Here is a 144,179-nt window from a genome sequence, read left to right as displayed (position 1 = left end):
ATCTGGTAGGACGTTTGCCAGTGATGACAGCTATTACCTCTAGATGAGGGATTTCAGGTGGCTGCTTTTCTTTCTTGTACTTTTTAGTTGTACTTGTTTGCAATGAAGATATATATATATATGTATGTATGTGTGTGTATGTATACATACACATATATATGTTATTTGTATGTACATGTATATAGGGGCTTCCTCGGTGGCTCAGTGGGAAAGAATCCACCTGCAATGTAGGAGACGTGGGTTCAATTCCTGGGTCAGGAAAACTCGCTAGGGGAGGAAATAACAACCCACTCCAGTATTCTTCCCGGGACAATCCCATGGACAGAGGAATCTGGCGGGCTACAGTCCATAGGATCAAAAAGAGTCAGACACTACTGAGCACGCACACAGACACAAGTATATAGATACACACAGGCGTCCACAGCCACATTATTCATAATAACCAAAAGAAATCTCAAATGAGTTTCTTCAGTTTGTTCTGATAAACTACTAGCGTTTTAAAAGCTTGTGAAAAAGTTAAAACTAAGAAATTAATCAAACTTAGCTCTAATATCAAGCTTAGCATCTTATCCACACATATGAATAATTACTATAATAAATACTATAATATATAATTATAGTATTAATATTAAATATGGGCTTTAATTAATAGTCTAGCTTCATATTTTTCATATGTTAATTTATAGTATGAAAGCCATTATTATAAGTTTGCCATTTAGTAAAAACTATTCTAACATTTAATTATTTGAGTAATAAATAAATTAATAATTAAAAAAAATTTTAAGTCCATCACAACCCAAATGTCCATCAGCTAGTGTATAAGTAAAATGTGGTCCAGCCACATGTGTGTGCATGCGTGCTAAGTCGCTTCAGTGGTGTCTGACTCTATGCAACCCTTTGGACCGTATTCCCCCAGGCTCCTCTGTCCATGGGATTCCCCAAGCAAGAATATTGGAGCTGCCACTTCCTACTCCAGGGAATCTTCCCGACCCAGGGATTGAACCCATGTCTCTTATGCCTCCTGCATTGGCAGGCAGGTTCTTTACGACTAGCACCACCTGGGAAGCCCCTGGTCTATTCACACAGCAGAATATTATTTGGAAATAAAAAGAAATGGAGTTCTGATTCATGCCACAACATTGATGAACCTTAGAAACATCATGTGAAAGAAGTCAGGCATGAAGATCACGTATTGAATGGTTCCATATACACGAAAGGTCCGGAACAGGCGAATCTCTAGAAGCAGAAAGTACTGGGCTGGCCCAAAAGTTCATTCGGGTATTTCTGTAGCATCTTCTGGGAAAACCTGAAAGAACTTCTCGGGCAATCCAGTACAGGACAAGGTGCAGGCACACTCTAGCATGTGAGCGCCCACGCTTCCCAGCCTGCCGACGAAAGCCAGGCCTCATTGACCTGCAATTGCCACAGCCCGTAGGACTGTGCCTCCCCTCATAGCCACCCCAGTCATTTCAGGGAGATCCCCAAACACTTTCGCTCCCCATCCTCCAGATGGACCGTCAATGGCTCACAGCCCTCAAAGGGGACACTGGCCACCTAAGACTGTTGAAGCCCCCAGCCCCAGGAAGGCCACCTTACTGGACACGGAAACTGCCCCCTGAGGCCACCCTGAGGCTTTCTGGGCGCTCCTGTCTGGGGCTGGGATGCTGGAGGCTCTGGTCCCTAAGCGGTGCTGCTGGGTCGGATCTCATGAACCCCTCCTTCAGCTGCCCCTACCAGCCGCTCTGGTCTTTGGGTCTTGAAGTCAATCCATAGGGAGAGGGGCGGGGGCGGAGGGTGGCCGGTGACCCCAGGTTCTCCCCTCTCCTCTCATCACACTGTTGTGTTTGTCCTTTGCTTTGTCCTTACAGGCCATCCAAGCACTACTCCCCTCCCAGACTCCTTTCTCCTTCAGCTAAGCGGTAAAGGTCTTTGTGCCTATTGACACCGACTAACAGGTAGTCATATGGAGTCATTAGCTCCCAGTGAGAACAATCCCATTTGGGCAGAACCAAGATGCTCCCCCAGAGTGGCTGCAAGTTCTTCAAGGGCAAGGTTGAGGTCTTCTCATCCTGATGTTCCCAGCATCCAGCCCAGTTACTGGCACATCACAGGTACTCAGTGAAAGTCTGTGGCAGCAAAGAGCAGGCTGAAGATTCCAGTGCTGATCCCCGCTGATGGGAAGATGAGTGACTCTCATGGGTGAAACCCCTGGGGTCTCACAGAAGGGTCAGGGAGCTGTGAGCAGATCACACTCTTATTTCCAGTAAGTGAAGGCAAAGTGGCTGGCCTGGGGATGTGACCATCTGTCCCTTGAGATGGTCCCAGAATCAGAGTGCTCAGGACATGTCTCATCCAAATCACGTGGTAAAGGAGAGAGGCCTCTAGGAAAAGCCCCATGCAGAACTGGGCCTACTCCCTGCACATCGCCGCTCAAGAGCAACAGAAATGGCTGCTCAGCCTCCATCCTGCTGCTGCTGCTGCTGAGTCGCTTCCGTCGTGTCCGACTCTGTGCGACCCCAGAGACGGCAGCCCACCAGGCTCTCTCGTCCCTGGGATTCTCCAGGCAAGAACACTGGAGTGGGTTGCCATTTCCTTCTCCAATGCATGAAAGTGAAAAGTGAAAGTGAAGTCACTCAGTTGTGTCCGACCCCTAGCGACCCCATGGGCTGCAGCCCACCAGGCTCCTCCGTCCATGGGATTTTCCAGGCAAAAGTACTGGAGTGAGGTGCCATCGCCTTCTCCGCAGTCTCCGTCCTTGCCACCACCAAAGTTTCAAGACTTCCTTTATGACCCCTGTTGTTCAGTTGCTCAGTCGTGTCCAGCTGTTTGTGACCCCATGGACTGCAGCATGCCAGGCTTCCCTGTCCTTCACTATTTCCCGAAGTTTGCTCAAACTCAAGTCCATTGAGTCAGTGGTGTTATCTAACCATTTCATCCTCTGTCGTCCCCCTCTCCTCCTGCCCTCAACCTTTCCCAGCATCAGGGTCTTTCCAGTGAGTCAGTTCTTCAGATCAGATGGCCAAAGTATTGGAGCTCCAGCTTCAGCATCAGTCCTTCCAGTGAATATTCAGGGCTAATTTCTGCGAAGCCCGTTTTCCCTGGCTCATGGCTTCCATCTGTCTTCTGACAATGTTCCCACTCTGTGGTCTTTTCCTATGCTAAGTCTCTCTGACCCTTTGGACTTATGACAAACAAATTAGGAGACATGTGGTCAAACAAATATCTTTGCCTGTTTGAGTCTCAGTTTCTTAATCTGTAAAATTGGGATAAGACCTAATTCAGAGCGCTGTGAGAGAGCTAGATGTCCGAATAATGCCTCAGCTATTGGCATGCGTGTGAGTCTTAGTCATTCACTTGTGTCTGACTCTTTGAGACCTCATGGGCTGGAGCACACCAGGCTCCCCTGTCCTGCACTATCTCCTGGACTTTGCTCAGATTCATGTCCATCGAGTCAATGGTGTTATCTAACCATCTCATCCCCTTGTCGCTCCCCTTCTCCTCCTGATCTCAGTCTTTCCCAGCATTACGGTCTTTTCCAAAGAGTTGGCTCTTTGAATCAGGTGGCCAAAGTATAGGAGCTTCAGCCTTAGCATCAGTCCTTCCAATGAATACTCAGGGCTGATATTCTCATGATAGATTCACTTATTAATATTATTCAGGTCTTTGCTCAAATGCCAACCTCTCACCCAGACCTTCCCAACTGTCTTATCTGTAATCTCCTGAACCATCTTATTTGGAATACCTTCCCATCTTACCACCCACAAGGTGGTTATGCCCTCACCCTGCTTTATTTTTCTTCGGACACTATATTCTGTAAATTCCAGAAGAGTTCCAGAAAAACATCTATTTTTGCTTTATTGACTATGCTAAAGTCTTTGACTGTGTGGATCACAATAAACTGTGGAAAATTCTGAAAGAGATGGGAATACCAGACCACCTTGACCTGCCTCTTGTGAAACCTGTATGCAGGTCAGGAAGCAACAGTTAAAACTGGACACGGAACACAGACTGGTTCCAAATAGGAAAAGGAGTACGTCAGAGCTGTATATTGTCACCCTGCTTATTTAAATTCTATGCAGAGTACATCATGAGAAACGCTGGACTGGAAGAAACAAGCTGGAATCAAGATGCCGGGAGAAATATCAATAACCTCAGATATGCAGATGATACCACCCTTATGGCAGAAAGTGAAGAGGAACTCAAAAGCCTCTTGATGAAAGTGAAAGAGGAGAGTGAAAAAGTTGGCTTAAAGCTCAACATTCAGAAAACGAAGATCATGGCATCTGGTCCCATCACTTCATGGGAAATAGATGGGGAAACAGTGGAAACAGTGTCAGACTTTATTTTTTGGGGCTCCAAATCACTGCAGATGGTGACTGCAGCCATGAAATTAAAAGACGCTTACTCCTTGGAAGAAAAGTTATGACCAACCTAGATAGCATATTCAAAAGCAGAGACATTACTTTGTCAAGAAAGGTCCAGTTCTGAAAATCTAGACTTCTCTTTTACATCTTGTTCAAAACCCTGCAAAGCCCTGTGACAAAGGAAGAGCACCTGGGTACCCGAGGGAGGTATCTAGGGGCTTTGCAAACTACCCAGAGAAACTGCTGAGGTCTGAATTGTTCTCAGAAAAGGGATGTCAGCAAACACATGAGGCAGAGAGCCAAACGCTCCTGCAAGGTGTCACCAAGTTGGATCCACCCGGTCACTGCTGGACCCTGTCCTTCTACTGGGACTTCCAAGAAGGGATTCCCTGCCCGGGCCCCACTGGTCTGAGTTCTGAAGGTGTGCTTGGAGGCCCTCAGGTGCCTTGAAAGTGAAAGTCACTCAGTTGTGTCTGACTCTTTGCAACCCCATGGACTATAGAGTCCATGGAATTCCCCAGGCCAGAATACTGGAGTGGGTGGCCGTTCCCTTCTTCAGGGGATCTTCCCAACCCAGGAATCGAACTGGAGCCTCTTGCATTGCAGGCAGATTCTTTACCGTCTGAGCTACCAGGGAAGCCCTGATATCAGGGAAGACCTATCAGGTGACATAATAGCCATCAAACACCATGTTTGAAGGAAGATGGAAAAGGCAAATAACTGGGTCCATCCTAAAGGAAATCAGTCCTGAATATTCATTGGAAGGATTGATGCTGAAGCTGAAACTCCAATACTTTGGCCACCTGATCTGAAGAACTGACTCACTGGAAAGACCCTGATGCTGGGAAAGGTTGAAGGCAGGAGGAGAAGGGGACAACAGAGGATGAGATGGTTGGAAGCATCACCAACTCAATGCACATGAGTTTGAGTAAACTCCGGGAGTTGGTGATGGACAGGGAGGCCTGGCGTTCTGCAGTCCACAGGGTCGCAAAGAGTCAGACATGACTGAGCAACTGAACTGAACTGAACTGTAAGTTTCACTTTTTAAAAAAACCCATGGGGGCAGTGACTACATTTTTCAAAGTATATTGAATTTAATTCATTGTATACTTCCAATGGGTACACTCACATATGTAAATTACACCTCAATGCATTTGATTGGAAAATAACAACAAGGGAAAAAAGAGGGAACCAGAGGGAGGAAGGGATACTGATGAGAGCCAGGCTCTTGGCCCAAGGTGCATTCCCCCAGCCATGGTTATAAAAAGGTGGGAAATGCAGAGAAACAAAAAGGAAGAGCTGTCTCCTGCTTTTTATAGAATACAAGCATTTCTTAAGCAATCATCTTTTTTTTTTTTAACATAGTGAAAACTTTTATATTTGGAATTAGCCAGCTGGACTCAGCTTAGGTAATCCCAATTTTGTTGGCAATATCCAAAGCATCATAGTCAGGAGCCAATCAAACGTATGCCTCCGTCTCTCCATCAGGCCTGATCAGAGTACTGACCTTAGCCACAACAATGTCATAGGGCTTCTTCACAGCCTGTTTCATCTGGTGCTTGTTGGCCCTGACGTCCACAATGGACACCAGCGTGGTGTTGTCTTCTATTTTTTTCATGGCTGACTTGATGGTGATGATGGCATAGTGGTCAAGTTTGTTTCTCCTAGGGGCGCTCTTCCGAGGATATTTGGGCGGTCTCCTGAGTTGCAGTGTTTTGGGCCACCAGCAGGTTGGTGACATCTGGATCTTATTTTTGTGTGTGTGGCTGTGGGCACGGCTTTCTTGGTCTTCAAAGCCTTTGCTGTGGCTTCGACTTTAGGAGGGGCAGGGGCTTCCTTCTTCGCCGTCAGCGCCATCCTCATGAAAAGCTTGAGTGATCGTCTGTACTACTGACCCATAATGCTTTTGCATTTCTTAATGCTCCAAACAAAATAAGTGCTGTCAAACATGTTCTACCACTGCCAAAACACTGGGTCCACAGTCAAGCAAGGACCAGAATGACAGCTCAGTTTGGCCCAAACATGGTGGCATTTAAAGTTTGTCAATAATTACCAAAATATCATCAGTCAATCTTTATTCCAATTTTTAAAAAGGAATAAAGTGTTGCGAGGTCTCTGTCTGTCACAGGTCCTTAGAGAATGAAAAAGTTGGCAACGGCAGGGGAAAATCACAGCCTGCTGGTGCCCTCTGGTGGTAACATAGAAGGGCTGCATTGGGATTACAAAGGTGCCAACCAACGGTTTCCCAACTGTTGTTCAGTGGCTAAGTTGTGTAGGACTCTTTGCCACCCCATGGATTGCAGCACGCCCAGAGTCCCTGTCTTTCACTATCTCCTGGAGTTTGCTCAAACTCATGGTTCCCCAATTGGAGTTCATCAAATCTATTCAAGCAGAGCTGGCTGGGCCCCACCCCAGTTTCTATTTTGGAAGGTGAGGCCTGAGAATCAGAATTTCTGACAAGTCCCCAGCTGACACTGCCACTGTTGCTGCTGTCCCTGAGGCCACACTTTGAGAACCACTGGTTTAGGTTTATCCATCCCAATGCCTTGTTTGTGTAATGCTAAACTGCATGCTAAGAAACTAGGCTTCACTGGTGGCTCAGAATTTGTTTGCAATGCTGGAGATGCGGGTTCCATCCCTGGGTTGGGAAGATCCCCTGGAGAAGGAAATGGCAACCCACTCCAGTACTCTTGCCTGGAGAATCCCATGGACAGAGGAGCCTGGAGGGCTACAGTCCATGGTGTCACAGAAGAGTCGGACACGATTTAGTGACTAAAGAACGCTAGGAAATTAATTAAAACAGCAGTTATCAACATCTCAGTAGTAGTTTATGGGTGACGCTTTTGTTGATTTTTCTAAATTTTGTAACATGGCCATGACTCTAAAATAAAAATTTTAGCAAAACCAAGAAGACCCAAAGCACATCACTCTTGTTGAAGAATTGTTACAATAGTGCCCTTCCAAGAGACGAGCACAGACTACTTTTGTGAAAATGGACTGGGCACTTCAGTCTGGCCCTTCTTGGCTGCTCTAAGCCTTCTCTCTAAGGCGCTGTGCTTGCTAAGGCCCAACGGGTAGATGAGGGCTGTACCCCAACACCGTGGGGCTGACATCCCAAATGTGGGCTGGGCCCCCGGAGGAGCCACCTCTTCCTCTGAGCCATCTCTCGCCTCCTGCCAGGACTCCACATTCCTCTCCTCCCTCCACCCCCAGTCCCCGTTCCGCTTGTTCGCTGATGTCAGGCTTGGGCTGCTCTCAGTTCTACCACGAGCACTGCCGTTTCCACACCTTCCCCCTCCCAGCTCTACCATCAGAGAGGGTCTGGTGGCTTGGGCAGGGGTCACTCTGGAAAGAAAAGTCCAAGAGTTGGACCCCAACTGGCCTAGCAGGGGTCAAAGACCTACCTGGGGCCAATTAGCTGTGGCCAGAGTTCAGAGGTCTCGTGAGAGCCACCCCTGCCCATGAAGACAATTTGGCTTGGGACAAGATTCACCCTCCCGAGGGGTGGGGCAGACAAAGCAAAGGTCCCCGCAGCTGGCTGGGGGCACACACAATTCCCCAGGCTCCCAGGGGTTGGAGTTCAAGTCCAGTGCCAAGGCAGCACCCCTGCCAAGATGTAAGCCCCCTCCCTCATGTCTGCTCTCCTCCCGGCTGGGCTCTGCACAGGGCGGCACTGCCCCTTCCTGAAGCAGGTGGGTGCTCAAGAATGGAGTGCCTCAAGCAGAGTGGAGTGGCCCCTCAAGCAGAGTGACCTGTGGTGCTGGAGCAAGTGAACGATCCCCCAGGAGGACAGAGCTCTCGGAGGGCCTCAGGTCCTTCTTCACCAGGAGCCGCCCTGGAATTGAAGATCTTTGGTAACAGTGTTATTGAGCTATCGTACAATTTGCCATTTAAAGTGTACAATTCATCATAGAATGTTAAAGTTTACCTTACCACCTCTGGACACAGCCTCCACCTTTTGTTTGCTTTTTGGCCACACCGCATTGCATGTGGGATCTTAGTTCCCGGACCAGGGATCGAACCCACGCCCCCTGCAGTGGAAGTTCAGAGTCTTAACCACTGGACCACCTAGAAAGTCCCTGGCATGCACCTTTTAACCTTTGAAACATCCATCATTAACAAACTTCAAGTATATCGCCAGAGGCTTACATAAAATATTTTCATAACTATAGCTGGTTTTTAAATTAACAGTTGATATCAAACAGCTCATTCTTGTCCAGTCGTGCTTCCTGATTCAGAGGTTCAATGTCAGGTGAAAGGGAGTGAACTTGTTCTCAGTTTAACAGCTGGCAGCAGAGACCCCCACGGGAGAGGCGCTGTCTTTGTAGAGAAAAACACCTTGATATTTTGAGAGAAAGGTGAGATTTTAGAACATGGAAGGTGACAGGCGTCTGGGAGGCTGAGCTGCCTAAGTTGTTCCATTTGTGGTGGTTCGGGGGGGGATGGGGCGTGATGAGGAAGGACACTGATGCAAAACCTTTGAAGATGTTTTGCTGAGACACAAATCCTCCTCCCATGGCTCAGCTTTTGAGGGGATGAGGGATGAAACCCTGAGCCCCAGCCATGAACTTTGCTTGCAATGCAGGGTCACTTCGCAGTGACCTGGGGAAAGTAGGCCCCACCAGGTTCTGCAGAAATCTAGCCAGTCTCCTGGGAAGGTCTTCAGCATGTGTAATGGGACCCAAGCTAGTTTCTATCAAGTCCAAGGGGCAAAGGACACCGCCAGCTGACATGCACACCAGCCAAGCTCACAGGCACATGTACACCAGCTGGGAAAGGACTGCAACATTCTAGATGCACCATACAGCTGTTTAGCTTTCTTGAGCCAATATGTCCATGTTAAAATAGTCAGTGTTTTGAATCACCAAGTAACCAGCGTCCTCCTGGCTCCCTTCTGTGTTTCTGTCCCATGGACAGATGTCCAGGTCCCTGCACCCCTAACATTTGTTCCCCTCCATGTGGCCCCTGAGACTGTCAAGCTCTGGGGTGTGACTGGGGTTGACCACCACTGCTCCAGGAGCCTGCAGGGCACCATGTCCTGCAGCAACGACCAGGCATACAGAGGCTCGGGCTGCCAGTGGCACTGGGCACATAGGGGTCTGGAGCTTTGGCTGGCATCACCTCCAGCTAGCAGAGCACCACCAGGCGGACCTCAGTCTGGAGCACATACTTGACCACACCTCCAGGACGAGCTGGTTCAGGATGCCCAGAGTTTTTCTAAAGCCAGTTTCCCAGAAGCCCTACAACTAAGGTCCTCTGTCTCTCAGGGATTCTCCAAGAGGTTAGTCAGTTTTTTCTTTTAAACCTTTGAAACAAGAGGGTCTGGCTACCTCCCCTTTGCACAGGCCATTGTCATATTCCTTCTCCAGGACCAGAGTCCACTCACCTGACCCCTCTTCTCCTGCAGACTCAGTCCAGGGACCCACGTGTCCTTTCCTGCTCTCCTAATGGGGGTGAGGGCTGCCCTCGGTGAATCCGAGAAGGCTTTCTGATACCTTCTCAAGGAGAAGAGGAACAAAATGCAAACGTAACTCCTAATAAGGAACACTGACATCCTTATAATTCTGAGTTTAATTTACAGGCAAAAATGGTGAACATTTTTGTATACTTTACACTACAATTCATGTTGATTAGATTATCTTCTTTTTATACTACTTAGATTATTTAAGACATTACAGTCATCATGTATTTTATAAACTAGCACAAACATTGCTTTGTAATACTTGAAAAATAAATGTAGAACCTCAGCTCCACACAGGCAGGGATTTTTGCCTATCTTACTCATCTCTGTTTCCCCAAATGTCGGGAAAAGAGCCCTGTCACAGAGCAGGTGTGCAATATGTATTTGCTGAAGGAGTGGATTATCCAATTAATCAATTTCACAAATTTAAAATACCTTTGGCACTATAACTCATAGCTTCTTTGCCATACTAAAGAAGTAATACCAGACAGTCATCCTCACATTCTTCTTAAGATGTTTAATCTGCCCATTGTGTCTTATGGTAAATGGATGCAATGTTTATTAAGAAACAAGATTGGAGCTTCCCTAGTGGATCAAGGGTAAAGAATCTGCCCACCAATGCAGGAGACGAGGGTTTGATCCCTGATCCTGCAAGATCCCATATGCCAAGGAGCAACTAAGCCTGAACACTACAGCTATTGAACCTGTGCTCTAGAGCCAGACAGCCACAACCACAGAGCCCACATGATGCAGCTATGGAAACCCGAGTGCCTAGAGCCTGTGCTCCGCAACAAGAGAAGCCAGGGCAATACGAAGCCCAGGCACTACAACCAGAGAAAGCCCGCGCAGCAACAAAGACCCAGCACAGCCATAAATAAATTTAAAAAATTATTTTTAAAAAGAAACAAGCTTGGAAATTCTTATAGCATCAAATTTATTTTCCTTGAAATGAGAGCATAGTATATTAGCATTAATAATTCTGAAATTTATGAACTGATGAAAATTCACTGAAGAAAGATTTAGCCAGCTTGGCTCTAAGAAACTGAAAGTGAAAGTCGCTCAGTCATGTCCGACTCTTTTCGACCCAGTGGACTGTACAGTCCATGGAATTCTGGAGTGAGTAGCCTTTCCTGTCTCCAGGGGATCTTCCCAACCCGGAGATCAAACCTATGTCTTCCACATTGCAGGCAAATTCTTTACCAGCTGAGCCACAAGGGAAGCCCAAGAATATTGGAGTGGGTAGCCTATCCCTTCTCCAACCCAGGAACTGAACTGGGGTCTCCAGCATTACAGGAGGATTCTTTACCAACTGAGATATCCAGGAAGAAGCTATGATATAATAAACATTCAGAGAACTACAAATGAACTCCTGACTACTTACTATCTCTGTGACATCAGGAAAGTAACTTCACTGAACCTAGGGCTCTTTGTCTGCAAAATAACATCAGACCTCACCTTCCTACTGTATGGAGCTGCTAAAGATCAAGTAGGGCCACACACAAGTGCATTTCATAAAACACCACTCAAAACTAAGGCTTCTGAAGAATATGTATGGATGTCTCAATCTGCATACCAAAAACGGATGTCTTTTATTGTTCTAAGATTTTTTTGATATGGACCATTTTAAAAGTCTTTATTGAATTTGTTACAATATTGATTCTGCTTTATGTTTTGTTTTTTTGGCCATGAAGCCTGTGGGATCCTAGCTCCCCAATCAGGGATGGAACCCACACCCCCTGCACTGGAAGGTGAAGTCCTGACCACTGGACCACGGGCGAAATCTTTGAAACATTTTTGAAGTCAATCAGATAGTTAAAAAATAATAAACAGGTACTAAACAATTGCTATCGTTTATGTTTCTTTGAATCTCACTGCTTGTTTATTGGCCATTTGGATTTCTTCCTCAGTGAAGGACCTGTTCTTCTCCTTTGCCTATTTTCCTCTTGGGTATTTGCCTCCTAATTGATTTCAGTAGCTCTTAAGCTGTTTAGCATATTTACTCCTTATCTGTCATATATGTTGCAATTATATTCCCCAGATGATTTAATTTGCCAGATAAATCTTACAATGAATCTTTACCAGTCTTACATATATATTTATAGGCTTTAGATCAATGCTTAAAGAAACGTCTCCAACTTCAAGGCTATAAAGTATTTTACTTATATATTTTTTCTTTGACAGATTTGTTTTTATTTAAATATTTAATCCATCTGTCATTTATTTCAGCATAAGATGAACAGTGCATGTATGCTAAGTTGCTTCAGTCATGTCTAACTCTTTGCGACTCTATGGAGGCTCCTCTGTCCATGGGATTCTACAGGCAAGGATACTCGAGTGGGTTGCCATTCCCACATCCAGGGGATCTTCCCAACCCAGAGATCGAACCTGCATCTCTTATGTCTCCTGCTTTGGCAGGCAGGGTCTTTACCACTAGAGTCACCTGGAAAGCCTAAGATGAAAAGTGAAGTGAAGTCGCTCAGTTGTGTCTGGCTCTTTGCAACCCCGTGGACTATAGCCCACCAGGCTCCTCCGTCCATGGGATTCTCCAGGCAAGAATACTGGAGGGGGTTGCTATTTCCTTCTCCAGGGGATCTTCCCAACCCAGGGATTAAACCCAGGTCTCCCGCATTGCAGGCAGATGCTTTAACCTCTGAGCCACCTGGAAAGCCCAAGATGAAAGGAGGGAATCTAATTTCATTTCCCCCAGTGATGAGCCAAGGCCGTTTATTGACTCACCTATACTTTCCAGACTAATCTGAATTGCCATCTTTTTATCTACTGAATTCCCACTGTAACTTAAGAGTCAGATCTGGATTCTCTTCTATTCTGTGGATTAATCTGTTTATTCCTATGCTAACCTGACACTGTTTTGATTTCTATTCAGTTCAGTTCAGTTCAGTTGCTCAGTCTCGTCTGACTCTTTGCGATCCCATGGACTGCAGCACACCAGGCCTCCCTGTCCATCACCAACTCCCGGAGTTCACTCAAACTCATGTCCATTGAATCAGTGATGCCATCCAACCATCTCATCTTCTGTCATTCCCTTTTGTTCCTGCCTTCAATCTTTCCCAGCATCAGGGTCTGTTCAAATGAGTCAGTTCTTTGATTTCTATAGGCTCAATAAATTTTTATATCTGATAGTGTATGAATCTCACAGACATCAATCACACTGAGGGAAAGAAACTAGATGCAAAAGAGAACATTCTGTAAGTTCCTAGTCAGATGATATTCCAGAGCAAGTGAAACTAAACTCACCTACAATGTCAGATCAGTGGTCACCTGAGTCAAGTCTAGTGTTGGGACCAGGGTTATTGGATGAAGGTTAACCTAAAGGGGCACACAGGAGCCTTCTGGGGAAACAGAAATGTTCTATATTTTGACTGGGTTGGTGTATACATTTGTCAAAATTCATTCAATCGTGCACTTAAAATGTGTTCATTATAGCGTAAATTATCTCAATTAAAAATACATGACAAGGTAAGCCTTCTCCTTATTTCATTGCTGTTTCCAAAAAAATGCTTTTCTATTCTTAGTCCTGAATATTCATTGGAGGGACTGATGCTGAAGCTGAAACTCTAATACTTTGGTCACCTGATTCGAAGAACTGACTGGAAAAGACCCTGGAACTCACTGGACAATGTTTCCTGATGCTGGGAAACAATGAAGGCAGGAGGAGAAGGGGACCACAGAGAATGAGATGGTTGGATGGCATCACTGACTCAATGGACATGAGTTTGAGTAAATTCTGGGAGTTGGTGATGGACAGGGAAGCCTGGAGTGCTGCAGTCCATGGGGTCGAAAAGAGTTGGACATGACTGACCGACTGAACTAAACTGATAATTATCCTTCTGGATGAATTTTACAATACCTATATAAAGTTAAATTTTTCTCATAGGAATTGTGTTAAATGTATTTATTCATTTGGGGTAGAACTAATATCCACAAAGACTTTCCATCCTGCAAAAGGATCACTCAGTTCAGTTCAGTCGCTCAGTCATGTCCGACTCTTTGCAATCCCATTAATCGCAGCATGCCAGGCCTCCCTGTCCATCACCAACTCCCGGAGTTCACTCAGACTCACGTCCATCGAGTCAGTGATGCCACCCAGCCATCTCATCCTCTGTTGTCCCCTTCTCCTCCTGCCCCCAATCCCTCCCACCATCAAAGTCTTTTCTAAAGAGTCAACTCTTTGCATGAGGTGGCCAAAGTACTGGAGCTTCAGCTTTAGCATCATTCCTTCCAAAGAAATCTCAGGGCTGATCTCCTTCAGAATGGACTGGTTGGATCTCCTTGCAGTCCAAGGGACTCTCAAGAGTCTTCTCCAACACCACACTTCAAAAGCATCAATTCTTCGGCGCTCAGCCTTCTTCACAGTCCGACTCTCACATCCATACATGACCACTGGAAAAACCATAGCCTTGACTAGACAGACCTTAGTCGGCAAAGTAATGTCTCTGCTTTTCAATAAGCTATCTAGGTTGCTCATAACTTTTCTTCCAAGGAATAAGCGTCTTTTAATTTCATGGCTGCAATCACCATCTGCAGTGATTTTGGAGCCCCCAAAAATAAAGTCTGACACTGTTTCCACTGTTTCCCCATCTATTTCCCATGAAGTGATGGGACCAGATGCCATGATCTCTGTTTTCTGAATGTTGAGCTTTAAGCCAACTTTTTCACTCTCCTCTTTCACTTTCATCAAGAGGCTTTTTAGCTCCTCTTCACTTTCTGCCATAAGGGTGGTGTTATCTGCATATCTGAGGTGATTGATATTTCTCCCGGCAATCTTGATTCCAGCTTGTGTTTCTTCCAGTCCAGCGTTTCTCATGATGTACTCTGCATATAAGTTAAATAAGCAGGGTGACAATATACAGCCCTGATGTACTCCTTTTCCTATTTGGAACCAGTCTGTGTTCCATGTCCAGTTCAAACTCTTGCTTCCTGACCTGCATACAGATTTCTCAAGAGGCAGGTCAGGTGGTCTGGTATTCCCATCTCTTTCAGAATTTTCCAGTTTGTTGTGATTCACACAATCAAAGGCTTTGGCATAGTCAATAAAGCAGAAATAGATGTTTTTCTGGAACTCTCTTGCTTTTTCCATGATCCAGCAGATCTAGGCAATTTGATCTCTGGTTCCTCTAGCCTTTTCTAAAACCAGCTTGAATATCAGGGAGTTCACGGTTCACGTATTGCTGAAGCCTGGCTTGGAGAATTTTGAGCATTCCTTTACTAGCATGTGAGATGAGTGCAATTGTGAGGTAGTTTGAGCATTCTTTGGCATTGCCTTTCTTTGGGATTGGAATGAAAACTGACCTTTTCCAGTCCTGTGGCCACTGCTGAGTTTTCCAAATTTGTTGGCATATTGAGTGCAGCACTTTCATTTATTCAATTCCTCTTTGGTAACTTTTTGCCATCTTGGTAAAAGTTTGTTTTTTCAGGTTTTGGTATCAGAGCTGCCGCAGGGACTGGGTCTCCACATTCATTTCTAATTCTGAGGACTTTTCCTCTGTAAAACTCGCCAGCAAGTTTCATCATTTGTTATTTTCAAAGAGTGATCCTCTTTTCCCCTTTATTTTGTATTGACATCATGTGCAAACTAAAGTCTATTGTGAAAAAAAAAAACCTGATCTGTTGGAACTGGCTCTTTTTTTTAAATCATTTCACACTATTTTAACTTTTATAACTCTACAAAGTATTTTAGTGTCTCTTACCCAGAGATTTGGTAAATCTGTTGAGCATTTTAAAACTCTTCTTTTCTAACTTCCCTGCCCTCTCCGGGCATCTGGTAGAAGGGCAGGAGACAATGACATCATTTCAGAAAGGCTTCTCCACGTGCCATTCAGCAGGTTGGCAGCTGTTTGCTGTGTAGGCATGTGGGGCCCCAGACTGTCAGGCCTGAAACACATGTGCACATCAATAAATCCCCTCTCCCACATGCTGAGGAGTCCTGAAGAGGAGCCTGGACTCTGGGATCAACGCAGCCAAGAACACTGTCCCATCTTCCATTTTAATGCCTGCTAAAGGAGGCACAATTTAAGTATATTGTTTAAAAAGACCTTCCACTGGTTAAATTTTGGTTCTTGCAATAAAACTCTCTTCAGGCACATTCCCCAGCTTTGGGCGCTGGAGGGCTGCAGGTTCTCTAGACTGCACTGCAGACAGGGGTCTCGCGGGGTCAGCTTTTCCGGTGGTGGTTTCAGTTCTCTGAGTCAGGGCATCAGGAGCTGCCCTGACCTCGAGAGGACTTCCTCTGTGATCCGAGCGATCCACCTCTAGAGCACTGTGGCCAGTTAGGAAAAAGTTTAGTCAGTAAAATATTTCCAGTGAAACACTGGGCTTCTTTCCTTCGCCATGATTAGGCAGGTCCTCCCGCCCACTCTCCTCTGAATGGACTGAAGTCTTGATGCTCACCTGCCAGGAAAAGAAGGGTCTTTGTGAGCTCTAAGTCACCACCCAGTGTCAACGTTGGGCTTCCCCGGGTCCCCGCCGGCAGGCTCTCAGGTTCAGGTGGCAGGAAAGGCCTGGCCAGGTTCAGCCTGGTCAAAGCCCCCATGGGCTGTGTCTTGTTCGCCACTTTGAGGGCTTTTCCCCTCAGCTTCCAACATCCTCTCCTCCATTTGAGGAGTCACCTGGGTCCTGCTAACATGAGGGTGGACCAGGGCACAGCATGGCAGAGGGGTGACGCAAGGCAGCCAGGACAATGCAACAGGGGAATCTGGGTGAGAGGCAGGCAGGGCTGTGCCAGACCCTGCTTCTAACACAGAAGGATGGAGGGGCAAGGGCTGGGCACTGGGGTGAGAGAGAGTGTGAAAATTTGGCTGCATGGCTGAGCGACCTGCTGTCGGACAACCTGTGTTCAGGGGAAGGAGGGATGAATGGGACTGGGTTGGTTGTCTTCATGAGGTCTGGGGCTGAATTAGGTAGAGTAGAGGGGCTGGGCTTGGGGAGGAATGTTCAGGTGGCTTAGTTATTGGCAGAGAAAAGAAGAGATCAGATTGAAAAACTGGTTGCATTTCAGGCAAGAGCAGCCTTCACCAAGGACAATGGATTTCACTCCACAGACCCTGGCTACACCTGCAGCCAGAACTCTGCTATTGACACTACTCAGCCTTTGAGGCTGAGCACATTGTTATCAGGCAGGTTCCTGCTGAGTCCTGCTGGGTAACAAACATACTCAAAAATCTCAGAGGCTGAGAGCGGCAGCCATCGAGTTCACATTCATAGGCCTGCAGGCTGGCTGTAGCAGCTCTACCTCAGGCTCTCGACGGTGTCTAGCTCTCCATGTCTCTCCTTCTGGGACCCGTGGCCACCTGGAGTTTGTTCTTTCCATGATAAACATCAGAAAGTGCAAGAGGGGTGGGTGGCAACACAGACGCTCTTTGAACTGACCTCTGCCCATATTTTAATGGTCAAAATCACATGGCCAAACCCAAGAGCCACAGAGCACAGAATCACACCATGCCTCTTCTAGCAGGAGTGACTCAGCATCCCCCCAGAAAGGGCGTGGGTCATAGGCTGGAAACAAAGGTTTGTTTACTGCCATCACCAACCTACCTTCTTCAGCTTTACCTCCTGGTTCATGAGTGGCTGTGTGGTATAACAGAGTGCTGGGAGAGGTCTGGGGTCCTGGATTCTAACCCCAGCTTGCAAGTCATTTTATCAACAACCTCCATTCTCCTTCTCCTCCACATACGATGGTTGTCTGGGTGGGTTCCCAAGATCTCCCCCAGCTCTGGCCATCATGAGCCTTCAGTACTCAGAGAGTTCCATCTGCCACCAGCCTGATGGCTTCGGGAGGCATAGAGACCAGAGGCGGGAGACCTGTGAGACAAATGTGCAGGAATGCAGTCAGGGGATGGAAAGAGGGGAGTGGATTTGCAAAGTGTCAGGAAGGAAGAATAAAGCTGGGTGTTAAGGAGATTCTTACACTTAGCTCTGTTTTATAGATGAGAAAAGCAAAGCATCACTAGGCTGAGAATTTGAATGGGGATTCAAACCCAGATAGTCTTGGTTGAAATCACTTAATATTTCCATGAATATCATTTAATGTTTCTTCAAAGAGGTTGCCACAGGAACTCAGAACAAATACTCAAGAGGTCCGAATCAAGGGAAACAGAGACTATTTTGCAGGTGCCTGGAACAGGAAGTAATCATGAGACCAAAGGAGGAGACAGAGATTGGGAGAATGCAGTTTTTAAAATTCAGAAAATGAAAGGATGGAAAGCTTAAAAACAAAAACCTTTGAGGATTTCTCTGAAGTGTTGAATTGTGGAGAGTTGAAAGAGCTGCTAATATCATTTCATTCCCACTTCAACTCCTACCTGGTGAGGGACTCTCGCTTCCTGTGGGTTCCCGAGCTGGTTTGTATTCTGCTCCTGACTCGTCTCTCACGTGGACAGACCCGTGTGTGGAGCCAGGTGTGGAGCTGAGCACAGCTGGCTCTAATTTGAGGGGCCTTCCACCACGGGCTGCCGTCTCTGAGGTCGCACAGAGACCCGGGTTCGATCCCTGGGTCAGGAAGATCCCCTGGAGAGGGAAATGGCAATCCACTCCAGTACTACTGCCTGGAGAGTCCCATGGACAGAGGAGCTTGGTAGGTTACAGTCCGTGGGGTCTCAAAGAGTCGGACACAACTGAGCAACCTCACTTTTCCACCATCTTAAGATGACTTCACCCCATTCCCTTGACTTTTCAATATGCAATTCACGTCACTTTTCCAAACTTCGGGGAATAATTTATTGGCTTTTTTAAAAAACTATCCTGCAGTGTGAGGTTTTTTGGTTTGTTTGATAACTGTCCTTGATAGGAGGGTTGTAAATGTATCTATTGGGTTGACCAAAAGGTTCATTAAAGTATGGAAAAACTCGAATGAACATTTTGGCCAACCCAATACTAAAGGAGGGAATCAAAAATACCACCTTCTTATTTCTACCTTTCTGGCTATTCTTCCTGTATCTCCCATATCTACGTCTGAAAGCCCAATGTAGACCAAGGGACTGATGGTTAAGTGGCTTTTGCATTAGCACACCCAGATTTGCAGCTTGCCTCTGACACTTTTAACTGTATTTGTAGGGGGCTGAACTACAGAGTCAGTCCTGGGAGCACCAGGGAACCCTGTTCTAAAGGGAACACACTCTACCCCTGGGTCCTTTCTGAAAGAAGCAGCTCCTAGTAAGGGAGCCCATGGGCTGTGTTACACTGACCACAGCTGATTGGCCAGAAGGGCTTCTGACCCATGAGTGCCTAGCATGAAAGGAGACTCAATCAGATTTTGTTTCAGAAATCTTATCTGGGAAAAACAAGGAGCAAGTCGTTCAGTTGGTCAAGGGGTGGGCTGGGGACCAGGCACCAGTGAGCAGCCAGAAAGCCTGGCCAGCTGCAGCTCTTTTATAAAAAAAAATTGGCCATCTCATGTGAAGAGTTGACTCATTGGAAAAGACTTTGATGCTGGGAGGGATTGGGGGCAGGAGAAGAAGGGGATGACAGAGGATGAGATGGCTGGATGGCATCACTGACTCGATGGACGCGAGTCTGAGTGAACTCCGGGAGTTGGTAATGGACAGGGAGGCCTGGCGTGCTGCGATTCATGGGGTCGCAAAGAGTCGGACACGACTGAGCGACTGAACTGAACTGAAGGTATAGCTGATTAACAATGTTGTGATAGTTTCAGGTGAACAGCAAAGGGACTCAGCCATACATACACATGTATCCATTCTCCCCTGAGCTCCCCTCCCATCCAGGCTGCCACGTGACATTGAGCAGAGTTCCCTGTGCTAAGGAGTATGTCCTTGTTGGTTATCCATTTTAAATATAGCAGTGTGTACATAACCTTCCCAAAGTCCCTAAGTATCCCATGCCCCTGTGGTTCCCCCCAGCAACCGTAAGCTCTTTATTGAAGTCTGTGAGTCTGTTTCTGTTTTGTAAGTAAGTTCATTTGTATCATTTCTTTTTAGATTCCACCTCTAAGAGATGTCATGATAGTTCTCCTCTGTCTGACTTACTTCACTCAGTATGACACTCTCAGGTCCATCCACGTTGTGAAGCTCCTCTTTTGAACAGATGACAGAATATCTGGTCCTGGAGTTGCCTTAAATCTACAACCGCTTATCTTCAAGCAGGGGTACCCCAGGGTCCCTGTGCTTGGAGTGTGGCAGGACACTTCTCTGTCCTGTTATGTAAAGAAAACACCTTTGCCTAGGGTAGAGGAGGAGGTGATGGAGGCAACCTGCTTGTGGGGGAGGTAAAAAAAAAAGTGGGAAGGGTAATGCCTCTGGCACTTCTTTGGTGCTTCCAAAACATGGGCTAGGGGAGCTCTCTGTTTAGCAGAGAATATTATTGGGTTTGGGGTCCAGGGAGGCCCAGGACCCAGTGTTGGGGGATTAAACTGGTCAGCATAATGAGAAGGCCAAGTTTTAAGGGAGCAAAGTAGAATCAGCTTAGGTTGGGGGCACCTCTCTGGCGCTCTGGAGGCTACAGGTAGTTAAGAGGGATTCATGGAAATTCTTGTGATGGAGACGGAAAGCCTTAAGACTATAAAAATATTCACAGTGAAGCAGTTTGTGCCTTTCCACATCCAACACCTTCAATAAAATAGTACAAAATAGCCATTTAAAAGATACCGCAGAAGACAGCACCTGGAAATTTCCAGACTGCTCAAGGAGCACCCACAGCCCGAGACAACCAGAGCAAGCCTCTTGCTCCTGGAACCAAGAGTCTACAGCAGAACCTTGCCCACTGCGGGCTGCATGGACCCAGGAAACAGTGTCCACTGAGTGCCCAACACAGCGCCTGGCCCAGAGTGGGAGCCCAGCACACATACCACACAGAAGTCAACCAGGACCAGCTCCAGAGTATCCACTGGGAGGAACATGCAAAGATCTTACTGAGATAAGCAAGAGCCTTGTTGACCTAGGGACTGAGAGGGCAGGCGCATTTGTCAGGAGAAAATTTAATGCCCCCGAAGCATCTTCCCCAGGTGCTAGATGCTTCAAAGGGACTACTGTGCCACCGGAAAGACCAACGTGCTCTGGATTTTGCATGGCCCATTTCCCCCGACCCTGTGGCAGTTACCTGTTGTCTCGCTGTTCCTCACTGTGCACACGGTTCGCTGGACCCAGGGTAAGCAAGGCGCAAGCGGGGAAGCTGGAAGAAAGTAGGAACTGCAGACACGTTTATTCTCTGCAGGCTGACACAGCAGCTATAGCATTAGACACGCTGTATTCTCACCTCTCGTGGTTGATACAGCTGAAACACTGCCACAAGGGCTTCTCAGGTGGTGTTTATATAGATCAAAAGTGGCCGCTGGTCAAGCGGGTCCACCATGACATGCATGAGCAGTAGTATAAGTGAGCTCAGCTATTATATGACCTTCTATTTACAAAACGCAGGGCAAGAGAGCCTGACCACGGCCATCTTGGCTAATTTGCTCTTTCCCTCCTTTCCACCCCTTCAGGGTCTCTCGCCTCATGCACAGTCCATCTTGTGCGATATTCTCTTGGCGACTAACACCGACCTTTGAACCCACCATCTGCAACAGCAATAGATGCTACAACAACAAACAGTTACACCCCCAACACATAGCCAGACCCAATGCCAGGTATCACCTGGAACTCCTGTTGCAGTCCTTGCCCTCATGAGGCTAGAAGAGCCACCCTCCAGGACTGGGCCTTTATCTTCCATGGGCAAGGCCAGTCCACCCTATGTCCTTGTGAGATTGCAGGAAAGCCCCCACAAGGGCAACTCCACCTTCCATTTCTGTTCCCCCGCCAAGGACGGAAAAACCCCCAACAGGCACAAGGCCCACCCCATCAAAGAGGGGATTTTTGTGGCGTTCACAGCCCACCACATGATTCCAAATGCTTTCACACTGTCCTAAATCTGCAAGAGAAACAGATGTTAGTAACACACCATACACAGCCTTTACAGCACACTGCCTGGCCACCACAGCCAGCAATGCAGGCTCTAGGGCCAGGAAACTGCTTCGGGTTGCCATAAACAAGACCGCGTTCAGCACCGGCATCAACCAGGGCTGTCACTCTCTGCACATTGGCTAGTGACCAGTGAATTGCAAGTTGTACATGGGGCCTCCAGTCCCTGGCTTGGGCTCTTTGGGTGGGCACCTTGGTCTGAGGCCTATTGAAAGCGGAAAAGGAACATCCTTGGGTGCATATAATCTTCTAACTGAACTGCCTGTATCTCTTGCTGTGGGTGCTTCCCAAACTTGGTAAACTGCTGCTCCCGCCTCAGTTGCCTCCATAGCTCCAGGAGCGGAGCATTGGGCTGTCTATCATTTTCATTCCTGTCAACTCCCGCTGCCAGAAAATCGGTCCACATTTGTGATACCCGGATTGGGCCTTTACCAGCTCGGCCCCCTTCAGGGTGTATCTCACTCCTCATCCCCTTTGCCTGCTGCCGTCCCTCGACTTCTCCCCAAGCTTGCCACTATTGAGGTAGCAGTTAGGGAACCAAGAAGAGCTGGACGGGGCATCGTTTAAAATGGCATCTCGTGTGATGTCTGTAAAACGCCCACCATCTGCTGGAGGCTCCTCCACCTGCCCAGCCGATGTAAACGCTGAGAGGGTGGACCTCCAGCTGGCTCCAAGCATCGCAGTAGTTTCCCCCATCGTCGTCCACCACCCTGAAGTGCAGGCCCACACTGTATTTCCTGAACTTCACTTGCCATCCTGAGTGACGTTTCTGTCTGCAGACGCAGTGGCCTCCTCAGGGCTCTGCAGGGATGGGCTCGGCAGGCCCTGATCCAGCTCTAAACTCTCCCCTGTGGTTTCCCTTCCCTTTTTCCTTTCTTCTCTCTCTCCAGTGGGATTGCTCCTTGCTCCTTGTCGGCCTTCCTGGACTTCATCATGGCTGCAGAGTCGATGCTAATCCCCTCTGGCCTCCTCAGTGCCCAAGGCCTCCCGGGGCTTCCATGCCTTCTTGGCCCCATCCTGCCACAGAACAGGCCTCGCTAACCAGTGGGGACCCCCAGTCTCAAAACGTTCCTTAGTTTCATAATGTTTATCATCACTGTCCCTTACCGCCTCACTCTCAGAGACCCTGGGTTCTTCAGGGCCACAGGGTTCTTGCTCTAATGTCAGCATACGGTGCTCTAGTTCTTCCAAGCATCTCTGCACACTGCACGCCTGCATGGTTTCACATAGGGCACTGTCCATATTCGCTTTCAGAGAAGTCTGGAAAATCTGCCCCACAGTGCCAGCAGCAGTCCATGCCACTTTGTCCGGCAAATGGGAACTCACTGCCCATAACACATTTTCAACGTTCTCCAGTGACCCGTCCACTACCTCCCAGTCTTCCACTTGGCCCATGCCGAGAGGGCCACAGCCACTGGTACCACATGCTATGTGGTGGCCCCTGGCTTCCTCCATCCATTGGTGCCTCAGGCTTCTCTACCTGCTGGGAATCCTGCCGACCTATGCCAACTGTCTTGCTATTTCTCACTGTGCACACCATTCACTGAACCCAGGGTAGACAGGGGATGAGCAGGGAAGTTGGAAGAAAACTCGAGGAGCCATAGGAACTGCAGACATGTTTAGTCTCTCCTGGCTGGTGTGGCAGCCTTAGCAGCAGAAATTCTGTATTCTCTCCTCTCGTGCACAACCCAGTGGACACAGCTGTAACGCAGCCACAAGGGCTTCTCAGGTGATGCTTATATAGAACAAAGTGGCCTATGGTCAAGCAGGTCCACCATGATGCATGCACAGTAATATAAGTGATCTCAGCTGTTACATAATCTTGTATTTACAAAACGTGGGGCGAGAGAACCTGACCACCATCATCTTGGCTAATTTACTCTTTCCCTACATCTGTATTCTGGGGGAATAACCCCCATCTACTCCCAAGAATGCTCCCCTTTGCAAAGCTCCCCACAGGCATGCTCTAGGAACCCCTGGAGGTTACCACACAGAAGCTCCTGGGGTGTTTGACAGCCACCCCATCTGTTCCAGGCAGGCACAGATGTCTCCCTTCAGCAGAGCCTCCAATACTTTGGATGCCTCAAAGGGCCAGAGCTGCACCAGTGTCCCCTGGGCAGATGGCACTCAAAGGGCTATGAAGCTTGCCCAGAACAATGGTTCAGATGTGAGTCTTAAAGAACATGTCATTCTGGGGACTTCCCTAATAGTCCAGAAGTAAAGACTTTGCCTCCAATGCAGGGGGTGTGGGTTCAATCCCTTGTCAGGGAACAAAGTTCCCACAAGCCACATGGTGAGGTCAAAAAAAATAGGTCATTCTGCTCCTTGACCCAAGCTGTCAGAACCACCAACTGAAAAGGTGCTCAAGCCAGCTTCAACACCACAAGCGAGTTGGCTCCAGGGTCACAGTCATCAGCTCGTCCCTCTACAGAGCAATGGCTCACTTATTCATCCAACATACCTGTTCCAAGGGCTCCGTCAGGTTTACACTGAACTTGGCATTTCCAGGCCAGATTCTGTGAGGGGTGCTCTGGATGTCTTGTGATAATCAGCGTGCCATCTGGGGCACAAACTATGATCTGTTCACCAAGTAGTGTTCCCTTCCTCCTAGGCATCTCTGGTTGTTATTGCCCAGTCTCGTGCTGAGGTGCGGGCCTGCGGCTGAGTTCCAGTCTGTAGGTTGTGGGCAGAAATGACATGTCTTGCTCCCAGGCCTGGCCTGTGGAAAGCTCCCGTGTGTGGGTCTCCATACTCCTCACCCCTCGGTCAGTTCAGGACAAGCATGATGACCCCAGAAGCGACATGCTGCAGAGATCAGAATCCTGGGTGCAGGCATCAATGCTTGGAAGAGAGCCAGTGAGCCAAGCACAATACCCACCTGGACTTCCTAGACGTTTCAGCCCTAGGTATTTTGATGCCTGTTTGTCACAGCCACTAGCACTATTTTAAAGTAAAGTAAAAGCTGGAAGGAAAGCCAGCTGGAAGATATATTTGACCATTAGAGAAAATATGGTTCTATTCTAAACTTTGAAACCTAGACGTGTTTGTGGTAAACATCTGCTTCCTTCCTAAAAGCTGCTCAAACTAATTCGATATTGCAAAATACTGAAAATTAGTCTATGGTGCTAAGGGTATGGGCTTCCCTCATGGCTCAGACAGTAAAGAATCCACCTGCAAGGTGGGAGACATGGGTTTGATCCCTAGGTTAGGAAGATCCCCTGGAGGAGGGCATGGCAACCCACTTTAGTATTCTTGCCTGGAGAATCCCCATGGACAGAGGAGCCTGGAGAGCTACAGTGCATGGGGTCACAGGGTCAGACACGACTGAACCAACTAAGTGTACTGAGAGGAAAAGCAGGACTTCACTCCACCAGCTTAGCACACAAAAAGGAGTCTCACGTCTCTCTGAATTTCCAATCGCACATCTATAGGCTTCTATGAGCAGGACACTCAGTGCTTCCACCTGAGGCCTCTCTAACATGCACCAGATGAGGGCAGCCAGATGCTGTCTTTGCCACTGATGTCATCACCCAGCGTCACTCTGAAAACTGGTCCCAAAGTCTGCAGGATGCTGAGGGCCACTGCAGTGATGCCCCTGCAGGTTCTGACCCATGGGTACCCCTCTTTGGGACTCCAAAGCCTCAGTTTCCTTAGGCCATCTTCACAAACCTCCACATCAGCAGGGTGGCTGGACTTCCAGGCTCAGCCCACACTGTGCCAGGAACTGCATAGCCCTGTCAGTCAAGCAACTTTGGCCAGAGTCCGTTAGATGGCTCTACAGGCCTCCCTAACTTCAAAATCTCAGGCAGAAGGGGCTGGGGTCTCAGGAGGCCCTTGGTTTGCTTGTGCCAGATCTCTGCACACAGGGGAAGCCAGCACCTGCTAAGCCTGTTCTTCACTGACCCCCACCTGGAAAATGAGAGATCACTCTCCTTCCATCATAAAACAAAGGGGCCACCCAGTGACTCCCCACAGACCCAGCTCCAAGATGTCCTTCTGTCTTGGCTTCTTCAAAAGAAAAAAAAAAAAAAAAAAACAGCTGGGAGCTTTTTCTTCTCTATTAAAAAAAAATTTCTGCATATTACACTGAGCCGAGGGAATGGATGATGAGCCCCTGGGAAGAGATTAATTTCCATTTTGCTACAAAAACATGCAAGCAGGCTGCTGAGAATCTGATCCCCTCATTTTGTTTGTAAAACATGTTTTGTATTAGTTCCTTCCTTTTTCCAGAGTATATTAATTTGCATTTGCTCCTATTTAGAGTTTGGCTAATGACTTATTAATTTTTTTAAGGCTGACTGTAAGGGAAATGGCCCCTTCAGATAAACATAACGTTAAATCCTCCAAAGAACCAATCCCCAAAGAACCTGTGAGCCCAGCATAACCAGTCTCCCCTCTCTGAGCCCACACTGGCCGACTTGTGCCCCAACTATAGCCAGCACAGGGTTTCTGACCCCCACCTGCTCTGGTCGGGGAGCAGGAAAGACCTTTTCTCCATCAGGGTGAAATTTTTTAAACTGTTACTAAAACCAAGTGAGACAGAGGGAATGGAAGACACAACAAGCAGCGTGAGGCTAGAGGGGGTTACACAGGGCACACACACTGCTCACCACAAGCTCTGCACCTCGCTTTTCCTGGATACTGGGTCCACCAGGTGCTGTCCTAACTGTGAGCATTCTCTACCCCGCCCCACGAACTTTCAGGCTGTCTGGGGCAGGAACTCCAGTCAAGAGATCATGGCCAGTGGGTGGCCACAAGGTCAACAGAACCCCCTGGCTCAAGCTCACCTACCTCCCCGCCGCCCCCACGCCCCCCAGCATCTGAGTAGAAGGAAGAGCCAGGCTGCCTGCTGCTACTGCTGCTGCTAAGTCACTTCAGTCGTGTCCGACTCTGTACAACCCTAGAGACGGCAGCCCACCAGGCTACCCCATCCCTGGGATTCTCCGGGCAAGAAAACTAGAGTGGGCTGCCATTTCCTTCTCCAGGGCATGAAAGTGAAAAGTGAAAGTGAAGTTGCTCAGTCGTGTCCAACTTTTAGTGACCCCATGGACTGCAGCCCACCAGGCTCTATGGGATTTTCCAGGCAAGAGCACTGGAGTGGGGTGCCACTGCCTTCTCCGCAGGTTGCCTGGTGGGACCCAAGTCTCTTCCTCCATCCTATCCCTCTTTGCCCCACTCGGCTGTAGGGCCATTTCTTCCCATGTGCTATTGATTAAATTTATCAATTCTCTCTCTTCGTCCTCCATTTTGCCTAAATTTATTACTTCCTTTTTCTCCTTTCTCTTGGTTTCTAACTTAAAGGGAACAAAGTTCATCAGGTATCGACTTGATTTATTGTTTCACTCTTTTTTTTCCCCTCCCTAATATAAGCCCTGGGAACAATAAATCTCCCCTAAGTACTGCATTGGCAGTTTCCCAGAAATCGAGATATGTCACTTGCATTCTTTTATTCTTTAAATATTCTGTAGAGTCCTAAATGTCTTCCCTAATGAAAGGTTTATTTAAGAAAGGATCTGCTCTGCCAAATGCAATAAAAAACAGCTGAAAAAGAGGTTCAACTAGAGGAAGGGAAGGAAGGAGATAAAATTGTCATTTGTTGATAATGTGATTTTATTCCTAAGATAATCAAATGAAAAATTCTTAGGATTGATAAAACTTTAGCTGAAGTGAATGGATACAAAGTAAACATTCACAAATCAATTCCTTTCCTCCATATGAACAATTAGAAAATAAGAGTCGGGTGGAAGGGGGGCAGATATCTCCATCATAGCAACTGTGAGAGTAAAGTACCCTGAAAATGACTTTAACAGTAAATATGCAGGAACTATATGAAAACTGAGGGTCATAAAAGAAGACAAGGAAATACAGAGACTCATGGTAAGACTCAACATTGTAACGATGTCATTTTTTTTTTTTCAAATTGATGTATATATTTAAACAATGTCCATCACAATCTCAGTGGAAGCTTTTGGGAACCATGCCCAAATGATTCTGAAGCTCATCTGGAAAAATAAAGAGACCAAGAGACTTGCCTTTCCCTACCTCTCCTCCTGGACTGTGTGAGGGGGCCTAATGGCAGGGGTGGGAGGGAAAAATGGGGACAGAGGACTAGCTGTCACTTGAGGTCTCACTGTGCCTGAGCTTTCAAAGGAGACTTTGGGTTTTTCCCACTGAGGAGGGTGTGAGTTTATTTTAGTTGTTCAGCAAATATTCACTGAGCTTCGGGTATGACTGCAGGAACCAGGGATGGAGCGCTAAACAAGACAAAACCCTGCCCTGAGGAGCTGATGTTAGCTGGGGAGGCCGACCACAGACCAGGAACTTGTGTTAGACATCAAGGTGCTATAAGGACCCAAGCCAGAGCCAGTGGGAAGGAAGGCACCCATGGGGGGTGGGATCATTACTGCGCGGTCCTGCAGGGTGAGGGCATCTCCAAAACTGGACCCGTGAGAGCAAGGGGCAGGAGCTGGGCAGGGGAGGGCTGGGTTGGCGATCCCCTCTCTCCTGCTTCACTCCCTTTTCACAGAAGCCTCACTGCCCTGGAAGGCATGGCCATGCCCAGTTAGAGAGACTCCGGACCTAAGACAGCCAGGCAGTCTCTCTCAGAGAATTTTAAATCAGACACATTGACTGAACAGAATCCTTGAGTAAAGGGGCGCTGAGCAGTAGGGGGTGGGGAGTGAGGGGCAGTGGGCAGGCTGGACCACCTGCCAGCTGAGGAGTGGGGAGCTGAAAGCAGCTGAAGCTGTTTAAGGGAAAGCAGGGACTTGGCTGTCCCCAGAAGAGAGAGACAGAGAAAAACACAGAGGGACAAAGAGAGAAAGAGAGGGACAGAGACAGAAAGAGAGATGCAGGTGGAGACAGAGGGACAAAAGAGAGACAGAAACAAGGAAACAGAGAAACCACCCATGACCTTCCAGGGCCCCCTGACTCTCAGTTTTGGGGGGTCTCACAATTCTTTTTTATCAGTTGGTCCCCAAGTGATCACTTCACCAAATTAGATTGTACATTGATTTTCAAAGCACTATTTTAGGGAATATGCTTTTTAAATGTTTAATATTCTTTTTTAATATCTTACCATCATTTTAAGAAATGTTCAAATTGTTGAAAACTATCCCAGTTTAGCCTTTTGACTTCACTCTTTATATTCAGTTAAGTTCAGTTCAGTTCAGTCACTCAGTCGTGTCCGACTCTGCGACCCCATGAATCGCAGCACGCCAGGCCTCCCGGTCCATCACCAACTCCCGGAGATCACTCAGATTCACGTCCATCAAGTCAGTGATGCCATCCAGCCATCACATCCTCTGTCGTCCCCTTCTCCTCCTGCCCCCAATCCCTCCCACCATCAAAGTCTTTTCCAATGAGTCAACTCTTCGCATGTGGTAGCCAAAGTACTTGAGCTTCAGCTTTAGCATCATTCCCTCCAAAGAAATCCCAGGGTTGATCTCCTTCAGAATGGACTGGTTGGATCTCCTTGTAGTCCAAAGGACTCTCAAGAGTCTTCTCCAACACCACAGTTCAAAAGCATCAATTCTTTGGCGCTCAGCCTTCTTCACAGTCCAACTCTCACATTCATACATGACCACAGGAAAAACCATAGCCTTGACTAGACGGACCTTAGTCGGCAAAGTAATGTCTCTGCTTTTGAATATACTATCTAGGTTGGTCATAACTTTTCTTCCAAGGGGTAAGCGTCTTTTAATTTCATGGCTGCAGTCACCATCTGCAGTGATTTTGGAGCCCCCCAAAAATAAAGTCTGACACTGTTTCCACTGTTTCCCCATCTATTTCCCATGAAGTGATGGGACCAGATGCCATTATCTTAGTTTTCTGAATGTTGAGCTTTAAGCCAACTTTTTCACTCTCCTCTTTTACTTTCATCAAGAGGCTTTTTAGCTCCTCTTCACTTTCTGCCATAAGGGTGGTGTCATCTGCATATCTGAGGTTATTGATATTTCTTCTGGCAATCTTGATTCCAGCTTGTGTTTCTTCCAGTCCAGCGTTTCTCATGATGTACTCTGCATATAAGTGAAATAAGCAGGGTGACAATATACAGCCTTGACGTACTCCTTTTTATATTAAGATATTCCAAATTTAAAACAATTCATATAGAAATTTTCAGTTTACACCGATTTCTCTTGAACTCTTTTGAGTTATCTTCTGTTTTGCCAATATTTAGCACTGTTAGAATTCTCATACCAATTTCTAAGTGACCAATCTGATAAGTTTAGCTGATGTACAGATGTACAGATTCATGGCCTCTCATTGTCTATAAAAGTTGACAATTTGTATTTCACGGAATGTTTTACAAGATGCAAAAGCAGTTTTGATTTTGTCTTCAATGGTATTCTAAGGAATGTTCAGTGTGCCTCCACCTCAGAGCAAAAGAGAGGAGAGAAAATAGACAGGAGATCTGGGAGGCTGGGGCAGAGGGAGGAAGGAGAATTCGTAAGCAAGTGGGAAAGGGGTAATGGATCTTAGGTGCACATGAAGGCTGTCAAGAGCAGCTGGGGGATTAGGGCAGACGCACAAGGAAAGTGGAGCAGACCACAGGAAGCCCCGGAGGAAGGATGAGAGCCTGTCCCAGGCCCCTGGCCGCCTTGCAACAAACCCCATATGAGTCTCTTCCTTGCAGCTGGAAAAACCAAAGTAAAGCACAAGTAAATGAAATATTTACCTAACCCCATGCATATGTATAATGAGGCTGTTTCTGCTTTTCTCTATTATAATAATATTATACTAGATGCAGTTGGACATTGAGCTTTCACCATGTATAGAATTATTGTCTTAGGTTAGAATGCCTGGAAATTAGTGGGTCAGAAAGTTAAAACACCAACGTTCATGCCAAAGGACTTCCCCACTTGAGGGAAGAAGGTTTTACCAGGTGATACCAGCAGTGTCTAACAGAGCCTATTGGCCTGTACCCTCCATGCCCAGTATGAGCTCCTTAAAGTAGCCTACAGTTTCATGATCTACAGCTGCAAGGGGCTTCCCAGGCTGTGTTAACGGTAAAGAACTCGCCTGCAATCCCTGGGTCAGGAATATCCCCTGGAGAAGGAAATGGCCACCCACTCCAGTATTCTTACCTGGAAAATCCCATGGACAGAGGAGCCTGGGGGGCTAAGTCCGTGGGGTCCCAAAGGGACAAACACAACTGAGCAACTAACACACACAGCTGCAAACCACGAAAGGGTAACTTCAGTTTTGCTCCTGAAACATAAATCAAGCCCGCCTGCCAGCTCCTAGTCTCTCCTGTCACACAAATCAGATTCTGAAGGAGTGAAGCAGTGGTGTCTTCTGGCTGTGTTACTGCATTCGAGGTGCCTCTCCTTCATGTTGAGTCCTGCCCCAAGGCCACAGAGGCAGAGCCCAGAATCGAGGACACCTCAGAAGCTGACTGAGGCCCTTTGCCAAAACCTCCTGATCATCACTAACAAGCTTCCTGACTCCCCATTTGGCAAAGATGCCCACTCCAGTAAACATCCTATAGCACCCAACCAATCACCTAACACCAACCTCCAGCAGGAATTTTCTTTGTTTTGAGGCTATAAAAATTGACTACTAACCCACAAAAACTGTCAACTCTCCCTGGTTTGTCAGGAGGTTGGCCCACTGCGCTTGCAATGCCCACGTTATCTCTGCTGTTTGTTCTTAATAAACTCCCTCCATTCTGAAATGCTCTGTGTCTGGAAATTCTTTTCCCACCCATGCTTGGGCTGCCTCAACACTTCACATCCAGTCTGCACATGCTGAACCTGGAGCTCTGCATTCCCCAAACAGAGGCAGTGACTTTCATCACTGCGCACTGTTAACATGCTCAAGAAGCTGCCTGACCTGCAGAGGGAGTCGTGTCAGGGAGGGAAAAGAAGTGGTGAAGAAGTCCTGGGTAGAGCTCCAAATGCAGAAAGTCTGGCAGGAACAACAACAAAGTCTCACCCTCGCTTATCTGAGGGTGAACAGAGTGGAGGGAGGAACTTCAAGTCAGCTGCCCTCACTTTTCTCTCTCCTGCAGGTAAAACGGCTGATGACGGCAGAATGTGGTCAAGAGAGGGGCAAGGAGGGGGCCTCCATGTGGACCCTGATGTCTCAGTATAAGTGACTGTCCTCAGCAAACAATGGACAAGTTCAGAAATCATGCTACATCTCAATTTAAAACCCCACATAGGTTTCTGCTTTGAAATGCTCTTCATTTAGTGATCAGATGTGTGTGTGCTAAGTCACTTCAGTCGTGTCCAACTCTGCAGCCCCATGGACTGTAGCCCACCAGGCTCCTCTGTCCATGGGGATTCTCCAGGCAAGAATACTGGAGTGGGTCGCCATGCCCTCCTCCCAACTCAGGGGGTCTTCCCAACCCAGGGGTTGAAGCTGCATGTCCTGCAGCTCCTGCATTGCAGGTGGATTCTTTACTGCTGAGCTACTGGGGAAGCCCTAGTGATCTCATATGAAGAGGCAGATTCTTGCAGAAAAAAATTTTTGTCTGGGTGTGTGTTAAGTCATTTCAGTCATGTCCGACTCTTTGCAACCCTATGGACTGTAGCCCACCAGGCTCCTCTGTCCACAGGATTCTCCAGGAAGAACACTGGAGTAGGTTGTCACGCCCTCCTCCACAGGATCTTCCCAACCCAGGGAGCAAACCCTTGTCTCTTACGCCTTCTGCGTGGGCAGGCAGGGTTTTTACCACTAGCACCACCTGGGAAGCCCTTTGTGTGGGAAAAGTATTAAAATGGTAGGTTTTTAATGGTTTCTAGGAAAACTGCTGCCTCAAAATCCTGGATTTCACACCCACTGCCCCCTCTCAACAGATGAAGAAAATGCCCAGGGAACAGCTTTGGACTTTGTACTGGTCCAAAGGGAGAAACCAGCGTCAGCGTCTGGGTGGAGACTCCCAGCACCCTCCAGTTCCAAGCTGGCCCCTGTTGGAATCCTCAGGCTGGGGGCCATGGACTTTGTTTCTGGTCTGACCAGGCTGCCCACACACTGACAGCTACCTATTTGGATTTCCTTAGGCACCCATCCAGGAGACTCCAAGTGACTAGCAGGAGGACTCTCAGAAGCCAAGGGCCTCAAGAAGAGGGTGACAGATTCTCTCGACTGGCTCTCGACTGGGCCCAGACCTGAGCTCCCAGATTCCACCGGGGTTCCCAGACCACTGCAGAGGCTTCACCCACCGAACCCAGACTCCCCACCCCAAAGGTTCTGTCACTCCTGGTCTCACCTGCCTTCTGAGTCCCGGGGGAAAAGTCAGGAACAGTAGGTGGGAGACAAGTGCTCTGGAGGCCAGGGGGTTATCACCTTCCCCTGGAGAAGGATAACACCCAGAGCCAGAGCCAGGACTTCATTCCTAGAACCTGGACAGCTCAGGACAAGTCTCATTCTCCAAAAGGAAGCAGCGGATCGTGTATTCATGCATTCATGGCGCACCTACTGTGTGCCACGTATTCTGCTGGGTGCTTCTGTAAGGGTAGATACAAACCTAATTTAAAATTAATTTTGATTTCCCTTGGTGCCAGTTGTGTCTGACTCTTTTTCGGACCCCATGGACTGCAGCCCACCAGGCTCTTCAGTCCATGGGTTTTCCAGGCCAGAATACTGGAGTGAGTAGCCATACCCTTCTCCAGGGGATCTTCCCAACCCAGGGATCAAACTCGGGTCTCCTGCATTGCAGGCAGATTCTTCACCATCTGAACCACCGGGAAAGGGAATGTCCCTCCTCTTTAGCATCTCCTTTAGAAATGTGAAATTGGAATGCTTTCTCTGCCTCTGAGATGTATGTACATCTTTTTAAAAGCCAAATGAGTCTGTTATTAGTTTTGCAGCTGCTGGAATGCCTTTCTTGGTGGTCTTGAAGCCATCTCTGAAATGTGACCATCAATATGGGGGACCCCCTTCTGTTTGTCTCTATGGGAATTTTAGCCTAGGTGCTTGACTCCAGATGCAACTTCCTGCTGATTGAGAAGATCTGAGCTGTTTTACATAGAAAACAAACATATAGATACTAAGGGGAGACGTGGGGGTGGGGTGGATTGGGATTTTCAATTATACACTGCTATGTATAAAATAGATAACTAATAAGAACCAACTGTATAGCATAGGGAATTCTAATTAGTGCTTTGTGTTGACCTAAATGGGAAGGACGGAGAAGGCAATGGCACCCCACTCCAGGACTCTTGCCTGGAAAATCCCATGGGCGGAGGAGCCTGGAAGGCTGCAGTCCATGGGTTCGCTGAGGGTCGGACACGACTGAGCGACTTCACTTTCACTTTTCACTTTCATGCGTTGGAGAAGGAAAAGGCAACCCACTCCAGTGTTCTTGCCTGGAGAATCCCAGGGACGGCAGAGCCTGGTGTGCTGCCGTCTATGGGGTCACACAGAGTTGGACACGACTGAAGTGACTTAGCAGCAGCAGCAAATGGGAAGGAAATCCACAAAAGAGGGGATATGTGTATATGTATAGCCGATTCACTTTGCTGTACAGCAGAAACTAACACAACATTGGAAAGCAACTATACTCCAATAAAAAAAAATAAGAAGAAAGAAAGTAAAGGATCTGAGCTGTTTTACCTTTCCTTCAGATAAAGACAGTTAACATGTATGTAATGGGCTGGCTCTGCCTGGCTATATGAAAGGCTGAGATTTCTTTCTGTCTTTCCAATCTCTTTGGTGGATACCTATAATGTTCATGCAGTCTTGTTCAATGTTTATTCAATAGTAAAACTGTTTTCTTTCTCTTCCACCTTTGTGGAGAGTTATTCTGGGTTGGCACGTATCTTAGTCCATTTGGGCTACGATAACAAAATAACATAGATTTATAATATTTCTCACAATTCTGGAGGAAAAATAGTTCAGAGTTCAGCGTGGTCAGGTTCTAGTGAGAACCATTTTCCAGGTGGCAGACTGACGATTTCTGTGTCCCCACTGGTGGAAGGGATGAGCTAGCTCTGTGGGGTCTCGTAAGGGCACTTAGTCCAATCCTGAGGGCTCCACCTTCATGACCTAATCACTTCCCAAAGGCCTCATGTCCTATTACTATTACCTTGGGGGTTAGGTTTCAATATAGACATGAGTTTGAGCAAACTCCAGGAAATAGTGAAGGACAGAGAAGCCTAGTGTGCCATAGTCCATGGGGTCACAAAGAGTCAGACACAACTTAGCAATTGAACAACAACAATAGGTTTCAACATATGAATTTTTTTTTTTTTGGAAGGGACACAGACATGAAAACCATAGCAGCAGGAGCATTTATTTTTAGTTACTTTCCTAACAATTGGGATATAGCAGTGAACAAGGCAAAAATGGTCCTTGCTTTTATGAGTCTCCAGTCTATTGGTTTGAGGCAAGATACAGAAACCTTTAAACACTGAGGAAGTAAAGACAAAGGGTTAGGAACAACCCTGAACAATAGGAGAGTCCCTCTTCTCAGGACCATCCAGGCCCCTTTTCCTGGGGGAAGACAGGGAGGCCTGTTACCCCCAGTTTCTCCTGGGTTATTAGCACATCAGCACTGGAAGTGTTACCCAGAATACAACTAGAACAAAGACCAAAAGAGAACTTGATTGACTGTAAAATTAAACTCTGCTGGCAAAAGGAATATACTGTACTCAGATGCAAAGGAAGAAATCACAAAGGAAAACGTGAACAGATGTGATTATATAGGAATTTATAACTTCTGTAGTTTTCCTCTTTTACCTTACCATAATCATAAGGCTTATCCAAGTATGGAAAATATTTACAGCAAACTTATATAAAGAGTTCATAAAGGCTGATAAAAACACTAAGCCCTTAAAAGCACATGGGCAAGGGGTGAAAACTGGTCCTTCTCAAAAAAGAAAACATAGCATAGGAAATACATTCCAGCTGGAAATAAAAACATCCACAACTTAAACCGGCAACAGGAGACCATTTCTCACGTCTTATAAATAGAGCACCTGCTGGCTCAGTAGTGAGGAATCTGCCTGCCAGTGTAGGAGATACAGATTCAACCCCTGATCCGGGAAGATCCCATGTGCCACGGAACAACTAGGCCTGTGCAACACAACTCCTGAGCCCGTGCTCTGCCATGAGACGCCCGCACACCACAACTAGAGAGTGGCCCCCGCTTGCCGCAACTAGAGAAAAGCCCTGCAGCAGCGAAAACCCAGCACAGCCAAAAAATTGAAAAATTAAGTAATTCATTTTTTAAAAAAAAGAATTAAAAATGGAGCACCTACTAAGGGCAAGGGCTAGAGGTAACACAAAGAGGAACAGAGTCCAGTGAGCCTCGGGGAGCCTCGCACCTACAGGTGGGTGAAGAAGGGATTGGGTAAGTGCTTTAAGAGAGGCTCGTGATGAGGTACAGAAGGAGACAGGCACTGGGTGGAGGCTACGTTTGGGGAGAAGTTTTCAGGGAGGACTTAGCCTTGAAGGAAGGTGATTCGTGGACAGGGACAACTAGCAGCAGGAGGGAGAACTAGATGACAGAAGAATATTCATGTGGGCTGAAGTGTTGTGAGAGAGAAAGCAGGAGAGAGAGGGGTGGCCATCCTGCAGCACATACATTCACACAGTGGGTGGGGCAGAGCATATGGGAGCAGGCGTCAAACTCACACCCAGGCCCCAGTTCCCTAAGAAACAATCCTGCCCTGTCCGGCAAAGGCACCTATGGGCCTCATACCAGCCACATGCCTGCTGCCCCGAAGTAAGTCCCGCCCTACCAAGGCCTCTGCCTGGGGGGTCTGAGCACCAGGCCTCAGGGGACAGCTGATGAGAATCATGGTTTTGGAAGCGTATCATTTATAAAGGAATTTCACTACGATGGGAGCTCAGTTCAGTTCAGTTCAGTCGCTCAGTCGTGTCCGACTCTTTGCGACCCCATGAATCGCAGCATGCCAGGCCTCCCTGTCCATCACCATCTCCCAGAGTTCACTCAGACTCACATCCATCGAGTCCGTGATGCCATCCAGCCATCACATCCTCAGTCGTCCCCTTCTCCTCCTGCCCCCAATCCCTCCCACCATCAAAGTCTCTTCCAATGAGTCAACTCTTCGCATGAGGTGGCCAAAGTACTGGAGCTTCAACTTTAGCATCATTCCTTCCAAAGAAATCCCAGGGCTGATCTCCTTCAGAATGGACTGGTTGGACCTCCTTGCAGTCCAACGGACTCTCAAGAGTCTTCTCCAACACCACAGTTCAAAAGCATCAATTCTTTGGCGCTCAGCCTTCTTCACAGTCCAACTCTCACATCCATACATGACCACAGGAAAAACCATAGCCTTGACTAGACGGACCTTAGTTGGCAAAGTAACGTCTCTGCTTTTGACTATGCTATCTAGGTTGCTCATAACTTTTCTTCCAAGTAGTAAGCGTCTTTTAATTTCATGGCTGCAGTCACCATCTGCAGTGATTTTGGAGCCCCCCAAAATAAAGTCTGACACTGTTTCTACTGTTTCCCCATCTATTTCCCATGAAGTGATGGGACCAGATGCCGTGATCTTCGTTTTCTGAATGTTGAGCTTTAAGCCAACTTTTTCACTCTTCTCTTTCACTTTCATCAAGAGGCTTTTTAGTTCCTCTTCACTTTCTGCCATAAGGGTGGTATCATCTGCATATCTGAGGTTACTGATATTTCTTCTGGCAATCTTGATTCCAGCTTGTGTTTCTTCCAGTCCAGCGTTTCTCATGATGTACTCTGCGTATAAGTTAAATAAGCAGGGTGACAATATACAGCCTTGACGTACTCCTTTTTCTATTTGGAACCAGTCTGTTGTTCCATGTCCAGTTCTAACTGTTGCTTCCTGACCTGCATACAGATTTCTCAAGAGGCAGGTCAGGTGGTCTGGTATTCCCATCTCTTTCAGAATTTTCCACAGTTTATTGTGATCCACACAGTCAAAGGCTTTGGCATAGTCAATAAAGCAGAAATAGATGTTTTTCTGGAACTCTCTTGCTTTTTCCATGATCCAGCGGATCTTGGCAATTTGATCTCTGGTTCCTCTGCCTTTTCTAAAACCAGCTTGAACATTAGGGAGTTCACAGTTCACGTATCGCTGAAGCCTGGCTTGGAGAATTTTGAGCATTCCTTTACTAGCATGTGAGATGAGTGCAATTGTGCGGTAGTTTGAGCATTCTTTGGCATTGCCTTTCTTTGGAATTGGAATGAAAACTGACCGTTTCCAGTCCTGTGGCCACTGCTGAGTTTTCCCAATTTGCTGGTATATTGAGTGCAGCACTTTCACAGCATCATCTTTCAGGATTTGAAACAGCTCAACTGGAATTCCATCACTTCCACTAGCTTTGTTCGTAGTGATGCTTTCTAAGGCCCACTTGACTTCACATTCCAAGATGTCTGGCTCTAGATTAGTAATCACATCATCATGATTATCTTGGTCGTGAAGATCTTTTCTGTACAGTTCTTCCGTGTATTCTTGCCACCTCTTCTTAATATCTTCTGCTTCTATTAGGTCCAGACCATTTCTGTCCTTTATCGAGCCCATCTTTGCATGACATGTTCCCTTGGTATCTCTAATTTTCTTGAAGAGATCTCTAGTCTTTCCGAGCTCAGTGGTGGCCGGGAGGAGACACCCCGCGTCCGAGGTCAGGGGCGGCAGCCAAGAGGAGCTACCCCGCGTCTGAGGTCAGTGGTGGCTAGGAGGAGACACGATGGGAGCTCATTCTTGGTGAAAGTTCGGCTGGTTTGTTTAACTCTCCTGTGTGTGTCGAAGGACCATACATCTTCAAAGAGCTATAAAAAGAAAGCTTCCGAGCCAGATAATAAAATTCCATTGTGCCATTTACTGACAAAGATAAGGAAGTTTTTCAATGACAGTGTTAAAGTATAAGTGAGGTGTTAAATGCCCATATAAATAATGGCTGAGGCCAGGTTAATTTTTTTCTAGGGTTACATATGGATGAGAAAAAGAGTGTTCGCATTTTTATGAGGTCACAGAATGTCAGAGCTGACTAATGTCTCTGGTGAACTATATCATGGATAGAATTTAATCTCCCAGATGCCTCTGAGAGGAAAGCCCAGATAGGGGGACAGCCACCTAGCGTCTGCCATGCTTGTGTTAGAGTACTTACTTTCCAATGTGGAGGCCCATGGACTCACTCTTCGTGGCAGGAAAGCACTGATGACCACCCTCCTGTCCCTTTGGGATGCTGGACCAAACAACAAAACATGCATTGCCTGTCACCATACTCACTGTCTTCACGGTTTGGAAGTCACATTTCAGGCCCCATTCCCAGAGGCCCTGCAATAGTGCCTGATTAGTTATGGGTGAGTGCTTGACAGCACTCCTCAGGGCTTACAGTAAGGCTTTTCCCACCTCCCCAGTAACGTAGAAGACAGAGGGAAAAGACTGTCCTCTAAGTGGTATCAAAAACAGCCTGGAAAGAACACTCATCCAGGAGTCTGCCTGATCCGTCTCTGACCACCACCTTTCAACTGAGAGAAGGGCTAACATTCATGTCCAGGTTTCTGTGCAGACGTGTATTTTCAGTTTTCCTGGGTATACACCTAAGAGTGGAATTGCCATGTCAAATGAGAGCTCTGGGTTAAACTTTTTGAGGACTGCCATATTGTCCAGAGTGGTCACACCATTTCACATCACCACCAGCAGTGTATGAAGCTTCCCATATCTCCACATTCTCATCTCACTTGGTATTAACTGCCTTTTTGATGATAGCTTATTCTAGTAAGTGTGGCATGCATGCTAAGTCGCTTCAGTCGTGCCCAGACTCTCTGCAATGCCATGGACTATAGCCCACAAGGCTCTTCTGTTCATGGGATTTTCTGGACAAGAATACTGGGGTGGGTTGCCATGCCCTCCTCCAAGTAAGTGTAGAGTAGTATCTATTTGTGGTTTTCATTTGCGTTTCCCCAATAAAATATGTTGGGCACCTTTTCAAATGTCTATTCAGATCCTTTGCCCATTTTTCAGTTGGTGAGTGGTTTTTTTTTCCTGACACAAACATGTGGTATCGTTTCCAGTCTCACTTTTCCAACCTTCCAACACCAACTGAAGGGAGTCCTACAATTTAATCCTGTACTGACACTACCTGGAGTGAGCATCAGATTCCATAGGTTTAAGAACTGAGTCCTCTAAGACTGGCCCATTTCAGACCCCAGCCACAAGGATCAAGTTCCCAGGTTACCTGTAATTCTGTCCAACTTGGCTACAGTCAGAGACTCCCACCTGCCCCAGGTTCAACAGTTTGCTAACAATTCATAGCACTCGGGAGAATGCCAGCGAATTCTGAGCACAGGGGCCTCTGTCCCTATAGAGTCCCTGTGTGCACCCTTCTGGCATATGGATATGTTCACCTACAAATCAGCTCTCCAAACAGCATCATTTAAGAGTTCTTATGAGAACTTAATGTGCCCATTGGTGGCTTTTTTTTTTAACACTTTCATTTTTTATTTTTGGGTCTTTGCTGCTCGCAGGCTACTCTCTAGTTGCGGTGTGTGGGCTTGTCACTGCAGCAGCTTCTCTTGTTGAGAAGCAGGGGCTCTAGACACTTAGGCTTCAGAAATTGTAGCTCCTGGGCTCAGTAGTTGTGGCACACTGGCTTAGTTGCTCCATGGCTTATGGGATCTTCCTGGACTAGGGATCGAACCCGTGTCTCCTGCATTGGCAGGCAGATTCTTAACCACCAGGCCACTAAGGAAGTCTCGACCATTGGTGATTAACTCTATCTCCAGCTCTTTTCTCCTCCCTGAAGGTGGGGTGTGGAACTGAAAGTTCCAAGCTTACAATAAAGGCTTGGTCTTTCTGGGAACCAGTTCCCATCCTGAGCTACCTAGGGGTACACCCAAATCACCTCAGTAGTAACAAAAGATGTACTTTTACCCTTATCACTTGGGAAATTTCAAAGGTTTTAGGAGCTCTGTGCCAGGAACTAGGACCAAACATCTTTCTTACTATACCACAATTGTATTGTCTTTTAATTATTGAGCTATAAGAGTTCTTTATATAGTCCCATAGCAGATATATAATTTGTAAATCTTTTCTCTCATTCAGTGGGTTGTCTTTTAATTTTCTTGTTGGTTTCTTTTGAAGTACAAAAGCTTTTGCAGAAGTCCAATTTACCTTTTTTCCCCTTGGTTTCTTATGCTTTTGGTGTCATATCTAAGAAGCCATTACCAATAAAGGTGATGAAATTTTACTCCTGTGGATTTTTTCCTAAGAATTTTATAGTTGTAGCTCATATTTAAGTCCATGATTCATTTGGGGCTAATTTTGTATCTGGTGTGCTGAGGGTTTACAAGTTTAACTTTTTTGTACTTCAATTTCCAGTTGTCCCAGCACCACTGGTTTAAAGACACTGATTTGTCTTGGCAACCTTGTAAAAATTCAATTGACTGAAAATGTGAGGTTTATTTGTGGACTTTAAATTCTATTCCATTGTTCTACATGTCTATTCTTAAGCCACTACCACGCTGTCTTAATCACTGTTCTTTTTATTAAATTTTGAAATTGATAAATCCCCCAACTTTCTTCTTTTTGAAGATTGTTTTGATGTTCTTGAGTTTTCATATGAATTTTAAGGTAAGTTTGTCAGTTCCTGCAAAGAAGCCAGCTGGGATTATGACAGTATTGCATTGACTCTTTCGTTGACTAGAGGGCTACTCCATTTCTTCAAAGGAATTCTTGCCCACAATAGTAGATGTAATGGTCATCTGAATTAAATTCACCCATTCAGGTCCATTTTAGTTCACTGATTTCTAAAATGTCGATGTTCACTCTTGCCATCTCCTGTTTAACCACTTCCAATTTACCATGATTCATGGACCTAACATGAATCTGTACAGCATAGGCCTTTACTCCCATCACCAGTCACGCCCACAGCTCGGGGTTGTTTTCACTTTGACTCAGCCCCTTCGTTCCTTCTGGAGCTATTTCTCTGCTCTTCTCCAGTAGCATATTGCGTTCCTCCTGACCTGGGAAGTTCATCTTTCAGTGTCATAGCTTAGTAAATTTTAGTAAATTTACTGGATATTAAAGGGGAAAAATCCTTTAGACATCCATGGGGAAAGGAATAAGTGACTTATGTGAAAATGAAAATTAGATTATCATCAGACTTTTCAACAACACTGCTTTGCACCAGAAGAAAAGAGTGTGACCTATCTAAGGGGGTAAAAGAGTAAGCCAAGGAAAACTGACTTAATATCCAGGAAAACTATCAAGTATAAAAGGTACAAACTGTTATCAGCATACAAGAACTCAGGGAACATTGTTCCTAAGAACCCTTCCTGAAGAATTTACTGGAAGACAAGCCTCAGGCTGCCAAAATTACTAGACCCATCAGCGTAAGATAGCATAAAAACTAGTAGAGAGCATTAAATACATTACTTGGAGTACCAAAACAATATGAGAAGTAGAAGGAAGAGGATATAAATGTGGACTCTAAAAAAACAAAACAAATAAAACAAAAACAGACCCTTGGACACAGAGAATGAACAGGCGATTGCCAGAAGGGAGAGGTGGGGGGGAAACAGACAACAGGGATTAAGAGATACAAACCTCCAATTAAACAATAAGTAAGTCACAGGGACGTAGTACACACCATAAGGAATATGGTCAGTAATACTGTAAGAACTGTATGGGAACAGATGGTTACCAGATTTACTGTGGTGATCATTTCAAAATGTATGCGAATGTCAAATCGTTATATAGTACACCTGACCTAACGTAATCCTGTACGTCAGCTATGCATGCATGTCTGCTAAGTTGGTTCAGTCATGTCTAACTCTTTGTGACCTCGTGGACTATAGCTCACTAGGCTCCTCTATCCATGGGATTGTCCGAGCATGAATACTGGAGTGGGTTGCCATGCCCTCCTCTGGGGATCTTCCCGACCCAGGGATCGAACCCTTGTCTCTTATGTCTCCTGCATTGGCAGGTAGGTTCTTTACCTACCTGTGTCACCTGGGAACCCCATACTCCAACTGTGTTTCAATAAAAAACATAAGCTAAAAATAAGAGAAGATGGTATAAGAGGCTATAGGCCCAATTGATGTAGATATTCAATAGCTATAATGGGGGTGAGAACTTTAAAACTATTTTCACTTATCATTCTGGTGGTGGTAGCATCAGTATTCCCTGTTGTGTGTGTAATGTTGCCTGAAACAAATGAGTAATTATGGGATATTTTAAGTGTTATCCCCTGTGTCCTGAAACTCAGGATTCTCAGTATGGAAGAAAAGAGATACAGCAGTAATTTTTTTTTTAAGATTAAATATAAAATCTGTAGTTCTGAAATTTAATTGAAAATAACAGCATGACCTTATAAGGTATTTGATCTATCATTCTATCTGTATCTATTAGCTCTAACCACTGAAACGACCTAGGAACCACGACCCACTGAGTAGCACTGAGAATACCCAGAGTCCACACTGTGGTCAGGAAATACCATTTCCCACTAAAAGTCATGGCTGTGTGGAGAAGTGACTGATTGCTGGTCTGGGGAGAAAATGTACAAAAGGAGCCTGGAACATCTTGACATAAATGACAGCACACAAGTCCCCACAGATAAGCCACATGCAGACTGGACCAGTGCCAAAAGAACCCAGGAGGGACTTTCCCTGTCTGTCCAGTGATTACAACTTCACCTTCCAGTGCAGGGGGTGTGGGTTTGACCCCTGGTTGGGGAACTAAGATCGCACATGCCTCGTGGCCAAAAATCCAAAATATAAAACAGAAGCAATATTATAACAAATTCAATAAAGATTTTTTAAATGGTCCACATCAAAAAAAAACAACAACAACAACAACACAAGCACCCCCAAGAAGCTGCCTGACAAACAAGAGACGAGGGTTCAGTCCCTGAGTTGAGAAGATCCCCTGGAGGAGGACATGGCAACCCATTCCAGTATTCATGCGTGGAGAATCCCAGGGACAGAGGAGCTTGGCAGGTGACAATCCAGGGGGTTGCAAAGAATCTAACATGATTGATTTAACAACAACAACAAAAACTCACCAAATTTATTTAAATCCATGAGTTCATGATGATAGTGAAAAAATGAAATGGTCTCCACCAGAGGATAATAAGGAACCAGTTCACTATTTTGCAAACTGGCAAATTCAGGAAAAGAAGGGAGCATTTATCCTGCCTATCTTCTGTGAGCTATACCACTGGGTAGCCTCATGATAGATGAAAGGAAGCATCTGTTTATGAAGAATTCCAGCAAATAAATGAAAAAGAAATGATGGAATGAGAATAGCATCATCATTTTGCAGGGCGGAAGCTGTAGTGCTCTTCATTATGTAAAACACGGGGACAGTCTCATCAACGTTGCCATCATCTGTTGAACTCAAGTATATTTTTCTCAAAGCCTATTTACTTACAAATTGTGTGGAATGACAAAATTAATAAGCAATAAAATGTGAACCACAGCACAGTGAAAAGAATGTATATCACCATGTTGGCCCCCCAGTGAAGTAATGGATCCAGGGCCTGAGCCTCCACGGCTAAGGACATCCAGCAGAGAGGCAGCTGGTGTAGGAACCCATAGAGCCTTGTCAAAAGGACAGAAGCTGGGTCTGGTGGAGTCTCTAGATCAGCTGACCATGGGCAGCAAGCACAGAGGGCAGAGGAGCGCACTGAACTGTCCCAAGAGTGGGCAGCAACTGTCCCAAGAGTGGGCAGCCAGCAAAATCCAGACTGTGGGAAACAATGCAGTCAGATGGCCTGGTTTCCTCAAGCAGTAAAATGAAAGGAAGAGAAAGCAATGAAGGAAGAACTTGTGCATTATAAGAGGTAAAATATTGGGTTTTTTTAAGGGGGCAAGACTGAACCATAGTTGAAAGATGCACAGTTGGATGATGAAACTGTCAAGAAGCATGAGGAAGTGACTGCAGTAAAAGTCAAATGGGGATGGTGGAGGAGTAGGTGGATGTGGAGTACATTTCTCTCCATGGATACATCAGGAATACACCTTCAGACACGGAAGTGCTTGCAGAACACCAGGGGAGAGTGGACAGGAGTACCTGACCACGGGGAAAAAGCCAGGTGGCGGTTCCTCCCGCTGTGGCAGAGAGGGGCTACCACTGGAACAGGCAACATGGAGGAGCTGCCGGAGTGGCTGCAATGTTCCATCTCTTGGGTTACAAGAGCACTGGGGGTATTTGCCTTATTAAACTTCATTAAACTCTGTGTTTATCTCATACTTTTTTCTGTATTTTATTTCACAAAAAGAAGATGTTCAAAATAAGGACTGTTTACAAATTGATGCGTATCTATTAAAAATAAGTCATAAACTAGAATGGTATGAACAGCATGCCTGGAGAAATGCGGACCTTTTCCATAAACCTGAGTGACTCGGACCCTAGAAGCCACCTTGCCCACCTTCCCGTGCCCACTGGGAATGGATGGACTTCATGGTGGGGAGTATGGAGGAGCAGAGCAGGAAACTGATGTCTGCACTGGACAGCAGGAAGGTACCAAGGGCAGCCAGTGGGCATGGTGCACTATGGGGAGTCCTGCCTAAATATCTCCCAAGCCCTGCCCAACATATACAGTTGAAACCCAGGATCCTGCTTCAAACACAGCATCTCCTCTGTTGCTCCCTGGGCCCCTGAAGACCCACAGCAGGCCAGGGGCAGTGGCTAGAAATGCCATGACCAGGGTAACATCCTGAGGCGAGGGGAGATGAGCAGCAGCACTGTTTTAGACACATAGACCCTGACTGTGGTAGAGACCTCCTGGGGCACCTGTCCAACAATCACTCCCCAGAAGCAAGAACTGACCCCTATCCCAGAAGACATGTCTGTACCACATGGTCCGGTCCTCCCAGTCACAGCTGATTTGATCAGGGAGGGACAGACTCCATGCCAAAGATGGGGGACACCTACGGTTTACTGCCAGCATCTATTCCCGCTCTCTAGTAATATCACCCCAAATTTCTTTTCAGACACTTCCCCTGTCCCATGTAGTCAGGGTGGAATAAACCAACCTTCTGTCTGAGATTAAACCAATAAATTATCCCAATCACCAGGTGTTCATGGAGAGGTTAGAAGTCCAGGCAAGAGCCAACTAGTGTAGCTCATTCTCCTGGCCCTGTGATTGGTTGAGGCGTGAGCCCTGGATCCAAGCGAGTGCAATCAGAACGAATCCTACAACTTCTGTAGGAATGAAGAGACTCGCCCCACCGTCCCCCCCCAACCCTGCATCTTCTGTGGTGTGGGATGACGATGAAAGGTCTGGAATCACCACAGCCACAGCCACAGCCACTGTTGGGACCTTAAGGGAGGATGTCTGAGAATAAAACCAGAACTGAGATGTGCAGAGAGAGGGGTCACTGCAGAAAAAAGGAGTGAGCTCTCGCATGACCTCCTGAACCACTGGCACCAGTTAGGTCATTCCTCTGGATTTCATTACATGAACCAATATTCCTCCCCCTTCCTTTTTTCTTTTCTTTTTAAATTGAGCCAGTTTGCATGAGGTTTTCTGTACCTTGTAATTAGATGTTATGGTTAGGAATGTTAAGCCTTCAAGTACAGAAAGCTCTACGAACGATAAGTTAAACAAATACAGGTACCCTTTTACACAAAGCCCAAAAGATGGAGATCCAGAGCTTCTCACACAGCCCAGCAATGTCACGTGCATGCACACACACACACACACACACACACACACACACACACATGTGCATGAATTGGAATAAGGCCTGAATTGAACCAAAGTCAATTTCCTGGTTAAAGTTACATGAGATGTTATCATTGGGGATAAGTGGGTGAAAGGTACACAGAGCCTCTCTACTGTTTTTGCAACTATGTCTGAATCTAGAATTATTTAAAAAGTTAATTTTTTTTACCAGGGCTTCCCTGGTGGTTCAGACAGTAAAGAATTCCCCTGTGGTGCAGGAGACTCGGGTTCCATCCCTGGGTCAGGAATATCCCCTGGAGAGGGAATGGCTACCCACTCCAGTATTCTTGCCTGGAGAATTCCATGGACAGAGGAGCCTGGTGGGCTACAGTCCATGGGGTCACAGAGAGTCTGACACGACTGAGCAACAAACACACAAATGTAAGTACATAGACAATTCTGCATATGATTTCAGGGGTTTTTCATCTCCCTGAGGCTCATCCAGCTTCCTCCTGGGAGAGGCAAAGAAGTACCCACTGGCTGGCCCCCTTCTAGGACCCCCCACTCCTACATGACTACCCAGGCCCTGCCTATCAAGCAGCTTCAATTTCTCAGTGATACAGAGGAGGAGCCAGCTCAGAGAGAGAGGATAGTATATGTGAAGCTTATTCAGCTATCTTTCTAGAGGGTGGGTGTACATTTTTATTCACACACATATCCCATTATTCTGGCGACAACCTGAGTCTCCAATCAGACACTCTGGGACCTACTGGTTTATCCTCTTCTCGTTCCTAGCCCACCTATAGACTTTCAGACAAATAATTCAACTTGGAGAGGAAATTAACCACATTATTTGTTCTAAGTTTCCCTAATCCATTGATGCCAAGGCCCCAGGGGCCAGGCTGTGTTTTTGTCCAAAATATACTGTTAAGCTTCAGGTTCCAGCACCATCCCCTTGGTATCCTGATGCACTGCTGCCCTCTGCTGGTGACTTCTAGGTATTACTTAGAAATTCTTGGGCTTCCCTGGTCGTTCAGAGGGTACAGAATCTGCCTGCAATACAGAAAACCTGGATTCAATCCCTGGGTCAGGAAGAGTCCCTGGAGAAAGGGATGGCAACCCGCTCCAGTATTCTTGCCTGGAGAATTCCATGGGTGGGCTACAGTCTGTGAGGTCGTGTCGGACTCTCTGTGACCCCATGGACTGTAACCCACCAGGCTCCTCTGTCCATGGAATTCTCCAGGCAAGAGTACTGGAGTGGGTAGTTGCAGAGCTGCACACAACTGAGTGACTAACACTTTCATTTTCTTTTCATGATCCTGACCCCACTGGAATGCAAACATCTACAACCAAAATATGAAAGTCAGTTAGCCAGCTCTAACACCTGTGCTCATAGCAATCTGGCTTTGCTTCCTATAATTCTCACAACACTTTACAGAGGAAGGAAGAAGCCAGAGGGGCCGGCCACACTGCCTGCTGCTGAGTTGCTTCCCCAACCAGCAGACCATATTGCCTCTCCCTGGCCCTGCCTCACTCAAGACCTCAGGTGTTCAAGAAACTTGTGAGGTGAGTGAAGGTGCTCTTCTGCCAGAACCATCAGAACCTGCCAGAACACTCCGATTCACAACTCATTCTCAATGGCCAGCAGCACAGAAAGACCAATGGTTTAGTGGGAACATCCTGGCATATTTACCGAAATGACAATGTGGTCCCTGGAGTTAATATATATGGTACTTTATCATGTTAAGGAAGCATCCTTCTCTTAGATTCCTAAAAGGTTGTTTAGGATTGTATATCTAATTTTATAGAATTCTTTTCATCTACATTCATAAATGAAATGAGACCAAGGGAAAAAAAAAAACTATCTTTGTTAGATTTTGGTTAATAGGATTAACCTAGAAACTTTTGTTTTCCATTCCTTTTTTTTTAAACAAAAACCTGTTCAGCCTATGATGATGAAGGGAATCACTGAATCATTTCATAAGAATTCACCCAGTAAATAATATGAACCCAGAGCCTTGTGAAGCCTTGTTAGGGGCTTCCCTGATAGCTCAGTTGGTAAAGAATCCGCCTGCAATGCAGGAGACCCCAGTTCAATTCCTGTGTCAGGACGATCCACTGGAGAAGGGAGAGTCTGCCCACTCCAGTGTTCCTGGGCTTCCCTGGCGGCTCAGCTGGTAAAGCATCCACCTGCAGACCTGGGTCTGATCCCTGGGTTGGGAGATCCTCTGGAGGAGGGAAAGGCTACCCACTCCACTATTCTGGCCTGGAGAGTTCCTAACAGTCCATGGGGTCACAAACAGTTGGATACAACTGCGAGACTTTCACTTTCAGACCCTTGTTAAAGATACATCTTCAGTAGCATTTAAGTTTCATTTCTTGGTTTTTAGCCAGTTCTAGCATTTTATTTCTTGAGTGAATTATGGTCACTCAATTTTCCAGAAAATTCTCTTTATCACTGAGTTTCAAATAGATTGATGTAACATCTTACAGTTTTAAAATAGTGTTCTCTTTATTCACTTATTGCCTTTTATTAATTAGATTTGCCAGGTATATGTCTTTTTCATTATTTAAAAAGCCCTCTTAAACTAAATTTTGATCTGGCCAGTTAATCTATTTTTGCATTTATCTTTATCGTTTCCTTCCAGATACTTTTCTTAATTTCATATTTTTAACTTTTCTTTGGCTGTCTTCCTACTACTAACATATAGTGGGTATCCACAGAGTACACTGAATGAATGAATGTTCAAAGACATGAAGAGGCAGAAAAATGGGGAAAAGATGGGTTCAAAAACCACTAAAAATAGAATAGTGAGGATGTGGTATATCAGATGTGAGGCAGGAGGAATTGAGGATAAACCCCCAAGTTCTGGCTCAGGTAACTGTGTTATGGGACTGAATTACATTCTCCCCAAATTTATATATATATTAAAGTTTTAACCCCGATATGACTGTACTAGGCCTTTAAAATAATTAAGGTTAAATGAAGTCATAAACTCATAAAGTCATAATCTAATATGACCGATGTCTTCATGAGAAGAGGAAAAGACACCAGGGATGCAGAGGCTCAGAGAAAGGCCATGTGAGGAAACAGGTGATGTGCTGTCTGCACGCCAAGGAGAGAAGCCTCAGGAGGCACCAACCCTGCTAACACTTTGATCCTGGACCTCCAGCCTCCAGAAGTGTGAGCGAATACATTTCTGTTGCTTAAGCCAGCTAGTCTGTGTGCTTCGTTATGACAGCCCTATAAAACAATTCATTTGATGAACTGTGGGCATCATCTACTGTCTACGAGAATAGACCTGGGAAGAAAACCACCAGCAGGTGGCTGGCAATAGGAGACACATGGCAGAAGATTTAGGTGTGGATGAAGGAGGAAGTAGAAACAAAGTGTACACAACTCTCAAGAAACTTACTTGTTAAAGACAAAGAGCAGTGGCGGTTATAAAGAGACACCAGGTTCAGAGAGGGTCTCCTTAACGTAAAATTCTCCATCACATACAGCCACTGCTGCTGCTGCTGCCAAGTCGTTTCAGTTGTGTCCGACTCTGTGTGACCCCATAGGCGGCAGCCCACCAGGCTCCCCCTTCCCTGGTATTCTCCAGGCAAGAACCCTGGAGTGGGTTGCCATTTCCTTCTCCAATGCATGAAAGTGAAAAGTGAAAGTGAAGTCACTCAGTCGTGTCTGACTCTGAGACCCCATGAGCTGCAGCCCACCAGGCTCCTCCGCCCATGGGATTTTCCAGGCAAGAGTACTGGAGTGGGGTGCCATTGTCTTCTCTGCATACAGCCACTTCAGTTCAGTTCAGTCGCTCAGTCGTGTCCGACTCTTTGCGACCCCATGAATCGCAGCATGCCAGGCCTCCCTGTCCATCACCAACTCCCGGAGTTCACTCAGACTCACGTCCATCGAGTCAGTGATGCCATCCAGCCATCTCATACAGCCCCTAGGAGAGGCCAAAGACACAAGTGAAAACTCTTGGGAGAAGAGGTGAGGCGGATTCCTACCACACAGGTGGACAAAGTACACTCCTGTGGAAGGAGGCTGTGTTTTCCACTGTGTCAAGAAGACATGTAAACGGTGGATGTAGGTGATTCTGTAGATGAAACACAAGAAATCTTGTGAGATTTTCACTCTGAAGTAGGAATACAGTCATCTGCTGAAAGTGAGGGGTAAGGTGGAATAAATGATTTTAAAACAACAGTGAATCAACACAACACTGTAAAGCAATTATCTTTCAATTAAAAAAAAAAAAAGAAACTTAGCTCTAGGGAATGAGTGAGAGCTGACAAGAGGTGTGTGATGGGATGGCCCCACAGCTCTGCGGAGCCCGTTTAGAGACAAGAGGTACCACCCTGCAACTGTGTGCCTTCTCTAGTGCCTGTATGCAATACTGTATGAGGCCCCATTCTCCTTAGATTCCATGGGCTCTCTGTTGTAACATTTCTTCAGGGACAGCACTTCCTTTAGAACCCACCAAAGTATCTGCTACGGTTCCACTGTGACTTCTTTCACTTGTATACATTCTCCACAGCTTATATGATCCATACCCATGGTGACACCCATTTCCTGTGACTCAAAAATTTGGAAAGCTAACCAACTGGATGAGACCTTAATAGGGTTTTGCTAGGAAAAAGCAATATAAGACAGGAACAAGTGACCCCAAAATTTGGGCTGCCTCTGATCTTTGCTCTCCCAGTTCACTTCATTGTGGGTTTCATCCTTAACCAAAGGATAAAGTTCTCAACCCTAATGGACCAACCAGTCTGTTGTTCCATGTCCAGTTCTAACTGTTGCTTCCTGAACCTCATACAGATTTCTCAAGAGGCAGGTCAGGTGGTCTGGTATTCCCATCTTTAACAATTTTCCAGTTTGCTGTGATCCACACGAGACTAGCTCCAAATAGGGAAAGGAGTACGTCAACGCTGTGTATTGTCACCCTGCTTGTTTAACTTATATGCAGAGTACATGAGAAACGCTGGGCTGGATGAAGCACAAGCTGGAATCAAGATTGCCGGGAGAAATATCAATAACCTCAGATATGCAGATGACACCACACTTAGGGCAGAAAGTGAAGAACTAAAGAGCCTCTTGATGAAAGTGAAAGAGAGAGAAAAAGCTGGCTTAAAACTCAACATTCAGAAAACTAAGATCATGGCATCCAGTCCCATCACTTTATGGCAAATAGATGGGGAAACAGTGGAAGCAGTGGCTGACTTTATTTTGAGGGTCTCCAAAATCACTGCAGATGGTGACTGTAACCATGAAATTAAAAGACGCTTGCTCTTTGGAAGAAAAGTTATGACCAACCTAGACAGCATATTAAAAAGCAGAGATATTACTTTGCCAACAAAGGTCTGTCTAGTCAAAGCTCTGGTTTTTCCAGTAGTCATGTATAGATATGAGAGTTGGACTATAAGAAAGCTGAATGCTGAAGAACTGATGTTTTTGAACTGTGGTGTTGAAGAAGACTCTTCAGAGTCCCATGAACAGCAAGGAATCCAACCAGTCCATCCTAAAGGTAATCAGTCCTGAATATTCATTGGAAGGACTGATGCTGAAGCTGAAACTCCAATACTTTGACCACGTGATGTGAACACGCACTGGAAAAGACCCTGATGCTAGGGAAAATTGAAGGTGGGAGGAGAAGGGGACGACAAAGAATGAGATGGTTGCATGGCATTACCGACTCGATGGACATGAGTTTGAGCAAGCTCTGGGAGTTGGTGATGGACAGGGAGGCGTGGCGTGCTGTAGTCCATGGGGCCGCAGAGTCGGACGCAGCTGAACGGAGCTGAATAGATCAACACTCCCTTCTCAGAATGCCCATGTATTGTACCCACTTTTACAGTCCTAAGGTCATTATAAATAATCTACCTCACGTAAGTTCATTTTTTAAAATGATCTGTTTATTTTTTGGCTGCACTGGGTGTTCCTGGCTACGCACAGGCTTTCTCTAGTTGCAGTGAGCAGGGGCTACTCCTTTCGGTGTGCGGGCTTCTTGCTGCAGTGGCTTCTCTTGCTGTGGAGCACAGGCTCTAGGTACGTGTGCTTCAGCAGTTGCAGCGAGAGGGCTCAGTAGTTGAGGCTCGCAGGCCCTAGACAACAGGCTCAGGGGTTGCAGCACATGGATTTAGCTGCCTTGCAGCATATGGACTCTTCCTGGAGCGTGGGTTAGACCAGTGTCCCCGAACTGGCAGGCAGATTTTCAACCTCTGGACCACCAGGGAAGTTCCAGACATAAATTTAAAGGATCTACTTAATGGCCTCAGGGTAATGTAAAGGAGATGTAAAATGAAATTTATGATAAAAAATGTACCTTAATCTGTAAATCTCAAGTGTAACTATAAGAATAAAGACTTAATGAAGCAGTCAGATGTTCATGGCTGTATACAGATCCCCAGGAAGACAGGATCACAGACTGAAAAGGGTGTAATACACTTGGAAATCAAACACACGAGTACTGAGACACTCCAGCAGGTCCAGTAAAAATGAACCAACTGCTGCATTTAAAACAAACGTTTGGAGTCTCAAGCTGTTAATGACTTTAAGTACAAAAACTTAAAGGTGGTTTGGTTTCAGGCACCCCAGCGCATGAGATACGGAAAACTGCCTTCACATAAAACATCAGAGGTACTAGCTTCTTTGATGACCACCCTTTCCCATTACTCTCAAGTTTGGAGACGGAAATGCTATCAGTGGTGGTCATCTGATCGGGGGGACTCTGACCGCCTCCCTCATGTTATCCAAGAAGAAACATAATGCCTCTCATCCGGACAGAAAGTAAAGACGACCAACGAGGCCTCGAGGAAGTGGACGGCTTAGGGGTCAAAGACGGGCGCTACTACCAAGCTAACTGCTTCATACTGCAGCATCTCCTTCCCGAACTCAGAGGGTTCCCTGCCGCTGAGGACACCTCTTCTGAACATTCATTGTGTTGATATGGAAAATACTCATGCAGATTTTAGACCGAAGCCTGGCTGACATAGCAGGCCAGGCGGGAAACTGCAGAGCTCGGAGGGCAGGCCTCCTAGAGCCCAGCAGAGCCAAGAACCTCCAGCTGTTCCCACGATGCCTGGTGCCCCACGCCACCTTCTGCTTCCTTACCAAGTGGCTGGCTGGGTCTGGGCGGGGGGTGGGGGGACAGGCTGTGATGCGTTGGGTGTCAGTTAAGAGCGAGAGGGGCCCACAGAGGAATAAGCAAGTAGAAGGGTACTGAGGGTGTTTGGGGACCAGCTAGAGAAGACAGCTGGGCACTCAAGTCCAGAGATCCAGGAGTCTTCGTTTCACCCCTGAACACCAGGGGTCTCTGAATCTCTGAGCTTCCATTTTCTCAGTAAAGTGAGGATGGCTCTAACAATACTTACCTTACCAATCTCAGGAGACTGTTTAGTGGGAAGGACTTACTGTAGATGAAGCCATTCGGTAGGGCACCTTGTGGGTCTTGTTCTTATGACTGTCACTATTTGTAAGGAACAGCAGACCCGTGGAAGGGGAACCTGGAGCCCCTGAGGGCCTGGGGCAGTCAGGCAAGTGGGTGCACACTTCCGACAGATGAGTCACGTTTCCTGACCTGCTCCCTGGCAGGAAACGTAAGCATAGATGACCACTGCAAGCACAAGTGACTGCTTTGGATCCAGAAGGAATAGGTGGGAAAACCTGTAAGGCTGGAGGTGTTTTTGAAAACTACTATGTTTCCAAAAATATCCCCAAAATGTGTCCCACTAAAAATTACCAAAAAGGACTGGGTGCTGAGATGAGTGTGGGAACCGGCTTCCTCCCCCAGGCCTCCTCTGAGACCTTAACAATGAACTTCCAGTGAGGATATGGGATGCAGGATGTGCCAGATTTATTTAACAACAGAACCCCCTTTCCACAGAGCATCTACCAAAGGGTTTCATGAAACATACTTTGGGAATTAAACCCTCCAGCTGGGCATGTAATATGGGGACATGGATTATAAGAAAGGAAACAAGAACACTTTGTTAACATTCAGTCAATGGCAGGCAGCTGCTGGACATTTTGGAAAAAGGAGAAATCTGTTCTTCACCATGGCACTGACACAGTATCACCTATTCCCTGAACCCCCTAATTCCAGCCCCTTGAGATCCACCAGCTATGCAACCCCACATTTTACAGTCACATACATTAAATCTACGTTTATTTTTTGTTCTAAAATGTGCTTTTTCTCTCTTTAATATCGGCCCAGGACCTCCACCTCCCCTTAAAAAAAAAAACCAACAAACACCACCACACGCACACATACACACACACCACCCTCCAAGCAGGTGAAAACCCCCGGCGATTAGTCTATAACAAATATTGACACGAGGGGGAAAAAAGGCATGTTGAAATGTATTAGAATCAGAACCTGTACAAAAAAAAAAAAAAAATTAAAATATAACCTGAAACTGTTCAAGTTCAGAAAGGCTACTAGTCAAGTCCTTTTCTCTTGCCAGGAGAATGCCATCATCAGAGGGCTCTGGGGCACCAGCCAGGGAGGGTGGGAAGAAAGAAACAGAAGCAGCAACAAATCCTTCACCAGAGGGGCCGCGACACACCATCCCCACCACGGATGCAGCCGGGAGGAATTAAAGACCTCGGGAGAGCGAATGTTGGCAGACAGCCCCCGTGGGCAGCCGGGGCCTTCACACCAAAGGCCAGTCTGAGTAGTCACAAGGCAGCAGGGAGCGAAGCCACCAGAGAACACCAAGCTGGAAGAGACTTCTGCCACCCAGCAGACCCATGGCAACCCAGCACTGGTGCTCAGATACCAGGGGTAAAGACAGCCCAGTGCTCCCAGCTAATGAGAGATTGGAGCTGGGCATTAAGAGGCTGAAAACCCGCAGGTTTAGTAAACACAGCCCAGCGTCGGCATCCCTCCATGGCCTGATCGGAGCTGCCAACAAGGGGTAAGGCAGGAGAGGGAAAACGAAGCATTTTGATACCTGGCTACTAGAAAGCGCCCACACCTCTGTGGGTACTGTGTACAAGGGGCTGGAGAAGGAAGGCGGCCCCCTCACTCAGAGAGCACCCATCCCTGTGGGCCAGTTAAAGCTGCTTCCGGCTTATGAACAGCCTGACAAAATGACACGAAGCAAAAGGAAAACTGGGAGGGAGACAAGCCCTTAGACAGAAACGAGAACCTCCTGGAGGGAAGCTGGGCAGTGTCGGCCCTGTTGGGATGGCATCCGTGGAGCCCCTGAGTCTGAAGGGAGCAACTGGGGACAGGGGCGGTGGGGTGGGGGAAGGGTCTTTAACGGTTCTTCTGGAACAGTACCAACGAGGGGGGAGGCGCTGGTGAGGGGACGGGCAGGTCTGGAACTCACGGAAGGTGGAGAGGGGAGGAAGCAGGCCCTCAGTGTCCCCTCCCCACCTGACCCAGGCCTGGTGAGTGCCAGCTGCCCCAGCCGGCCCTAGTGGCGGCTGGAGACCAGACCTTTCACTTTGGACATCTTCTTAGTGGGCTGCCTCTGCTCGGCGTGAGGGGGACATTCTCGTTCGGCCAACTGCTGTTCCATCTCCTGAGCCGAGGAGGACGCGGTAGCTTTGAGGGTCTTCTTAATGTTGGTAACCTGGAGGGAGACAGAGAATTGGCGTGCTCAGCTCGTACGTGCCAGAAACTCACAAGTTGCTCCTGCAACAACAGGGCCCACTCGGCGAAGAAACCAGAGCCCTCTGCAAGAAGACCTGAGATTATCTCCAGAAACCCACACAAGGGGAGAATGAGCAGGGGCTGCTCACAGAAGGTATGTGGAAATGAGTCAAGCAGAAAAGCGGAACGAATGATGCTTTCTTGGTTGAAAACGGGAAACAAGCCAAGTGGTAGTGGACCATTTGGCAAAAAGGTACAACAGAGCAGGTGAAAGAAAGCACTGACTAAAATGGCCATGGAAAAAGAAAGGGTGACACAAGATGCTACACTCAGCTGACCGCTGTTGAGGTATGAAACTGCAGACTATTTTCACAAGAACTTTGGAATACAACTGCATGAGCCTTTATTTCGGCTTCCCTGGTGGCTCCGATGGTAAAGAATCGGCGTGCAACGCAGGAGACCTGGGTTAGACTCCTGGAGAAGGGAATGGCAACCCACTCCAATATTCTTGCCTGGACACAGGAGCCTGGTGTCCTGCATTCCATGGGGTCACAAAGAACATGACTGAGCAACTAATACTTTCTTTCTTGAATAAGCAACTAGAAGGCAAACTTCAGCCAACTAAGTGACCAATGACAAAAAATGTAGTCAAAAAAAATGGAATCACAGTACTGTTATCAGCAGACCTTTCTTAACAGATATTTAAGCACCTCCTCCTGAACATATCCTATACAGTAACATGGATGTACTGTTCTATGAATGTTCTACCATTTCTTAATTAGTTCCTAGCTTGCTTTTCACTTATGTATGGTGCTTCAATGAACAGCCTTTGCATACTTTTGTGAACACCTGTGGAGCTTTCCAGATCAAAGGGTTTACACATTTTACTTTAGTTAACTCCTGCTTCTGAAACATGACTGTACCAACTTGTCCTACAAACTGTGTGCTCCTATGCCCATATTTATACACATTTCCCAACGCCAGTTCTAAAGGATCATTCATACCTTTGCCCTTCAGCTAGCTGAGAATAATAATAAAGGGAAGAAAAACAGAAGAGGAAATATCAACTTTTTTCCCCAATCATTAGAAGGAAGAAAGAGGAGAAGGCTGGTGCAGAGAAAAGTGTACACTTGTTGGTAAGAAAGTAAGCAGCTTCATCTGTTTGGTGGCTTCTGTGTTCTCTGGGAAGAAGCCCTGGTTTCTTACAGAACAAGAAGGGAGCTATCACCGTCAATACTTCTCAACAGTCAGAGTATCAGGAGCTTGAGTAAGAGAGAGTCCAAATGCAGAAAGGAAAGCAACATAAAAATTAGGTTCCTGGAGGAGAGCTGTCATCTGCGAAATGGGCCTAGACTAGACTGCAGGTCATTTTGTTTTTGTTGTTCTGAGATGTAGGAACAGCCACGCCTCAAAACTGCTGTCCCCTCAGTCATCTCAATGACATTTCTAAGAGGACCATCAACAGAGGGCTGTGAACGGGGACAGTGGACACAGAGGGCCACCGAATCCAAGGCTGGGAGCATCCAGTGTCTGCCAGGCCAAGACTTGCCATCTCAGGACCCCAGGCATCCCACCTTCCCACGCTCACTGCTACTCTGTTATCTCCTGTTCAAGAGAGTTACTTGGTCAGGTAGTGAGCGAAGAATTTGAAGCAAGTGGACAGCCTGCTGCTCTTTCTCTTACTTCAAGGCCTATTTTGATGGCCGTGGAGGAGAGATTAAGAAATGCAACTTCTCAGTTATCACTGCTTTATAAAACAACACTCCAAGGCTTGTCCGGTTTGATACGTTCTCTAAGCATTCAAGTGCCTATTTACCTCTTCAGTTTCTTATAGAAACTATCTCCCAATAAGCTGATATTTGGGGTGGTTAGTGACACTGGCATGCCACATGAAGAAATGAGACCTACCTCAAAGACAAATCTGGCTTGTTTTCCATTTCTGACACACCACTCAAGACCTTGTACCATCCTTCCCTTCACAACACATGCCCTCCATTCGAGCCACGCCAAGTCCCCGACCACACACGCGGGAGCAGTCATTTCCCTCTGCCTAGCTGCCTGTCCTGCACACCCTGTCATTCCAGCCTGGGCAGGCCTCCTCCTTCACTAGCCCCCTCCGACCCCACCTCTTCCACAAACTCACCCTGACCACTCACCCATGCTGACCTGTCTCCCCTCAATTACACTGCCTGGCAGCGCCTCTCACTGTCAGATGGTGGCCTCCTACATGCTGTGTCCCCTCTGTGTTTCAGGGGTTCCAATCTGGCTTCCTGTAGTTACGACTACATGCTGACAAAGCTGAGCCCTCCACAGTTGGGTAAACACGACCCAGGTGAAAAGAGGGCTTCCTGAAGAAATGAGGCCCTTTATCCTCACAAGGCCTCTCAGCTGGATGGGGTGGGGGTGGGGTCATGACATGGCTCACAGTGGGTCGTTATGCATATACCGTGCTCAATCAGTTTGACTGTTGGCATTTAAACACATGGAACTTACAAAGGAGACTGCTGAGCCAGTTACAGACTCTCAGAGTTGAAAGGGAGAGTCAACCAGCTTTCTATAATAACTCCCCAGGTCTAACCATAGACACCTCCTTCTAGAACCCAAGAGTGGCCACTCAGGCAGGTCCGTCAATTAAGTCTGTCTCAGCTCCACGGAACAATCCTGAAAAGTCTAACTCTGCCTTCACAGAGGCACCCTTGAAACAATGATTGATATCCTGCAGGCTGAGCTTCTTGGGCCTCAGTGTCGTGCTGCCTTCTAACTTTCTTCCTTGAGCAGTCTGGCTTGCAGGCCAGTGCCATCCCATTACCCCAGATGACCTAGAGTTCGGCAGGTCCCTCAGATTATGAGCGCCTGCTAACACAATCACAGCCTAGTTCTACTAGAGACTTTAGATATTCAGGTAAAAGGAGAATCGAGACAGCTCTTGGGCAGGAAAACACCTTTGAGCTGTGGGGCTGAGCAAAGGCAGACAACAGAAGCAGAGCACATAGCAGGGAAAGGGCCACAGGGAAAAGGAGACCAGGGAGACGGCAAGAAGTCTCCCAGGAGGCACGGGGAAGCACACGCCAACAGCCCACGGGCTCAAGGTCTGTCACTAACTCAGCTCCTGGGAGATTCTCCATATTGAAAAAGGAAAGAGTGTACTTTGTCCAGTTATGCTGTATTACCTACCTGACTGGAAAACGGCCTATTCTGTAAATGCAGCAAGAGCTATACATTGACATTCCACAGAACATCAGACTTATAAGCACATTCAAAGGGGAAGAAGCATACATTCCAAAATCAAATATAAGTGATGAGGTACTTTGTGGAGGTGATCATTACCTCCCTCCAGAGCATTTGCTTGGAGATGACAAACAGTTCGTGACGTCACTGCTCTATCTCCTGCAGGTATGCTGGCATTGTGACTAATTAGTGTTATTTCTGTGAAAGACTAAAAGGAGAGATTATTCTTAGGCAGTTTGTATGGGGCTGACTTCATTAAGAGGGAAGGCTCTTAAAGCTAATAGCCACCAGAAGTTTGCCGTTATAAGATTTGAGGGGAAAAAAAACGAAGGTTTCCCCTCTGAGAACACCAATCTAACTTAAAAATAAACACAGACCAACTTAGCTGAGAAGAGGACTAAACAAGCTAAGAGCAACAGAAGCATAGGTACAAGCAGAATAGAACAGAATTACAGCTTGGCGGTAGACCTGTTTCCAAGTCAACAAACACTCAGGGAGCACCTTCCCTCTTGTGCCTTCAGCCAGGGCACAATCAGCACCCTGCAGGTAGTAGCCAGGCCATGCGTTTAGAAAAACTGACTAGGCTCTGGGCTTTAGCCACGCTCCCACTCTTCTCATAGTTGTCTGTTCTAGATTTCCTAGAAGAGTATCAAATTAGTGAAAAGTCAAAGTGTTAGTTGCTCAGTCGTGTCCAACTCTTTGCAACCCCATGGACTGTGGCCCGCCAGGCTCCTCTGTCCATGGGATATTTCCCAGGCAAGAATACTGGGGTGGGCTTCCATGCCCTTTTCCAGGGTATCTTCCCAGCCCAGGGATCAAACCCAGGTCTCCTGCATTACAGGCAGATTCTTCACTGTCTGAGCCACCAGGAAAGACCAAATTAGAAGGCTGCTTTAATTGGTAGTAGAGGTAACCTTGGTTGTTGTCGCTGTTCAATTGCTAAGTTGTGTCCAATTCTTTGTGACCCCATGGACTGCAGCACATCAGGCTTCCCTGTCCTTTAGTTGGCCCAAATTTCTTTCTCTTGCACTTAAGCAAGCCCTTACTGCCACCTGGTGGCAGCATCAGGCCCTGCCAGCTGGAGCAGCTGTGTTTTCCAGCAGCGGACTGCTGACGGCAAGTCCACGCGTGCTGGCTCTCTCGTTTAATAACCGTACTTTAAGGAGTCCACACTGTTGTCTAAGTACTGGTCGGGCTTCCACATTAGGCAGTCAGTGCCTTCTTTCATCAGATGCCATTTATTATGGAAATAAACTGGAGCCATTCAAAGTTCTACAACTAGTATCATTCCTTTTGGCAAACCACCACAATCAAGCCCACCACCTGCCACACAATTGGCAGCAGTCCAATCACCCTGGTTCGCTTCTTGACTCAGGAAGATCCGGTGGAGAAGGGATAGGCTACCCACTCCAGTATTCTTGGGCTTCCCTTGTGGCTCAGCTGGTTAAGAATCGCCTGCAATGCAGGAGACCTGGGTTCAATCCCTGGGTTGGCAAGATCCCCTGGAAAAGGGAAAGGCTACCAACTCCAGTATTCTAGCCTGGAGAATTCCATGGCCTGTATAGTCCACAGAGTCACAAAGACACGATTCAGTGACTTTCACTTCACTTCAACCACACTGGGGTAGCCAGCAGCGATCAGGCTCCTCCTGGGTGACCAACCAGGTTAAAGAGCGTTTCAGGTGATCCCGGGTCAGGTGGGCGTTTTGCCTCTAAATCTCCTATTTCCTAGGTCTGATTTATAGGGAAGAGTCAGTGAAGAGGAGAGAGAGAGGTCGGTGAAGAGGAGAGAGGTTAGCCTTTCCTACTTCACTCAGACATCAATCCCAGGTCAGAGAAAAAACTACAATCTTCAACAGGGGATCACAGAGCTCATTAGGGAAACTGCAGGCTTATTTTCCTAATTGTATCTGTCTTTGATTAATGCTAAACTAAATATACATCACACTTCTCCTGCAAGAAGTAGGGTTAAAAATTTACAACAGGTGGAACATTCCCAGAGTAGGTGTGCCTGTGTAGTATACACGAGTGTTTGTGCACATAAAATAAATTCTCTCTAGTTTGTGAAAAGCAGACTTCGGCAGTTCTCTGATACTTACAGGGTGTGCCTGAAATATATAACAATCATTTGAGCACTTATTATGCATAAGGCACGGGACAAAGAGCTGGTCTTACAAAGATCAGGTTTTAATTTAAATAAGATACAGGTTTTATTTTCAAGAAATACATACAAGAGTAGGGGAAATCTTCAAATTTCACAAATCCCCCTTTGAAAGGCATGACCACCTATTTCTTATGTTCCTTACCTCTAACTCTGGGTTCCAGTCTGCCATACTCTAGGACACCTGACTTTAAAAATTCATTAAATATCATTAATGCCTCAAGCTCCATCATACCAGAAAAGAACTTTCAGTGCTAAAATTCTGATCTTCAGGGCTCCAAACAAATTGGGAGATGACTCCCACGGGTGTCCAGGCTACAGGCTCACAAACGCCCATTCAGATGCAAGACTGGAGCCTGCGTCTCCCAGAGGATGAAAGTGTCCTGAATAACCAGGTGTCTAATACCACAATCACACACTTTTACCTTCACTTGTGTTCCATCCATTGAATTTTTTCCCTTTCTTTCTTGTTCAGGATAAAACATATGATGCATTTTCAAAGGTTATGACAAACACGCACAGATTAGAGAATAAAATGAACACGGCGTACCCACCACACAGCGGAGGAGTGCAGCATTAGGCCTGGATGCCAGGTGCCTCCGCCCAGCCTAGTAACCATCAACCCTCCATCCACCCTGAAGGCCATCCCCGAACTCGTTTCTTGTGCTGTGCAGCTGCAAAGTGTGTGTGAGCTGAGGAATTAGAACATGCTGGTCTCCAAGCCCACTCACCCTCTGGCGACCGGGAATCAGAAAGGAGACGGAGAGCACCAAGCCCAGGGATGGGTCACACTGTCCTCTACACGAGCACCTTGCCCAAGACCCACTCGTGAGCACTTCATCTACGCCAAGATTCAGGAGACAAGGAACAAACAGGGATACCTGGGAGTGGGGGGAGTGGGGACAGACAGTCCCTGCCTTACCTCGGCCTCTACCTGCTGCTGAGTTCGGCTGTGGTTCTCCTTGTACTGGTTGGCTCTCAGAACTTGCTGCTCGATGCCCAGCAGGACTGCCTCGCAGCCATCACACCTACACAGGAGAGAACCAGCCCCGAGCTGCAGAGAAGCCTGGGAGTCTACCAGTCTCCCAAATCTCCCTCCCCAGCTCCATAGACACTTGCTGGAACATTCCATCTGCAGGGGCTCTTGCCCCTTCACTCCTGCAATAAGACAGGTTGTTACTAAATACATAAGACAGGGCATATGGAAACAAACACAGAGGACATGGAGCGATTTCCTAAGAGTTTATTTTTGACCATGGCATGCAGAATGCAGGATCTTAGTTCCCTAACCAGGGATAAAACCCACGCCCCCAGCAGTGGGAGCACGGAGTCTTAACCACAGGACCACCAAGGAAGTCTCTGGGGTGGTTTCTTAGAATACAGCTTCAATTTCCAACCTGTGTCCCACAAGAAAGTGACACAGACCATGCAATTAAAGGAATTAGGAGAGACTGCACAGGTGGCAATGACTGATCAGTTTTCTCAACAGAAAAAATTATTTTCTAAAAGCATCCTATTTTGAAGATTGCCCTTTTTCTTAGAAGTGTGTTACTTCCTGGTTGCCACCCACCTCCTCATTATTTCATTTTCCACACTTTTTATTTTGCAAATTTTTAAATGTAAAAAAAAAAAGTTGAAGCTATAGTACAGTAAATACCCACCTCCCCTCCACTTCAGAGTCAGCAGTTGTGAACATTCTGCCGTACCTGTGATATCACTCTATGTACCAGCTTTGTTTCAAATCTAACTCCAATGCCTAAAAACAAGGGGTAAGAATTCGTAGACACCCTGGGAGCTAGGAGAGCCCTGAGTGCAAATACGCTGACGCCAGATGTTGGAGGTGAAAACTGTTGGTCATCTCAAAGACAGAAACAGACAGCCAACTTCAGCAGGACTAGACACGGAAAGCTTCTCTTCCAGACCACGTTCACGTTAGGAGTATTTTATAAGTTTCTTTCCCATCTATTCTGACTTAACAGTTTTACATTCTTTTGAAAGCTCCTGTTTGTGTCACATGTTGTAAAGGGAAGATGTACAGAGTCACACCTAGGACGGAACCCGGGGTAAAGCGTGGGCAGCAACAGCCCAGGGGTCTGACAGGAGCTGCAGCGAGGGAAGCTCAGAGGGCTTTGGACCTCTAGAAGGTCAAAGCTGGGCCGTACCTCCCTGGATATACACCTCCTGCGGCTGAGCCGGGAGAAGGAAATGGCAACCCACTCCAGTGTTCTTGCCTGGAGAATCCCAGGGACGGCGGAGCCTGGTGGGCTGCCGTCTATGGGGTAGCACAGAGTCGGACACGACTGAAGCAGCTAAGCTGGAGAGTCAGTCTGAGAGTCAGTCTGCTTAAAGACAATTTTCACCCCCACGCCTTGCACAAAGCCGACCTGCCCTGCTTCATGATCTCAAACATGCCATGAGCCCACCTGCAACTGTACTCTCCTCACCTCCAACTATACTCTCATCCTGGCCCTCCTTCACAACTTGGTTTTTAATAACTATAACAAATTCTTGTAGAATGGGAATGTGCAACAGCTCTCACAAGCAACCAATTCCATTAAAATAGCATATGTGCAAATATCCCACTCCTTTTTATATACCAGAATATGGTTATCAAATATTCTATACCTGAGTCTATGTCCCAATTCAGAATAACCCATTCCTTGTCTTCAATATCCCTCACGGCGTTTTACAAACGCTAGCCCAATGTTACTGATGCTGAATATGGTTCTCTTATCCACAAAGTCTTACTGACACAAATTCCCTAGCTTGGTCAAAGGCTGAGGGTGAGTCTGCAAAGCAATAGGATCAGTGTCAGGCTTAAGAGACTCCACCTGCCAACCCTGGGCACTTCACAGCCTCCTGCTAAATAGCCCCTATTTGCACAGGACAAGAACAATTTTACAACTATGACATTAGGCAGCCTGAAGTGATTCTTGCTGTCACAAAGCTATAGTCACAAATGCAGCTCACACCCTGCTTGCTGTCCCAAGGTCCCAGCACCCAGGCAGCCCCCGCTGATACCTGAAGACCACATTTCCCCAAACAGAAGCACAAAGGCCAAGCTAGATATCCCCTTCCTAAAGGCGGGCGGCAGGGGGCAGTTGGCTTCCCTGGTGGCTCGGTGGTCAAGAATCCGCCTACAGTGCAGGAGATGTGGGTTCAATCCCTGGGTCGGGAAAATCCCCTGGAGAAGGAAATGGCAACACACTCTAGGATTCTCATCTGGGAAATCCCATGGACAGAGGAGCCTGGCAGGCTCCAGCTCTTGGGGTCACAAAAGAGTCAGACACAACTTAGCGACTAAACAACAACAAAGATGGGGGCGCCTCCTTCTCTGAGCCTCACCATTCATGCAAGGTCTTGACAATATTATTGATATCTTTCTTTCGGATGTCACGGCCAATGCAGAAATCCACTTCCAGCAGCTGGTTTCGCTGGTCCAGCTTGCCCTGGATGATGTCAGTGTAGACTGCCTCGATGATGAGGTCCTCCAGTTCCCGGAGGTTCCGCATCTCCAGGTCCCTCAGCAGCACGGAGTAAGGGATACACTGTAGAGAAGGTGTGCGTCATACTTACAAAACCACTGGTAAACATTCAAGAAAATTCCAGTTATTACCCAGATAGCCAACGTCTGCCTCAGGACTTTGGGAAGTGCGGTCCAGTGGTAATTAGTAACATTTACAGTGCGGTGAGATCTGGGCTTCCCCGGTGGCTCAGCTGGTAAAGAATCTGCCTGCAATGCAGGAGAGCTGGGTTCCAATCCTGGGTTGGGAAGATCCCCTAAAGAGGGGAAAGGCTACCCACTCCAGTAATTCTGGTCTAGAGAATTCCACGGACTATACAATCCATGGGGTCACAACGAGTCAGACACGACTGAGCGACTTTCACTCATGGCAACAAGAGATGGATAAAAGAGCTGTGAGACCAGTGGGATCCAAACCAGACCCACAGTATCTTAGGAATGCATTCTCCTCATCCTCTGCCTAGTGGACGTTGCTCACTTTTCAGCTGAGAAGAGAAAAATACTCAGTATCTGGCACTGTGCTGCCTTCTGGAAGCTTGCAGAATTTGTGTAACATGCTAGGTCATCAAAAAACGCCCAACAATCTCAGACACCAGAGAGACAAACTGGCTGCTTGCCCAGCAGAGCACAAATTTTAAAAACTTAGAGGCTAACACACCCACCTACAAGTGGCCACTGGGTACTGCCAGCCCAAAGGTCATCCTGAAATTTACATTTGCTTTCTTAGTCTCTTACCCAACAAAGTCAACTCCCCAATAGTAGTCCTGTAATGGGCTGTACCAAAATTCTGCATGACTCCAAGGAAACTGGATATTTAAATACCCAGTTTTCTGCAATTCCTCTGACACATCACTATTCGCTTGAAAATTAACAGAGCAATCAAATCTGCAGAAACAGACAGAAGGAAGATGTATGCAGAGAATACGACAAACCTACCTGAGGGGTGTTCTATGACTAAAGGTCTGAAATCCAGAGTTGGTACATGGGCTTACAATGAGAGGTTGCAAAAACGAGGTAAAGAGTCACTACTACTCTTTGCTATACTTGAGAAGTCCATGATCAGGACAAAAGAAAAAAAAAGAGTTCAGGTCCTCATTCCCTAACAAAACAGGCCTCCCACCTGTAATGCCCAGCTGAGAATCAGAAATCTGTGATTAGACCAGATAAAATAATATTAATAAGTGAAAACAACAATCCAAGAACAAATATACATCTTTCTGGCTCAATCACAGAGGGAAAATACAAAGAGCAAACTTTTTCAAAGGCACAGCTTCATGAAAACTGAAGACATTTAGGTTAGGATTGAGCAAAGAACCAAAAACCAACTATAAATTGACTGAACCTGGATCTTCTTTGTTAATGGCTATGAGCAGATGGTTGCATGTCATCTAAACTGAGTGGAGCAAAGAACTCAGAGATATAGTGGAGTGGTATTTTACAGGAGGTTAGGGTCAGAAGTTAGCATAGGCAAAAAGTTCCAGTTAGTATATTCAACCTTGAAAATCCCCAGAGGAAGGCAGCCTATTAAAAAATCGACCTCTCAGTAAGTCCAACATACAAGTTATTCCTCCAGCATGGGAACAGTTCACTGTGTATTGAGCAACAGCTGAAGTGGTTAACTTGCCTTGAGATGCCTTGCTGTTTGAAAAATCTGTATCTTGAAACAGCAGTCTCCTTTAAGCATGGCAAATGCTCGAGCACGTGGGGTACCACGGCATGCCAGAACTGAGACCTGCTGATTCACATCACTCCTGGGCATACTCTTCCTAAACGGAATCGTGAGTAATTATCTATACTATTTTAACTGCTATCTTATCTCTTTTGTCCTTTGCCAGGCAAATTTTATGCATTTATGATGCAACTCTGCCGTGTGCAACTGGGAGTTCCCACACTGATGCCAACGAGATACCTGCCTCGAGGTGAGGAAGAAGACAGGAAAGGGCTGGGGCCGTACCTTCATCCTCGACGCCAAGCTCACGATGGTGAGGTGCTTCAGCTTGTTCTGCTGAGCTGTGCTCAGTTCTGGCAGGCTCTCCTTGTTGGCTGCTCAGTCCCACCCACCACAAAAATCAAGACACAAAACAAAATTAGGATTTCTTCATGGAATAAGCACACAAACTCCCCACATCAAACCTACTACTGAATCACTGTCATGACTCTGCACTTACTCATGAGGCAAATGTTCCATCAGCGCCTCCTGTCTTCACTCAAAGACCATGTGCTTCCAAAGAAGAAAAAAACTGAATGTCTACACCTAAGCTGGGTCTCCTAAGAAGCCAGGCATGACTGCACAAAATGATATGAAAATTATCTTAATGGAATACTATTTTCAATGTCTTCCCAGAGTACCTGTTATGTGCAATGCACTATCTTAAGTGATTCAAGGGGAATAAGATGGGCCTTGTCGGGGCTGCTGCACCCCACAACTCCAGGAGCACCAACCACCACCCAGAGCTGGGCAACTCAATGGCCCTGGACTTGTCCTTAGTTGTCACCTGACGTTTCAACAGCTACAAATGCAAGAGAACTACCAGAAGAAAGGTACAAGTTACCAGAAGACAACAAGAGGGTGAGAAGAACAAAGGGAAAAAGAGAGCACACAAGTGAGTGCAATCAGACTGGGGAGACAGAAGAACAGAAAAAAAGGTGGAGCTTCAGATGACTGTGGAAGGACGGGCACAATGTGAGCAACAGCAATAATGAAAACAACAGCGATGGCAGCAGCCAAGGGAACAGACGGCAAGTTGTACTTAGTGCAAGTGTACACACAGATCCACACGTACACACACACAACCAGGGAGTCCTCACAACCACCCCACAAATCAGATTCCTAATGTCTTTGGCTCCTTCCCCATAATTCTAGATTCCAATTGGTGAATCCAAACTGCATTTTTTCCCCTTTGAGCACCCTGCTGAAATTCACGTGGTACCAATTCCTGACCTAAACTGAATTAGGCTTTTTAATCCCATTTGTTGTGAATAGTCATTTGTTTGGCTGCAAAACTTGAATGCGTTTGATTACCGGTTTTGCCCACATCTCTCAAGGGTGTTACATAAAGAAGTATATGCATCATACTTTTAAAATCATATAACCTTTTCAGAATCCCTGAAATTCTAAACGATGAAACATCCAGCCCAAGAAGTGCAGATAAAGGCCTGTGGACCTTTTTGTCACTCCCCTTTGACAGATGAGGGGACTGAGGTACAGAGGATCACTTAATTTGCCAAAGGACACACAACTGGTGGAAGTGGAGACAGAGTATAAAAGCCCAGAATCCCGGTTCCAGAGTCTGTAAAATGCTGCTCTTTCGTGAGGATGGAGACAAAGGATTCACTCACTGGAACAAAGTGCAGGTCAGAAAAAACTGGCAAGTGCGATGGCAGCACAGAGTTAAGTGGAAGTGACCAAGGGGAAAGAAAGTGCAAGAAAAGAGCAGTCAGGGATACCACAGTGAGGACCTTGAGTCACACCACTAAAATAAAGGCCAGGTCTATGTCATACCACTAAAATAAACTAGGAAAGCCAGACAAAAATGGTTTGAGTGGAATGTAAGTTAGTGTTTGGACATGCATGTACTTCATTCCTGACAGTTACAATGACTATGCTGTACAATAACTTACAATGACTCAAATGATCTAGAAAAGAGAACTGGGTAAGTAGATTATGGAGTATTAGATTATGAAATATTAAAAATGACTATAAAGATGTAAAACATGGATAAACGCCTATGAAATAAGTGAATAAAGCAAGATATAAAATTGCACACATAATCTAATTATACCTATAGAAATCATAAGCACAAGGGAGGAAAAGTCCAGGACCATAAAACGAAAAGTGGTTATGGGTGGTACAACTACAAGTGACTTTTTTCCCTATTTTCCCAACCTTCAACATGGTGATGGTATTTAGATAATATTTAACACTTAAAGACTTTCCAAATGGGTATTCTGACATTTCACAACACTCCAAGTGCTCTACCAACACCAGTCCTCAAGAACCTCATCTGAAAAAAAACAAGGGCTGTATTTATGGATGAGCATAAACATAGTCCCCTTTAACCCACTGGGAAATAAAAGGAGGGAACCAAAGTCCTCATGGCATGTCACCTACAGAGCACAGTGAGATGAGAAACAGCCAGGTAAGCGCCCACCCCATTATATCCCAGACCTCTGTGAGCCTCGGGAAGACAACACATCCAGGCAGAGTAACATAATGAAGAGATGTCTGTGGAGGATCTTAACCAACTCACCTATGTAATCTGGGTATGTTCCATAGGCAAACAGATTCAGCAACTGCAAATAAGCAGCATTTGCTCCCTCTGCAAGCTGAGGAGGGAAAAAAGAAAACAGTTCACAGAGTGAGCTGTCTACCCATCACTGCAGCATTCGAGCAGAGGGCAGGTGATCACGGGCCACAGTTCTGTACTGTTTTATTGCTTGGTCCCTGAGATCCCTCCCAACTCTGATTCTTTGGGAAAAAATAAATAAGGTTATTAAGGGCCCATATTTAAATTCTCTCTCTCAGGAATACACACTTCACACTCTACCCAGCTTGCCCAAGGGAACTACTTTTGTCACACAGATGCGCGTACATGCACACAAAGTAATAAGCACTGGGAGCAAGTGGAATTTTCTCAGCGTTCCCCACGATTGAAACAAGGACTGGGGCAGCTTTGTCAACACCCCAGCTTGGTGGGTACAGGGTAAGTCACTCTTAATCCAAACTGAAAAAAGTACAGGGGTGGCTCCAAGTTTCAGGACTACAAGTGGACTGTGAATGCTGGAGATTAGCAAAGCCTAAGATTCGACAGCACAGCACAGCCCCAAACAAAACTGTCCATTAAAATTACCTACTCCTCGCTAATACTAACGGCAAAGAGCCACCTGCGGAAGAAAAAGAAAAGTGGTCCTGCTCTGCTGAGAGCTGCTCTACTCTGCTCTGCTCTGCTGCCAATCACCATAACTATGTGCTTTCCCTACTCGCAAATATGACCTGTTACTCTCCCAATTTACCAAACTCAGGAAAGTCTTAAACAGGAACCAAGTGGCATTCTGTAGAATAATAATACCACTCAACTTTAAAAGGTTCCGAAAACTACATCTGTAATTTCTGACCACTGAAAGGCAACTAGCTTATTCCCAGCTCACAAATGGAAAGAAAATCAACTGTGGGAAGATAAAGGTGCTCTGCTGAGCATGCCAATGAGAACTCTGGCATCCTAATACCCTGGCCTACCTTCTCAGATTATCAAGAATCTCCCGAAGTCCTGAATCAGAAGTGGATGAGACCATCAAATCTAGTCCCCACTTTTCAGACAGACAATTTCAAAACTAGCCATAAAAGACTATTTTCTCTAGGGCAGACACTCCAAAATTTCTCCCACTGGCCCAAATCAGTAACATTTTTCTGACTTTAATTTGCATCCATCTCCTCTTACCCAAACTTCCATAAAAAACAACTACTTGTTTATATTCATTCAGGCTTTTCACAAACCTGAAGAAACAAATTACTCATGGCCATCTCTTCTTTTGAAAGATGATGACCTATCAAGCCACAAAAAGGCATGGCGGAAATTTAAATGCAATATTACTAAGTGAAAGAAGCCAATCTGAAAAGGCCACATATGTATGTTTCCAACTATATGACATTCTGGGAGAAGTAACATCAGTGGTTGTCAGGGACTAGAGGGGAGGAAGAGAATCTTGGGGGCAGTGAAACACTCTCCCTGATACTGTAATGGTGGATACATGTCATCAAACGCTTCTCTAAATCCATAAGGGCTTCCCACGTGGTGCCGTGGTAAGGAATCCACCTGCCAATGGAGGGGACACAAGAGACATGGGTTCAATCCCTGGGTCAGAAAGATCCCCTGGAGGAGGGCACGACAACCCACTCCAGTATTCTTGCCTGGGAAATCCCATGGACAGAGAAGCCTGATGAGCTGTGTAGTCCATGGGGTCTCAAAGAGTCAGACACAACTGAGCACACACACACACACACACACAGACCCCACAGACTGTACAACACCAAGTGTGAACCCTAACAGAAACTCTGGTCTCCGGGTGACAGTCATGCATCAGTGACATTCCACACTGGTGGGGGACACTGGTAACGGGGCAGGCCATGCATGCATGAGAGCAAGGGATACATTAGAACTCTCTGTACCTCCCTCTCAACTTTGCTGTGAATCTACACTGATCTCAAACAATTAAGTCTTTAAAAAAAAAAAAAAAAACTCAAATTTTCTTAAATTTTCCTCACAGGATTCCTTTTCTATCTCTGGTAATTAAATTTTTACTGAAAGTCTATGGTGTGTCAGAGTACATAAGAAGCTCTAAGAAAACAACAGGGGGCAGAATAGACCTTACCCTCACAGAGCTTACAGTCCAGCAAGCCAGTCTGATGTTAAATAAAAATTTACAACAAAAAAAAAAGGTGGGTCTTTCTGTTTTCAACTGTTGCAGGGACAGGAACTGATGCCACACCCATACATCTGCACGGGATGATCCAGGGGAACTGCTCGAGCTTCTTAATCAAGAGGAATGAGCACATGTACAACAGCAAGTCCAGTAACCTGAAGACCCAACTCCTTTTGCTACAACGGGCTGACTCACAGCAGGGCTATAAGCATGAAGACAGCAGCCAATGGCAAAGGCATTTGTCTTGCTGTCATGAACTGAAGAACTAGCCAGCAAAAGTCAGTCACCCGATTTACGTGGACCATCATCGACAAGAAAGCCCGGGCAACTCTAAGTAGCATCATGCACCTGATCCTCAAGAACAAGGACCACCAAGACCTGCACATGGCAGCCTTCAGCAGAGCAGGAGTAACACTGGGCAACCAGGAAGAAGCTCTGACACTGTAGAGGAAGCCAGCCTTCCATACCAAGAGCTCCTGGTGTAATAAAGTATGTAATACAATAAAGTATGTAATACAATGAAGTATGTAATAAAGATGTCACCAGACTTTTAAATCAATCAGCATAAGAGCATCAATCAATAAATATGAAAATATCCTCGGTGGAAAGCAGAGGTGGAAAAGTATGGGATCCTTTACAGCTCTGTTCCACCTGATTATTCTCATTTTTAAGATACAACAACCAAAGGTGATACCCAAGGTTTTAATAACCACTACCAAACAAACAAGCAAACAAAGCAAAAAGAACTACTTCCCAGCTTTTCATGTCATATTGTTTTTACACATCTTTAGCACTCAACTGCCCTTTTCACAGAAATAATATATTCTTTATCCATGCCCATCTCATGCTCAATAACAAATACTTCCTGCTAGTATGTGCCTGACCAATCTTCAATGTCCATATTTACACCAGAGGCTTTTTGTCCCTACGAATGACTGGAACTACCAGTAACATCATTCATGCTGATACTATACTTTTCTAATTTATCAGGTTCAACTGGATTTTTCCCCTATCTTTCAAATTACTACCACTTCCCTGGTGACTCAGAGAGTAAAGAATCTGCCTGCAGTGCAGGAGACCGGGGTTCGATCCCTGGGTCAGGAAGATCCCTTGGCAAAGGGAATGCCACTCTAGTATTCTTGCCTGGAGAATTCCATGGAAAGAGGAGCCTAGCAGGCTACAGTCCATGGGGTCACAAAAAGTTGGACATGACTGAGCAACTAACGCTACTACTAATCTCAATTTACTCCAAATTCAGATGAAAATACTGACCAGAAGGAACCCAGAATTTCATCCCCATTCACTTCCCCTGCCTCACCAATTCCCATCCCTCACTCAAAAATAGCACCTCACAGGTCCACAATGCTTCAGCACCAATAATCCCTGGAAGCCTGGAGAATCTCGGGAAGGTTTAAAACAAAGAAGATAGAGAAATTGTCTGAAAACTGCCCTTACCTCCTGCACGTTGGCCAGCTCCAGCAGTTCTCCGAAGACATATACTCCAGGAGCCTCCAAAACTTGGCTTATGAGAGCAGTGAGGGCTGAACCACTGGTACCTTTGGCTAGTAAGATAAACTGTTCCAGGAGGTTACTTGAGGGCTTCTGTTCACCTGCCATTCTCTGGCCTTGAGATCTGTCCAAAAGAAAGCGTTTCAGTCATTCTTCCTCCTCCTTTGCAAAATCTATGCTTATTTCATGCCAGATCAGACATCAGAATAGTTTTGCAGTATTCAAAACGAAAAAACAGCTCCTGAGTCCAGATCTCACTTTGTGACATGGTAGGGTCTAACCTGGAGTTACAGGGATTTGGTTCTTTTTCTGAGGTTTGAAACATTTAATAAAAGCCACTTTATTCCATCTGACCCTTCCCCAAAGGCAGCACCTTCGAAGCCCTTAAACCTAACCAGGACCTGAAGAAACACACAGGAGTATCTCAGTAGCTGTCTTATATTCACCTCATTTTTAGACTCTGGTTAAGAAGCAGAGACTCTTGTCAAAACACAGAGGCATCATATGTAAGCAAAAGCAATCAGTTATAGCTTCCATTGTGTCATTAGAATCCCACCTACAACCAGCTACAGATAAGGAAAAATAAAAGGCAGACAACAAAGATGATGCATTTAATAAAAAATATCACTGACTGAATAGAAAAGGGGAGAGGGGAATTAACTTGAAAGATAAGGAGCAACATATTCAAACTAAGAAAATACATGCACACATGCTGTTTAAGTCCATGTGGAAAATCCCTTTATTTGGCCTCCTGCTGGTATGTAACATTTCACCAAATACGACTTCAGAATTTGTAGAACACCTCCAGAAAACAATAAAAAGATCTGAGGAAACAATGAAGATAGCCATCCTGAAGACATTAGGACAGGAGGGTTCCTCGATTGTAAAATCTACTGACGACAAGCTCAGTGTATGTGAACATACACACACTGTATATCTACTCTACAGGAATTACTTCTCTAAGAATGATATATCCTGGGCAGTGTGACAAAATGAAGGAGTAGTAGAGGGAAGAAGAGAACAAACCGAAAAAGGATAGCTTGCTACAAGAGAAACTAAGTTTTCCTTTGGAGGCAGGCACCAAGAGCTGCAGTCCTTTCATAGTATTACAGGAACAAGCAAGTCGTTTCACCAGGGTTACTTAGAAGGTCTTGTTGGAAACAGAAAAAAATGAAGTGCTAAATAAAAGGAATAAAGGTTGCTAAGGAAAGGGGAAACTGGAGGGAGAAGAGGAGAGGGTATGAGGGAGATGTCGGGGGAAGGTGATGTGTTCGGAGAGGAAAAAACAAAAACCTCCCTTCCAAGTGGAGATGTGTGAAGACACTGAATGATAGGGGATGGAGAAGGGGTAAAAACACGGACAGAACTTCGGTCCCTCAAAAAAAAATCTCGGCCTAAAAAGCAAACCCCGTGGGGGCAAAGAGATAATAAGGAGGCGCTGATAACCGCTTTCTTCTGGAGTGGGAGGGCCCAAGGAGGCGGCTAGGAACTCAGGGGAGAATTCCCGTCCTGCGGGGGGCGCTATTTTCATGGACCGCAGAGGGGCAAAGCCGCAGCCTTTGCGGGTGAAGAAGCGAGAGCAAGCACAGTGCGGACGCTGAGGGTCGCGGGTTGGGGTGGGCTTTAGGGCGGGCAGGGTGTACCGCGCAGGGCCGCGGGTGCAGGGTGAGGAGCAGAGGGGCGCGCTCCGGGGCGGGGGCGGGGCGGTGTGGCCGCGGGCTTTTCCCACGGCTGGCGCTAGGCCTGACCGCCCAGCCGCGCCTGGCGCGCCGGGCCCCACCCTCTCGCCGGCCCCTACCTGTCCTCGGCCGCCTTTCTGTCGTCTCGGTCGCTGGCTTGGCCTCCCGGCGCCCGCCCGCAGGTTGTCAAGCGTCCATGATCTGCCCGGCGTCCGACGCTTTTCTGCCTCCGCCGACCCGTTGCCCTTGCGGCTCCCCCGGAAGCCTCCCTCCGCTGCACTCGAGTTCCGCCCACACTCGGTTCCCCTGCCGCGTTCGCAGCCTCGGAGCTCCAGTGAGGCCTCCACCAGAGAAAAGGGGTCCGAGCCGGCTGGGGTGGGGGTCCTGAGGAGAGTAATGCAGCCTAGGCAGGACTAGGGGCCCAAACCATCGCCATCTGCAGCTTTGGGCCGTAAATCCATTCTCCCTGCCTAACTGTGGCTACCCATGGGGTACAGAGCATCTTTGCATATGCTGGTGCCGAATGCTGTACACCGTCTCGTCGAATTCTTAAAACAACTCCAGGCCTGTAACATTATTCCCATTTTTTAAGATCCAAAAGCCAGTGTGTCGAAGTCTGCTTTGAAACCCAGGCTCTCTGAAGCCAAAGACCATGTTCTTCGCCTCTATTCAGAAAATGTTTAAAAATAAGTAAAAGACGGGTTGAACCAACCATGATTCTGTGACCAAAATGATATTTGTGGCGTTGCATCTGGTATTTACCAAGTCTCCTGGAAGATGGCTAGGAATGCCACCCAACTGAACACCTAAGCTGGCTCCTTTAACATGTACACCAGACTAAGGTCTTGAAAATGAAAAGAAAGGGAAAAAAAAGGGCCCTATTTACCTTTCGTGAATTCAAGTGCAGAAATCAGACAGCGGCAAAGGTGCGGAGCACCAACACATTCATTTTGAAAATTTCTTTGGCACCTATAATGTTCTAGAAGGTTCTATGAAGATATAGTTCTTGCCCTCAAAAAGCTTCAATCTGTTAAGTGCTATGAGAGAGAGAGATGACACTTTGGAAGCACAGAAGAGAATGCGCTGGGGAAGAGAAAGTGGGCATCTTATGGGCAAGAGCTGAGAAGAAAAGAGGTCTGCACTATGTAGCGTATACTGATGCAAAAAAGAAACCCAGAGTGACTGGAGCCCAGGGATCATGGGTGAGAGATGGGGGCTGCAGAGCTGGTATCAGGTCATCTTGTGTTCTTGGAAACCACATGCAAGGCACTATACCCATAAAAACCTAAATACAGCAAAGTTCCTACCTGGGAGAGTTCATGGTTCTGGGGGAGACAGGCCTGTCTGGCCAGGACAGATGGTGCCACCGGTATCCCAGGAGTCCAGCCAAGGCTCTCCTGACTGTGCCCTGGGGAGAGGTGATTCAAGGCAGCCTTCTAGAGCAGATGAGGCTTGAGTTGAGCCTGGAAGAATGAGCAAGCAAATCAGAAAGAGGACAAGCCATGTGAAAGAGTTTTTCTTTTATCTTAGAGGCACTGGGGAGTTGTTGAGGGTTTTTAAGCTGTGGAGAGGTCTGAATAATTGCCATTTTGGACACTAGCTGCTATAGGAATGGACTGGATATGGAGAAAACTAGCAGCAGCAGCAGCAGCAGAGGCTGGGAAACCCTTGAGGTGACTGATGGATTCCGGTTAAGAGATGTGAGATCTTGAACAAAGGTGGCAGCAGTTGGGCTTGAAATAGAAAGGTCCTTGTTGGAGACGTTTAGACCATAGAATCTATCAGACCTGGCAACCAGTTGAATGCAGGGATAGGGAAGGAAGATATCACCCAGGATTCTGGCTGAGGAGGCCAGAGCTGTCTGGAAGTGGTGGTAAGTGAACAGGGCTGAGGAGGAGAAGGGACAAATTTGGTGTTGGAAGGAGGACTAATAAGTCTTGTTTAAGTTCATAAATATTCTGGCTGTGCCTCTGGTTCCTCCAGAATAATGTTCATATTTGAAGGCTCAGTATGGCTCCCCCACCCCATCCAGCTTTGTCTCATTGCCCTCCCCCCATTAGAGCTCAAACTCCATGCCATCCCAACACAACAGGACTCAGATCTTCCCTCTCTGACACCAGGGCCTAGGCTCAGACTTGCTCTCTCTTCCTTTGTGCAGTGCTCTTCCCTCATATTTGTCTGCTCAAATTCCACCAACTATGTAGGTAAAGAGTTAAACAATTAAAAAAGTACTAATCATGAAAAGGAAACACTGAACTATGGCCCTTCATTAAAGTTAAGAACTGCTCTTTCTCAAAAGACACCAGTACAAGACTAAAGGGACAAGCCACAGACTTGGAAAAGATATCTGTAAAGCGTGTATCAGACAAGGAACTCCGTATCTAGACCATATAAAGAGCTACAAATCAACAAGAAGATAATCAGCCCAATTTAAAAAGTGGGCAAAAGACTTGAACAAGCACTTCGCAAAAGAGGATAGCAAATAGTCAACAAGCATATGACAAGGATTCAACACCAAAGACAATGTAAACAAAAATATAATGGGATACCACTTTTAGTCAAAATGGCTAGGATTTTTAAAAACTGACACTGTTCTCTATCGCCAAGGATAAGAGTTAGCCAGAACTCTGTTATGTTGCTGTTTAAGGTGAAAATTGGTACAAATATTTTGGAAAACTGGCAATATCTACTATTGCTGATCACACACCCTCCACACAAGCCAGCAACTTCCCTCCTACAAATAAGTGCACGAGTCCACAAAAAGAACCGCTTAAGAATGTTCACTGCAGCTTTGTTAATAAAAGCCAAAAACTGGTAAATGAAAACGTAAATGGCCATGAACAGTAGAGAAGATAAACAGTGCTACATACCTACAATGGAATACTACTTAGCAATTAAAAAGTAAAAATAAAAAACTTAGGTACTGCTACATACAGCATAGATGAATCTCACAAAAATACTGAACAAAAAAAGCCAGACTTATACTGTACATAGGAATTCAAGGGACTTCCCTGGTAGTCCAGTGATTAAGAATCCACCCTCCAATGCAGAAGACATAAGTTCAGTCCTTGGTCTGGGAACTAAGATCCCACAAGCCATGGAGAAATAGGGCCCATGCACCACAACTCCTGAGCCTGCCAGCCCTAGAGCCCATGCTCTGCAACAAGAGAAACCACCACAATAAGAAGCCAGGGCACTGCACCTAGACAGTAGCCCCCACTTGCCTAAACTAGAGAAGGCCAGCATGCAGCAACACAGACCCAGCTCAGCCAAAAATAAAGAAATAATACATAAATAAATGAAATTCAAGAACAGGCAAAACTGATCTATGGTAATAGAAGTCAGAAGAGTGATTATCAGGACGGAAGGATGACTGGGAAGGGGCAAAGGGGTGCTGGAAACATTACCTGGTTTTAGGGGTTCATGACACAAGTGTATACACAGGCAAAAATTGTGCCCTTGCTGTATGTGTTCTATTTCATTAACAAAAACAATTTACAGATAAAAATTTTAACATAGAAAAAAATCCTACTCCTGCCACCTCCTCCATCAAGTTTTGCCAACTGAATATATCTTTTCATGGGAGCCTCTGTAGCATTCTAATGTCCTTTCTTTTGTACCATTCCTAACAGTTCATCTTGAATTTCAGTGGGATCTCTTTATTTCCCTAACTAGATGGTTATCTTCCTGGTGGTAGTGACCATGTCTTTCACCTTCTACCAACAAAGTCTGACAAATAACAAAAACTGAAAAAGGTGTTTGTTGAATCACACGGAAGGAAAAATCGGGTGGGTGCCCAGATGGGCAAAAGGGGTAAAGGAAGAGGAAGGAAGGCCTAGAAAAAGAGTAGCAGATCGCTACAGAAACTTTAGCTTAAACTATAGTATTTATCTAGTTTCTGAAATCATATTAAAGCTTCACTGTCTGAGCTACCAGGGAAGCCCTTGAACACAGAACAAATCAAAACACCAAGTCTTACCTAGACTGAGGATAAACAAAGACTGCACTCCTTCACTTGCAGGAAAGTCACCAAATAAATGTTCACCTAATATCCACTGAAGAAAAACGCACAACCTAAAACTTGCAAGTTAGGTTTTATACAGGGACCTTACTGAGGACTATAGCCCAGGAGACAGCCTCATATAGCCCTGAGGAACTGCTCCAAAAATGAAAGGGAGGAGCCAGGATATTAGCAGTTTGTGCTGAAAAGAGAGCTTGTAGTTGAACATCAAAAGATTACTGCCAATTAACAAGAAACAGACAACTCGAATGATTTCTGTGGTTTTCTATGCATGGGAAGATGCAAGTGTCTGGGCTCATTGAAATCATTCCTTAGACATGCATCTTAATTATCTAGGGCAAGTTCCTATTTTTCTCCCTCCTGAATCCTCCTCTGGGCCCATCTTCAGCGGTGGCTTCAGTGGCTGATGGCTTGACGGTGGGCAACGTTTGTTGTTGTTTACTGAAATGTCAGGCAACATTTTTTTGTCCACAACATCCTCTGGGTGTTTCAACCTTGATAGGAAAACTTCACCAAGGAGAGGAAGATCGCATAGCCATGTTGCTAAAAATATCACTACCCTAGTGTAGTGCAAAAACCCCAGACTGCAGTAGTCTTAGAGCTGAATTTTAACTCTGCCCCAACTTTCTGTGACCCCGACCATCTCTCTTGCCTCTCTGGGCCTCAGTTTCTTCATACGTAAAATAACAGAGGTTGGATTAGCAAATCCTCTGAATTCTGACTGCATTGACAGTCTGAGTACACAACCTTTACATCTCTTGGTCCACCGCAGGAGCACACCAGAAATCCCTGCGAAATACCTAACCGGCTCCCCAGGCCAACAAACAAGTAAGACTTGAAGGAGTCATTCTGTTACATTCTTTTTCATGATTTAATCAGTGTTTGTGTTTGTTGTTTCAGCCTTACCACGATTTGCAGGAGATTTCTGGGTTCCATGTAAATAGAAGTTACTTGTCTGTGGGCTGTCATCTTTTGAGGCTGAAGAGGATCTTCCCGCCCGGTTTCAACCCCTGGGATTCAGAAACCACCAAGCCTACAAGCAGATTTACGGGTTTGCGCACACTGCGCGGCACACTGGAATCGAAGTTAGAGGAACTGAGTGCGGGGAATGCTGGGATTTGTAGTCCCTGGGCTTTCTGTTGCGTGCTGGGATCTGTGGTCCCCCCGGGCGCCCCCTGGAATGCTGGGAAGTGTAGTCTCCACCACATCGCGCAGGGCAACGTGCTGTCATCTCAAAGTCCTACTGTACCCAGCCGCAGGAGAGCCTCTGCAAATCTGAAGCAAACTCTCCTCTGGGACAAACTCTAGGCAACCACGCCGAATGAAAATTTTGTCCTACGGGACTTCCCCGTGAGGGCCCTTCCCATTGACGCTCTCCGTCCCCCTGTGAAGCCGCTGAGTGTTTCTATTGGTCGATCAAGATGCCAATCGCCGAGGCAGGCTTCCTATTGGCTTCAAGGCGGGAGCTCAGAGGCTAGAGGGAAGAAGAAAGGATAAGGAGCGGGAGCTGAGGGGAGGGAGAGGCCGGTTTGGGTCTGGCCGCTGCCGCTGTTCGCCCGAGGTCTTCAGGCCGGGCTGCGGCTCCGTCCTCAGTTCCTGGGCACCGTCTGCGAGGCTCCGCCAGGCCAGCGTGAGAGAGCCGCAGGCGGCGGCCGCCGCATCATGTCAGCCAAGGACGAGCGTGCCAGGGAGATCCTGAGGGGCTTCAAACTGTATCCGCCCGCGAGCGGGGCGGGGCCGGGAGGACTCGGGAGGCGGCCGCTCGCTGAGGAGACGGGCCGGGGGCGGGGGCCGCGCCAGGTGGGCACCCGAGGAGAGGGTGGCGGGAAAGGGGAACAGGAACGGCGTCCGGGGGGCCCCGGCGGGACCCGGCCGGGAGGCGGGGAAAGGGGCGTCTGGAGGAAAGGAGGGGACGTTGATGGGAGCCCTGTGGGTAGAGGCAGAGGAGCCGCCGAATGGGGCTGGGAGAGGCTCCGGGGGTCGGAAACCGGAGTCGGGGAGGCGCGCTTGGGTCCGAGAAGGGAGGCCGGGAAGGGGCTGCGGCCCGTAGGGGAGGGCCGAGGGGGCGCGGTGGGCTGACCTCGAAGCCCAGCAGCCTCTGGCGGGAAGCCCACCGGGCAGCAGGGGGAAAGTGACTTGGAGCGAGTGACCTTGTGTGGGACAAATACAGATGCTGGTGTTGAACTCTCAATGCGAGTGGGGTTCTCGCATCCCACTCCGCACCCCCCAACCCCACCCCAGACGCCACTCCCCTTCTTGTTTCCACAACTTCTCTTCCTCACTTGTGGCTCCTTCCAGGGCTGGAGCGGAGGAGGTTGGGAGTGAGGAGTCCGAGATGGACTTCACCTTAACTCTGTCTTGGCCCTTGGAGGCGTTGGACGGTCGCTGCGTCTCCCTCAGCTCCTCAGTTGTCTTTCTAGCGAAATGAGGACCCTAGATGTGTGCGTGAGATGCCTTGAGGCGTTTTGGTTTTGCACTGGGACTCCTGGTGAAGGGGTGTGTCTGCTCGCACAAGTTTGTGTGGTTAAGGCGTAGACAGGCTGAACTGTGCAGCAATTATTTGATTACGTTGGGGACACGGTAGGGTTTAGCAGGGTGTAGAAATCATTGCCTCGGGCCTGTTGTGGTGCTGCGAATACTACCTTCTTAACATAGTGAAACTGTGTTTGAATGGAGTGTTTATCTGTGACCATATGATGCAGATGGAAAAGTGCAACCTTCTCCGTTCCAATCTCACATTTTCCTGCTGACCTTAATCTCTTCTTAAATCCTATGTTTACAATATGGAACATTCTTCACTTCGTCTCTTAATGAACATATAGTCATCCCTGTAGGGCTCCTCCCCTGGAGATTTAGTCTAGCACTGTTCTCTGAGCTGACTGTGTTTCCACAGTGTCCATTTCACCCCTGCAGATTTTCATTGCCTTGTCATAATCAGAAACCAAGTTGGTAGTAAGTTTTAGAACCCAACAGCAAAAAAGTTTAACAGAAAGTTTTGGAGGTACAAATTAAGTTTTTCAAAGGGGAACTGACCTACTATGCTTTTTTTTTTAAGGGAAGGCAATATTACGGAAGCTTACTGCCATTCATGATAAACTTTCAATACTTTCATGCAGTGAAGTTTCCTAACAGCCTCTTTTACATATTAATAGCTTCATGTAACTTCCCCTGTTTCTCTTCCTGATAGTGCCTATAGATAGGAATGGCTGAAGTGTTACAAAAGTTATGACGTGGATTTTTTTTTCCCTTAAGTAATTTATATTGTTACTTTACATTTATGCTGTAAACAGTGAACTGAAGACTATGAAGAATTGAGAGATTTCAGAAGCCATGTTTTTATCTGATTGGAGTTAACATGTTGCTGAAAATAAGAACGAGTCTTTCAAACCAAAAAGGGAAAGTTTGAGCTACTCACCTTCAGTCTTGGTTCTTGAATGTTGTTCAAGAGAAACTTTGGCTCTTGAGAAAGAGGCAAAGGACAAATATGGAAAAGAATAGAAAGTAGAACCTGTGTTGTTTAGTGCATCACGAAACAGGCTTCCAGGGAAAATTTGACCGGGGCTGATTAAATCACATGGGGAGCAGCCACCAAGAAAATTTAGCGTGGAGACAACAGAATATCCTCTGGTAGCTTTTATTCACATCCGAGAATTAAGAGAGAAAAGAAAAGAGTTCTAGGATTTGTTACTACCTTCAGGGAAAAATAAAATTAATATTTTAATAAGAAAATACCTGTTATCCATCTTTTATTGTATAAATTGTTCCGAGTATCTTTTTCTGTAAGAAGAGTCATTTCTACAAAAAGAAATCACCATTTTATTCTCCTGCCAACAATGTTGATAGTACTTATTTTCCACATTGACTGTGTTGGTCTTTTTCTTTTTGTCAGTTTTAACAGTAGATGACATCTTGTTTTAACTTGTGTTTCCCTGATACTGCTATCTCTGGAGAGGTAACAGCATAGTGTTTAAGAGATACACTGGCTTGAGAGCTTTACTATCTGCAGTGGAATTCCAGCTCAGGTTGTGTGTCCCTGAGGAGCTTCTTTTAACTGCTGTTACAATTTCCTCAGCAGTTAAAAAAGGATAAAAATAGTATCTTATCTCCTAGGGTTATTGTGAGCATTAAATGAGTTGATATCTAAAGCATTTAGCCAAGCACTTGATGCCTGTAAGCACATTGTATTAGCTATTATCGCTGTCATTGTTATTATTAGAAGAAGTCACAAAATCTGTTTGGCCATTTCTTTTTCTTCTGTGAATTGTTTGTTGATTTTGTTTTTGCCCATTTTACTACTGAATTGCATATTTTTCTTATTGCTTTGTAGGTGTTCTTTATTGTAATGTCAATCCTTTGTGTATATTACATATTGCCAATGTTTTCTCTCGCCGGTTTACTTTTTTTCTTGAACAGAAGTTTAGTACTATAAATTCATCAATATTTTTCATGTGACTTTTGAATTTTGGTCTTGTTTAAGAAGACCTTCCTTATCTTACTGTTAATAAATATCCTATGTTTTTTCTCTTTTCAATGTTTAGCTCTTTAATTCACCTGAAATGTATTTATGCATATGGTAGTGAAGTGAAGTCGCTCAGTCGTGTCCAACTCTTTGCGACCCCATGGAGTGTAGCCTACCAGGCTCCTCCCTCCATGGGATTCTCCAGGCAAGAGTACTAAAGTGGGTTGCCATTTCCTTCTCCAGGGGATCTTCCCAACCCAAGGATCTAACCCGGGTCCGGGTCTCCCGCATTCCAGGCAGACGCTTTAACCTCTGAGCCACCAGGGAAGTGCTAATACATGTGGTATGCGGTAGAAATCTAATTTCCTCTGCTGTTTGGATAGACCGCTGTCCACTACCATTTACTAAGTAGTTAGGCCATCCTTTCCCCACTGTTTTGAAAGCTATCTTTGTCATGTACATGTACTAAGTCTCTGTAAGACCTGGGTGTATTTTTGGAATATTTCTGTTTCACTGATCCATTTAGCTCTTCCCATTCCTTTCCTGTATGCATTGGTTTAATATAGTTTTATAGCATGATTTAGTATAGTTTACAATAGGATTGATATGTCACAGAGTTATGTGTTTTAAGTCATATAAGTTCCTTATAAATATTCATGCACTGTTTATACAAACAGAACTTTGCCCATGTGCTTATAATAGGCATTCAATAAATATGAATAACAGTACTTCATAAATCAGGGATAATCTTTGTGTCTAAGAGAATCCAACATGAACTTTATATTTGTCATAAGTTTTTTCAAAAATGAAATAGTAAAAAAAAATTTTTGGCTGCTCAGGCTTGCAGAATCTCAGTTACCGAGCCAGGGATCGAACCCATATACCCTGCAGTAGAAGCTCAGAGCCCTTAACCAGTGGACCACCGGGGAATTCCCAAATTTCTTTTTCACATCACTTCTACACCACCTGCTTTTAGCTCATACACTTTAGGAACTAAAGTTGTGAATGAAATATGACTTGGGGAGCAAATGTGATTCTCCTGCAAGGTTTTGAATTTGAGTATTTAAGTAGCTAATATGGAGATTTTGTTTGTGAATTCTGCATTCTGTATTTTATTCATTCAATCAATGTCTGTTGGGCGATTTCTGAACAGGACACTGTGCACTTAAGGGACATAAAAATGAATGAGTCACGGACCCTTCAGAAGTCTAACTATTTTTGTGTCTGTTTAGAAGGGGTATCTTATAAAGCAATGCATTTTTTAAAATAGTATTAATTTTTCTTTTACAGACTCCAGCTACCTAGATATGACCTTTGTTAATATTTTAATATAATCTTCTAGTGTAGCTAATATTTATTGTATTTCCTTTTATTAAATGGAATCATAAGTATTATTTTGAAACTTTTTAAACTGAACAAATTTATCATGTTCATAATTTTTGAAGATAGGTATTAATACTTTGAGTTGCAGTCAGTGACATAGATTTGTCACGGAAAGCCTTATACTAGTTTTGTAGTGTAGGCTGTAATGCACTGTTCTGCCTATCAGATTAATTTTTCCTCAACATAAATCTATAATTTTATTAAGTTAATATCAAGAAACTGACATACTGCCAGAAGAAAGAATTATGTTTTTATGATCTTATTATTTTTAATCTGTCTGGAATTTGCTTTGGTATAAGGTATGAAGCAGTGATTTAATTTTTTAATAAAGATTGCTATTTATCTTTATTTCTTCATTTCCTTATACTCCAAATATTAATATAATATCCAGAATATAAGTGACTGCCTACAAATCAATAAGATAAATACTTAATTCAAAATAGGCAAAGGATATGAAAAACAGTTCACAGAAGAAAAATGCAAATGACCAATGAATAAATTCAGAGATGTACAACCTTCTTAAAACAACAAGGGACTTCCCTGGTGTTCCAGTGGCTGAGACTTCTGCTTCCACTGTAGGGAGTGTTCCTCGATCTCTGGTTGAGGAACTAAGATCCCATATGCCTTATGGTGTGACCAAAAAAAAAAAATTTTCCCAAATTAGTTGACAAAAACTTAGAAGATTGATAATAGTCAGTGTTGGCAACTATTGGGGAAAAGGGGTGCTTTGTTTGTTCTGTGTGTGTGTGTGTCTGTGTAAGACCTTATGGAAAGTGATTAGTATCTATTAAAAGTGTATATATAGCTGCAGCAAAGCACAGAGCAGTCTTTGGAGCATGGACTATAGATTCAGATTTTATTACCTCTACCACTGTGACCCTAGGCAGAGCCCTCAACTCTGAACCTCAGGATCCATTTCATTTCTTTAGAGGGTTGTTAAGAGGATTAGATGAGACTGCATGTAAAATGATTGGTACAGTGCCTGGCTCATAGTAAGTAATAAATGTTAAGTGCTCTATTATTTGCTTTATTAATACTTATTATTATTAACAGTAATAGTAGTGTTAATATTACTGTAAGTGAAAAAAGTGAAAGTGTTAGTTGCTCAATCATGTTCAACTCTTTGTGACCCCAGGGACTGTAGCCCACCAGGCTCCTCTGTCCATGGAATTCTCCAGGCAAGAATAGTGGAGTGGATAGGCATTCCCTTCTGCAGGGGATCTTTCCAACCCAGGAATCAAACCCAGGTCTCATGCGTTGCAGGTGGATTCTTTGCCCTCTGAGCCAACAGGGAAAGCCACTTATTTTTCTGAGGTATAACCAATGACTTCATGCTATCATTATTACTGAACAGCTATAATATCTGTTTTGCTTCTTTGAAGAAATGGTTCAGTTAAGTAGCATCGATGTATACCTAGTATTTATTTTGTTTTCTAGCAACTAGTCACATTCCAATTTATGGCAGTAAGCAAAAAAAAGAACAAGTTTGACTCAGAGGTTTCTGAAAGCAATTTTCACTTATGTTCTTGCATTTCCTCTCTATAGTTTGCTCCTGGATCCCCCCACCTTCTCTTTCTCAGAGCACCTTGATCTTTGACTTTACTTCCAGTCAAAAATAATTGGTTTTGCATCATCTAGTCACTTAGATTTTCTCGTTAAGACTAGTAGACTGTTGAACTTTCTTGAATGTCAGTATTGCCTAAGAGATACCTTGACCAAGTGTTAAAAGTGAGTCCGGAGTTTATAATTCCTAAAATATAGTTTTAATCTTGTCAACCCCAAATTTGGGGAAAGTAAAACACACCACCCATACAGCCTGTGAACACACAGACTTTTTTAAAATATTGATTGATTTTATGTATCTGGCTGCCCAAAGTCTCAGTTGCAGCTTGCAGAATCTTTTGGCATGTGGAATCTAGTTCCCTGACCAGGGATCAAACCTGGGCCCTGTCTTGGGAGCGCAGAGTCTTAGCCACTGGACCACCAGGGAAGTCCCCAAACAGGTTGTTTTGATCATAGATCATAGCCTGCATGGAGACTGTGATTGGTAGTCTGTTCTCCAGAACCTCTCTGCGTGGGCTTGGAGAAGTAATTGTTATCCTGAATTGATTAAATGACGATAGCATCCTATTGTTTTTGTTATTTAGGATTTTTAAACAGGAATTGCTGCTTTTGCATTTGGGGGAGGAATTTAGAACTTAAAGTCTTCTTCAGACCTTCTAAATTTCTTTCCAGGATTATATTTATAGTGAAATATAGTATTGACTTCTGGAAAAATGGAACAGAATATGGTAAAACTGTCATGGAAAATTCCAGTTGTATCATCATTGTATTTGATAGAAGACTAGCAGTGGTGCTGAGGTTTGCCAGCTCTAGGTTCTTATTAGGCTTGACCTCACTTTTGCCTCACAGGCATCACTTGTCAGGACTCTGCATCCGCAAATCACCATGTTAGAGGAGGACTTGACTTCTAAAAGTATGGGCCTGTCCCTGTTCCTGAGCTTTGGCATCAGAGGTAGATACTATAACGGCAAGGCTATCTTGTCTAATAAAATCTGTTCCAACCATTGCTTGAATGCATAAAACTCAAATCAAGATTTTAGGAACAACATTCTTCTTTTGCTTTTCACCTGCTGATAATTTTGAAGTTGAGAGGAAAAGCAAATATATTTTCTTAAGTCCAATATCCATAAAGATCTCAGTGGATTGGACTAAAGAAGCACACTGTTTATAGAGGAATTTGCTTAGACTGCAGTGAGGATGGGGGGACACAGCGATGTGGAGCTGGTCCAGAGAAGAGACACTTGAAAAATGTGAGCACAGTAATTGGAGAACTGAGGAGGATTAACCCGAAGATGAATTGGGCAAAGGATATGAGTGTTGTAAAGTTTTAGAAAACTGTTCTAAAGAGTTAAAATTGAATATATTCTTTGTGGCTCTCAGAGAACACAAGGTTAGCAGTTATAAGGGACAGCGTTTAGCCCAGTTTTTTGTCTTGGAGGATTTAGCGGGGTGGGCCTCTGTGCAGCAGGCAGTATCTTAGTTCCCTGACCAGGGATCAAACCTGTACCCGCTGCAGTAGAAGCAGAGTCTTAACCACAGGACCACCAGGGAAGTCCCAGCCCACTTTTAATAATTAGAGTTACCTGAAGAGAAACATTTTTTCCAGAAAATATTTTAAGCAGCAGATGGATGCCTATCCATCAGGAGTATTGCAGAAGGGAATTATATATGCATCAAACAAGATATTAGAGTAGATGGTTTCCAAAAGGACTCAAATCCTTTCAACACTGCACTTCTTTGATTTGGTGACAAACCTTCTTAGTTAACAAGGACTCTTCAGCAGCTTATTTCTATTGAGATATGTACTACACCTAAAATAGGCAAAACACTTTTTGTGATTTGATATAATGAAAGCATGGTGTCGTTTCCTGTTTGTTTTTCAGACAACTCTTTAGGAACTCAGTATTGTTAATGTGTTTTGTTTAGTGTATTGTGGATCCACTGATTCAAAGTTATAGAGAGCAATTTTTGCCTCTGAATTTGAATACAGTCTAGAGAACTAAACATAAGTAGCTCTAATATAAAAACACTTTATATGTAACCACAAGAAGAAAGGGGATAGTCTAATAATACCTCACATTCTTGTAGTCTTTTTCAGTTTTTCAAAGCCCTTTGATGTATTATTACATTATTATTATATACAACTCTACACAATATTAACCTCACTTTATTGACAAGAAAAGTAAGGATTGACAAGGTTGTCACTAAGATAAAGGCAGAATCAACTTAAACCTTGGCTTGTCTTTTTACAAACTTACTATTTTCTATAGCATATCATGATGCCTCTCTGGAGAATTTATTTTTGTTGCTATATTATCGGTTTTGAGTTTGAGATTTTTCCTCAAAAAAAAAAAGAAAATTTTCCTCGGTGGTCAAGTCACAGATTTATTTTTCAGTTGGAAATTATTCTCTTCTGTTGTGATCCTACCCCCTATATTCTTTGTTTTTCCTCAATTCTCAGATACAGAGGGCAGGATTTAGCTTGGGGTAAGGGAGAATTTCCTAACAATTAGAGTTAGCTGGGGAGAAGGCAATGGCACCCCACTCCAGTACTCTTGCCTGGAAAATCCCATGGATGGAGGAGCCTGGTAGGCTGCAGTCCATGGGGTTGCTACTAGTCGGACACGACTGAGCAACTTCACTTTCCCTTTTCACTTTCATGCATTGGAGAAGGAAATGGCAACCCACTCCAGTGTTCTTGCCTGGAGAATCCCGGGGACGGGGGAGCCTGGTGGGCTTCCGTCTATGGGGTCGCACAGTCAGACGCGACTGAAGCGACTTAGCAGCAGCAGCAGCAGAGTTAGCTGGGGGAAAAAAAAGATGTTTTCCAGAAAAAGACATTTCCCCCACAGACTGGGGGCCTTCTCACAGTTCTAGAGGCTTGGAAGTCCAAAATCAAGATACTGACTGATTTGGTCCCTGGCTTCCAGCTGGCCACCTTCTCCCTGAGTCCTCACGTGGTGGAGAGAGAATAGTTGGGCAAATCGTAGGAGAGTCATAACTCTACCACATGTGGCACCACTGCCTGGCCGACAGTTCTACTTGGAAAGGGTGATTCGTAGGCAGGTCACTGCCAAATAAACGTTTTTAAGGGATTAAATCTGAGAATCTAGCCTGATCACTTACCTTCATGGAATAGAAATTGAGAGATTTAAAATAAACGTCTTTTGCTTTTGAGCCACTTTCTGTGAGAAGGATAAAGGCAGAGGAACTCTGGCCTTAGGGCTGCTGCTTACTGGTGGTTCATTCAGACATTTGTTAGCAGGGTCTGTAACTGCCAGGTAATTTACTAAACCCAAGAGATGCAGAATAATAAGCCAGTTTCTGTATCCAAAGAGCTTTTATGAGGGAGGGAGAGACCGAGACAGAGATGATAACAAGCAGAATACAATGCAATAAGTGCCTAGTAGTATGAAGTACTGAGGAACCTCAGAATACTGTGGAACCTGCGGCTGGAGGCGTTCTAGAAGACTTCAGAATTGTCATTTGAATCAGGTCTTGGATGATGAGTAGGTGTTGAGCAGTTTAATTTTAAAGATACAAGACAGTAACATAGAGGAAGGAAAGTGATGGCATGGAAAATGAGGAAAGAGAGGATTTCAGAGGGGAGTTGGGGTCAAAAATGAGAAAGAGGGCTTCCCTGCTGGCGCTATGATCCCCGGTCTGAGAAGATTCCGCATGCCGCGGACCAGATGAACCAGTGCAGCACAACTACCGAGTCCATGCCCTGGAGCCCACGAGCCGCAAGTACTGAAGCCCGTGAGCTCTAGAGCCCACGTGCTGCAACTCCTGAGCCCGCATGCCTAGGGCCCAGTGCTCCACAGCAAGAGAAACCCCCACAGTGCCCTGAACAGGCTAAACAGGGTGGCAACACTACTTCTTTAAACCTCATTCTCTTATGGAACCTGCAAAATTTGCAAGCTGCAGTAAAATCCTTTATTAAAATGCTGAATTAAAAAAGAAAGAGAAGCCACCACAATAAGCTTACACACTGCTATGAAAAGTAGCTCCTGCTCGCTGCAGCTACAGAAAGCCCACTCACAACAACAAAGACCCTGCACAGCCATAAATAAACAAATTTAAAAAAAAAATGAGAAAGGATGAGGATCAGAAACAAGTCCTTGAGATTGCTGGAAATTTCATTCACTCATTGACTATTTGAGACTCTACTGAAAGTTCCATGATCCTTTCTTGGTGATCTTTTTGAGAATAGTAGCTATTTGGGGAAACAAATTAACTACCAAGATTTAAAAAGTGGATAATAGATGAGAAAATAAATTCAGAAAGAATAGATTACTTTTCCAAGAAATCTGGTGACCTGAGAAAGCAGAGATTAGGGAAGTAGCTTGAGTAGGCAGAGAGACTTTATTAAAGAGTAGAAGTCACTTATTAAAGCTTACCCAACTTTATGCAAGTTGCTTAACACTTATAAGACAAGGATAATGCTTGTTCCATCTGCCTCACAGAGATATTATGAAATTTGAGTGGAATAATATTTGTCACCTCACTTTAAAAACAGTAGCCTGTTAACTTATTTATCTTTCCTTTAAATTTCAGGATTGCTTTCTATTTTTCAAATTTTAGGTTCCATGTTTCAGGGTGTTGATAAAACCAGAGCCTTAGTGATCCTTTTTTTTAACTCCAGATTAGACATCTGAAGCCTTTTTCACAATTCTGGAGGGTAATTATGGCTGCTGGAGTGATGAAATAAGCCCCCTCCAAGGCACATATGCTGCATTTGAAAGCCAAAATCATCTTTGGTTTTCCTTTTTTTTTTTAAGGGTTATAACTTGAGGACATTGATTTTTCAATACTGTAGCATTTTTAAAGCTAGGTAAAATTTGGGATCTCTAAATGTGGATTTCGATAGGATTTAAGGTAATATTCCTGTTCCTCTGAATAATGTATAAGAAACAGCTGCTGATTCTTTTGGGCAAGTACCCTGTGTTGTCTCTTCCTCCATCAGGAGGTTTTGGGAAGTGAGTAAAAATGCGAAGGGAGTCTCTATGAATCTCTTTGGTTATGTCTCTTCTAGCTTATTTTTGAGCAGTTTCAGGCACATAACCACACATATATCAGTAGAAGAATACACCTACTAGAAAAAGAGAGGTTAGTTTCATTGTTTGTCTTTGCTAGTGAGAAGGCTGTTATGTTTCAAATACTGATCTTTTTCTCCTTATAAATTACTTGCTTCCACTCTTTTCCCAGGCCAGTTTGCATTTTGATTACGCATTTTCCAAGCATAGAACCTCTGCCAGGCCAGAGTATTATTTCACTGGGATATCACCACTGATCACGGTGTGCATATTATGTTTCAAGGATACTGATACCAAGTTTCTCAGGGATCCATTTATATTTTCTCACCTGTGCGCATGTATATGAGAAATACCACATGGAAAAATCACTGGGAACTTATCGGGCAAAGAAAAATGTTGTTGTTCAGTCGCCACATCATGTCCAACTCTTTGCAATTCCATGGACTGCAGGAAGCCAGGCTTCCCTGTCCCTCACCATATCTTGGAGTTTAAATGCCCATCAATTAGAACTGGTTTTTCAAACATACTAAAAAATAGGATGCTCTCTATAACCAGTGCTAGGGCAGAAGGAGCCTAGAAGGAGGGTTTTGGTATTTAAGAATTAATGAAAAGCAGGGGGAGTTATCTGGTGGTTCAGTGGCTAAGACTCTGTGCTCCCAAAGCAGGGGGCCCGGTTTCCATTCCTGGTCAGGGAATTAGATCCCATATGCCACAACTGAAAGAGCCCACATGCCGCAACTAAGACCCAGTGCAGCCAAATAAATAATCTTTTAAAGGATAGCTGAATGAATACCTTATTAAAAAAAAAAAAAAGAATGATAATGGGAATAAGAGAAGGAAGTGAATTTAGAAAGTGAGCAAGGAAGCGAAGGTTCTAGAGGGGAGAGATCATAAAGGCAGAATGTTAAAGTACAGAGAACAAGAACAAAAAGAAAAAGCTACAACCCAAAATGAGGAAAGCAGAGCAAAGAAAGGCACTCCTATGATGAAAATGCTCAGAATACCACTAAATAGAAACTCCCTTTGTTTACTGCTGGTCATTGCAGCTGCTTCCACCCCAGAGGAATGAGAAGGGGGAGGTTTTTCCTCATGCCTATGACCTTGGTGTTGACGCTTTGCCTCCTATTGCTCAGGTCAGCCATAGTAGACGTTAGCATATGTCATTTATGCTTAGTCAGCCATTTTGCCTGACAATTCTACTTACCTTGAAATTCCTCCAGACTATAGGTAATGAGCCGCATTCCCATGTATAATTTACTCTGCCAAGTGATGAATTCAACTTAATACAGAATGGGCTTTTCATTCTAGTGTGTTTTCATGTACAGTTTGGCTTAGTGATGAAACTGTTCTCCCTAAGGAGAATGGGGTTTTGGGGTCTGTTGCCTTTTTTTTTTGCCGAGCTCCATCGCTAAGCTGGCCTTTCCATAGCCTATTGAACCCTGAATGAGCAGCTCTACTTGTTTGGCTTCTAGGCACTTTTCAGTGAGCCTTGCTTTCTGGTTGCTCAGCCTGAACAAGAATCCTATCAACCCCTCTGACTTGCTCTCTGATGCTCAGTGTGGTTCAACACGTATGTGAAAGGCAATTATGTGCTGAGGACTGAGAAGAGAAGGGTAAATAATACAGTGCCAATGGAATTTGACTCGCAGATTTATATTCATGGTACATTCTGATAAGTAATGTGATGCAAGTTTAAACAAGTGTAGAAGTGCACTGAAGAGGGATAAGAGCTTTGCCTCAGGGTGTGTCAGGGACCATGGTCAGAGAGGTTGACAGCAACACTTGAGTCCTTAAGAAGAGTACTGGATGGGGGGATACACATTCTAGATGGAGTGGAACACTAGTCTGTTAAACATTCAAACAAAAGAAAATAATGTCTTTGGGAAGTATAGCAATTAGGGGTAGCTGGAGGGTAGGCTGTGCCTAGGAACTAAGGTAGGAGGTGACTGGAGAATGGAAAGGATGGCTGAGACTAGACTCAGTGTCTTCCTCCCTCCAGTAAGCCTTGACTGACCCTCTTAACTTCACTCCAGGCTTTCAGCAGTTCATCATACCTACTACCCTCCTGGCTGCCTGTTGGTTTCCTGTTCTTTATTAAATTGTCCTTTCTACTTGACCTACCTTCTTATCTCACCCTTCTCCATTGTTCTTTTAACCTATTATTAATTTACAACCTTTTAAAAAAGGGTCAGTATTCCCCAAACCTATAAGTTCCTTAGAAATGTGTGTATCTGAGGATGGAAAGATTTTTTTTAATGCTCAGATGGGATTAATTGTGCCCATGTCAAGCAAGAGCCAAGGTCTTATCTTTCTATCCTCTCGAATAGGGGTCCCCAACCTCTGGATCTAACACCTGATGATCTGGGGTGGAGATGATGTAATAATAATAGAAATCAAATGCACAGTAATTGTAATGCACTTTAATCATCCTGAAATCATCCCTTACCCCAATCCAGGGAAAAATTATCTTCCACAAATCCAGTCCCTGGTGTCAGAAAGGTTGGGGACTGCAGCTTTGGATCAATGCTACTTAAACTATTACTAGTAACAAGCCAGATTTTCACTTCTAATCCTTTATAGACTGATGTTTTCATAAAATAAATAAAAATGAGTTATTAGAAAGATGACATACAAAATGTCAAAAATTTTATTATTAGAATCAACATTCAAATTACTCTGCTAAATTCCTGTTAAACTTTTTAGACCCTTGTCATAGACAGGTAACCAGTGCATTCACAAACCAGCACCAGTCTGTGGACCACGTTTTGAGTAACATGGCTGTAGAATCCCCAGTACAATTTGTGCCTGATACACAGTCGAACTTCAATGCGTGTTTAAAGAGTAAGTATGCATGTTTAAAGAGTAAGTATGTGAATGAGATGGTTAGCATGATTATAGTAGTAGAAAAGGGAAAATGAACAATGACAGCTCTCTTTGGAGAGTTGAAGGGAAATAATTTAGTGAGAAAGTAAAGAGTACCGTAGCAGTATTACCCTCCATGTAAAACAAGCTTTCTGTCATCACTTTCTGAACATTGTACCTTTGGCTCTCTAGGCAAATACTAGTAAATAACCTATGTGAATTTATGAGAAATACTAGTTTTGATCTTGACAAAAATATAAAAGTTACTGTGACTGTCTGTAGAAAACTGTCAACCTGCTTATCTGAACTAGTTTTCAGGAGCAAAGCTACAGTCGGCAAGGATTGATTCAGATAGTAACTCTGCTCTTTCAGTCAAAGTATCCTCCATGTCATAATATGGACCGTACTGCCAAATGCTTTCCCTACCTAAGATTTCCTTGTTTCCTTTTGCATCTTTTCAAAGATTAGCTGAATAAGGTAAGATGTCTTTATATCAAAAACTTTATAATAAACAACAAGCTTTCTGTATCAGGTAAGATAACTTCAGATTGCTTATTACACTACAAATTTTCAGTTCCTTCAAGCAAGTCGCAAGGTCTTGAATTCCTTTCAAATAAGAAATCCATGCTATTGTTCAGAGGATAGAAAAGCAGGAGGTGTACTCTGATATTTGAACGCACGGCTGCATTTCAAGGAGATCATTAATCTAGAATATTTAATTAACTGAATGCAGCTTATAACAGGGGACTTCCGCTGTCATAAGTAGAATCTTGTTTCCATTGTGGATCAGTAAAACCAGCCTTCCGTATTCATGGGTTCCACATCCAGGGATTCAACCAACTACATTATCAGAAATATTTAGGGGACTTCCCTGGTGGCGCAGTGGTTAGGACTCCATCCTTCCAATGAGGGGGCATGGGTGTGATCCCTGGTTGGGGAACTAGAATCCCACATGCCTAGTGGTGCAACTAAATTTTAAAAATATATATATTCAAGAAAAAAAATTCCAGAAAGTTTGCAAAAAGCAAAACTTGAATTTGCCATGCCAGCAACTATTTACATAGCATTTACATTGTATTATGGGGCTTCCCTGGTGGCTCAGACAGTAGACCGTCTGCGTGCAATGCGGGAGACCTGGGTTCGATTCCTAGGTCATGAAGATCCCCTGGAGAAGGAAATGGCAATCCACTCCAGCACTCTTGCCTGGAAAATCCCATGGACAGAGGAGCCTGATAGGCTATAGTCCATGGGGTCGCAAAGAGTCAGACATGACTGAGCAACTTCACTTTCACTTTACATTGTATTATATATTATAAATACTCAAGAGATTATTTAAAGTATAGGGAGAATGTGCATAAGTTGTATGCAAATACTATACCATTTTATAAAGAAGGGATTTGATCATCCACAGATGATGATATGAGGGGGTCCTACAACCAGTCCCCCACAGATAACTGAGGGTACAGCTATACAGCATCAATAGCTCAATCCATAGTCCTTATTCTCTACTAACCATATCCCAAGAGAACATTGTTAGGTGGAGCAAAAGGACCATTTTTGTGGAATGTTTGAGGTCTGCCTGCCTTTATCATCCTCTCATCAGTTTCCTCAGCTCTTCTAGCACTGGAGGCCTGTCTTCATAAAGATACCCAGGACCTTGCAGCTGCCTGAAGTCACTTCTTTTCAAGAACATGTAGTATGGACAGGTCTCACCTGAATGCGAGCTGTGTTGAGTACCTGAGTACATTTCTCATGAGTTCCTGAGAAAGGAACTTCTGAGATCAGTTTCATGTGCATGTCATTATCAAGTGAGATAAGGTTGAAAAATGGAAGAGGGAGGGGCTCTTAGGACAGTGCTCGACTGGTATATTGAATGTAGGTACTCAGATAGTAGTTCTTTCCCCTGCCTCTTTCTTTGAAAGACTAGCTTTAAGCGATTAATGTAGCCAAATAAGGCTGGAAATACTGTTTACCTTTTCCCTAGTAAGTTTGCAGTTATCAAGTTGAACAAGACTGCTAGGAAACAGGCTTCTCAGGTGGCTTAGTGGTAAAGAATTCGCCTGCTAAGACAGGAGACGTGGGTCCCATCCCTGGGTAGGGAAGATCCTCTGGAGAGGGAAATGGCAACCCACTCCAGTATTCTTGCCTGTGAAATTCCACGGACAGAGGAGCTAGGCGGGCTACAGCCCAGTGTCCCAAAGAGTTGAACATGACTGAGCACGAATGCATGCTAGGTAGCTAGCTCTGAGAAATGCAAAAAAGTTAGGACTTTCTTTATCTGTCTGCACTGGTAATGAATCATTCATTAAGAATTATTGATCTTTGTTGCCACTGTTCTGCTAATACCTTCAGTGGGGTTTCCCTTAGCCTTTGGAGATTTTTACAGAAACTCAGTAGAAAGACAGAAACCTCAATATGAGACACATTTCTTTTTTCCTAGTCCTGACTGGACTAGATTATCCAGCAACACCCCTTACCATTTGAATGTGAAGGAGACCAACCCCTCAACTAGTACTAGATCTCTTATCTGGACATTGTTGTGGCTTCCTTGACTTTATAGGGTTAGAGTGGTTCAGTAATTTCTGGAAAGCTTGCCTAGGCTAAAAGAAATTATGTCTATAGTCACATAGTGTGTCCTCTTTGTAAATATGTCTTCTGCTCATCCAGAATATATAAAAGATCAAGAATCAGGGACCCCAAAGGTAAATGAGTTCTGACCCATGGAATACACCAGCAGCATAATCTGAGCTGACATGCCACAACACCATATGGCATCCTGTATTCTACAGTGTTTGAAGTACCTTTCCAGCCTCGTGTCCCAGAAGAACTGCTTGTCCTGTTCCACAAGCTTAGACATCATAACTTACCTTCTGTCCCCCAGTCTTAAGTATAGTTTTTCCCTGGTTCAGACTTAGCACACAGGAGGGCTATCTATGTCATATAAATATTAAGAGAATACGTATTGAAATCAGGCACTCAAAAACCAGCATTATGACATACTGGCTTCATGACCTTTGAGCATGGTACTTGCCATCCCTAAACCACAGATTTATTATCCATACAAGGACTGTAATAATCATGCCTATTTCATAGGGTTGTGCAGATTAACTTAGCTGTGGATAATGCACTTAGCCAACATCTGGCACTCAACACATGTTAACCATTACCATTACACAGTAAGTGCTGAATATACAGATCAGTGGAACCGTTATGGTTGGGTATGATTCTGCCAAAGATTCTTAGATCCAGGAGATGTGTAACATGAATCATATGACAGAATTCTTTTCATTACTTGGTAAACTCTTCCCCTTTAGTTTCTTCCTCTTTAGTTTATTTGAACAGAACTTTACCCAGACATGGCTGAGCTGATAAGTAATATCTGATAAAGTATACCAGCTGATTCAAATAATTTTCCAGATAATTTTATGCAAAAGTTTTCCTATTTTATTGTTTTTAGAAGTTATTTTGAAGGAGAGTCTGGTGATTTATGAAAACTTATGTTTTCTGTTTATGAATACTTACATAGTTTGTCATTCTACAAAATAGGCTAAACTTTTCTAATTTTCAGGAGGAAAAAAAAACCGTTTTTGTTCCATCTCCATTGAAATTAAGAAATCTGAAGTAGAGTGTTGCCAAGAAGCTTCATGCATGCTGAGTCGCTTCATTCGTGGCCAACTCTTTGCGACCCCATGGACTTAGCCCACCAGCCTCCTCTGTCCATGAGATTCACCAGGCAAGAATACTGGGGTGGGTTGCCATTTCCTACTCCAGAGGATCTTCCCAACCTAAGGATCAAACCCCTTTCTCTTAGATCTCCTGCATTGTCAGGCAGATTCTTTACCACTAGTGCCACCAGGGAAGCCCCAAGAAGCTTCATAAGACCCCATGTTTGAGCATCTCAGTGTTCTTTCTGCACATAGTGAGAAGCATGTGGGCAAATAGTCCACTGTTTGTTGTTGGTTCCTTAAGTGCTGCCAAGAGAGACTTATACTCCTGGGGTCTCTTCTTAGGTCCCAGGAGTGGGTTGATAGAGGATGGTTAGTAATCTGAACCAACTTCAGTTTATTAGCTGTACTGCTTCCCAAACATGTTTTGGCAGTGAAATATTCTACAGATCTCCTTGTAGTGTTTCTCCATCCATTGCCAGCACAGCAGCCAAAGATTTTATTTTTGCCATAACAACTTTTAGACAGTTGATAGTTTTTTTTTTCCTTACACTGCCCACCTTTCTTGTCTTCATTCTCTCTTGTCCTTCTGTGTGCACATGAACTATATAAGCTCTAGCGACTGTTTTCCCCTGAAAAATGTAGTTACTCCATACATTTGCTTCCCTAAAATCTTATTTTTTAGAAACATCTTTTAACTCCCCGTATCAGTTCTTTGTCCATCCGTGGTAGACTGCCCTCCCTGCCTGGTGGCATAGAGCGTGGGCTTCAGTGGCTGTAAATTGTTTTTTTCCATTTAAGAGTTTTCCTTCCCAGAACCCTGTAGCTACTCAGACCATGGCCCTTGAGCCAATGCTGAATCTCAATTCCTACCCCAGACCTACTGAGCCAGAATCTCGATTTTGACAAGATTTCCACATGATTTATATGCACATGAAAGTTTAAGAAAGCACTGCTATAACTCACATTTTACTCAAAGCAGGGAAAGCTGTCAAGTAGTGGTTCTCAACCCTGGTGTTCAGTGGAGTCACCTGGGGAACTCTGAAAAATACTAATGCTTAGGTCCCATCTCCAGAGATTCTGATTTAATTGGTCTGTGGGAGTGGTCCAGACATTGGGAATTTTAAATATTCCCCAAGGCGATTCTAATATGCAGCCAAGGTTGAAAACCACTCATGTGCATGAATCTTATAATTTACCTTAGTTTCCTAAAATATCATTATATGTTAATCAGTGCAAGACTAATGACTAAGCAAAAGATTAAGTTTTTCACAATTACATTTATTGGGAGGACATATATATATGATAGAAAAAATTGGAAATACCAACACAAATATTAAATGGTAATCTCTGGTTTATAGGAATACAGCTATTGTTTTTTGTCCTCTATTTTCCAAATTTTCTATAATAGACATGAATCCTTTTGGTAAAAACCCTCGTATATATATATATGTACTTTTTAATAAATGTGATCACATATGTGTTTTGTAAACTTTTTAATTTTAAAATTTTATCTTCTTTCACACCAATAAATAACATTTTCTCATACCATTAAATATCATTTAAATAGGTTTTTATATTGTTTAAAGTGAATCTTGACCCAGGATTGTATTTTTACTTAAAAGATACGTTTATATACTGACTAGAATCTTTGAGAGACTAACTCCTAGAGAAACCTATAGTGTTTGGAAGCTTTCCCTGTCCACAGAAGGAACTGTGTTTAAATGAAGACATCAGAATTGCAGTGAGGTCAGGTTAGACCTTCCCAGAGGCTTTTGCAACTGTCATCAGTTGAGTACCAGCATTTTTTGAGCACTTGAACTTAACACAGAAAACTTGACTTTACCATCCCAGAAGATGCTGCCCCCTAGGAAATCCTTAATGATATTTGGATTGCAGCCTACATGTCCTGTTGAAGGGCATTATATTTCTGAATTTCCTCTGCAAATCCTTTTTGGTTTAGTTGGAATTGTGCTTCAAGACAACAAATGCCTTTCACAGTTTGAGTCTCCTCTGCATTACTGTGTACATTATGGTATGTAAAGCTAGAATATCCTTTGAGCAAAATCTTGAAAACATCAATGGTATATTATAGTGGGCCAGGCTGTATTGTAATTAAAAAGAGTCAAGTACCTCCTTTTTCCCAAACTTGGGAATAAATACTAGTCCTCCCCCAACTTCAAAAGAAAAAATAAGTTATCAGCCTATTCTTCTTGACTGTTCTATTCTTGACCGAGTCCAGTTGCACTATATGGGAAAGGAATAATTTTGCTGATAGTGTCTTTACAATTGGAAGAAAGGAGATACATTCTATAGTTGGGGAACCTTTTAAAAGATATACAGTAGCTGACTTTGTGGGAGAAAAATTCTGCTTTTACTCCATTTAACCTTTTGTCTACCAGAATCTATATATAAAAGGTTCAGAAATATACAGTCTTTAATTTCAGAGAAATAGGCTTAATGTTTTATTTGCCTATTTGTAGTTCTAACTGAGCTTTTAAACTTAGCTTTTCTTCTGAAGAGAAAAATTTCGAAACACTTCACAACCTAAAGACTTCAGGAGCTATACCTACTAAGATCATGAGGGAATTTATGTTCCTTTGAGTAGTATTTGATCTGAGTTTGTGCCTTAACCTGAGACAGTAGTGCTATCAACCTGGGCTATCTTGCCTGATTATGCAAATCAGGAAGAGAGGAGACACCTGGGTATGGCACAGTACTGAAAGGTGATACAGGTCAGTGAGTGGCTCTTCAGCTTTAGAGGCATGTTTTAGTCACTGATACTTATCTTATCTCACAAGACCCGATCATAAGCAAGCCAAAGATGGTACTTTGTACAAGTCTTCATTATAGATAGTTGTTCTCACATTGCATTGTAATTATTCTTTTACCTAATAGTTTTCCCTACCTGGAGGAGCACTCCAGAGAACATGCACACAGTCATGTCTTATTAATCACGGTGTGTGCTAGCCTAACACTCATAAATGTTCAGTAAAGTTAGACAAATGAAATGTCCAATTCAGCCATGTTGTAATACAGAACCCTCTGGCCATATTCAATTGATTTCTTTCTTTTTTCCCAACAATTATAGGTTGATCATTACTTAACACCAGTGTTTAACAACTGAATAGTAGATGATTGTTCTGGAGTTCTGGACATTCTGGAAGGAAAATAAAGGGGAAATGATTTAGGAAAACTTCTATCTAAAATTATATCAAAATTTGGGGATTAGCTTTTCAGACCATATTTATTTATGTTCAGACTGGTATTATGTTTTGGAGGACATACATATACTATACTATCTGTCATTATAGTGCCTTAATTCTTAAATAAGATATGAAAACACAAGTTAAGGAAAGACAATTTCCTGATATTAGTATATTAAGTAATTAAATGGTTGAGATACACATTTGACTTTTGGATGCATAGCAAAGTTATTGCCCGAAAGCATTACTTTGACTTCTTAGCCATTAGTCAAACTCTGTAACAGTCAACTTGGAATTTGTACATTTCTGAGTAATTGTTTTTGAAGGTTTTTTTTGGCTGCACTACACAGCTTATGGGATCTTAAGCTTCCCAACCAGGGATTGAACCTAGGGCCACAGCAGTCAAAGGTGCCAAGTCCTGACCACTGGACCACCAGGGAACTCCCCATGTAATTGTTTTCTGATTTTTTAAAAATGAAATATATGATTGAAATTAATATAGAATATATATTATACTGTATATTAAACTATGTTTCAATATGGACCAAACTGCTATTTAAAATTAGTTCTGAACACTTTTTGTAAGAAAATTCAACAAGAAAAAAATTATATTTATTATAAGAATATTGTATACAAAAGAGCAGTTTCTTTATAAACTTAGAAAGTGGCCTAGGTTCTAATCTGTCTATGCCTCTCACTAGGTGTGAGGCTTTAAATGTCTGTTAATGTTTCTGAGGCTATTTCTTCATCTTTAAAATGGGGGTGATACCTGCTTTGAGAGGATCAGCTGAGATAAAATGTGTAAAAGTGATTTATAAACTTCAAGGTTCTATGCAAGTGAATGATGGATTTCATTGATGGCCTTAGTAAATCTGATAGCCTAATTCTGTATCTTTTTATTATTGTTAGAACAATGATTTAGAAAATATTAGGGTGGAAGGTGTGTTTGGCATGAGAAATAACTACTACTAAGCTCTTCTTTGGAGAAGGCAATGGCACCCCACTCCAGTACTCTTGCCTGGAAAATCCCATGGACGGAGGAGCCTGGTGGGCTACAGTCCATGGGGTCGCTAAGAGTCGGAGACAACTGAGCGACTTCACTTTGACTTTTCACGTTCATGCATTAGAGAAGGAAATGGCAACCGACTCCAGTATTCTTGCCTGGTGAATCCCAGGGATGGCAGAGACTGGTGGGCTGCCATCTATGGGGTCGCACAACGACTGAAGCAACTTAGTAGTAGTAGTAGTAAGCTCTTCCTATATCTAAAGAGTCCATGTGCAGACCAGACCTTTTTTGTCATTTATTAATATCAAATAAAACTGCAAAAAAAAAAGAGGGGGGAACAGTTTGTGTTAGACTCTCTTGTGTTTTCTAAATTTTTTCTAGTTTTATTGAGATAGAATTGACATATAATGTTTTTTAAATTGAAATATAGTTGATTTGCAAAGTTGTATTAATTTCAGGTGTATAGCTAAGTTGTTCAGAGATACAGTTCAGTTCATTCACTCAGTCATGTCCGACTCTTTGCGAGAGATATTCAGAGATAGATATTCTTTTTCAGATTCTTTCTCATTATAGGTTATTACCAGATATTGAATATAGTTCCCTGTGCTATACAGTAGGTCTTTGTTTATCTTTTTTATATATGAAATAAAGTGTTAGTCACTCAGTTGTGCCCAACTCTTTTCTACCCCATGGACTTTAGCCTGCCAGGCTCCTCTGTCCATATAATCATATGAATGATTTCCCAGGCAAGAATACTGGAGTAGGTTGCCATGCCCTCCTCTAAGTATCTTCCCACCAGGGATCAAACTGGAGTCTCCTGCGTTGCAGGCAGATTCTTTACCATCTGAGGCACCAGGGAAGCCCAGGGATTAACATATACACACTACTATATAATGTGGCTCAGACAGCTGCGGTCCCTGAGGTCTCAAAGACTTTCACTTTTCATATATTATCCCAAACTTCCAGTTTATCCCTCCCCCGCCACAGTGTGTATTTTAAAAATTTGTTTTTCAGAATAGATCCAGACCAAGGATGTTTTTACTTTCTTTCTAGTCCTACAGCTTTCCTTTTCTCATACTTACCAAGTGTTTTTATGCTTCTTTTGTGGATTTTTGTTTTTGAAACATTTCCTGACCTTTTCATTAATTTTGAAGCCTTTTTCTTGATATCCTTGTAATTCTTTTTATTTATTTTCCTAGTGTGGTAATTTTTTAATATAAATTTATTTACCTGTAATTCTTTTTAAAATACACATTTAACAGCTTTATTGAGATACAATTCGCCCATTTATAATGTACAGTTCAGTGGGTTTTATTCTATTCACAATGTTATGCAGCCATCAACAGTCACTTTGGGAACATTTCATCACCTTTTTAAAAGAAACCCTGTTTCCTCTAGCAGTCATTCTTCATTTCCTCCACCCTCCCATCCTAGCTGTGCTGCTGCTGCTGCTGCTAAGTCGCTTCAGTCGTGGCCGACTCTGTGCAACCCCAGAGACAGCAGCCCAACAGGCTCCCCCATCCCTGGGATTCTCCAGGCAAGAACACTGGAGTGGGTTGCCATTTCCTTCTCCAATGCTTGCAAGTGAAAAGTGAAAGTGAAGTTGCTCAGTCGTTTCCGACTCCTAGCGACCCCATGGACTGCAGCATACCAGGCTCCTCCGTCCATGGGATTTGCCAGGCAAGAGTACTGGAGTGGGGTGCCATTGCCTTCTCCCATCCTAGCTGTAGGAAACCACTAATCTACCTTCTGCTTCTATAGATTTCACTATTCTGGATATTTCATATAAATGGAATCAAGGAATTTGGGGGCTTTTGTGACTGATTTCTTTCACTTAATGTTTTCAAGGTTCATCCATGCTATAGCATATATTAGTGTCTAATTCCATTTCAATTCCAGATAATAGTCCATAGTGTGGATGTACCACAGTTTATTTATCCATTCATCAGTTGATGAACATTTGGGTTGTCTTCACTTTTTTTTTTGGTTATTAAGACTAATATTGCTATCAACATTCATGTACAAGTTTTTGTGTGAACATTATGTTTTCATTTCTCTTGGGCATATACCTAGGAGCAGAATAGCTGGGCTATAAGGTAACTCTGTTTGACCTTCTGAGAAACTGCCAGACTCTTTCAAAAGTTGCACCATTTTACATTTCCACCAGCAGTGTATGAGGGTTCTAGTTTCTCTACATGGTTTTGAACACATGTCTTCCTACTAATAGTCATCCTAGAGGGTGTAAAGTAATACCTCAGTGTGGTTTTAATCTGCATTTCCCTGGTGACTAATGATGTTGAGCATCTTTTCATGTGCTTTTGACCATTTCTGTATCTTCTTTGGAGAAATGTCTATTCAGATTCTTGCCCGTTTTTCAATTGGGTTATTTGTCTTATTGACTTATAAGAGTTCTTTATATCTTCTGGATACAATTTGCTCCTCAGCTCCGTGATCTGCAAATATTTTCTCCCACTATGTGGGTTGTTTTTCGATTTTCTTAATGGTGTCCTTTGGAGCATAGGAGTTTTTAACTTTGATGAAATCCAGTTTATTTCTTTTTTTTCTTTTGTTATCGTGTTTTTCTAGTCTGTCATATCTAAGAAGGATTTTAACTAACCCAGGGTCACAAAGAGTTATTCCTGTATTGCTCCTAAGAGTTTTGTAATTTTAGCTCTTACATGTGGACCTATGATCCACTTTAAGTTAATTTTTATGTATGATGTGAATGTTGGGGGTCCAGCTTTATTTTTTTGCATGTAGATAGCCCATTGTCCCAGCACCATCTGTTGAAAAAACTATTCTTTCTCCCACTGAATTGTCTTGGCAGCCTTGTCAGACATCAAGTGACCATAAATGTGAGGTTTATTTATGGACTCTCAGTTCTTCCATTGATCTATATGTCTGTCCTTATGCTAGTACCACACCATCTGATTACTGTAGCTTCGTAGCAAGTTTTGAAATCAGGAAGTGTGATTTGGCCAACTTTGTTTTCTCTCTCAAGGTTGTTTGAATTCTCTGAGTCCCTTAATTTCCATATGAATTTTAGGATCATTTTGTCAATTTCAGCCAAAAAATAGCCGCTGGGATTTTATTAAGTTGAATTTGTAGAGCAGTTTGGGAAATATCACCATCTTAATCCCTCCAGTCCTCATAATTCTCTTCTGACATGTAGGAGAGAAGCATTGTAAAGAAAAAAGTTCTTTGCCCTCTTTCCACAAGTAAAGACCCTCTGAGCAGAATTTGATAAGTGGGTGAATGAAGGGAGAAAACTTAAAACTCCTGTTGGTCATCCACCAATCTCAGTCTCCCAACTCAGGAAGTTACCGACACTGAGCCTTAGAGAATCCATGCCCAGGGTGTCTGTCCAGAGGCTGGCAGTGGGCAGCTCCCCTACTGATAGGAATGTATATCTACTCCTTCTGGCCTCTAAAGTACCCTTGGTAGTTAAGAAACAGTAGAGCGGGGGAGACATGTTTATTTCTTAAGTAGATGAACTTGTTTTGTTTTATGGCTGTTGGTTTCTTTTGTTTGCTTGTTTTAAAGAAGTTCTTTAACCTTTATGAGGCAAAACAGTTTGAGAGTTAGCAAGATAAAATTTGCAGGTTTCACACAGAGGCCGTGCTTTCTCATGGTCTGGAAACTGTAGGCTCCTAAAGAGGCCTAATGTGTGATGATTCTACTGGCAATCAGTTTGTAAACATAATTACCATGTCAGTTAATACAGTGGTTCATTTTTATGTTCGTACAGTTCTTACCAAACAAATCTAGTTGTATGTACTGGCACTCTCATGTAATAGATCAGAATAAATAATACACAGTTGTGGGGTCTGTCCTTCTTTTGTCCTTTTGTCTTTCTGACTCTTTAAGACTCACACTCTTTTAAATGTTGCCTTTGGGAAGGGTTGGCCTCTTCTGTTCTCAGAAGGCTTGGTTCTTTCTATTAAGAGTCTCTCTTTCTCCTCAGAAAGACAGGGTGCTTCTCGTTGATGGAAACCTGGTTTTTGTTCTGATACCTTATGGCATGATTTCTCACGCCAGAAATGATCTTCCTCTCTTCTTATAACAAAACATGGGGCTTCTAGTGTGCTTTCTTTCTTAAAGTCAAAGGGTCAGAGCAGTTGCTGGAGGAAAGCGCAGGCTCTGGCTGTTTGGGGAGCGAAGCCGAAGCCAGATCTGGTGACGGTGCTCAGTTCTCCCCGGGAGGAAATCTCCCGGTGAGGGAAGACCAGACCTGACTCATTAGGACTGTCCAGAGATCATTCATGGAAATCATAGACAGTTTTCAACCTTAAAAATAGATCAATCAAAAGAAAATCACCTGCTTCTTCCTTCCAGCTGTTTAATATTAGGTTTGGTTTTTAATATCTCCAAACTTTTTCCCATCCAGAAAGTGAAGTGATGGAAGTAACAGTACCTAACCCATGTGGTTTTGTGTACGTAAAGCACCTAACACAGGGCTTTACGTCCAGTGTTAATGAGTATAAAACATCTAAATGTAAGAGAAAATAGCAGTGCACACAAGCACCAAGTCGTAAGAAAAAACTTTATACTCAGAGAAAATAAATGTATTTTGGACAGTAATAATGAGTACTATCTAGTGAGCTTCCAGGCATTACTACTGATCTCCTATGTTCCAGGCACTGTGTTAGTTTTACATACATCAGTTCTCATTGAATCTTCACAAAAATCATACAAATATTTATTACATTTTGGAGTTGAGGCAAACTAAGCCTTAAGGAAACCGCTTCCCTGGTGGCTCTGACGGTAAAGAATCTGTCTGCAATGAGGGAGACCTGAGTTCAGTCCCTGGGTCAGGAAGATCCCTTGGAGAAGGAAATGGCAGCCCACTCCAGTATTCTTGCCTGGAAAATCCCGTGGACAGAGAACACTGGTGGGCTACAGTCCATGGGGTCACAAAGAGTTGGACATGACTGAAGCAACTTAGCATGCAAACATAAAGAAAGTGACCCCAAGGTCACAAAACTATTAAATAATGGTGCCATGATTATCACCAGGTCTGTGAGACTCCACTCTTGTGCTTTAAGCACATTGTATACTCGTGGGAGAAGAGGGGATGAAACTGAATATGAAAGAATGCTAGATCATGGAGAAGTAAAAAGAAAAGGGTCTTTCGAGTGTGAAATCAGACTTAGGAAAAACATAAAAAGGGTTTTGGGGGGATGGTGGCACATACAGGGACAGGTCTGTGATGGAACCAATTTGGCTGGAGCAGGTGTTTTTGAAGTGAACCTGAGACTCCTTGTGGTGTGTCTGTGCTTGACCCAGTGACAGCAGAAAGCACTGAGAGGTTTATGAGCAAGAAGGAGACAAGATCGAAGTGATATTTTAGAAACAATAGTCTGGCAGTAGTATGCAGATTGGATAGAGGGGGAAAAAGGTGAAACTGCATTTTAATGGAAGAAAATAGCAGAACTTGGTGACTGACTTAAAAGGAAGGTCAAGAGAGGTCAGGAAGGTCAATGCCCAAAGAAACAAAGCCCTTTGGGCAAGTTTAGTACCAAAATAATTTTGTCAAAAGTTGGAAACCTTGAGAACAGGCTATAAATGACTCCATAAACTTCCTGTACCCTCCCAAAGCGCAGGCTCCTCCAGGCACCAGTCCATTCTGGTGGTCTCACCCTCTTGCCTGTTACTCCACCCAATTCTCCCCAACACCACCCCATCAGAAAACCCTTTTCTGCTCTAAACGCGGTCTCCTCCCTCCAGGAACACTTCCTGGAGCCCTCCCCTTCCCCGAAACCTAATCCTCCCTCAAGGAGGCACCTCTCCCTTGGGGTCCCAGGGAGGCAGCTCTTTCTCTCTCCTTCTGTGAGGGCCAGGCTGGGCTGGGGGAGTGTGACAGGTGAAAACTTGCATTTCCTGCATGATTTTGCTTACTGTTCTTTGAGCCATTTTGTCTTTTTCTCATGTAAGTGCTCCTTCTGTGGTAAAGACATTGTCCCTTTGCCTGTCATATTTTTCTAGTTTTTCATTTGACTTAACTTTGTTTGATGATTTTGAGGTATAAAGTGTTCTATGGTTTGACTTTTGAGATACTTCTTAAATTAAGTAATAGGGATACATTCTTCTTGTAAAAACTTAAAATAGTTTGAAAAAACCTAGTCTGCTTCAATCTCTGTCCCCAGAGCACTCTGTCTAGTGCTCTCCCCCTCCTGCTGAAACCACTTGGGTTTTAAACTGTTTTTCTGGAATTTGTACACACTTTATTCTTTTATGTTTTTTTTCTTTTGCATTTCTTTTTAGAGAGGCCTTCTTTATCCTTAGGTTACATATTCATCTGTATTTTTTTATATGTAATTCTTGAGGCCAATTGCAGTATTTTATAGTAAACAATATGAGATAATCAACCATTTTTCTTCAGTGATTTGGAATTTAGCATATGGTGTAGAATGAAGCAGGGCTTCCCTGGTGGCTCACATAGTAAGTTTGCCTACAATACAGGAGACCCGGGTTCGATCCTGGGGTTGAGAAGGTCTGCTGGAGAAGGAAATGGCAACCCACTCCAGTATTATTGCCTGGGAAATCCCATGGACAGAGGAACCTGGTGGACTACAGTCCATGGAGTTGCAAAGAGTCAGGCATGACTGAGCATGCTCATAGAGTCTTAAATGTCTTAGAAACTAGTACTAGTGTAATATACATATGGGTGTCTGGGTTTTCTTATTTTCAAATTCCATTTTGGAATAGTTTTAGGCCACAACAAGTTGTGAAAATAGAAAGTGAGTTCTCATGTACCTTTCATCCAATGTCCCTCAATGATAACATCTTACATAGCTATACTACATTATCAAAACCGGGAAAGGGGCATTGGTACAGTACCATTAACTACTGTTTTTCCAGGATCGAATACCTTCTAGGATTACCCTGAGAGTCCACTTGGTGAATAACCATGCAAAACAGTCGTGGAAGTAGCTGCTTTTCAGCCATCTTATTTACAGTCAGACTCTACAATGTGTATTAAAAGAAATAAGAAGTGGAGTAAAGAAACCAAGGATATCAACGAAGGTAGCAGACATTCTGGTCAAAGCCAGCTCTATACAATTTCCTTTTTTCCCTTCCTCTGACAGACTTTTCCATGTTCCCCAAGTAGCCAACCAAACATTTCATAGAATAGCAGATTTCTTGTCCTGTTTGGTAACAATACATCTGTCTCCAGCTTTACCGTGTTTCCAGGCGAGGAGCCAGGAGTCAGGTTCATCAGGGCAGCAGAGGGAATCCATAACCTCTGCTGTTGTTACAAGTTAGAAGCAAACCCTGTTGCCCTCCCCTGTGGCTTCTGACTGAGACAAAGCAAAATAATGTGACGGGGCGAATTGACAGCAGCCACCTCTGCCAGCAAACGCTAATACAGCCGAGAATTTCAGGTTACCTTGGTTGAGTAAACTTAGTGCTACCCTGGACGTTGTTTCTCATGCAGATAATTTGGTCTTGGCACTTGCTTGAGGTCATATTGAAAGAAAATGAAAGTATTAGTCGCTTAGTCATGTATGATTCTTTGCACCATGAACTGTATCTCACCAGGCTCCTCTGTCCCTGGGATTCTCCAGGCCAGAATGCTGGAGTGGGTTGCCATTCCCTCCTCCAGGGGATCTTCCCAACCCAGGGACAGAACCCAGGTTTCCCACACTGCAGGCAGATTCCTTACCACCTGAGCCACCAGGGAAGCCTAGCTATGCTTATTATACGGTGCCATTGATGTGATAATGATGCACTTCAAGTTCTTAGGCTTAGGAAAAAAAAGAAAAAAATGTCACTTTATGAAGACATCAAAGATATCTTTTTCTAAGAGAGAGGCCTTGTTTGGTAGGGAAAGATATATTACAGTGGTGTGACAAATTAAGTTCTGGCTTTTTAGGGGGTTCAGATCTGAAATATGATTATATCTAACTGGGGTATAATCTTCAGAAGTTGTTAACTAACATGACTGGCATTTTTTCCTGTCACAATGAAGACTTACCATGGATGTGCCCTGCCTGAAGAAATCACAGTAAACAGAAATTCGCTTTTAGAGATTTGCTGCTGCTGCTAAATCACTTCAGTCGTGTCCAACTCTGTGCGACCCCATAGACAGCAGCACACCAGGCTCCCCCGTCCCTGGGATTCTCCAGGCAAGACCACTGGAGTGGGTTGCCATTTCCTTCTCCAATGCATGAAAGTGAAAAGTGAAAGTGAAGTTGCTCAGTCGTGTCCGAGTCTTAGCGACCCCATGCCTAGTTAATCTCAAATCAGGGCTTTAAACATTAATTTACAGAAAATTTTCTCCATTTATGAGATAACTTATTTGGTACTTTTAAAACAATGAATTCCTGCAGAGCGATTTAAACCATGTAATTTACAAAAACAAACAAACAAACAAAAGCCACACTTCATTTTCACACAGCTGTTCTAAACTGCTAACATTAAATTCACCTGCATAAAAAAGCAGGGGCACTCTCCCCCTCTCTCACTCCCTCTCTCCCATTTTTCTTTCCCCCTTCTCCCCCCTTCCCTCCCTCCCCTCCTCTCTTTCCCTCCCCCTCTCCATATCTATCTATATCTCTGTCTCTCTTCTCTCCCTCTTTTCTCTCTCAATCTCTCTCTCCTGTTATATGAAGGAATATCACAGGATCTTAAATATGGTACCTCATTCTAGTTAAATGTGTGCATTCAAATGACCTGCAGGCAGACGTTTATTTTTACAAACTAGCAAATCTCTAAAAATAGTATGAAAATATAAAGAATACTCTTCTATTTATAATGATAATAGTCCCTTTAAAAATTATCCCTTTCTCTTTGGTCAAATTTCAAGCTAACAGAGCTAGTGATTTTTGTTTTCTCTGGCATAGTTTAGGAATGTGCCCCTGTTTTGATTTTGGTAGCATCTGCAAGAGACTACATTTTCGAAAGTTTATAATTCTTAACTATAATTAAAATGGAAGAAAAGGATTATGTCTAGAAATTGATTACTTTTAGGAAGACTGGAAATGAGAACCAAGTCCTCAGTAAACAAGAACTGTACAATAACTTTAAGATACTTGTTAATAGTGAAGTGAAAGTCACTCAGATGGAATTCTCCAGGCCAGAATACTGGAGTGGGTAGCCTTTCCCTTCTCCAGGGTATCTTCTCAACCTAGGGATTGAACCCAGGTCTCCTGCATTGCAGCTGAGCCACCAGGGAAGAATAAGTGTCATGAAAAAAATGTACTTTACAAAGTAGAATAAAAATAAAATACTAATTAAGAAATTAGTCCCTTTTTTGCCTTAATTCAAGCCTTATCCTAAAAGAAAAATCCTTTCTAAGAAAACATACTCTATGAAAACTAATGTTGACTGTCCTTAGACAGAGTACCCTAGACTTAATAATTTGGAAGCAAATTCTTGTTCATTCTACTTAGCCCTATTACCCCACCCAACCCCCCAATTTTTTTTTTTTTTTTTTTGCTAATTAACTTTTGGCACACTGGAAAGTTACTGATTGACGTGATGCAAAAGCCAGGATAGCCCAAGATGTCCCTGTTTTTTGCTATCAACTCAATGAGTGGGAATACCTCTGCCCTCAGTAAGTCCATAAACCAAATTAGGGAAACAGTAACTAGTACACAAAACAGCTGATAAAAGCCTGTGAGTGTTTAGAATAAAAGGAATAATGAGGAGCAAGTACTAGAAAATCAGACAGAGGAAGACAAAAATAGGCACTCAGGAGAGCCATTTGGCAAGCAGAGGCTCATTTTTAAATCTTGATTCGTTCAGAGATGTTTGATTATAGTGTCTGTCTTAGCCAGGAGATAGAAACATGTGATGCGATTATTCTGCCCCTTTTTTTAAAGAAGCCTGCACACCACTGCCTTTATAAAGCCAGTGACTCCAGAACTGACCGGGGCAGAACCTGCTGCAAAGGTTAATCTGGTCAAATTCAATAGATCCTCCCGGAATGTCCTCTCCATCCGCAGAAGTTACCATATAGTAGAGCAGTGAGGGAGCCAGGGCCAAGTCTTCACTACCGAGAAAAGCTTCCAGAGAAAGAAATTCAGGTGACCTATGGTATGAAAAATTAGGCCTCTTCTTTGGTGAAGAATTAGGAAGTGATTCTTATTGAAGTTATTTGTGCTTTTGTTTTTAAGTAATATACAGATTAAAATGTTTTCAAATAGTATAAAAGGTTATACAGTGAAAACTAAAACTTTTGCAGTTTAAAAGCTGAACTATGTTTTCTTAAAAAAAATCAGATGGAGGAATACATTACGTATTAAAAGAAATAGCCTCTAGAAGATCTAAATGGGAGGAATAAGACAATGACAGAAGAAATGAGGATTTCTGGCAGTTTGCAGTTTTGGTCAGAGAAGGAAGAGACTTCTGTAAAGGCTTCTGGATTTTTCATCATATTATACCTTTCCCAATCCTACATTATAAAAACAATCCCCATATTTCCCTTTGTATTTTTCTCCTTCCTTCCTTTCTTTCTTTTTTAACTTTGATCTGTCTGAAGTACATTTTAATAGAAGGAGTTGAGGTAGAGATTTAATTTTTCTATATGACCACCCTTTTGTCCTAACACTATTTATTCAATAGTCCCATCCTTTTTTTGCCACTGATTTTAAATGTTTCTATTAATATGTTCAATTCAGTTCAGTTGCTCAGTCATGTCCGACTCTTTGTGACCCCATGGAATGCAACACGCCAGGCTTCTCTGTCCATCACCAACTCTTGGAGTTTGTGCAAACTCATGTCCATCAAGTCAGTGATGCCATCCAACCATCTCATCGTTTGTCGTCCCCTTCTCCTCCTGCCTTCAGTCTTTCCCAGCATCAGGGTCTTTTCAAATGAGTCAGCTCTTCGTATCAGGTGGCCAGAGTATTGGAGTTTCAGCTTCAACATCAGTCCTTCCAATGAATATTCCGAACTGATTTCCTTTAGGATGGCCTGGTTGGATCTCTTTGCAGTCCAAGGAACTCTCAAGAGTCTTCTCCAACTCCACAGTTCAAAAGCATCAATTCTTTGGCACTCAGCTTTCTTTATAGTCCAACTCTCACATCCATACATGACTACTGGAAAAACCATATCTTTTTTCTAAACGAACCTTTGTTGGCAAAGTAATGTCTCTGCTTTTTAATATGCTGTCTAGGTTTGTCATAGCTTTTCTTCCAAGGAGCAAGCATCTTTTAATATCATGGCTGCAGTCACCATCTGCAGTGATTTTGGAGCCCCCCAAAATAAAGTCTGTCACCGTTTCCATTGTCTCCCCATCTATTTGCCATGAAGTGATGGGACCAGATGCCATGATCTTAGTTTTCTGAATGTTGAGTTTTAAGCCAGCTTTTTCACTCTCCTGTTTCATTTTTACCAAGAGATTCTTTAGTTCTTCACTTTCTGCCCTAAGTGTGGTATCATCTGCATATCTGAGGTTATTGATATTTCTCCCAGCAATCTTGATTCCAGCTTGTGATTCATCCAGCCCAGCATTTCTCGTGATGTACTCTGCATGTAAGTTAAATAAACAAGGTGACAATATGCCTGGTGGGCTGCCGTCTGTGGGGTTGCCCAGAGTTGGACACGACTGAAGTGACTTAGCAAACAGCCTTGACATACTCCTTTCCCAATTTGGAACCAGTCTGTTGTTCCATGTCCAGTTCTAATTGTTGCTTCTTGACCTGCATACAGATTTCTCAGGAGGCAGATCAGGTGGTCCAGTATTCCCATCTCTCTAAGAATTTTCCCATCTCTTTAAAAATTCTCTTTAAGAATTTTAATATGTACTGAATTCCATGTGATTTTTTTCTCTTCCACTGGTCTGTCTAGTCATATTCAACACTATTTTAGTTGTTATAACTTTATAAGTTTTAATATCTATAAGGATATATTTCTTGTTATTCTTCAGGATTTTCCTGATGATTCTCATACTTTTCGTATGAATTTTAAGATCAGTTTTCGAGTTTTTTAAAAATCCTATAGTTTACATTTATTTGAATTGCATTAAATTTATGGATGAATCTATGGCATTAATTTTTTCCATCCAAAATTAGGGTATGCTTTTCCATTTATTTAATATTTCTTTTGTGTCCCTCAGTAGCATTTAGAGTTTTTTTCTGATAGAGCTTGAGTCAAGCAGCCTTACTTTTATTGTTTGTTATTTACAGTAACTTTTCTTTTGATTCTTTTCAGTTTTCCAGATATATAATGATATCACTGGCCCATAATGATTATTTTATTTTCTCTTTTCCAATTTTTATATTTCCTATTTCTTTCTCTTATAATTGTGTTGTCTAGTACCTCCAGAATAAAGTAAATAATAGTGGTGCTAGAAGATGTCTCTGCCCTACTTCTGACTTTAAAGGGAATGTTTCTAGTGTTTACCCAGTAAGTGTGAATCATGGCTTGTTTTACATAAACATCTTTATTTCTCCTTACTCAACATTTTTTTGGGGAATGGGGTAAAGTAGAAAAGGGTAGCTTTGTTGCTTTGCCAAGCAAAGGGAGCCACAGTGGGCTGATAGCCTCAAAGTAAGTGTCCCTTACTTAACGTTTCTTTTTTTTTTTTTAAAGGGGAAATAATCTTTAATTTGTAAATCTCTTACGTGAGTCGAGAATAAAAAAGAACCAACAATTTCTAAAAGTGAAATAGATAATATTGGCATATTTAAAGTTTACTGAGTGGAACTTCTTTTTTTTTTTAATTGGAGTATAGTTGATTTGCTTACTGAGTGGAACTTTTTTTTTTTTAAGTGGAGTATAGTTGATTTGCAATGTTGTATTAGTTTCTGCTGTACAGCAAAATGAATCAGTTATACATATTCATATATCCACTCCTTTTTATTTTTTTATTTTAGGTTTTTTCTTTTTGGCCACACCACACAGCTTTTGGGATCTCAGTTCCCCAGTCAGGAATTGAACCTGGGCCACAGCCATGAAAGCCTGGAATCCTAACCACTAGGCAACAAGGGAACTCCCTCTCCACTCTTTTTTAGATTCTCTTGTCATGTAGGCCATTACAGAGTACTGAGGATAGAGTTCCCTGTGCTATACAATAGGTCCTTACTAGTTGTGTATTTTATATATAGCAGTGTGTATGTGTCAATCTGGGTCTCCCGATTTATCCCTCCACCCCATCTCTTTTCCCCCTTGTTAACCATAAGTTTGTTTTCTGCACCTGTGACTCTCTGTTTTGTAAATAAGTACATTTATACTCCACATTTCCTGACTCATTCTCTCCCCTGAATACATCCATAGTTAAAAACTTGTATTTGTTCTTCCATTGCCAAATAGTCATCCTTAATTGCATCATCCAAAAACAGTAAAACTCAGGGTGTGGACGAATGAGCAAAAGTAAGGGAGACCTGAATTAATGGTTGAAAGAATTAAAAGCTCTGTTCTACCTGTGAATCAGTTTCCTGAGCAATCAGCTTCACCTAGAGTAGAAGCCACTGACTGAAACTGGAATTGCCATTGGCTTGAGCAGTTTGGTGTTTCTAGAAGTGCTGAAGACTTAAGAGTTTTTCTGGGTCTTTTTAAAAATAAGTTGTTTGGAACTCCCATTAAGAAAAAAACATGATAGTTTTAAAAATTGTAATAGAAGAGTGGATTTTAATCTTTGAAGGAAAGAAAAAGAAATCTACTCCCTGTCATGGAGAGGCAGTGAGAATAGTGTAAGGATTTTAAGCTTCAGAGTCTGACCATCATTCCAAATCCTGGGCTGCTGCCTCTTGGCTGTGCAACTTTGGTTAGGATACTGAGCAGCTCTGCTTTATGGTCTTTTTCTTAGTCTCATCACATGAGAAACTGCCGTTCTTTGGGACAAGTTTTGCTCTATAGCATTTATGGCATTATATGAAAATGGCATAAATGAGTATTTAAGCCACAAAGAGTGTTTCCTTCTCTCAGTAATGGAAGTAAAGACTAGTCACACTTGATATATTTTAGGGAGATTTTCTTGGGATGACTGGGGGCCTTTGCTCTGTAGTTGATGCATCTGGGGCAATTATAGCCAGCCTCTGCCAATGATAATTACTGTGTCTTTGTTACTCTGCTTCTCTGTCATGATTGCCTCCACAAGGGTCCTCTGAGCTAAAGACCGGTTTCTTCCCATCTCCTTTTGTCAGCTTGTCTGGTGTGGCCTTGTGGTGATCATAACGCTTGATTGGGTTCCCAAAAAGCAGCTCAACTCTCTTGATCTTTCTGGCTCCTCTCATGAGAGACTTCAGACGAGTATCCAAGCTGACCAGAGAGCACAGAGGTGCGTGTGCATGCAGGCTAGATTGCTTCATTTGTGTCTGACTCTTTGCAACCCTATGGACCATAGCCTGGCAGGCTTCTCTGTCCATAGGGTTCTCTAGATAAAAATACTGAAGTGGGTTGCCATGCCCTCCTCCAGAGGATCTGCCAGACCCAGGGATCGAACCTGCGTCTCTTATGTCCCTTGTATTGGCAAGAGGGTTCTTTACCACTAGTGCCATCTAGGAAGCCCCTGGAGGTGTATGGGCCATAGTATATTCACTGTGCCTAGATAAGAATGGGGTACAGGAAGGGATCAGAAAGGATATGAAGCAGAAATGTAAAGAACTTTAAAAACCAAGCTAAAAAATTAGGAACAGTGAAAATCTTTTGAAAAGTTTTGAAGAGGAAGTAATGATATGATCCACCTTGTACTTTAGAAGTGTAACTCTAGACATAGATTGTAAAGGCTAGACAAATGGTACTTCAACTTTATTGCACATAAGAATTGCTTTTTAGAATGAACATCGCCAGGCCTCACCTGAAGAGATTCTGATTAAGACTGAGATGATGCCTTGGGAACAGTGTTTTTAACAAGATCATCAAACCACACTTTAAGAAAACAATGGACTGCAGATTGAAGGAGAGAAATTAGTTGGCAGACTATTGTATCAATAATATACAGGAGAAAAAATGCCTCAAGAGAACTAGCTTTAACAAGTACAGTAGAAGAAAAAATCATTTTCTAGTGACTTTTCTCAAAAAGATCACCTAATTTTTAATTTTAGTTAATACTGATATCAGTGTAAAGTCAAAGTGAAAAATGGAAGTGTTAGTTGCTCAGGTGTGTTCAACTCTTTGAGATCCCATAGACTGTAGCCTACCAGGCTCCTCTGTCCATGAAATTTTCCAGGCAAGAACGCTGGAGTGGGTTGCCATTCCCATCTCCAGGGGATCTTCCCAACCCAGGAATCAAACCCAGGTCTCCTGCATTGCAGGCAGATTTTTTACTGTCTGAGCCACTAGGGAAGCCCTCTCAGTGTAAAATGTGAGTCAAACAAAAAACCAGAAGGAGTTATTAATAAAAGCTAGGTTTCATTTCAAATGGGAAAACTAAGAGAGCCATCCCTGCCTTTATTTTTTTTTTTTCAGGTTAAAGTATTCAAACCCCTAAATACAATTTCTGCTCTCTATCTATCTAATATTTAGGATGTATGTATTTACAAGTATAAAGAAGGTTTGCTGCTGCTGCTAAGTTGCTTCAGTCGTGTCCGACTCTATGCGACCCTATGGACAGCAGCCCACCAGGCTCCTCTGGCCACTGGATTCTCTAGGCAAGAATACTGGAGTGGGTTGCCATTTCCTTCTCCAATAAAGTAGGTTTAGGTCTCACCTATACTCTTAAATGGGCTTCCCAGGTAGCACAGTGGTAAAGAATCTGCCTGCCAATGTAGGAGACCCAAGAGACGATCCCTGGGGTCGATCCCTGGGTCAGGAAGATCCCCTGGAGTAGGAAATGGCAACCCGCTCCAGTATTCTTGCCTGGAAAATTCCATGGACAGAGGAGCCTGGTGGGCTATAGTCCTTGGGGTCACAAAGAGACACAACTGAGCAACTAAGCACACATATGTACATTTAAACAGATGAAGGTGGGAAAAGAAATGCTGATTAATATATGAGCAACGAAAAGGACATCAAGAGATTTTCTAGGAGTTATAAGGTTTTGAGTGAATAAACCAAAGTCAAACATTAATTCATATAACAAAACTTGTAATTTTTCCCTTGCTGAAGATTATACAGCATTTAAGATAATGTGCTTTATTAGAGAATGTGAAATAGCTCAGAAGAAGTTGCTTCCTTTTTTTCTTTTTTCAGTCTTGAATAATTATGATATAATAATGTCATACTTTTGTATCAAGTTTGTGGGTGTGCTCGGTCTTGTCTGACTCTTTGCAACCCCCATGGACTGTGGCCCACCAGGCTTCTCTGTCCATGCTATTTTCCAGGCAAGAATACTGGAGCAGGTTATCATTTACTACTCCAGGGGTTCTTCCCAACCCAGAGACTGAACCCACATCTCTTGTGTCTCCTACATTGGCACGCAGATTCTTTATCATGGTGCCTTCTGAGTAGCCCTGTATCAAGTTTATCAGTGTATAAACCATTTTTATAAGTATTTCATATAATCCTGCAGTAACCTTAAGGCTTAAAGTATTATCACTAGTTGACAAACTAAAACTCGGGCAGGATAAATGACTTAATCTAAGATCACACAACTATTATACGGTAGAAATTGGACTTTCATCCAGGTGTTCTGCTCCAAACCAATTTTGTTTTCCTCTGTCTCAGCTTTCCCTTTTACTGTATACTAATATACCCTGTGGTGTCTGTCTTCCCCTCTACAATCCAAATGAATCCCTGAGACTTAGAGGTGAACATCTTAAATATTTTTTTTAATATTTACTTACTTTTATTATTTATTTGGCTGAACCAAGTCTTAGTTGAGGCATGCAAACTCTTAGTTGCAGCATGTGGGATCTAGTTCCTTGACCAGGGATGGAGCACAGGCCCTGTTCATTGAGACAGCTGAGTCTTAGCCACTGAACCACCAAGGAAGTCCCATCTTAAATATTTTTAAACAAATTGCTTAGTGTTGAAATATTTTCATGTGGATAGATAATTTAGGTATCAGAGCACAGTTATTTGATAATAAAACCAACTGAACTGATATAAATAAATAATTTGATTTAAAAATAAATAGGAAAATAGACAAATCTCCATTGCAGAGTTCCAGATAATTCATCTAGTTATTCTTCCCACTGGGAATAACTTAATTCATGCTGCTTACATTGACTTCCTTCTAAGAGTACCATATGGAAAGAAGGGGAAATGACTGTGTACAATGGAGAAGGCTGACAGGTACTACCTCAGCCAGGCAATTGAGGTCAGCATCAACAGTGATAAGTCATGTTGACATTATGTACCCTTGACATGACATAATGGAGATGGCCCTTTACTTCAGTGGTCTTCCTCCTCAAAACCCACAACTCCAGTCTAATCATAAGAAAAAACATCAGACAAACCCCAGTTGATGGACATCCAGAAAATACCTGACCAGTGCTCCTCAACACTGTCAAGGTCACCAAAAACAAGGAAGGTCTGAGAAATTCTCACAGCCAAGAAGAGCTTCAGGGGACTTCCCTGGTGGTCCAGTGGTTAAGACTTGGTGTTCCCAATGCAGGGGACACCAGTTCAGTCCCTGGATGGGGAACTAAGATCCTGCATGCTGCATAGTGGCACAACCAAAATAAATAAATAAAAATAATTGTTTAAAAAAGAAGAACTTCAGGAGACACGACAACTAAATGTAACGTGGATTCCTGAATGGGATCCTGGGACAGAAAAAGGACAGTACATTAAAACTAAGGAAATGTGAACAAACTATGAAGTGAAGTGAAAGTCACTCAGTCATGTCTGATTCTGTGATCCCATGGACTGTACGGTCTGTGGAATTCTCCAGGCCAGAATACTGGAGTGGGTAGCCTTCCCCTTCTCCAGTGAATCTTCCCAACCCAAGGATTGAACCCAGGACTTTAATTAATGATAATGTATCAGTGTGGGTTCGTAAGTTGCAGCAAACATAAGATTTTTATAAAAAGGGAAACTGGTATTGGATAAATGAGAACTCTACTATCTTACAGCTTTTCTGTAAATTTAAAACTATTCTAAAATTTAAAGTTTATTTTTGTAAAAGGCTAGAATAGAATAACGCTTGATAAACCAATTCCCTTCTTGGTGAATTGCTATGAATTGAAATCTTATGTATCTTCCATCCTTAGATTGATATCAGGGTTGCAGTTAATATCATTAAGAATTATCTCAGTATCATTGCAGATTATCCAGCTGAAGTATGAATTATCTTTAAAGAAGTGAGTAAATTTTTTGGTTTTAAGTAAAGAAAACCCACAAAATTATCAAAATAATTCCTAAATATATGGTGACCCTGAATATAAGGCAATTTCTTATCATTCCAATGAAAAAATATTTTAAAAAGGAATGTGGATGAAATATTTTTGCATACATATTTAAGATCATAATTTTAATAAAATAATATGAATTTAGAACTATTATTTCCCTCCACCTGGTACTTTTTTTTTTTTTTTTAGTTCTACCAGTTTATTACTATCAACTCATCTCCCTCCACCCTGATGCACTCATGGTCAGTCAGGTAACCCCATGGACTGCAGCCCACCAGGCTCCTCTGTCCATGGACTTTTCCAGGCAAGAATACTGGAGTGGGTCACCTGTCACTTTTTATGAAACAACATTGCCTAGATTTTTTTCACATGTGACTTTGATGTCAATCTTTGGCACACAGTAGGTTGTCAGTAAGCATTTACTGAATGAATGATAGTTTGAAATCAGATATATGGGGAGCCCTGCATCAGTCTGGGAGGATCCATTGAAGGTTTTTGACCAAGAGAGCAACACACAAAGATGGAGGGGTAGCCTTTTTTTCAGGGGAGATGAAGGTACCACAAATCCTCTGCTTCTGGGAAGCCAGCTGTGGCCAGGTGTTGACCCTGGGGCAAGAAGAAACCCTGACCCAGGAATCAGGCAGATCTGATTTTAGAAACTGCTGGAAATTGAGTGGTCCCAGGTGTCTTTGAGGAGGTGGCGCTGAAGCCATGACCTGAGGGTGTGCAGAGTGAGGACAAAAACAGGGAGAAGAGACTGTGTCAGAGACATAGAAGGAGCCCACTGTGAGCAGAAGGTAGCAACTGGGGGACCCTGGAAACCACACAAAGGACTTTTTTTTTCTAAGTGCAAAGGAAAAAATGGGGATTGACATCTGATTTACAGTTCTAAAAAACCACTTCCATCTGTGGGAATGGGTTTGAGGAGGAGGCAAGAATGGCAACAGAACTTCCCTGGTGGTCCAGTGGTTAAGAATCTGCCTGCCAGTGCAGGGGACATGGGTTCAATCCCTGGTCTGGGAAGATTCCACATGTTCATGGGATTCTCCAGGCAAGAATACTGGAGTGATAGCCATTCCTGTCCTCAGGGGACCTTCCTGACCCAGGTCTCCTGCATTGCAGGCAGATTCTTTACCATCTGAGCCACCAGGGAAGCTATATTCCATTTATAGTTACTATAAAATATGGCTGTATTCCCCATGTTGTTCAGTGTATCCTTGTAGCTTATTTTATAGCTAATAGTTTGTACTTCCTCTTCACGTCCTCCTATATTGCCCCTCAAAACATACCCTCTCCCCACTGGTAACCACAGTTTGGATAATAAATGCCAGAAAACTATGAATCAGCCAATTAACACTGTCAGAGGGGCTTAATGGTTGGATTGCTGCTTCCTTCTCCACCCATCAATTTCAAACCATTCTGTGAAAGTCATTAACCAAAACGCTCTATAGTGCAATATTAAAGTAGAAAAAACTAGAATCTGACCTCTCCACTTGCCGAACCTCTTCCTCTCTCTTCCCTTCTGTCCTCACCCTGTCTCTTGGTTCTGAGTTCTTCTTTAACTCTCTCACCTCAAGTCCCTTTTCCTGTTCTTGTGTGCTCTGTGTTTCTTTCCTCTTTCCCTTCTTTGCCTTCCTCATTCCCTCTCTATTCCCTTGCCTTGCCTTAATGTCCCTCATTTTTCCCTCCCTTAACTGGCCAGTGAGATACTGGCATGTCCAGTGACTCTGTTCTGTTCAACATATTAATGTTGTTAATTAATTAATATAATGCATATTATATATATAGTATAATAATGAATGTTCATCTTATTCAGTAATCAATCAAAAATTAATGTTTACTATTTCCATTTAAAACGAATTAAGGGCTGGATGGCATCACTGACTCGATGGACGCAAGTCTGAGTGAACTCCGGGAGTTGGTGATGGACTGGGAGGCCTGGCGTGCTGCGATTCATGGGGTCGCAAAGAGTCGGACACAACTGAACTGAACTGAACTGAAGACCCACAAGACTCAATGTACTCTTCCAAAATGCTTCTATAGATGATTGTTATGAAGTATTTTGTCTTTGTATCCCAGTTCCTGAACTGACATCTCTAGGAGAAATTTACCTAGTACCCGGTTCATCTCCAGTATTCTTTCCTGGAGAATCCCATGGACAGACGATCCTGGCAGGCTACAGTCTATGGGATCACAGGAGTTGGACACAACTTAGCGACTAAACCACCACCACAACCACTCATCTAACTGGTTTCTTCCAACCCCCACACGCTCCCTTCCCACTCTACTGCCACCTCTGCACCTCCACTGCCTTCTGTACCTTAGGACTGTCCCCAGCTCCTACACTGGACTGCATCTAATTCATACCAGACCATGTCTTTCTTTAAAATATCAGAGGACTTATACAACTGTCCACGTTGAACCGAATGTCTCATTCTTCCATAATGTTTCTCTTAGTTTATTTCCTCTATTAACTTTCGTAAAGCTTGATACTTTACAAACTATTGCTTTTGTTCTGAAGCTTATTTTTAAGATGCTTTTATTTTACATGTGAGAGTGCATCTCCTTTTGGGTGCCTGGTTCCAAATATAGAGGTACCGGGGACAACCCCTCTTCCCCAGCACAGGCTTCCCTTAGTAAAGGAGCGTTCCTCTGTGCTCATCTCTCATCTCGTATATAAATCACCAGGGAGCTTTTAAATGAGAAAAGACCTGGCTGACCCAGAAGGTGGTATTTATAAATAGTCCTCCAGCTCCCCTCCTTAAAGCTTGTCCACCTAATCCTCTTCTCTCAAGATAGGAAGTGACTTGAACTTTGAGCCTTAAAACTCGGGTTCTTTTTTCTTTTAAAAATCTGGTTAGCAAAAAGCTGTTAAAAAATGTTTTCAGCCAGATGATTATCAGTCATAAGAGCTTGTCTTTCATTTCCAGCACTTTTAGGCAAATATGCTTCTTCTTTTGTGGACCAGCTTTTCTCATTGTTACTATTTTAAGACACTTTCCTCAATCATTTTTATTTCTTTTTACTGATAGGGTATCATGGATTTGTATTTTTATGATTTAGAAAGCTGTTCCCAAATGACTCCATAGGAGATGTGGGTTCGGTCCCTGGGTCAGGACAGTCCCCTGGAGGAGGAAATGGCAACCCACTCCAGTATTCTTGGCTGGGGAATCCGATGGACAGAGGAGCCTGGTGGGCTACAGTCAATGGGGTCGCAAAGAGTCGGACATGACTTAGTGTCCGACTAATAACAACAACAACAAAAATGACTGCATCTCTATCATGAGCTAAGAGCCTTTCTTTTCACCCCTAAAATCACAGAACTTGGAGGGTCTCTAAGTAACCTTCACCCCAGTATCTTTGAATGGAGCTCTGTTTGTATTTCTCTGATTTTGTATTGTATGTGTGGGTGTGTGTGTATATATGTGCTCAATCACTTAGTCTTGTCCAACTCTGTGTGACCCCTTAGACTGTGGCCCACCAGGCTCCTCTGTCCATGGGATTCCCCAGGCAAGAATACTGGAGTGGGTTGCCATTTCCTCCTCCAGAGGATCTTCCCCACCCTGGGATCAAACCCATGTCTCCTGCATTGGCAGGTGGATTCTTTACCTCTCTGCTACCTGGGAAGCTTTTTGTGTTATTTATTGAAGCTAAAATGTCACAGGTTTAGGATTATGAAATGAACATATGATACAGACACTAGTAAATAATATTTCAGATTAGGGTACATACAGGAAATGCCTAATTGTTGAAGTGGCCGAAGATACTTTTTTTTTTTTTTTTACTATATTTTCCCCAAAGATAATTAAGTCCTTAATCTGATTATTTATAAAGAGAAGAGATGCTTATATTAAGGAATTAAGCTATATGTTTTTAACAGCCTCTCTGCCTTATAAAATGGAGGAAACAAATTCACTATCCACTATCAGACAGAATAATTTAAGGCTATTTTCTTTTTATCCCCCGACAGATTGAAGAGTAAGTCCTGGTCCCAGGCTTTTGTTTGCTGACCTGGGTCAGGGACAGTAATGCTTTTTCTAGAAGCTACTAGGTCTGATCCATCTGTTGCTTTGTGAGGAGAACTTCCCCAAGGCTTTTCTTATAGTAGTTTTGCTAGAATGTCCTACTTGCATTGTGAGCCTGGAAATTTAGAAGTAATTTTAGTTCTCTTATTTAAGAAAGGCTGGTGTCCATTGTGGCTATATTAGTACATAAGAGACTATCTGCAGGAAAAGAATGAAAAGCATGTACACTGCAGGTTGAATGAGTACTGTGTCTTCTGAAAACCATGGGCTTAAATGTCTAAGGCAGTTCTGTTTAGATCTGAGTTCAGCATGGACTTGCTAGAGCAGTAGTGCCTGTTTTATTTCTCCAGGTGGGGAACCTTTCTCTTAATACATGGAGACTCTAGAATGGGTAAGTATATGTATGTTGTTGTTCAGTTGCAGATTTGTGTCTGACTCTTTGCAACCCCCATGGACACCAGGCTTCCCTGTCCTTCACTATCTCCCAGAGTTTGCTCAAACTCATGTCCATTGAGTCAGTGATGCCATCCAACCATCTCATCCTCTGTCACTCCCTTCTCCTCCTGCCTTTATTCTTTACCAGCATCAGGGTCTTTTCCAATGAGTCAGCTCTTTGTTTCAGCATCAGTCCTTCCAATGAATATTCAGGACTGATTTCCTTTAGGATGAACAGGTTGGATCTCCTTGCTGTCCAAGGGACTCTCAAGAGTCTTCTCCAGCACCACAATTTGAAAGCATCATTTCTTCGATGCTCAGCCTTCTTTGTGGTCCAGCTCTTACACATGTACATGAATACTGGAAAAACCATAGCTTTGACTCTGTGGACCTTTGTTGGCAAAGTGATGTCTCTGCTTTTTAATACGCTGTCTAGGTTTGTCATAGCTTTCCTTCCAAGGAGCAAACATCTTTTAATTCCGTGGCTGCAGTCACCATCCACAGTGATTTTGGAGCCCAAGAAAAGAAAAACCGTTTACACTTTTTAAGATACCTAAGCAAATGTGGATACTTTTAACTTGCTTTTAGATTCAGTTACTAAAATTAAAAAGTGGAATGTAGAAATATGAAAGAGGTGAGAAAACCACGTAGGTGCAACAGAGCAACTGTATCAAGAGATATAATGAGCTTGCAGGAGAATTTGTTAGGATTTCGCACACTGAGAGGAGAGTAGCACAACCAACACAATTTCAGAGCAGTGGTGGGTGCATGTCCGAGGACAGTGCCCAAGCATGTCCAGGGCATGGGAGGTTTAGGTGCCAATCACATTCGGGCACACTACTGGATAACCCTTGGTTCTCTTTTGTGACCTTTTTTATATAGCAGCAAAACTTAAGAGTCTCTCCAGAGGGTTAAATGTAGAACCATTCTGTACATAATGATGCTCATCAACTGTGTTGTTCAGAGTTCTGCGCTGCAAGCTACCCAACCCATGGAAAAGACTCTCAGAGGCTGTCTGCTGCTTCAGAACTGACTGGCAGTCAGAGGGACAAGGGACACACTGCAGGGAGCGTCAGGTTGGCACAACTTCTGCCCTACCCTGAGGAACTGCTGGCTTTTCCTCAAATCTTTGTGTGATGACAGCTTCAGGGCCCGGGGTGTCCCAGCCTAGGTCATATGCTTGCCCCTAGCTGCACCGTGACTAGGAGAGAAGCTGAATCTTCTAGTTGCTATAGTGCAGAGCACTCACTGCCTCCCTCAGGGGAAAGAAGGCTGTGGGGTGCTGGTTGGGAAGAAGGTTTGGTTGCTAGACAGCCAGGGGGAAAAAAAAAGACATATAAACTATCAACTGTATTTGTCTGGAGCTCAGTCTCTTTACAAATATTAACCATCTTTTTCAGGCTCAGCTATGCGTGGAGAATATTAATTTTCTTTTCCTTTAATGCTTTGTTCATTGTCTTTAAAAACAAACAAAACAAACTTCGGACTATCTTTTTTAAACTTAGTCTTTATTTTTGTCAGAGTTGTATGTATACTTCATGTAGAGTCATAGTTCTCCCTGGTTTCTGAAGACAAAGAGTATTTCATTGCTCACACTGCGATTTTCTTCTCCCTAGAGAAAACTTTTCACTTCTTTCCAACTGATTTATTTGGTGTTTATCTTGATATTTCCAAATAGTGCACCGTGGTTATATCTTAATATTTCCCTTTTAAGCATTATTTATCGACTTTCCATGATGAAAATGAGTTTTGTTCTGTCTCAATACTTTCCTCTTAATCACACATGCATTCTCTTCTCCTTTTCCCGTCCTCCCGGGATGATTGTGGTGAACCTGTGATCTGTGTTTTCATCATCACTTTGTCAGTGCTGTGATAAAGCTGTGTGTTATGCTGTGACTACTCCTTTCTCCAGTACCACATTTAATTTTTCCCTGATGCTAATAATTGTTTTTTTTTAATTTGCTTAAATTTTCTATACTTCTCACTAATTTGACCCCCAAGCCTCCCTTAATTGAATCAACCCTCTTTCCATATAAACACATCAGTTCAGTTCAGTTCAGTCGCTCAGTCGTGTCCGACTCTTTGCAACCCCATGGATTGCAGCACACCAGGCCTCCCTGTCCATCACCAACTCCCGGAGTTCACTCAGACTCACGTCCATCAAGTCGGTGATACCATCCAGCCATCTCATCCTCTGTCATCCCCTTCTCCTCCTATCCCCAATCCCTCCCAGCATCAGAGTGTTTTCCAATGAGTCAACTCTTCTTATGAGGTGGCCAAAGTACTGGAGTTTCAGCTTTAGCATCACTCCTTCCAAAGAACACCCAGGACTGCTATCCTTTAGAATGGACTGGTTGGATCTCCTTGTAGTCCGAGGGACTCTCAAGAGTCTTCTCCAACACCAAAAGCATCAATTCTTCAGCGTTCAGCTTTCTTCACAGTCCAACTCTCACATCCATACATGACCACTGGAAAAACCATAGCCTTGACTAGATGGATCTTTGTTGGCAAAGTGATGTCTCTGCTTTTCAATATGCTATCTAGGTTGGTCATAACTTTCCTTCCAAGGAGTAAGCGTCTTTTAATTTCATGGCTGCAATCACCATCTGCAGTGATTTTGGAGCCCAAAAAAATAAAGTCTGACACTGTTTCAACTGTTTCCCCATCTATTTCCCGTGAAGTGATGGGACCAGATGCCATGGTCTTCGTTTTCTGAATGTTGAGCTTCAAGCCAACTTTTTCACTCTCCTCTTTCACTTTCATCAAGAGGCTTTTTAGTTCCTCTTCACTTTCTGCCATAAGGGTGGTATCATCTGCATATCTGAGCATAAACACATCAGATATATGAATTTCATCTTTTTGTTTTTGTTGTTTTTAATTTCATCTTCTTAAATGTTTCCGTGAGTGTTATGGCTTGCTCTTGTCTGGACCCTGGACCTGTTGCCCTCCAGGCCTGTTAAGGAGCTCTTGTCTTGGGGTCTCCTTCACCATCACTCTGAGGACCCCTTTGCTGTTTCTTGTTTTAGATCCCTTGCTTTCTGGATTCCATGTTATCCTCTTCCTTGGTCTTCCCTGTCATTTTGAAGGAGCATGTTACTATTAGTTTCTTGAGAAAGTAAAGGCTTATTAGTTTTAGGAATCATTTCTTTAAGAATTTTAAAGGCACTTCTCCATTTTTTTCTGTCCTCCAGAGTCCCTGTTGAAAAGTCTTATGCATTCTGATTTTGACCTTTTGGGTAACAACTCATTTTCCTTCTGAAAGCTTGTCTTTTAACCTTGATGTTCTGCAAGTTCACAGTGATGCGATTCAGGCCCTTGCTGGACCTTTTCAATCTGGGACATTTTCTTGAATTCATTTTTTTGATGACTTCCTCTCCTTGTTTTTTTCTCTTCTTTCTCAAAGTTATATTTGCTAGATGTTGGGCCTGTTGTACTAGGTCCAGTTTTTGTATCTTTACTCTCATTTTCTATCCTTTTGTGTTTTTTTCTTTCTAAAAGTATCTCTCAACTTTGTCTTTCATCCCAGGGGACTGGGGCAGTCCCAGGGGCAGGGTCCCAGTTCTCACAGCTTATTGTCCCTGACCTGGCAATAGGAGGGAACAGCAGAGGTCATTTTGGTCTTGGAAGCTGACTTCTTTGGAATGCAGCGTTCAGTTAAGCTCTTCATGTGTTCAGCTCAATGGCCAACTTCCATCTCTGTCTATCTTGTACTCGTCATGTTGACTCAAGGAGGCGCCACCTGAGACAGTCATCTGTAAAGGCTGGAGATGTGGGGTCACTGTTTTTGTGTCTCTGTCTTGGGAATGGGCTGTTTACTGTTAAAGTGATGTTTGTGAAGCCATTGCCTTGAGGCCCAGAATAACCAGGCATCTTAAAGTAGACCGGGGATGAGGTGCTTGAGGTTCAGGTTCAGGATGTTTCAGACTGAGGCACCTATGAACATTCATTCATTTGGAACATTTTATGTGTTCCAAATGTATTTTTATAATCATATGTGTGACATGTATGTACATATATGCATGTATCTCTCAGGAAGTAGGGAATTGGAAATGAGGATATTATAACCTCAAAATGGTGGTAAAGAACCTGCTTGCCAATGCAGGAGATGCGGGAGATGCACTTTTGATCCCTGGGTTGGGAGGAGGGCAGGGGGAACCCACTCCAGTATTCTTGCCTGAAGAATTCCATGGATAAAGGAAGCTGTCAGGCTAAGAACCATAGGGTGCAAAGAGTTGAACGTGACTGAAGTGACTTAACATGTACACAGGCTAAAAGTTAGGTAAGAGACATTCGCGTACTTACAATGAATTGTGATAGAAATGTGATCTTCCCACATCATTGGGAAACTTGTTTTCTGCTCAGGCCCTCAGAGAATCGTAGATCTTTGGGGTGAGGACTAAGTGAGTCCCCATTGGGTTTTTCTACATAGCAAACAGACGGTATGGCAAGCTTGACGCCTGTCCCCTCTTGCTGCCTAGGCTAGGTTTGTCCTGAGAACATCCCACAGCAGTTTAATATCATCTCCATGACCTTTGGGTATCCTGTGCCCAGCTTGAGGAGGCCAAGGTCTACTCAGCAGCTCTTCCTGCTCCCAGGTTAATGGACTTGATAGATCCCTTGTCCCTGCCTCCCCACTTGTCTTGCAGGAAACAACATCTAGGAAATTTGTAAGTGTAAAGACTATGCTGAGCCCATGTGACCTCCTTAGGCTCCCTGCTGGTCTCTGCCTGCCAGCTTGCCAGATTGATATCTCAGCTTTGACTTTAATGTTTTCTAGGCTAGCGGAGCAGCCTAACCCAGACATAGCCCATTGGCTTCCTTTGCAGCAGCTACTTAACTCGGACAGAGCCAAGGGGACCCCCTTTTGCCTGTGGCTATGATGTCCTTCACGGGCCTGGCTCCAGCAAGGACAGCCAAATTCCAATCTCAGACCCTGGCTTTCCTGAGATTGAGGCCTGGGGCTTACCATTTGGAATACAAAGTGAAGGGGTTTTTTTTCCATTTTTTTAAATATAAACTTGATAATTTTATTGCCAATTTAAAAATAAATGACTTTATATTGATTGTGAGGGGGGAAGAAAGCTACTTGAGGGAACTGGAACTCCTTGGCAATGGTTAGGACTCTATGGTTTCACTGTTGGGCCCAAGTTCAATCCCTAGTCAAGGAACTAAAATCCCAGAAGCTAAGTGGCACAGCCAAAAAAAAAAGCATTGCTTGAGAGGTCTGGATTTGTGAGTAACAGTTGTGGACAGTGATTTTCACTGTAGGGCGATCTCCATGAGTCATGTCCTGGGATTTCTCTCATACCTGTTTCTTCAGGTCTTTTTATTTCAGCTGGTCAGTTTCTGTTGGAAAATTTTATTTTAAATTTTGCACTGTTCATTTTCTACCTCTTTCTTGCAGTTGCCAGACGTGTACCATCTGTGAGCTCTCATGTTGCAGATAAAAATATCTCCCCTGGGTCTCTGCATCTTCTTTAGATGTTTACTGCACTCTCTTCCACATTGGTATTTGCTTTCTTGGCACTTAACAGTCAGGCCAGCTTGCTGAGAAGTAAACAGGAGTCAATAGGAGCACATCTGAAATACCTGGAGGACAAAGTAGGAGGCTTTAGGGTCTTCTTTTTCCTTAATATACTTGATCAGAAATTGGATGAACCTTCGGGATGCTGAGACAGGGAAGATACTCTGGCAAGGAACAGAAGACCTGTCAGTCCCTGGCGTGGAGCACGAAGGTACTTTCCACCCTTTTCTGCACAGGGCTGATGACGCAGAGCAGGCCCGGGGCGTCAGGGAGCTGAGTTGACACAGCACCACCAGTGGGCAGGCCTCTACAGGCATACCATGTCCATCCATGTGATGCTGAGATTTCTAGTGCCTTTCTTATGTTTCTTTCTCCTACTTCCCAAAACCAACTCTGTGCTGAAATTTTAGCATTAGAACATACCCAAAGATATAAAGTAAGATCTTGACTTTTTTTCTGAAAGAAATTTGTGTTTTTATCTCACTGAAATAAAAGAAAAACCAAGGGGTTAAAACCGACAGGACAGACTAGAAAGAAGGCTCCCATTCAGCCTCCTTCCTGATAAGAGGGGCTGGATAAGGCCTTTCTGTGCACTAAATCTGGTGTTCCTTGAAGATCTTTCAGTCAGATGCATTGGATCAATTTGGGACCTCTGCCTTTAATCAAAAAGTATAATTCTGTTGCTGAGGCATTCTCTGAGATTTAGCATAGATAAGATATGCTCTAAATCATCTCTAAGAAGCTCCCAGAAATGGTTTCAGTATTTCTTTTTCTTTACCAGCCCGTGTTCCCAAGAAAATCCTCAAATGCAAGGCAGTGTCTCGAGAACTGAACTTCTCTTCAGCAGAGCAAATGGAAAAATTCCGCCTGGAACAAAAAGTCTACTTCAAAGGGCAATGTCTGGAAGGTATTCTGCTGCCTACATGCCTCGTATCTGGGCTTAGGGTAACAGGGGCAGAAGTCAAGACTCGGGGAACTAAAGCCCTGCTTTGATAACATCCATTTTGCAACTCAGCTTGGATAGGGTTCCTACACCCTGGCAGATTGGGAGCTTGGGCAAAAAGCAGAAACAAAGCTGGCAACTGTGAGGGGCTCTGAGCCCAATGAGAGGATTACTGACCCTGGAGGGCCTAGGGGTGGTGCCAGCTTTGTCACTGATGTGGTCACGAGGAAGCTGCTGGTTAGGCCCTGGTACAGTGCACTCCATGCTGTCACATACAGATTCCACTGGCAAGGGCACCCTGCAGTGAGTTTTCTTCACCATTTAGTGTAAGAGTGCACTCTGTGTCTTAGATCTGAAGTGACAAGTGAAAAGGCCTGTTCTATGCCTCTGTGTATAATTTACATCCAGCCTACTTATAAGAAAATGCTGCTGGTCCTAGTCCTTTAGATCTCAGAGCATAGGAACAGGCCTCTGGTGTGGTTCAGGGGGCTTCCATGTCCTTTCTCGTGGCCTCTGGCCTGGGAGGTTTCTGATGGCTTCATTGGTAGTTCCTGAGGTAGGAAGAGGCTTGCTCAAAAGGATGGGGACACAGAGCCCCGAGACTCTGCCTAGGGCTCCAGCTCACCCACTTTTCCTTCTTCCTTCAGAATGGTTCTTCGAGTTTGGCTTTGTGATCCCTAACTCAACAAACACCTGGCAGTCCCTGATAGAGGCCGCACCCGAGTCCCAGATGATGCCAGCCAGCGTGCTAACGTGAGTGAGCGGGCCACAGGGATGGTGGAGGTGTCTTGAAGCAGCAAGTCCAGGCACATGGGACACATGGTTCCGTTCAGCAGGCAGGCAACCTAGGTTGAGAACGGGTAAGAGTATCCAGGGTATCCAAGGTTACAGCTTACTGACGTCAGTCACGTGAAAAAGACAGTATGATAGAGTAGAAAGAATTAAAAACTTCAGACTAGACCTTTAGACTAAATTCCTGATTAACCCTGACTAGCTGTATACTTTACTTGGGCTATGTACTTTACTTCTCTGGGCCTTACTCTTCTCTCTAAACAGAGAATTAATAATCCTGTCTCACAGAGGTAGAGTGAGGATAAAATGAGATCGTATGTAAGGAAACTAGCACATAACATAAATTAAATCTATGCTAATTTGCTCTCTTTCCTGACTATCAAACTTCTGATACTCTGTACTTCTTTTGACCCTCAGCAGAATCTGGCAAAGTCCTAATTCTGTCTTAGAGGATGATGTTTGATTGTAGTTTTTCAGAGACTCACTTACCATTTTTATAAATTTGCTTCCTGCTCAAAGAATAATTAGTTTGTCCTTTGTCCCCCAAATCAATCAGTCATTGCCCACCTACCATTTTCTCTTGGGAAAAGATTTTAGTCTTTTAAAGGTTTTAACAGTACTGCCTGGTAGCAAATCATATACACAAATAGATAATTGTGTGACATTGGATCACCTCTTTAAACAGGTCCTTAATGAAAATCACATTGAATTTGTAAATAGAGGTTTTTTTATGTCTTGGATAGATTTTTATTTACATAATAGTATAAACTATAAAATACTATAACTACATAATGGTATAAATTATAAAATAATTAAATTTATATTTAATCAGTCAGTTAGATTTTGAGTTCCTTATTTACCCATTTTTTTATAATTAATTACCAGCAAAAATGTATCTGGTAGATATTAACTACCCTAGGAAAGTACAGTGTCATAAGTAGATGGGCATTTTTTAGATTTTGTTAACCCTTACTTGACTTCTTGGCCAGGCCTGACTTCTTTTAGGTGCTAACACCAGCAAGTCTATGATAATATATTCAGGTTATTTAAGTTGTCTTACTTTTTAGAACCCCAGAATAGCACCACTCTTGCTTTTAACTCAGTTCAAGAGGAATTTGATTTGGAAACACTGACATACCCACCAAGAAGAATGAAATTGCACACTGTGTACAAAACAGGCGTATCGTTTGGGGTTATTGAGCCATAAGCCACAGAAACTGACTCTGGCTTACAGGACACAGTTGAAAGGGTAGGGCTGAGCTAGAGGATGCAGGTGGCAGGAATCATGGATGGATTCCTCAAGGAGCAGCCATGGGAAGGATTTTGCTCAGGGGAGAGATTCTGATTGGCTCAAATTATATGCTGTGCCTGCCCCTTTGTCAGTCAAGGGAGGGGCCACTTAACTGACCATGGACTGGAGATAGGGGTTCCCCCAAGAGAAGAACAGAGTGCTGTTACCCAAAGTGAGGAGAAAGATGCAGGACAGGCCAACCCACAGCTTCCACCAGAGTGAGTTTTATGGGAAAAGATACCACCCCTGCGGTATCAGGTTTTCACGTGAATCAGGGAGTCGTATTTATAGGCACCTCTGCATGCAGAGCACTCAGAGGGCCTTGGGTGTACTGTGGGTTAAGACATGCTCCCTCTTCTAATTTCTAAACTTGAAGAAGATGAACCTCATCACATAAGTTAAAAGGTCATGTGAGATGTCTAACCCCATGTGATCTTAATATCCCCAAGCCAAGGTTGTATAGGTGAGTGCATGTCCACGGGCCCAGTAAACCCAGACCGAAACTACTTTGTGGAAATGAAATCTGTTGCTAACACGCTCACTGTTCTGCCCTCTCTTCTGACTTACAGTGGAAATGTTATCATAGAGACAAAGTTTTTTGACGACGATCTTCTCGTAAGCACATCCAGAGTGAGGCTTTTCTACGTTTGAGAGAAGAATGTGTGTGCATTTCAAGAATTCATTTTTTTAGAGGGATGGAGGAAACTGTTTACTTTTTTCCTCTATACCTTTGATTTTTGGCACTTTCACCCCTGATTCCTTCTACGGCAAAACCCACCTGCGGCCACCAGGGGACCAGCTCTGTGTAGGTAACCAGATGGCTTTTTTCTCTCAAGCCACCATCTTCCGTTGACCAGGGTATAAACTCCCAGTCCCAGACCAGGGCAGAGGGCATGCCTCGACTCCTTCCTGGAGTAGACCCAGGGACAGACACACATCACGAGCTGTTCCCATCACCCTCCCTGCCTCCTCCTTGGGCCCTGCAGGCAACACATCTTTTGGCCCCTGGTTTTGGAAAACTTCATGTTCCTGACCCGTGTTTAGTTTTTTCCTACCATTTCTATTTCATACATTCTCATACATTTAACTTGTAAAATAGACTGATATTATTATTATTACATAATTAATTAAAACATGTTAATTAAAATATTCCTACGTCTTTAGCATGACACTTCTTTGATTTCTCCTTTTTTTGGAATGTGAACCTGGCTCCATGATGGGAAGAATGACATTTATCAGACTGTAGGATCACAGCTCTGTTTTGCTCCAGAGAGGACTGATAGATCTTGCAGTTCCTGAGTGCTTCAGTCACTGCTTTCCAAGAACGTACAACACACTTGAGCAAGACCCATGACCTTGACATTTGTCTTTTAGATGTGGTATTTAGTGGCTCTCTTCTACAACATACATGTGCCCTCCATTTGTCTATTGTTTTTAACTTTTCCCCTTCTTTTATAATGTGCATTTGTTCAAGAGGTTTCCAGAGAGGTTGGAAGTTCTAAGTTGGTCGAGTAAGGACTCTTACCTTCCTAAACGAGACACTAGAAGTTACAAAATGAAGAAAAGGTCTCCCTAAACTCACCTGGAGAACAGTGATGGGGAAGTACTTGGATGGGGAGGGATGCTGGGAGACCTTGAAAACCGAGGTCAGAGGGAGCCCGTGTAGGGGAGCAGAAGTTATATCTGCAGTGCTTTTCAAGTCTGACAATAGAAAGAAAACTAAAATGGGTTCTTCTAGGGACTTCCTTGGCGGTTCAGGGGCTAAGCATCTGCCTTGCAATCCACGGGACTCAGGTTTGATCTCTGATTGGGAGCTAAGATCCCACATGCTGAGTAGGGTGGCCAAAAGAGTTTAAAAAAACAAAACACAGAGAATAACAAGAAAGGGTTCTTTTATAGGAACTTACCTGTGAACTATCAGTAGCCTTCACTGTACTTAATCAAATACCAGCAATGAAAAGTCTTCTGGTTCTGGGACTACCCTGGAGGCCCAGGGGTTAAGACCTCACCTTCCAATGTACATGCCTTCTCACATGCCTCACTACCAAGAAAACAAAAGAGAAGCAATATTGTAACAAATTCAATAAAGGACTTTAAAAAATGGTCCACATCCAAAAAAAACTTTTTTTAAGCAAAATTTTCTGGTTCCTAAAGTAGTAAGGTCTGAGGCCAGAGGAGGGAAAATACACTGAGTGGGCCCTCTTGGTGGAGCCCCTGCTCCTAGATCCCTGCTCTCCTTCCATCTGTTACCGCAAAGGGCCTGTTTGCATCTGTGGGTGGGAGAAGAAGCAGAACATTTTTAGTACTGTATCTCCATCTTTCAGTGATGACTCCATTCTTAGATCTGTTATCTTCAAAACCTAATTTTTAAATACCAAAGGTTGGATTAAAAAAAAAGATAAAAGTGAGTCAAGCTTTTCTTTTTCCAAAAATGCCTTGTCTTTTCTCAGCATCAACCTGTCTCTTTCCTTTTTCCTGGACTGTGTCTTCTCCCCAGAATCCCCCCCAGGAAGGCTCTTGGGCCTGGACACATCCTGATGGAGAAAAGACTTCCCAAGGGGCTTCTCCACCTGCTTAGACTTCCTTCACTGCCCTGCTCCGCTCACCCACCCAGCTAGCACTGCTTTGCTAGCTGCTCTGAGAAAAACAAAAAGAACCATGGCCCAGTCCTTCTTAGAAGCTTGCCATCTCTCCAAGGTACATGTGCTCAGGAAATATTGAACATTTACAAAGAACTGATGCTTTTTTACTGTGGTGCTCAAGAAGACTCTTGAGAGTTCCTTGGAGAGCAAGGAGATCAAACAAGTCAATCCTAAAGGAAATCAAGCCTGAATACTCAATGGAAGGATTGATGCTGAAGCTGAAGCTCCAGTACTTTGGCCACCTGATGAGAAGAGCGAACTCATTGGGAAAGACTCTGATGCTGGGAAAGATTGAAGGCAAGAGGAGAAGTGGACGACAGAGGATGAGATGGTTGGATGGCATCGCTGACTCAATGGACATGGGTTTGAGCAAACTCCAGGAGATAGTGGAAGACAGGGAAGCCTGCCCTGCTGCAGTCCATGGGGTCGCAAAGAGTTAGACATGACTGAGTGACTGAACAACAACAGCAAACCATGAAACAAACAAGGAAGAAAAGCGTGTGCTTTGGGAACAATGCCGATCAAGGAGTTCCAAGCACAAGTGGGACTTGAACTGATGGGGAGGATAACTGAATGCTGTGGTGAGAGGAGAAGGGAGGTGGTACAGGCCAGGTGGAAAGAGAGGACACGGGAGCTGCAGGGACCAGGATCCTTGGTGGGTTCAGGTCAGCCCCTGCAGGGTGAATGCTGGTCCAAATGCCTGAAAATCTGTGTGGGGTTGGGGGTGGATATATTAAAGATCACAAAATGTTATTGGAAGGAGATGCATTCAGATCAGACCTGGCACAGTGTACAGCCACTGTTTCTCTAACATTTATGGACATCTGCCCATGCCCAGAAATGATGACCCAGTGGGTGTCAGGCCCAGATACCTGCCTATGGAAGCACCCCGGCTGATTCTGCTACAGGTGGTCTGTGGAACAATCTTTGAAATACAGCACTGTCCCTGTATTTCAACAGGGATACAAATACAACACAGTGTGTCCCTGACAGTGCTGGCTGGGTGGGTGAGTGGAGCAGGGCAGTGAAGGAAGTCTAAGCAGGTGGAGAAGCCCCATGGGAAGTCCTTTCTCCATCAGGATGTGTCCAGGCCCGAGAGCCTTCCCTGGGTGGATTCTAGGGAGAAGACAGTCCAGGAAAAAGGAAAGAGACAGGTTGATGCTGAGAGAAGACAAGGCATTTTTGGAAAGCAAAATAAAAGCTGACCCACTTTTACATTTTTTTTTTTAATCCAAAATACTGGCATTCAGTATTAGAGACATAATGTGTCCACTGGTAACCATAAGATAAACTGAGATCTCTAAGCAGCATGCTTAAGGAACAAAGGCAGTCCCAGTTCTGACTTGTGCAAGTGGCCTGTTCTGACCTGTGCAAGTTCTGACCTGTCCAGTTGCTTGGGGCCATCCAGAGGAACTTTGTCGTCTTTAGAGGAGGACAGAAAAGCCCCAGGCAGCATGGCATTTGAGAAAGACTTGGGAGAACTTAAGAGACTCTTTCAAACACAGACTTCTATTTAGAGAGTTTTGGTTAAGGTTTCCTGTGTGACGTGAGTCAGCCGTCTCATCACCTTCCCATCTGTGTTACTGGCCTGAGTGCTGGGTGGTTTCTGTCATGGGGCATGTGGTGAAGCCCTGAGTCTGGCCCCAGGCGGGCGTGGGAGTTGGAGGACACGCAGTCTGACAGAGAGGATCTGGCCCATTCAGGCCACACTGTGTACCAGTTAGAGAGCACAGGTCTGCATTTCCGAGCGTCGTCTCCAGTTGAGCAGTTATAAGTGCCTGCCACGAGAAAAGGACAAGGTGGGCATTCAAAGGAAGAGATGACACGCAGTGCAGAAAAAATCAGGAAAGCCCTCTCTTCTCTGGATCCTTCAACTCTCAGCCGACAAAACATGTTCAAGTTACCCTAAAAAAAAGACGAATTTAAAAAAAAAAAGGCTTTCCATCAATCCTGCATAGCCTTCAGCTCCTGCTTCATCCTCTTCTTTCTCCACAGAGTCAAGTTCCCCAGAATTATCTCCTCGCACTCTTTGCACTCTGCCTCTGCTGCTCACCTGGCTTGTGGCCGCGTCTCCTCTGAGGCATCAGAGAACTCCACTGAGCCCCTGCCCCCGTCCAGCCCTTCTTGCTTTACCTGCTGGGGTCCTGGGAGCCCCTTTCCTGAGCATTTGCTCCTTGTTACTTTGCAGGCTCTTCATTTTCTTCCAGCTGCCCTATCCCTAAAATGTTGGTAAATTGGGGATTTTTTTTTTTTTTTAGTTAGTGTATATTGATAACATGCTTGTCAAATTCTTTAAGCATTATACATTCACTCCACACATACTTATTGAGTACTTTTTATGTGCCAGACTGAAAAAGGTCAGTTTTCATGCCAGTTCCAAAGAAAGGCAATGCAAAAGAATGCTCAAACTACCGCACAATTGCACTCATCTCACAAACTAGTAAAGTAATGCTCAAAATTCTCCAAGCCAGGCTTCAGCAATACGTGAACCGTGAACTCCCTGATGTTCAAGCTGGTTTTAGAAAAGGCAGAGGAACCAGAGATCAAATTGCCAACATCTGCTGGATCATGGAAAAAGCAAGAGAGTTCCAGAAAAACATCTATTTCTGCTTTATTGACGAATATGCCAAAGCCTTTGACTATGTGGATCACAATAAACTGTGGAAAATCCTGAAAGAGATGGGAATACCAGACCACCTAACCTTCCTCTTGAGAAATCTGTATGCAGGTCAGGAAGCAACAGTTCGAACTGGACATGGAACACAGACTGGTTCCAAATAGGAAAAGGAGTATGTCAAGGCTGTATATTGTCACCCTGCTTATTTAACTTATATGCAGAGTACATCATGAGAAACGCTGGACTAGAAGAAACACAAGCTGGAATCAAGATTGCCGGGAGAAATATCAATCACCTCAGATATGCAGATGACACCACCCTTATGGCAGAAAGTGAAGAGGAGCTAAAAAGCCTCTTGATGAAAGTGAAAGAGTTGACTTAAAGCTCAACATTCAGAAAACTAAGATCATGGCATCTGGTCCCATCACTTCATGGGAAATAGATGGGGAAACAGTGGAAACAGTGTCAGACTTTATTGTTTTGGGCTCCAAAATCACTGCAGATGGTGACTGCAGCCATGAAATTAAAAGACACTTACTCCTTGGAAGAAAAGTTATTACCAACCTAGATAGTATATTCAAAAGCAGAGACATTACTTTGCCAACTAAGGTCCGCCTAGTCAAGGCTATGGTTTTTCCTGTGGTCATGTATGGATGTGAGAGTTGGACTGTGAAGAAGGCTGAGCGCCGAAGAATTGATGCATTTGAACTGTGGTGTTGGAGAAGACTCTTGAGGGTCCCTTGGACTGCAAGGAGATCCAACCAGTCCATTCTGAAGGAGATCAACCCTGGGATTTCTTTGGAAGGAATGATGCTAAAGCTGAAGCTCCAGTACTTTGGCCACCTCATGCGAAGAGTTGACTCATTGGAAAAGACTCTGACGCTGGGAGAGATTGGGGGCAGGAGGAGAAGGGGACCACCCAGGATGAGATGGCCGGATGGCATCACGGACTCGATGGACGTGAGTCTGAGTGAACTCTGGGAGATGGTGATGGACAGGGAAGCTTGGTGTGCTGCGATTCATGGGGTCGCAAAGAGTCGGACACGACTGAGCAACCGAACTGAACTGAACTGAACTGATATTGAAAACATGCTTGTCAAATTCTTTAAGCATTATACATTCACTCCACACATACTTATTGAGCACTTTTTATGTGCCAGACACTGTTTTAAGTTACGGAGACACTTGCTGGACAAGATGAGCGAAGTCCCTACCACGAGTGCCTAATGAGAAGAGACAGAAAGCAGATAATTTCAGATGGTAATCAATTTGCTCTGAAGAAAACAGGGCAGTGCAGTGGCATCATGCCTGAAATGAGGAGGTGAAAAAACGGAAAGAAGTCAGCATTCAGCCCTTGACCCCGAAACAAGGATTGACAAGCCCCCGCAGCAAGCCAGCAGTCTGGAAAGCCAGGTTTGACTCAAACAGAAAGATTTTTACACTCTTTAACCTGTCATCAACAAAGTAAGAACCAGATGTGCCAGGCTTGATAGTACAAAGACCTCCGGGTGTGATGGGGAAAGCCCTGCCCTGTGGGAGGAGTGACCACCTGCCCCTTCCACCTGGTGAAGGATGGAGAGGAGGGTGAGGAGGAAGCAGGGCACAGATGCCCGTGCTGACATCCTTGCTCTCCACTCCTCAGGCCTGGAGGGGATGGCCGGATAGAAACATCTGCCTAGGACTTTCCTGGTGGCTCAGCCGTTGAATCTGCCTGCCAATGCAACTCCTGCAGGTTCGACCCCTGATCCGGGAAGATCCCACACGAGGCCGAGCAGCTAAGCCCGTGCACCGCAGCTACTGAGTTTGTGTTCCTGAGCCCGAGTGCTGCAACTGCTGAAGCCTGCGCGCTTGAGAGAGGCCGCGCTCTGCAACAAGCGGAGTCACTGCAGCGAGAAGCCCAGGCGCACCGCGACCAGAGAGAAGCCCGGGCTCGCGGAAACTCGAGAAACACCTGCACAGCCAAATAAATGCATAATTATTATTTCTTTTTAATCTTCCCAGGTGTGGGGGATGATGGGGCCTTCTGGAGGCTAGTAGGGAGGGTGGGCTGCCCGCCATCCAGTAGACGGGACCCTGTTGACTCAGCTTCCATAAGCATCTCCCCCATCGTGTCTTCCATCCCCACCGCCCCTGCTAAAGTTCCTATAACCTTCTGGGGCCGGTCCAGCCAGCGGCATGCCTGCCCCGCACCCCCGTTTATCCTTCACACCACAACCAGAGAGCGCCCCAGGGAGTGCATATGCTCACCAATCCCTGTGTACTGGCGAGTTTATTTTTAGAATTTCTGGCTAGTGACCTGGTACTTGTTTTGCCGCCTTCCATAAATGCACCGTTAAAATGGCCCTCAAAGTGAAAACATAAAGCCACTTAGCAGCCCCTTCAGGTGCTTTTATTTGGTATGAAACTGAGCAGCTTTGACTATGGCTTTGAAGAACCTGAGAAATGCGATGCAGTGGAGTGAGAAGCAGAAATTTAGTAAATATCGGGTTGGCCAAAAAGTCCGTTTGGGCTTTTCTATGGCAGCGTACCAAAAACCCAAACGAACTTTCTGGCCAACCCAATACATTTGTTTCCCAATCTGTACACTGAGGCACCCCAGAGCACTGCAGTGAATTCACAGGGGTGGCACAGGATCTTTTAGTTTTTAAAAGCAATGTAATGGTCCAGGACATCTGTTACACACTGCTGAAAATCATTGTGAAGAGGAAATGAGGGTTGTGGTCCAATATGACTCCAGGTTGGAAAAGATGTGCTGGGTTCCACAGGCACACACACTCCATTCGTAAGTCCTTGTGATTATAAATGAAATAAAAATATTTTTGCTCTCTATTTATGTAGCTTTTCTTTTTCCAAAATAATATGACGGCTAGTAAGTAGGACATTAATACTGAATAAGTTGTTCGGACCTAACTACTTAATAAAGAGAATTGTTAGTTATTTGTTTTGGTCTAGTTGCACTGTGAAAAACATTTCTGAGACACAAAGATTTCTGTGAACAGAGAGCATTTGGGGCTCTCTGATAAAACCTTTAGTTTAAAATTATGTCTTTCAGAGGATTAGAAACATGCTTAAACACACAAATATCACCATCACTGACAGCAGTACCAACAAAGGGGTATTAAGCACCCAGGTCCGAACTCTGAAACAGCTGCGTGTTTCCATGAAATGCTTTTAAAGTCTTGCAGTTTTTTGGAGGAAATGTATTCAAAGTTAAAAAATAGCATTTACTCAATTTTTTTAGAATGATTTCTTAGGTGAGTTGATTCATTCAAATCAACCCCCAATAGCTCTTCTCAATTATAAGGGAATAAGGAAAATTATTGTCACCTTGAATGTTTCAGGTATATTATCATTATTGCTTTTGTGTTGGGCTAAAATGTGTATTTTGAGCTATCAATATGCCATCTGCATGGTACACGGGACACCCCTGTATAATCAAGCTGTACGTGATTGGTCTACCTGTTTAGAGAAAAAGAACTTCATTCCACTGCTTTGTGCTATTATCACAGAAGTTGATCATGGTCATTTCTTTTCTTTCCTGGTACATTGTCGGTCATACATATTGGTTACTTGGACCACAACCCTTGGCTACAACTGGAATCCACCTCATCTCTTCCAGCAGATTGTCTAAGTGTTACTCTCTTTTAATTGACTTGTATTCAGCAACCATATATAATGTATTTGGTAGAATTAGACTAAGGTTTTTCTTGGAGGGTTTGTGCGTGCGTGCATGGAGGCTCAGTCCCTCGGTCACGTCAGACTCTTGGCAACCCTATGGACTGTAGACCACTAGGCTCCTCTGTCCATGGAACTTTCCAGGCAAAAATACTGGACTGGGTTGCCACTTCCTACTTCAGGGGATCTTCCTGACAAAGGGATCAAACGTGCATCCCTTGTGTCTCCTGCAATGGCAGGCCAGATTCTTTACCTCTGCACCACCTGGGAAACTCTTGGAGGGTTCACATTTACTTAAAAGTAGATGTTTCATGATACTGAAATAGTTTTATGACCAATAGTGATCCTCAGTGTTTCCAGGCTCTCAAATAGTATTATTATGACCCAGAATTCTGGTAGCTCCGTTGTGGATGTGGTGGTATTCTGGAGGACACAATTATTTGCAAAGGAAAAGCTTGCCTCTGCTCACAAACACCTCCTTGACCTCCCTGGGAGGCCAGTAGCCACTGGGAGTACCCATCTGAAAAATGTCATTGCATAACAAGAGACTACCATTTAAAACTCAAATCTGTGATTTTGGCAGGATTCCCATCCCCTCCCCAAGCAGAACAGGAAAATAATAGAAAGCCCACCCACCTAATAATGGGACCCCTTAAGTGCCAAGGTCAGTAAAATGTTTTTTCTTTAAGATGGATTCAAGGACTTCCCTGGTGGTCCAGTGGTTAAGACTGCATTTCCAATGCAGGGGGCACAGGTTTGATCCCTAGTTAAGGAACTAAGATCCCACATGCCAAAAATGAATAAATAAAATAAATACAAATGTTAAAATGGGTCAGACCACACTGGTCTCAGAGGAAAGGAAGGAGCTTTTCCTGGGGAGAGACACTCACTAGTAGGTATGATGATGATTAGAGCGGCTCACCAGGGACAATGTTGACAAAGGGGTCAGAATTGTAGAAGCCACTGTCACTTCCCCCTGGGACTGGGAACACCCTTCCCCTCTCCCCGCCCCACCCCGCACCATTCTTCAGCCTCTTTGAGGCTGGGTGACTGCCCAGGAGGCCAAGCCCTGGGCTCCAGTAGAGTCAGACCTGGGACATTGTGGGGAGACTGGCAAGAAGGGTGAGAAGAGGTAGAGATTTTTCTAGGATGCAGAATGGCATTGCAGGTGAATTTCTATCACAAAAATGTATGTACATATTTTGTGAATCTTGATATTTAGGGTCAAGTGCTTTCTAGAAGGGTCTGTACCAGTTCCCCTTTTGTTATCCCCCTAACCTACTGATAGGTCACCTCCCAGGCTGTGTTAACAAGGGCCACTGCTGTGGGCACAGGGCCCCAGGCCACCTGCAGCCCAGGGAGCCTGCGTGAGGCCCTTCCAGGGCTCTGAAAGCCAGACTGTGGAACCAGTTCCCAAGGGAATCCTTTCCCATCATCTCCTTAGTTCAGCAAATATTCCCTGAGCCCTGCAGATGGTCCTTGTGCAAGATCAGCTTTTTCTGGACATGAATGTCCTTCAACATGTTAATAGACTTACTATGAAAAAAATACAGGTCAAATAAACTTGGGACGAGCTGCATGTTAAACATTCCTGCAGACTCCTTGGTATATTAAAGATCCCATGAGTTCTGTGGAAAGAAGACACTTTGACACTGGTTAGCCTAGCACTTCTCCACACAGGGGATCTCACCTCTCACGCCCAACTTGAGGCAGAGAGACAGTTGGGAGGCACCAGGCGGCATAAAGACAGAGTCTCACCTCTCACCTCTGGCCATCAAGAGCAATCGAGTTAGTTCAGTGAGACTTTGACTGTGAGGCATAGGTGGGAATTCTGGAAGTTCAGTGAGTCGCTGGGAGATCAGAGGACCCGAGAGTCCTGGGACTAGAGATGAAGGAAAGGGGGTCTCCAGGCGGGTGATACATGAGGGGCAGCTCAGATGACCCGGGCCCTCTCTCCCCAATGCCCACCCCCAGTTGAGAATGAATCTAGCAGTATTCTGCCATCCTGCTGAGAGATAGGCCATGAGCATCACAGCCTCTTCCAAGGCTGATTCACCTCCCTCTGTTCCCTCTCAACCTGGAAACCTCACCAGAGAAGCAATCCCCCACACCTCCATGCTCCTCCTCCTTCAGGTTGTCTTTGTTCATGGAAGCCTGGTTGGCCTTGGAGACTGGAGCCTGGAGCCCTCTATTCACCTGTTCACTGGTATGACTCAGAGACCACAAAAAACCCAACGTGAACCGGCCTAAGCTAAGAAGAAATTTACTGACATGTATAATTAACAAGTCAAAAGATTGTTCTAGCTTCAGGCATGACTAGACTCAGGGGCTCAAGCAATGTCATCAGAAAACTCAGGGTTCCTCTGCTTCTTGGCTCAACTCTGCTGCTATCCATGTGGGCTGCAGCCTCAGCTTACTCAGCTGCCC

The 144,179-nt window shown here is 44.2% G+C and overlaps 2 protein-coding genes and 1 pseudogene across 3 annotated transcripts; 1 reads left to right on the top strand and 2 right to left on the bottom strand.

The window, feature by feature from the left end:
• Positions 1 to 5,769: 5,769 nt before the first annotated feature.
• Positions 5,770 to 6,221, bottom strand: LOC128061289 (60S ribosomal protein L23a-like; annotated as a pseudogene).
• Positions 6,222 to 54,644: 48,423 nt separating this feature from the next.
• On the bottom strand, positions 54,645 to 74,689 carry COPS7B (COP9 signalosome subunit 7B). Of its 2 annotated transcripts, XM_052659122.1 has the most exons (7): positions 74,545 to 74,689; positions 72,693 to 72,870; positions 69,068 to 69,143; positions 66,772 to 66,860; positions 64,640 to 64,842; positions 62,217 to 62,322; positions 54,645 to 55,886 (listed from the first exon to the last, which is right to left on the bottom strand). In XM_052659122.1, the coding sequence occupies exons 2-7, from the start codon at positions 72,852 to 72,854 to the stop codon at positions 55,728 to 55,730; spliced, it is 795 nt and encodes a 264-aa protein (XP_052515082.1). In that variant the 5' UTR covers positions 72,855 to 72,870; positions 74,545 to 74,689; the 3' UTR covers positions 54,645 to 55,727. The 2 variants fall into 2 exon arrangements, with proteins under 2 accessions (XP_052515082.1, XP_052515074.1); XM_052659114.1 differs by lacking the exons at positions 66,772 to 66,860; positions 69,068 to 69,143 and having other exon boundaries at positions 74,545 to 74,664.
• Positions 74,690 to 79,939: 5,250 nt separating this feature from the next.
• Positions 79,940 to 133,955, top strand: PDE6D (phosphodiesterase 6D). The gene is made up of 5 exons (XM_052635601.1): positions 79,940 to 80,158; positions 129,915 to 130,003; positions 130,574 to 130,699; positions 131,383 to 131,488; positions 133,388 to 133,955. Exons 1-5 carry the CDS (start codon positions 80,109 to 80,111, stop codon positions 133,467 to 133,469), a joined length of 453 nt encoding a protein of 150 aa, XP_052491561.1. The 5' UTR covers positions 79,940 to 80,108; the 3' UTR covers positions 133,470 to 133,955.
• The last annotated feature ends 10,224 nt before the right edge of the window (positions 133,956 to 144,179 follow it).

The sequence above is a fragment of the Budorcas taxicolor genome, chromosome 2, assembly GCF_023091745.1.
Source record: "Budorcas taxicolor isolate Tak-1 chromosome 2, Takin1.1, whole genome shotgun sequence".
NCBI lineage: Eukaryota > Metazoa > Chordata > Mammalia > Artiodactyla > Bovidae > Budorcas > Budorcas taxicolor.
This window is presented reverse-complemented; position numbering and strand designations above follow the sequence as displayed.

Bases quoted from the DNA above. Each gene is read 5' to 3' on its own strand.
- PDE6D (XM_052635601.1), top strand. From the start codon at position 80,109: ATGTCAGCCAAGGACGAGCGTGCCAGGGAGATCCTGAGGGGCTTCAAA. The intron at 130,700-131,382 runs GTATTCTGCTGC...TTCTTCCTTCAG, and splicing joins CAAAGGGCAATGTCTGGAAG to AATGGTTCTTCGAGTTTGGC. The intron at 131,489-133,387 runs GTGAGTGAGCGG...TCTGACTTACAG, and splicing joins ATGCCAGCCAGCGTGCTAAC to TGGAAATGTTATCATAGAGA.
- COPS7B (XM_052659122.1), bottom strand. From the start codon at position 72,854: ATGGCAGGTGAACAGAAGCCCTCAAGTAACCTCCTGGAACAGTTTATC. The intron at 64,843-66,771 runs GTACGGCCCCAG...CCTTCTCTACAG, and splicing joins GCTTGGCGTCGAGGATGAAG to TGTATCCCTTACTCCGTGCT. The intron at 55,887-62,216 runs GTAAGGCAGGGA...GTCTCCCTCCAG, and splicing joins AGCAGCAGGTAGAGGCCGAG to GTTACCAACATTAAGAAGAC.